General features: G+C 40.7%; 1 pseudogene; it reads left to right on the forward strand.

Annotated features, from left to right (window-relative positions):
• The first annotated feature begins 60,215 nt into the window (after positions 1-60,215).
• On the forward strand, positions 60,216-120,820 carry LOC133763905 (S-adenosylmethionine decarboxylase proenzyme 2-like; annotated as a pseudogene).
• Positions 120,821-134,908: the final 14,088 nt, after the last annotated feature.

Below are 134,908 nucleotides of genomic sequence, written 5' to 3' on the forward strand. Positions count from 1 at the left end.
AATATAAATATATTTCCATATGCACATATCCATAGAAATACGTACAAGAGCACTTCAAAAGTCCATGGAAAATGTAATTAAAAGACAAGTTTGTGTTGGTGCAAAAATTTTTTGAAAAGGAATGCATAGCTTTTTCTTTTTTTAAGATGTATTCATTTATTTGAAAGTCAGAGTTATAGAGAGAGAGGAGAGACATATAGAGAAATCTTCCATCTGCTGGTTCACTCCCTAAGTGGCAGCAACAGCTGTGGCTAGACTGATCCAAAGCAAAGATCCAAGAGCTTCTTCCAGGTCTCCCACATGAGTGCAAGGACCAAAGGACTTGGGCCATCTTCAGCTGCTTTCCCAGGCGCATTAGCATGGAGCTATATCAGAAGGGCAACATATGGGACTGGAGCTGGCACTCATATGGGATGCTAGGACTGCAGATGGCAGCTTAACCTACTGTGCCACAGAGCCAGGCCCATAGTTTTTCATAAAGAAAATTTTAATAAACTTTTTCAAGACCTCTCATATATTTACTTTCATGTTATATTTTCTCAAACTCTTTCATACACATATAAGTAAAGAAATATACATGAAAGTATTTATCTCCACCTCCCTCCCTCTTAGTACATAGAACACTGACTACAGTATTAAGAGAAGTTTCTTTTAACAAAGAGCAGCTCTCGGCACCTTTAGCTGTCTCCTAACGCCTGATGGAGAGTACTTCCTAAAGGAAATCCACACTTCAGAATGGAGATAAATGTTATAGTAAATAAGCAACTGTTAAAACACACTAACGCTCTTAACTTTGGAAAATGACAAGAAATAAAATAAATCTTGGATTTATCTGCTGCAACCAAACTGACAGATGAGGAAACTGACACTTGGAGAAATTAGGTGACATATCAAAGTCGTCTGGTATAGCTAGCACTGGGACTCAAGTTCTACTTCAGGAGTTCCCATGACATCACTACTCCCTGCATGCTGGAAAATCTTCCAGTATGGTGCATATAGGTATGATCAATTTCCCAAATCCTGTTTTTAATCATTTGCCCACTTGGGCCACAAGTCAGGATGTGGAAAACTCAGAGAAGTAGTTTCCTACGATTCTGTCTGTACAAGTCTTGATGCAGTTCAACATGTGTATTTATAGTTGTTAGGCTATTGAGGTTTGAATTAGGATGATGGATAGAAGGCACAGTGTTAGGGACTAAGATCATCAGTGAAGTTCATCCCTCCCCTCCCATCATCCCATTTTCACCAGCACCACCAATCCCAACTCTAAATCAGGTATAAAAAAAGAAAAGATTGTTTTTGTCATTGGCCCAATCTATATATTGAGATCCAAATAGTCTGAAATACTTATTTATCTAGGAAGCTGAAATGACTCAGCCTATGCTTTTTAAAAACCAGAGAAGTATAGAAAGAATTAAAAATGTTTTTCTGTTCATGAAATACTGTTCATGAAAAATACACTTTGGAGCAAAAAATAAGTTTTTAAATAGCTGACTCTAGAAAAGGATTAAGAACTAGCAACATGCAAACACTATTCAGTGGTACTATTTCCAAGTGGATAGTGTTAGGAAAAGTTTTCAGTTAAACTGTGTTCACTGAGGACCTACCATGGGGATGAAGAAGAGCACTAATATGAGACCTCTGTTCTTGGTAACCTTCTACACTGACTCCATCCTGTTCTCCCTAAACCCCGGTCTCATTAAAGCCAAGGCACTTCTTCTTCTATCCCCAAATTCAATCCATTCTCTGGCATATTCACAATCATCTCTCTCTCTCTCTCTCTCTCTCTCTCTCTCTTTTTCAATTTATTTGACAGGTAGAGTTATATAGACAGTGAGAGAAAGAGACAGAGAAAGGTCTTCCATCCATTGGTTCACTTCCCAAAAGGCCGCTACAGCCAGAGCTGCTCCGATCCGAAGCCAGGAGTCAGGTGCTTCTTCCCAGTCTCCCATGCAGGTGCAGCGGCCCAAGCACTTGGGCCATCCTCCACTGCTTTCCCGGTCCACAGCAGAGAGCTGGACTGGAAGAGGAGCAACCAGGACTAGAACCAGTGCCCCTACGGGATGCTAGCGCCTTAGGTGGAGGATTAACCAAGTGAGCCACTGCACCGGCCCCCACAATTATCTCTTAATCATTTCTTGTTTGGCCAACTGTAACCAGTTTTTAACATGAGGTTGATGATCTCTTTTCTCTTGATTCTAATTTATGAAGTTCATTCATTCTCTTGCCTAGTAAATTGTGTGGTCGTTCTGTTTACCCCTCAAACCTTTCCTCTGGCTCTCTGCCTCACCCTCCTCCTGTGGTGACTCCTTTCTCTTTAATCCAACCACCCTCCCCCTACACCCTGCACTCTCCTCTTGTCATTACTGTTAGCTCCACCACCTAAAAAGCTAATGCGCTGGGGCCAGCGCCGTGGCTCACTTGGTTAATCCTACACCTGCGGCACCGGCATCCCATATGGGCACCGAGTTATAGTCCCGGTTGCTCCTCTTCCAGTCCTGCTCTCTGCTGTGGCCCGGGAGGGCAGTGGAGGATGGCCCAGGTGATTGGGTGCCTGCACCCACTAGGGAGGCCAGGAAGAAGCACCTGGCTCCTGGCTTTGGATTGGCATAGCTCCGGCTGTGGCGGCCATTTGGGAAGTGAACCAATGGAAGGAAGACCTGTCTCTCTCTCTAATTAACTCTGCCTGTCAAAAAAAAAAAAAAAAAAAAAAAAAAAAGCTAATACGCTCCCAAATTGATTTTCTTTTACCATTCCCAGCTACAAATATTTCCTTTTGTACTACCAAAGTTTGGAATTACTGCACATTCCACATCTTCCAGAATTCTTTTCTCTTGTTTCCAAATCTTCTTCTTCTACAGAAATGAAGAATTGCTCACCATCTGATGGCAAGAAAGCTACCTGGTCCTTCCCTTTGCCAAGCTACAACCGAATTGAGAAAACAAATAGCTCCAAGCAATTTTAGGGTCAGGAATGATCAGTAGATATTCATTCATATCCTGAAATCCATCTTGTAACTTAGGGAATGCAAGCTTTCCTTTTCTCTCTGTTGGCTCATCTGTGTGCCACCAGCCCACACCTCCCTGTGACTAAAATAAGATGACAGTAAGAAAACAGAATTTCCTAGCATCTGCCTACATCCAATCTTCAAGAAAGCTGAGGCCCTTGAAATTCTTCTGAAACAGTTCTTGGAAGGCACAAGCCTATGCTTTGGCTGCACATGCCTGCCCCCACTTTTATGCCCTGAATCACAGTAATGATGACTTCCGTTACTGCCAATGACAAAGGAGCAGCTGTGCCCATGGCTGCTGCCAGCCCTGCCAGCCCCTCTGCCAAGGCTGCCAACTGTGCAGGCTGATTTGAATCCTTAATGCTCTGTCCTTGACCATGGAAGACACTGCTGCTCATACCAGCAGAGCTGCTCCTCATCGATGGTCCCACTGTGTCTGCTCGAAGTCCCCTTTTTGTAACCCACTCACACTACTTCGGGGACACTGAAGTCAGAAACAAGATGTCATCACCCAATTCTGCTGGCTTTAATTATGTTGTCACCGTGGGCTCTTGGTAGTCCATGGAGATTTCAGAAGGCCTAGTAGTTTAGATTTTATTTATTTTTATTGGAGTTCCCTATATTCATATTCAGAGATGAATCCAGAGTTTCTTCATCATGGGGCAACTGATAAACTTGGGCTCTGCTTCTGTACACACTCAGTATGTGTTTTGAGCTAAACTCATGCTGCCCAGTTCTCCAAGTTCTGTTCTCATATAAACCAGACCTCTGGCAGGCTTATCCTGACAGTCCTCCCCACATGCCTAAGTAGAACACAAGAAGTCTACCAAAGAGAGCCTGACAAAACCTAGGTAAGAATGAGCTATCAAAAATTAGAATATCCATCTTCAAAAAGAAACAACTTGATAACATTTTTAGATGCATAGGGCTTAGCACAGTGATTCTCCTCTGATAAGGACCACAGAAGAAATGAGAAAATTCACAAACAAGAACTGTGTTTATTCAGTCAGCCATTTGTTTCTACTGAATGAGAGCTTTATCCTTTAATTATAGCTTAGTAACTGTCAGTGATGGACAATTTATTTATTGCACAATTTCTTAGAACTCACTCTCTCAATATTGTAAACAGCCAATATTTTCACAGAATCAAGTTCTCAAGGTTTCTTAAGGGCTTATTTGAAGTTAGTAGCTGGCTTCATAACAGCACCACAGCTCAAGTCTACAAATCTGCTGTCTCATGCCCCCACTCTCAGGTACACATTTGCAGGAGAGACAAAATCTTCAAGAGCTCTCAGATTCTCCCTAGGTGCACAACTGCTGTGTTCATTCGACTATTCCATTTTTTCTTTCCTAGGAAAATTGAATTTCCCCTCAACATTTTCTTATAAGCTGCATGTCTTTCTTTCAAGGATTCCTGTTGCTTATGTAAACCATCTTCTACTTTTCTTTGGCCAAACTCTGGCAAAGCAGATGTCTGTTTCTAATTGTTTTCTTACTCTTGGCTTTGAACTTCACATGCTTAGCTGATACACTTCCTGGTAATACTTTGTCCCTGGGAGTGTAGCATTGCTAATGCAAACCATTGTCAGCCCCTTGGGCTGAGTTTTATCAAGGGTGTCTTTATCAGAGATTGAAGTCCATATATCTTGCTTGTGTAGCTGTGAATATTATTTGGTTTGATTCCATTAGCTCAAGTTCACAGCAGATTGCCTTCCCTTTCTATGCTACACTGATTCCATCATGCTCATTATGTGCTAGTGTTGTTGCTCAGAACTACCGCACTGAAGACTTTCAAATTAAGAGGATACACAAGAAAGGAAAAATCACAGAACTAGGAATTAGGAGTCTTACATGAATATTGTTTGTGAGGAACAGTTAGGACAAGTTCTGTTTTCCTAAACAAATATATTTGAACGTATTATGTTTGAGTAAGTATAAAGGTTAGTGTTTCAACCACTTAGCTAGTTGTGTATCTCTAAACAGGCTCTTAATTTCTTTGTGCTTTAGCTTTTTCTGTGTAAAGCCAGAATAATACTCTCTACCCTATAATCTCAAAGAAGCTAGATCCATATGCAATGACGACATGAGATGATTTTACAATACATAAAGTACCACTAGCATGTTATTTGATAATACTTTCATTAGAAGGGTAAAAGTAGCATCTCTAGGAAAAGAAGTCATTTTCTCATTAAATTATTTCCCCTCTACTCTCTCTTACTGGCTTTCTGATAAACAGAACATACATTCCCATGTCATGAAATTCTGAGCCTTGAAAAGCAACCTTGACCGAAAAGATGCCTTGGCCACTCCTCATTGATACCTGAAAGACAACCAATCACCAAGGACACATTTAATGGTTACAGATGAGGCTGGCCAAGAAGAACTGCTGAAGGAGGGACAAGCTGGCATGGATTCAAATCCATGGAGTAAATTAAAAACTGTTTCTGGAACCTGTCCTAGGAATGGATTTGGAGGTTAGAGAATGAGGTCAGCCTCCTACAGCTTACATAGTATTTGTCCAGGCGGATTTCACTCTTGACCCATCAGTTCATTAGCAATATGGCATAAAAAGGTGATAAGACTGCAACTACTTCCCATGATCAGTTAACAGTCGGCTGCACTGAGTGTTTTCACCCCCACATAAGAACCGCTGGATGAGTTTAAGTCCACGAGTTGAACTTATATATTCAAAACCCTCTTATCAATGCCATTCCAAATAATAGAAAGTCAAAACAAAAAGACATCTTAGTGATGAAGCAAGGACTCTGTAACCTAAGTATCCATAGAGGCCTGGTTGGTAACAGGAATGTGTACATGGGGATAATATGAAACAATAGGGAGTGGTACAGTCTGTGGCAAATTGAGAAAAGAATTATGTACTCTGTAGGAATTTTAAGTTAAATTTAAATAAAAATTGTGTTGATAAAACCAAATATGTGCATGGAGCGAGCACAGTTGGCTGCCAGCTTCCAATCTGACTCCTGACCTCTTGTTAGTAAGGTGAGATGTGGGTCACCACTGCACTTACACGATGAGCCTGTAAGGCACAAGTCCCAGTGCCTCAGCGTGATGGATAAACCTCCAGCTCCTCCCCCACAAGTGAACTCCAGATGTTCCTGGATGCATCACGATTTAGTTTCTCAGTCATGTGTTCTCTGCTCTGGTCTTTCCCTTTGTTTCCTGCCTTATCTCCTTTGGAGCTGCTGATATGAACGTTGTCAAGTTAACCTCACTGTAGCTAATATCAAAAGATGTCATGTATATGAGCAAAACTGACATTTTGAGATTTGATTATTGTTTATACACCTTGTCCATACTCTTGAGGAACAGTGGCTTTTCTACTTACTACCTGTTGAATTCTTTATTGAGTGGAGGGTTAATCTTGTGACTATAAAATAAACTAAAAGTATGTCATTGTAAAAATTAAAAGAAAAAAATAAGGAAGGAAGGAGGCTAGAGGGTGGGAGCATGGGCAGGAGGGAGGGCAGAGTGGGTAGCATCATTATGCTCTTAGATTTGTATAAATGTAACACATGAAAATTCTTCACTTATATGAATAATTTTTTAAAATATATCAAAGTTGCTTTTGGGAAACTAATGTGTATTTGCAAAGGTGCTGCCCCAGTGCCCTCAATGCCACCACGTCCAGGTTGCAGACACAGGTGGAAACCGGGCTCTGTCCAATTCATTGCCACCCTTGGGCACCTGGTCCCAAAGCTCTACTTCATAGAATAGCAGAAGGCGTATTTTGAAAGCTTCTCCTATGGCTTTTCTTTGTGCTTGTCTCTCATATGTAATTCTATGACACACGCACAACCACCATCCATCTCTGTCACAATGAGCCACAGTGCAGGCACAAAGCTAACAGTGCCAAGAAACATTTTTCCCTACCCTCCTCACCACCGAATAAACAAAAGCAAATCTGCAAATACATTGCTTTGCCTAAAAAATGCCCAGGAGTTTATACTAGCCACGAGAACCTAGCTTTTCTGTTTAAAGCCTCAGCATGAAGAAAACTGTCAAATCATTGCAGTGATTCAGGACTTGGCTTACATTTACGCTTCTAAAGGGCCTATTCAGTTGATCCTACCAGGGCAACAAAATAGGCTTCCCAAGAAAAACTGAATCTAACGTTCAGCAAAACAAATTTCAGCAGCTTTCAACTAAAATGTCTTCTGCCCATAGTACAAATTGGGAGGCAAAACTTCTAGTTTCTACCCAGAGTATTTTCAAAATATCTTATGGCTGAGCTTAAATCTGCATATCTTGTTACACGTCTTGAATAACTGGGGACTTCAGAAGGCGATATGGATGGAAACAATACCATCAATGTAGTGAAAGACAACCCACAGGTAAGTGTTTGCCATTAATATAGCTGATAATTGACTTGTATCTAAAACACAAAAAAGTCTCATCATTCAGTGATTAAAAATCCAATGTAAAAATGGACAATGCATTTGAATTTCTATAAGTGGCCAATAAGCATGTAAAAAGGTGTTCAATTTCATTAATCATGAGGGAAATGCAAATAAAAACAATGGTAGTTTACCATTTCACATCTACTAGGATCACTGTGATAAAAAATTCATACCCAAGAAAAGTGATGACAAATGAACACACAAAACTTGTGCATAAATGCTCATAAAATCATATTCAGACTACCCAAAAAAGGGAAATAATCCAAATGTCTATCAAGGAATAAATGGATAAATAAAATGCTAATATACATATAACGAAGTATAATTTGACAACAAAGGGAAATACACTGCTGATACATGAAACAACAAGGGTAAACCTTGAAAACACTATGATATGTAAAATGAGCCCATCGTAAAAGACCACATGTTGTATAAATCCATTTATAGTAATCCCCCTTATCTTTGGAGGATACATTCCAAGATCCCCAGTGGATACCTCAAATGGAAGGCTATATTGAACTTTACGTATACTACTTTTTTTATTATACATACATACTTATCATAAATTTATAAATTCAGTACAATAAAAGAGTAAAATTAATAATAAATTAGAACAATTATAATAATACACTATAAAGATATTCTGTCAATGTGGTCTCTTTTTTTTCCTCTCTCTTATTGTACTATAGATCTTAGCAACATGAATATATAATTATTTTTCTTTCCCTATGAAGTAAAAATTTTTGTTTTTTCACTTAAAGGAATCCTTTTATAGCATTTTTGGGCAAATATCCAAAATGCCAGCACCCATATGCCGGTCTTGGGACTACTATGCTAAATAAGATTACAAGACCACAAGCACTGTGATTCTGTGACAGATAGCTAAGAGTGCCACTAAAAACTAACAGGTGGGTAGTGTATGCCACATGGATGTCTTGGACGAAGGGATGACTTACGTCATAGGATGAAGCAGGACAATCATGCCACTCAAAATAGGGCAATTTAAAACATTATTTCTGGAAATTTCTGTTTAACATTTTTGAGCAACAGGTAACTGAAACCATGGAAAACAAAACAAAAAGGTATGGGTAAGGGTCAACTACTATACATGGAATATATGCAGAATAAGCAAATCCACTGAGACATAAAGTAGATTAGTAGCTGTCCAGGACTTGAGGGAGATAACAGAAAGTGACAGCTAATGGGTGAGGATTTCTTTTTGCAGCAATGGCTAAACAATGCTCCAAATCGCTAAAAGCCAAAGACTCATACATTTTAAATTGGTGAATTTTATAGTATCTGAATTGCAACTCAAAAAGTTTTTGGAATACATTTTTAAGAGAGAATGTGGCATGTGAGCTGTTCAAAGCCACAGAGTACTTAGAAGCATAACTGTGTTGGCTCATCTCAATTCTCAACTCTAAATCTGCAGTAAAATTGGTTTACATATGGATATGGATATAGATATAAAAATAGACACAGGTTTGGAAACATTTACAATTATTATGATACTTTTTATAATTTTCCATATTGAAACAATTGACTTAAAAGAAATCACATAAATAGTACAGAGACTTCACCTACACATTCCCCCGGCTGTCTCAATGATAATTCCTTAGACATCATGGTGCCTCACAGACCCAGGTTTCTACATTCTGAGTGTTGTTCCCCTGCTCTCTGTGAGACAGTTCTTTGTGGTTGAGAGTCACTCATTTGTTTTGTTCGTGCCTTCTAATTTGCCAAAACAGGACAAAATCTTCCATACCACCAATACCACAAAGTGAACACTGCTTGAAATTCTTGAGTTTGCTTGTGATGCCCATAAAAGGTAAGTTTTGCAATATCCTTCAAAGTGGCCCTCAGGAAGGCACACCCCTATGGCCAGCTGCACCACAGGCTGGGGGTGCTGTGTCAGGCTGACGGGCCCAGGCAGAAGATGGTCCCCTGAACCCAAAAATGCCATTTTGGCCAGGTTCACTGGCTTTCAGAAGAGGGGGAGAAAGAGCAAGTATGAATGAAGGTGTGAAAATTGCATATGAACATCCATGCCAAGGGTGAGAAGGGAGAAACAAAGTGCTGAAATGTCAGGTGAGGAAACAGTCCATCAATAGCAATGGACTGGCCATGGCAGGCAAATCAGATCTTGGAACATACAGGGCAGAATGCAACCTTCAAATGGCTGAATGCAAATGTGAGAAAAATCAAAAAGCATTGGCTCCCTGCCAAGTACAACATTCAGTCAATTCTAACTGCAAATCAAAATGCATAAAATGCAAGGAAACATTGAAAGAGATTTTCAGGATTCTCTTGCCAAGGTCTCTTGGGACCACTGCCCATCCATCATCCCACAGATGCTTTATAGTTCAGCTACGACTCAGGCAACACAGGGTACCAGCAAATCCAGGCTTCACAGTCAAACTAACACGTTTCCCACATCTTCCAGCTGTACTATTTTGAGCTAGCTACTTGCTTGCTACGATCCTCAGTTTCCTAAACTGTAAACTGGGACTACCATTAATAATAGCTTTCATGCCACAAAGTAGTTTTGAAGACATGTGGGAATCAGCATAGACAACACTCAGCATAGTACTAGCCCCCCAAAAAGGGCTCAGTAAATGGCTTTCTAGTGAAGAACCAAACCCTGCACAGCCGAGGAAGACCTGTTCGTCAGCCAGAAATGCCTACTATCACCCATGGGACCAAACCTTTGCTCTCTTGCTGTGTCATTAACACAAGAGGAGTAAGCTAGGCTTAGAAGTTTTCATCTTTGTAACTTGTTTGTATCCATTCATTTTAGGACTATAAAGGGCATGGAAAAATAATCTTCAAGGTAATTATCATTTCCATAACAGCCCAGATAAAGACTGCTGGGAACCAGAGAGAGAAGGGACTGCCTCCCCTCACCGCACCTCCATCCTTCTCTCTGGGAGTAGATTCTAGGAGAGAAAAAGAGGATGCTGGGATGGCATTGAACATGACCAGAGGAAAGAGATTCCTACAAACCACATGGAGAAGTGCTGAGACTTTAGCTTCAGACCAGAGAATGGTAAAAACGTGGACGTATACTTGATGTGGCCCCATATCCCTCCCTGCTATTGCCTCACTGCTCTGTTAACTTTATAAAATAAACACACAAATGCCTCAGTTCCATTTACATGAAATATACAGGATAGATAATACACAGAACAGAGCAGTAGTTTCCAGGAATCCAGAGGGTGTGAGGGAGTGGGAGAAAACTGTGACAGGGCCTTATTCTGGAGTAAAAGAAATGCTTCAGAACTAACTACAGGTGTTGTTTTTACAGCATTCTGGTTATACTAAAATGCACTGGATTATTCACTTCATAATGGTTAATTTTCCATTATGTGACCTCAGTCTTAATTAATTAATTAATTAATCCCTCCTGAACAGAGCTATCTGTACCTTCTACTTGAATTGTTCATATCTTACTTCCTCTAGATCTCATACAAATAAAGCTTTCACTTCTATCAATCCATCCAAATTTCTATTGTTAAGGTCCTCCTGACCACCAGTATGTTAAATCCCATGATCATTCGTAGCCATATGCAGCTGCAAGAGAAGCTGCAAAGTGTGGTCTTTATTCCAGTCATAAAACAAGATTTTCTATTACTAGAAAAGAAAGGGAAAATGGGCAGTAAGGGATAATCAATAATTTTAATTACTTTCTTTAAAAGTAATTTATATAAATAATAGCCTCAAAACAGGGATAGTATGAGAAGGAAACAGGGAAGGAGGGTATTTTAAAGCCAAATCGATCCAATAGCAGACAGTAAAGGAAAACAACAAAGAAGAGGTCAGATAAGCAGAAAACACAAAGTAGGAGGGCAAAAATAATTCAACTATACAAATTAACTATAATAACTAGGAATAAAATCACCAATTAAAACCAGCGATTATTTCAAACATTGGTGCATCTCCTCTAAGCTGTCAAATCTGTAGGATAGTTTTTCATAGCATTCCTTTGTTATCCTTTTAGTGTTCATGAAATATGTCATGGTGGCCCATCTCACATTAGTAAACTTGTATTTTCCCTCTTTCTTCCTTAGTCTGGCTGTAAGTTTATCCACTTTTATTTTTAAAAAAAATATTTTTAAAGAACCAGTTGGATTCATCTGATTTTTCCCTGTTTTCTGCTATATTTTTTTATTATGTTCTTCTGCATTCTTTGTATCTAATTTGCCTTTTCTGCTTTTCTGAGGTAGAAGCTTAGGTTACTTATCTTAAGTCTTTCTTCTTTCCTAACATGTATTCAGAGTGATGAGTTATCCTACTACCATTATTTTCACTGTATCCTATGCATTTGGATATGTTGTACACTCACTTAACTGATTTTTTTTTTAATTTCTCTGAGACTTTTTGATCCACGTGTTATTTAGAAACATAGTGTTTAATCTTCATGTACTTCTGAGTTCTAACTACCTTTTTATTTCTACTTTTATTCCATTGTGGTCTGAGACATACTTTGAATGATTTCTACTCTTATAATTATTAAAGTCTGTTTTTATGGTTCAGAACTTGTTCGATCTGGATGAATGTTCCACACAAATTTTAGAAGAATGTGCCTTCCGCTGTTCTTGGATAAAGCAAACTATAATTGCCATTTATATCCAGTTGATTAATGGTGCTATACAGTTCAACTATATCCTACTGATACCCTTTCTGCTAAATTTGTCAGTTAATTATGGAGAGGTATTAATGTCTTTAGTTATATTCATGGAGTTGTCCACTGCTCCCTGCAATTCTATCAATTTTGATCTCACATATTTTTTAAAAAAATTATTTTATTTATTTGAAAGACAGAGTTACAGAGAAAGGTGGAGACAGAGAGAGAGGTCTTCCATCTGCTGGTTCACTCCCCAGATGGCCGCAACGGCTGGAGTGTAGCAATCCCAAGCCAGGAGCCAGGAGCTTCTTACGGGTCTCCCACATGGGTGCAGGGGCCCAAGGACTTGGGCCATCTTCCACTGCTTTCCCAGGCCATAGCAGAGAGCTGGATCGGAAGTGGAGCAGCCGGGACTAGAACCTGTGCCCATATAAGATGCCGGCGCTTCAGACCAGAGCCTTAATCCACTGTGCCACAGCTCTGGCCCCTCACATATATTTTTAAAATTTTCTTACTAACACGTAATACTTGTACACATTTAGGGGGCACAGTGCAATATTTCAAAACATGTATCCAGTGTAAGCTGATCAAACCAGGCAACTGGTATTTCCACCTCTCCATGACCCAGCTACCCAACCACTGGGTATATACCCTGAGGAAATGAAGTCAGCATGTAACAGAGTTACCTGCATGCCCCTGTTCATTGCAGCAATATTTACAATAGAAAGATACTGGATCAACTTAGGTATCCATCAGTGAGTGAATGGATGAAGAAAATTTGTGTGGGGAGTTCCAAGATGGCGGAACAGTGATATGACAATCCAAAGCATGCAGGGCAAAACTAATAGTTAAAAAGGGGAGAACATACATGCCTGAGATAAGGTAATGAGAAATTTGCTGTGAAAAATCCAACGAAAACAGCAGAGACTGAAAGAGTAAATAAGAAAAGGAAATGGTGGAGACTCGGACTGGGGAGGTGAGTGCTGGCCCCGCTGTAGACCGGGTGATGGGGGAATCCAGGTCCAGGGAGCCGCAGATGGCAACGGGAGGGAGAGCTTGGTGAACTGCTTTCAGAGTTCCACATGGGAAGAACAGAAGATATAAAGGAACAAACAGGGAGGTCAGGCATCTCCCTTCCCACCTCGCATCTCCCTCCCCTGACCCAGACTTGTAGCCAGATGGGAGAAACCATTTGCCCCTTTGTTTACATTTTTGGATGCAAGCAGGGGACCACTGCCCTTGCCTCCCATGCATGCACCCATCAATAGCAGGGATCACCTCATCTCACCCTCCACCCAAAAACTTTGGCCACAGCAATTTAGAAGAGCTGTACAGCAAGGGGAAGCCCTGCCTATTAGAAGCTCACGCCAGCCCCCAACACCATTAAGAAGTGAGCCGGGCTCCAGTAGGCAGGACTCCACACATCTGCTTGCAACAAACAGACCCAAGCAGCTCATAACAGAGGGAACCGTGCTCACAGGAAAGTCTCTATGGATTAGAGGTGCAGTTCATTAAGCAGTGTGAACTAGCACTGAACACACCAGGGACCAACACCGGGGCATCTCACAGCTGTAAGGGGAAGGGCAGGTCATAACAGAAGTGAACAACCTCCCCCAACCAAAGGAAAGCTACATAGCCCCACCCTAGAATGCTGAACAGAGCACCCAAGCCACACCAGGACACAACTCTTGGTACTCATTGAAAGTATAGATGTCCCACTAAACCACAAAGACACAAATCAATGAGAAAGCAACCAGACAAGGTAATGCCAGAGACAGAAACTATTCCAAAAATTAAGCACCAAATTACTTAGAAGCAATCAGAAGCAAATTCATGAACTAAATGAAAAGTTTTACCATGAAATTGAGGTATTAAAGAGAAGACAGAATGAAATACTAGAAATGAGGCATTCAATATTTCAAATAAAAATGCAGTGGAAAGCCTTAACAACAGAACAGGTGAGACAGAAGAAAGAATATCAAAACAAAAAGACAGATCTCTGGAAATTTTACAGTCAGACCAAAAAATAAAAAAAGAAGAAAGAAGGAAGAAAAAGAAGAGAAAGAAGAAGCATAAATTAGAGAACTTGGCCAGTGCCAGGGCTCACTAGGCTAATCCTTCCACCTACAGTGCCGGCACTCCGAGTTCTAGTCCCGGTTGGGGCGCCGGATTCTGTCCCAGTTGCTCCTCTTCCAGTCCAGCTCTCTGCTGTGCCCCGGGGAAGGCAGTGGAGGATGGCCCAAGTGCTTGGGTCCTGCACCTGCATGGGAGACCAGGAGGAAGCACCTGGCTCCTGGCTTCAGATCGGCATAGTTCGCCTGCTGTGGCAGCCATTGGGGGGTGTACCAACGGAAGGAAGACCTTTCTCTCTATCTCTGTCTCTCTAACTCTGCCTGTCAAAAAAAAAAAAAAAAAAAAAAAAAGAAAGAAATTAGAAAACTAAAAAACACTGTTGTAGATCTGCAAGATACTATCAAACAACCCAACATATGGGTTCTAGGAGCTCCTGAAGGTGTACAGAGAGAGAAAGGTTTAGAAGGCCTTCTTAATGAAATAATAATGGAAAACTTCCCCAATCTTGAGAAAGATACAGACATCCACCTACAGGAAATACACAGAACTCCTAATGGACATGACCAGAAAAGATCTTCACCCAAACACATTGTAGTGAAACATAAAGAGAAGATCCTAAAACTTGCATGAGAGAAATGCCAGATCACATTCAGAGGAACCCCAATTAGACTCACAGTGGACTTCTCATCAGAAACCCTACAAGCTAGGAGAGAATGGAGAGATATATTCCAAGTATTAAAGGAAAAAACTGTCAATCCAGAATACTGTACCCTGAAAAGCTCTCATTTATGAATGAAGGTGAAATAAAGATCTTCACAACAAATAGAAATTAAAATTATTTGTAACTACCTACACAGCCCTAGGAAAGATGCTCAAGGATGTGCTACTAAAGAAGGTTAAGGCATCACTACGAAAGAAGGTAAAGGCAGAAATTCACCCAGTAAAAGTACAAAGGAAAGCCAAAGTAAAAAAATTAGGACTATTAACAGAAATATGGCAGGGCAAATTCATTACTTAACAATAGTCACCATGAATGTAATGGTCTCAATTATCCAGTTAAAAGATACAGATTGGCTGAATGGTTTAAAAAACAAAACCCATCTACTTGCTGCCTATAAGAAACACATCTCACCAACAAAGATGTAAACAGACTGAAAGTGAAAGGATGAAAAAAGATATTTCATGCCAACAGAAACTAGAAAAGAGCTGGTATAGCCATCCTATTATCAGACAAAATAGACTCTAACACAAAAACTATTAACAGAGACAAAGAAGGACACTGTGTAATGATTAAGGGATCAGTTCAACAGGAAGATGTGAATATTATAAATATATATGCACCTATTTACAGGGCACATGAATTATTTAAAAGAAATGTTAATGGATTTAAAGGGATATATAGACTCAAATATAATAGTAATGAGGGACTTCAATACCCCACTTTCAGCAATGGACAGACCAACCAGACAGTAAATCAGCAAGTAAACAACAGAGTTAATTGACACTAGAGACCAAATGCACTTAAGAGATATCTACAGAGCCTTCTACCCTACAGCCACAGAATATACATTTTTCTTACCAGTGCATGGAACTTTCTCTAGATTTGACCACATGCTAGTCCATAAAGCAAGGCTCAGCAAATTAAAAAAAAAAAAATCAAAATCGGACCATGCATCTTCTCAGACCACAATGGAACGAAGTTGGTAATCGACAACTCAGGAATCCCCAGAACATATACAAATGCATGGACACCGTACTCCTGAATGAACAGAAAGAGTCACTGAAATAATCAAGAGAGAAATAAAAAAATTTCTGGAAATAAATGAAGATGACAATACAACACATCAAATTTTGTGGGATACAGCAAAAGCAGTGTTAAGAGGAAAGTTTATAGAAACTGAAGCCTACATCAAGAAATTGGAAAGGCAACCAAATAAACCAGCTATCAATGAATCTCAAGGACCTAGAAAAACAATGGCAAACCAAGCCCAAAACTAGTAGGAGAAAAGAAATAATTAAAATGAGAGAAGGAATCAACAAAATCAAAACCAGTAAAACAATACAAAAGATCAGTAAAACAAAGAGCTGTTTTTTTGAAAGAATAAATAAAATTGACACACCATTGGCTCAACTAACCAAAAAAAGGAGAGAGAAGACCCAAGTTAATAAAATTAGAGATTAAAAATGAAATGCAATGACAGAATCATAGAAATAAAAAGAATCGTTAGAAATTACTACAAAGAGCTGTATGACAACAAACTGGGAAAACCAGAAGAAATGGATAGATTCCTGGATACATACAACCTACCTAAATTGAGCCAGGAAGACATAGAAAACCTAAACAGACCCACAACCAAGACAGAAATTCAATCAGTAATAAAGACCCTCCCAGCAAAGAAAAGCCCAGGACCAGATGGTTTCACTGCTGAATTCTACCAGACATTCAAAGGACTAACTCCAATTCTTCTCAAGCTATCCAAAAACTCAAATTAGTTACGAATAATTGTCATGTAATTAGTATTTAAAAGTTTCCTGATTGAGGAGATCTAGACTCTAGAATACTCATGTTATGATCCCCAAATTGCTACTCCTGAATAGGGCCAGAAAGGATCATTCCAGGGGTTCAAGAAAAGAGGAAAATCAAATTGAGACACCGAACTCTGCTCATGTAGATCATTTGAAAAGAGAACAAGGCTTGTAAATGAAGACTCACAAAGGAAGGATCAACCTCTTCTGAGGAATTAACATCACATAGAACATGATTTTGATAATGCAATTAAATAATAAACTTCAAAAATTTTCAGTAAAAACACTAAAACACACAAATCACACAGGTTTCCTTCACCTTCTCAGGCAAGAAGTCTTCGAGTCACATTCATCCACAAAAACTATCATCTTAAAGTCAATATCCATTCCTGAGTTGGAATCACAAAACTCCATATTCTTTTCCAATTTAAACTTTTTCCCTCCTCCTGGCCTCACTTAGCCAGGAAATTGCCAGATAGACAGAAGGTAGCTGGCTTCCTCTCCTTCCACACCTAGTTCTCTGTCTGCCAGCTTCCTGTGGGCTTGCTTACAGAATTAGTTGGACAGAGGGGATTTGGTAAGAGTAGAGATAAAGGACCTGCACTGACATGACCTGGAGATGGTGGCCTGGGACATGGCACATGCTCTGCTAACCACTCCTCCCTCAGAGCATTTTGTGACTTCACAGAGATGGTCTTGGGTTGGGGAGGGGGAGTCCTTGGATCGCAACTGCCCTGACAAGTAAACTGAGGCTCACAGCAGGGAAGTACAGGCCTCTTCTCAGGCAGACATCATAATTTCTCCTTCCTGAGGATCTGAAGGTCGACTGCTAGTGGGGGTCACATAATTCCTCAGACACACATCACAGGTGGTATTCAAAAGGGCGCAAGGTCTACCCTGGCCTGAGTGAGCCAAAGCTGTTTTTGGAGAAGCACTCCATTCTCACCCCCATTTAAAATGGAAAAACTCCCAGTGCTGCCCATTACTCTCCACTTGGCCACCTGAATAATGAGTCTACAACTTTCTCTCTGGTCTTGTGATCCCCCAGTTTTAAAGGTGGTTCAATTTTCTTTCTTGACATTGTCCATCTTTCCTGGCTTAACGAGAGGCAGAGAATGAAGCACTCTACTTTTCACCTCCAGAGGTGGAGTGGGACAGGGAGGGAGAATGTGCAACTCCCTGACATCTCTCTACACAGACAGCTTCTATTCTCTCAGCCTCTAACATGGTCTCTCTAAATGGATGATGCTCTAAAGGTACCAAAACAAGTTTCTGCACCACCTTCTTTGAACTTCTTGCACAGATGGTCTACACATCCTATTTTGGAATCTGGTGGTATTGGCCTTTTGAAGCCAAGAAGTAGCCATTTTAATATAAGGTGTACTCAAAAAGTTAATGGAAAAGCTTATTATGGGATCTGGTGTCGTGCCATAGTGAGTGAAGTTGCCACCTGCATCACCAACATCCCATATGAGAGCTCAAGTTCCAGTTCAACCAATTCCAATCCAGCTCCCTGCTAATGAGCCTGAGAAAGCATCAAAAGATGACTCAAGTACTTGGGCCCCTGCTGCTACTGTGGGAGACACAGAGTTCCAGAACCTTATTGTGGCCATCCGGGAAGTGAACCAGTGGATGGAAAATCTCCTTGTTCCTCTGTCTCTCTATTTCACTCTGCCATTTAAACAAATAAATCTTAAAAAAAAATTAAAGAAAATACATAATATGTTTGGATTTAAAAAAAATTGCATCAAAGTTACACCTTTCTATTCCATTTTCCACTCGCATAGCTTGTTACATGACCACCATCATCATTAAGCAATGTCACACATGTAGAAGGAGGTCTTTGTGTTAACAATTCCCCACTTCAGAAACATGCATTAGACATACTGTATCCCCACGCACCACTGTTCTGAGAATGCCAGGAAGTCAGTGCTACAGGGGAAGGAAGTCATTTAGAGGCAAGAGACGATCCAGTCATTTATTATTCCACAAATCAAAGTTCATACAAATACTTTTTAGCAGTTGGTTAACACAGTAATATTACAAACTGCTTCCTATTTTTTTCTCCTTTCAAAAGCATGGTGACCCTTGTAAGTACACATTAGTATCCCAATTCCTTTCTACAGTATAGTATAACTTAACTCAGAAGAGTTCTCATGTAATATTATGCAGCTGGTTTCTAGCACAGAACTTGAACCCTTGCCCTCTCCTCGGTACCCCACACTGTATCCTGACTGCGCATGAGCCCACACAGTTTTCGCTTCTTACCAAAAGTTGAGATGGAGTAGATTTTCAAAAGGCAGTGTCTCAAAACAGCAGCCCGAACCCTGGCACTAGTCAGCTGCATAGGAGAAATTAAGAAGCTCCGCCAAGTAATCACACACATATTTGGAACTGTATATTCCTGAGACTCGTAGATATATGGTTTTCTAGGAATGCGTTTGTCATGTTTAATGTTCTAGCTTGTTTCTCAGATTGGAGATAAGTCTCTGAAAATATTGTCTAATAAGGAAGAAGCACTAAGCGGAGGGCTGCGCAGATAGAAAGCCTCCAAGTTGGGTCACACAAAAATTTTGATTAGTTTGTAATTTATCATGTGTAATTTTCAAAACAAATTAAAATATTTCCCTCCATTTCATGCCAGAAAGTCTCGTGACTCCTAACAGCAGTCTCCCTACCAGCTGAAGCAGTTTGGAAGAAATAAGTGAGATTTCATAAAAATTGAGAAAGAGGATGCAGGATGGTGTAAACATTGAGTGACCAGACTACTTGGCTCACTTGTGTGTCCCTAACAAATGAATTTTGTCGGAGGACCCATAAACACCTATGTAACGTGGCTTCAGATCTCTCACTACTAGCTATTCAGCGTGGTTTGCTATTGATTGTCCCCAGTCAACTCAAGCAAGCGACAACCAAGACTCTCTAGTTCAAATGACACACCTTTCACTACTTTATCATGATTGTGCTATTTGTAATTTATCAGAAAAGAAATGTTTTGTATGTCTAGTTTAGTTCAAATTAGCAAAAGGAACTCTGTGAATATATGTGGAGAAGCTATTTTTAAAAGCTTATCTATGCGCAGAACCATTTTGAAAACATTCCCAAACAAAAATGAATTAGGATTTCACCCTTTTCGTAAAAATTAACTCAAAGTGGATCACACACCCAAATGAAAAAGATACAATTATAAAACTCCTAGAAGATAAATAACATAGGAGAAAAGCTATTACTTTGGATTGGGAATGACTTTTCAAATGTCAAGAAAATAAGACAATAAACCAGGAAAAAATAGTTGCAGAACATATCTGATAATAGACTGCTACCCAAAATATGTGAAGAGCTATTAAAATTCAACAATAAGAAAGCAAGCACCTTGATTAAAAATTTAGTGAAAGACCTTAGCAGACACCTCACAAAAAAAAGAAACTAAAACCCAAAAACCATACAAAAAGATGCTTGACACCAAATGTCATCAGGGAAATGGAAATCAAAACAACAAGGAGATATTACTACACGGCTATAAAATGGCCAAAATCTGGAATGCAGACAACACAAAATGCTGGTGAGGATATGAAGCAACAGGAACTCTCACTCGCTGCTGGCAGGAATGCAAAATGGTGCAACTTCTTGGAAAGACAGTTAACAAAACTAAACATAGTTTTAGCATACCATCTATCAGTTCTCAGTATTTACTCAGGGAGTTGAGAACATATACACACAAAAGTCTGTACATGCTGTTCCTAGCAGCTTGCTTCATAATTACTAACCTTCAGAAGCAACAAACATATCCTTCAGTAGGTGAATGAATAAATAAGCTATGGTAAACAAGCCAATGGAATGTAATAATGAGTTATCAAGCCATGAAAAGATATGCAGGGACATTAAATGCATGCCAGTAAGTGAAAGAACTCAATCTTAAAAGGCTATGCGGTGTATGATTCCAACTCTATGACATTTTGGAAAAGGCATACTATGGAGACAGTAAAAGGATCAATGGATGCCAAGGGTCAGAGGAGAGAGGGGTGAATAGGCAGAGCATGGAGGTTGTTTAGAACAGTGAAAATCCTCTGAATAATAGTATAATGGTGGACATACATCATACCGCATTTATCCAAGTACATACAAGATACAACATCAAGGGCAGGCGCTGTGGCATAGCAGATAAAGCTGCCGCCTGCAGTGCTGGCACTCCATATGGGTACAGGTTCGAGTCCCAGCTGCTCCACTTCCAGTGCAGCTCTCTGCTATGGCCTGGGAAAGCAGTGGAAGATGGGCTAAGTTCTCACCACACTGCCTGAACATAACCACGCCCACTCTTCTCTGAATATGTGCCCTGGGCCAGGCAGGCTGCTGACCTGGCTTCTATGCAATGTCTCCAGACCTCACAGTCCCACAGAACAGGCATTACTGTCCCCACTTCTCAAAGGCCTTCTACTTTACATTGTAAGAAGGGACTTCAAAAATTCTGTAGAAAAAATGGAAATAAAAGGCAGATTTTTTTGGTTCCAAAAAATAAAAGTTGAGATGTGTGCATAGTTTGTTCACAACACACATTTTCCATGGACGTTCTGAAGACCTCTGGCAAACAGGGCTTATCAGCAACAGCAAAGTAGGAAGCATATGACATTGCTGACAACACTAAGATATATGAATTTCAACCACACTAATGAGTACTCTGGCATTTCATATTAAATAATGAGCCTCATTCAGATGGGAAGGATGATTCGCCACCTGTCAGAGCTGACTACCGAGACTTGCTGACTGTAGCCTAAGGCCAAAGACTCCCTCTCATTAATGCGGGGGATGCTCTCCCTCATCTCCCAGCATGGATTCATCTGAGGCATAGTGCCTCCACTCTGCTTCCAGCCTTCACCTTGCCCCACCCTGGCAAGAGGGCAATGCCAGCGACAGAATGTCTGGTCTAATGACCATAACTAATGGCCTGTCACAGCACAGCGGACCATGAAATCTTTACCTAGGGATGGACACCCGGGCGTGCATATTTATTTTTAATTATGACATCTCATAAAGCGAAGAGAAGCTGGGATTTGCCTTGCTGACATTTAGGAATGCTGAACCCACTGTCCTTTGTTTATTTTGGGTGAGTATGCCCATTAGGCATGCTCCCAGAGGGGCTGGCCATTTTTGGTCATCACACAGCCCATATTGGTTTGGCTGTGTCAAGAAGCAGCCTGGTATACTGCCTAGTCATTTTTATTTGTTTGGAAAATTCTAACAGAAAGGGTGGCATGCAAAAAAACAAGTTCTTAAATTGAGGGTGCAGGGCCTAGCTGCAGAATTATTATTTGCTTGTGAATCTGTGTGGTCCATTAACATTTTTAGTCTCCTTTTCCAAATGTGGTTTTTAAAATTATGCCTAAAATGGATGATTTCTAAAAAAAAAATTTGAAACAATTTAATCTATCCTTTGATTCTAAAAGCCTCCTCACCTGAGCCTTGCCCAGGGGAAGTAACTGTGTTTAGAATCCTGCAAAGAGAAGTGTTTCCCAGCACATACCCTCCTAACCCCTTGGAGCAAGCCATTCCTGGAGTTGGCAAGGATGCTCATAAGCAAGTGCTTTCTTGAACATTCTGTTCTTAGCACTCTTTCTATAGCATTAACTGTGATTTTCACAGCAGCCAAGTCCATTATTTGGTTGCCTCTGAGTTTCTTACCATCTAAGTCTCCTTTCTTCAGCCATTTACTAGTCTAGAGCCAGTTTCCTTACTCATGATGTTCTTGCCACAGAAGATTTTTAAGATTCACTCTCTCAGAAGAAGCTAGCCTGAGCTGTAGCTAAATGGAGTACTTCCCAGAGTACTTTCTGCAACAATGATCACCAAGGATGTGAAATAAGGGGTCCACAAAAGGCCTCTGGAATCAGGCACAGTTGGGAAATTCTGGGCTGACCAGAGCTGGACAAGCATCTTTAGCACAGGAAGTTCAGGGTCTCTCTGCCTTGCCTGTTGGTACTGCTGGGACTCTGGAATCAGGAGACGAGAGCAAAGGAACTGCCCTGCCGTGACTAATTCTATAAACCTGCTCGATCATCTCCCCAAGCTAAATCCACCTCTGTGATGGGGATGTCATGGAATAAGGAACAAGATCACGGTCTTTAAAAGGATACAAATGGGCATTGCGGTGTAGCAGGTAAAGCCGCTACCTGAGAAACTGGCATCTCATATGGTTGCCGGTTTGTGTGCCAGCTGCTCCTCTTCTGATCCAGATCCCTGTTAATGGCCTTGGAAAAGCAATAGAAGATGGCCCAAGTGCCTGGACCACTGCCACCCTGTGGGAGACCTGGATGAAGCTCCTGGCTTCAGCCTGGCCAGAACTGGCCATTGTAGCCATGTGGAGACTTAACCAGCAGATGAAAGATTCTCTCTCTCTCTCTCTCTCCCTCCCTCTCTCTCTCTCATTCTGCCTTTCAAAATAAATAAATGAATCTTTAAACAAAATAAAAATAAAGGCACACAGTCTATCAAGGTTCAATCCCTAACTCTGTAATTTCTACTTGTGTGATATTAGGTATATTCTCTCTCCAAGCTCTATACTCCTCTTACTGAAGGAAGTTCAAAAACACCTGTAATGAAGAATAATAAAGAAAATACAAGTCAAGGGCCTACAGTCAGTCACTCATACAATTCCAAACACTATCAGAACCAAATCCAACCCTTCTTGGTCAACAACTAAGTAACCTTACCCTTGAAATTGGGGTTGAGGCATACAATTCCAAACACTATCAGAACCCAAATCCAACCCTTCTTGGTCAACAACTAAGTAACCTTACCCTTGAAATTGGGGTTGAGGCATACAATTCCAAACACTATCAGAACCAAATCCAACCCTTCTTGGTCAACAACTAAGTAACCTTACCCTTGAAATTGGGGTTGAGGCTTCTCCCTAACCGAGGTCTCCCATGTCCTTCCCTCCTCCTCAGAAATGGTACTGTCCACACTCCCAGATAGAAATATCTACCCAAGGGATGCCAGGTCCAACTTTGAACAGCATTGACCCCTATCCTTCGCACAGGTAGGTGGTTCTGCAGAGATGCACCCTGTCAGCAGTTTCACACTCCAAGGCCGTGTCATTTGGCATGCAGAAAGAGAAGGTGTCCTCTTCCGATGTTGGCAGAAAGCCTACAGGGACCACCCTGGTTCCAGGAAAAGTGGTCATCATCTGGAAGTCAGTCAACACCCATCTGCCACCTCCAGTCTCTAAACAAGATGAAACTGGCAGCCCTACAACATGCTTCACTTGGCCCACGCAAGGGTTTTGCAAATTCATACTAGCTGCCAAGATTTAAAAATTCAGCATGTTCACACGAAAATTCAGATTTAGTTTCTCCTCTTTCTTGAAGCTACATCATCCTATGTCACAGTACTTGCCCAGGGTACAGTAGCTCCACTCTCCTGTCTCCACCTTGCCCTACTCATCTTCTTGACTTACTGTGTCACTTCCAACCCTCTGAGACTGAACATCACCCATTTAGCAAATGTTGTGCCAGCTCATGTGCTGATCACCAGATATACAAATCAGGATAGTGAGGGAGAAAGATTTATACACAATGGCAGCAGTACTTAGGTGCTCTGACAGATACACAGGGTTACGGGAACTCAGAGGTGGGAAGGACTATTTGTCTGGCAATGATATCACCAACAATTCATTGAGTGTTTAACTATATGTCAAGCATTTTGCCCGCCTAAGATTCAAATACAGCTTCACAGAAAGGTGTCATCTGAGTAGGCTTTCAGGAAAAAGAAAATCACCCAGCAGAGAAGGGCATTTGAGAAAGAACTGCAGATGCAGAGGCTGTGGACTCGCCAAGAGTTCAGTGAACAGTGGCAAGGGTGACACGCTGCTGTCTGAGTTGTGTGAGCGGCTGTGAAGAGAGAAGGGGCTATAAGCTTAGTTGTGGGAGAAAGGAACCAGCACTCTATCCTTCAGTCAGTGGGAAGGCTTTTGGGTTTTTATTTTTAAAAATTTAATATATAAGTAATGATTTTATATATATATATATATATATATATATATATATATATTCAAGGTATACAATATAATGATGGATATACATTGTGCAATGATTGTCACAATCTAATTAACACATCCATCATGACCCATTCTGTATTTTAGGTCCCCAGCACTCATTCATCTTATAACTGAAAGTTTATACTCTTTCAACAACATCATTCCATTTCCTCCACCCCCAGCAATCACCACTGCGCTCACTGATTCTGTTAGAGTCCACATGTAAGTGAGAAGTACAATATTTGTCTTTCTGTGTCTGGCTCTGGCTTATATTTTTTCTCTAAAACTGTCCATGATGTTACAAATGGCAGGCTTTCTTCTTTCTTATAGTTAAGTAATATTCCATCTCACACACACACATACATGAGTGCTTCAAAAGTCATGGGAAATAGAACTAAAAGAAGCTCGTTTTGGTGCAAAATAGTTAAAATCCACAAAATGAGAGGTCTTCTAAAAGTTCATAGAAAATTCATATTACAAGAAAATTGAATTTATTTTCCTTAGACATATATACAAAAATGGGATTGATGGATTGTATGTGTTTTTCCTGTTAATATCTTTTTTTTTTTTTTTTTTTTTTTTATTTTTGACAGGCAGAGTGGACAGTGAGAGAGAGAGAGAGACAGAGAGAAAGGTCTTCCTTTGCCGTTGGTTCACCCTCTAATGGCCGCCGCGGTAGCGCGCTGCGGCCGGCGCACCGCGCTGTTCCGATGGCAGGAGCCAGGTGCTTCTCCTGGTCTCCCATGGGGTGCAGAGCCCAAACACTTGGGCCATCCTCCACTGCACTCCCTGGCCTGTTAATATCTTTTTAAAGATTTATTTATTTATTTGAAAAGCAGAGTTACAGAGTCAGATGGAGAAGGCGGGGCAATATATTTCATCTGCTGGTTCACTCTCCAAATGGATGCAATGGCCATCATTGAGCCAGGTAGAAGCCAGGAGCCTAGACCTCAAGCCTGGTCTCCCCTGTGAGTGCAGGGGCCATCCGCTGCTGCTTTCCCAGGCACACTAGCAGGGAGCTGCATCAGAAATGGGGCAGCCAGGAGTTGAACTATTTTTTTTACATACTCTCAGTGACTTTAATTTAAAAAAAAAAAAAAGACTATGTTTGATGTTGTTGTTGGTCTCATGGTGTGATACCAGGGGTTAAATATTTTAAGCCATTTTCCTCATCCCCACTCTCCTTTTGCAGTATATGGCCGGTTCATGAAGAGGGTAACGCACTGAGATCATGCTCGGGTTCAAATTCGCTTCTCAGTCACAGTCAGGATGCATCTCTGTCAGCTGTCTGAGCTTCTCCAGAGATCAGGAGCATGTGCTGTACCTCTCCTGCTTTCTCCATCTGCAGAGATCCTTGGTTTCCCTTTCAGAAGCATCCCTGGTCCAGGATATCCAATGGCTCATGTGTGAATGTGATGCGTACCCCTTCTAGGAATCATTTGTCATCCCAGGGTAGATGCCCACTGGCTCCAGTGTGATGAACCAAGGATGCTTCCTAAAGCTTGGTCTGTGTGAGAAACAGCCTCACACATTGAAATGATGGACTTGGGTGTCAGATTAATCACAGGTGGTGGATTAATCCACTGCACCACAAGGCTGGCCCCTCCTGTTAATATTTTGAGAATTCTTTATACTGTTTTCCATTTCTGCTGTACAAATTTACATGCCATCAATATTGTATAGGGTTCAATTTTCTCTACATTCTGACACTTGTTGTCTTTTTTTTTTTTTATATAAGTCATCCTTAGCAGTATTAGGTGGGGGCCAACATTGTGGCACAAAGGCTAAGCTGCTGCCTGTGATGCCAGCATCCCATGTGGGTACCAGTTCAAGTCCAGCCCACTTCCACTTCTGATCCAGCCCCTTGATAATGACCTGGGAAAAGCAGCAGCAGATGGTCCATTTAAATACCTGGGTCTCTGCCACCCACATAGGAGACCCTTATGAAGCTCCTGGCTCCTGGTTTCTGCCTGGCCCAGCCCCAGCTATTGGAGCTATTTGGGGAATGAGCCAGTGGATGGAAGATCTGTCTCTTCCTCTCTCTGTTTGACTCCACTTTTCAAATAAATAAAATAAATCTTTTTTTAAAAGTATGAGATGATATCTCATTGGAGTATTTTCATTTCTTTGATGATTAGTGATGCTGAACATCTTTTCATATTTCTGTTGGTCATTTGTATGTCTTCAGGTCCTTCATCCATTTTTACTTAGGCTTTCGTTTTTGATTTTTTAATTTTGTGAATTATCTAAATATTTTAACTACTAATCCTTTATCTAATATGGACTTTGCAAATATTTTCTCACATTCTGTTGGTTGCCTTTTCATTTTGCTGATTCCGTATTTTGCTATACAGAATATCTTAGTTTGAGGTAGTCTCACTTTTTATTTTTGCTCTCTTTGCCTGTACTTTTTAAAAAAATTCATTTATTTATTTGAAAGTCACAGTTACAACAGAGGGGGGGGGGGGAGAGAGGTCTTCCATCCACTGGTTCACTCCCCATTTGGCTGCAACGGCAGGAGCTGCGCCAATCTGAAGCCAGGAATCAGGAGTTCTTCCAGGTCTCCCCTGTGGGTGCAGGGGCCCAAGGACTTGGGCCATCTTCTACTGCTTTCCCAGGCCATAGCTGAGAGCTGGATTGGAAGTAGAGCAGTTGGGATTTGAGATATCTGATCCAAAAGACTGAGACAAAACCAATGCTAAGAAACTTTCGACATTTTCTCCTTGGAGTTTTACAATTTGAGTTCACATTTAAATCTTTAGTCTATTTTGAGTTAATTTTTGCATATAGTATAAAACAAAGATCCAAGAATTCTTATGGGTATCAGTCTTCCTCACATCATTTCTTGAAGATATTTTCTTTTCCATATTATGTATACTTGTCACTCTTGTCAAAGATGAGTTAGCCATGTACATAGGTTTTTTTTGTGTGTGTAGGTTTTTGTCTCTATTCTGCTCTATTGGCCCGTGTGTCTCTTTTTATGCCAGTACCATACTGTTTTGGTAATTGTAGCTTTGTAGTACAGATTCCACACAAACTTCAGGATTTTTCTATTTCCATGAAAAATGCCATTAAAATCTGGATAGGAATTGCATCGAGACTGTAGATTGCTATAGATTCTAACATTTTAATAATCAGTTTTCTAAATCATGAGTATGTTATATCTTTCTATGAATTTGTGTTTTCTTCGATTTCTTTCATCAATTTCTCATAGTTTTCAGTGTACAGAGCTTTCACTTACTTGATTAAATTTATTTCTAGATGTTTTAATTCTTTTTGTCCTATTTTAAACAGAATGGTTTTTATTAGTTTCTCAGGTACAGTGTAAAAAATGCATCTGAATTTTACCTGGACAGGCTTAGACAGAGGCAAAGTGTCGAGGCTCCTAGAAATGACAGAGACAGAGACGGAACCCATTCTAGCCACTACCCAATGGTTTGGGCCACTGGGGAGGGAGGCTAGAATAAATTAACCTAGGGTGGGCTCTACTACTATTCACCTGGCTCTTCTATAGACTATTTTCAGGGAATTCAAAGTTTGCATATCTGTCTGTCCAAGTTCAACACAGCAAGGAAGACAAAAATGATGCCAAATATATTGACAATTTATTTGAAACCTACGAGTGGTTCATTTTCCAGTATCTTGAGTTGATAATACTGCACCCTATCAAAACAGAGCTTTGAGTCTATGTACACATCTCCAAACATACATCTTTCCTTTCAAATTCATGAAAATACTCCTCATAAATATGTGCTTTCATCATTGCCCCATCAAGTATCTTCTCTATTTTTTTGTTAAATCCTTCTTCTTTGTGAATCACCTCTTTTTTGGCAACACCCATCCATGCTAATATGCAAAGAGGTCATGGGGCAGGTCTGAGGCCCCTTTGCTACACAGATTATTTAGGAAAAGCAACACGAGAGCCCTTCGGGAAATTCTCACATGTAACTAAATCAGAAAGTAATATCCTGTTTTGTCTGCACTCTGCACTAGTCCTCATGTGTCCTGTAGAGGAATACTGGAGTTTCTCCCTGCTGGTCGAAAGATAAACAAACCACTGGCTCCCAGCCCTGCCCTAGAGCTGTCCTAGGGAATTACACTGAAAACAAAGTGCCATCAACCTGAACTGCAAAGAAGGCGACAAAGTCTTAAAGGTATAACTAGCTGCTGATTTCCATCTGTGGAGCAGAAATTTCAATTTTTGCCTGTAGAACAAGCACTTATATCAAGAGAAGTTGGTTCCCAGACTTTTTACCTAAGAGGGCCCTGTTATTAATTTGAAGCTATTTCAAGAACTCTCAGGAATATTGTCAGTATCAGCAATTGAGAAAGAATTATGGTTTTTAAAAATCCACTAATAATTCAGTAAGGGCTTTTAGAAGAATTCTAATTCAGTTCATCATGTTTACCCACTGGAAAGTGGCAATGCACAGACATGTGAGGCATCTCTCCTGTTGGGTCTGAATGGAAGACCACATTACGTGGTGTGCACATTGGCAGCAGAGGTCTGCTCAAGAGTTTTCTTCCCATGCTCCATCCCTGAGGGAGGCTTCCACCCTCAGATGCCAACCCCTGTGATTCAGAAGAAACAGCAAGGGTGCGGTGTGTTGTGCTTCTTTCACATATGTCTTCTGTTTTGTCAAAGAATAGAATTCCCTGTGATAACCGTAGAAAACTATTGGGACTTGGCCCAAAGCCCTATAAAATGATGCTATTTGCCTGTCTTCTAGTTCTGCTTGAACTAGCTACAATTCCCTCAAAGGATACAGTCTTTAAAAGTCTCTTTTTGAATGTACTTTACCATTTGATAATTTTTTTAGGGTCTTCAGCTCCATTCTCTGTCATTATAATGAATCCTGTAGTTTCTCCTCTGAGAGTCAATATTTCAGGAAGGACCAGGGTTATCCAGACTAAGTACAAGAAGAAACAACGTAGCACTGAGGCTTGGAGGGACACTCCAGGGCACTGAGATCCCAAAATTCCACAAAGAATGCAGGCATACAGTACATTCATTATTTTATCATGTACTGAATACATATAATGTATCAAATAATATGGGACAAAAATTAAAAACCTTGCCTCAAGGGGGTTAGATAAAAAAAGCAGAAGTATTTTCAAGCTTACTTGAGAGCTATGGAAGCACAGCAAACTGAGTTAAATTCCATGAAAGACACAAATGAATTGCGCTAGTTCAGAGAAGGGTAATGGTCCTCCATTGGGATGAGTTCTGGGTAGGCTTAGAAAGGAAGCTGCATTTGGGTTGGGCCTTAAGATACAGGGAGTTTAGATAATTATTTAAATCTCATGGCTGCTATGATGTTGGTGCTTTGGGTCCAAAAATCAGAGTTGTTGAAAAATAGTTGACTTTCATTCTATCACAGAACATTCTTCTTTATTTTAAGATTTATTTATTTTACTTGAAAGAGTTAAAGAGAGAGAGAGAGAGAGAGAGAGAGAGAAGGAGGGAGAGAGAGGGAGGCAAGGGAGGAAAAGAAGAGAGAGAGAGATCTTCCATCTTCTGGTTCACTCTCCAAACGACCACAACAGCCAGAACTGAGCCAGACTGAAGCCTAGAGTTTTTTTTCCAGGTCTCCCATGTGGGTAGAAGGTACCCAAGCACTTGGGCCATCTTCCATTGCTTTCCCAGGAGCATTAGCAGGAAGCTAGGTGGGAAATGGAGCAGCTGGGACTCAAACTGGCGCCCATATGGGATGCCAGTGCTGCGGGAGGTGGCTTAACCTGCTATGCCACAGCACCAGCCCCCAGAGAACATTTTTCTTTTTTTTTTAAACTTTTATTTAATGAATATAAATTTCCAAAACAGCTTATGGATTACAATGGCTTCCCCCCTCCCATAACTTCCCTCCCACCTACAACCCTCCCCTCTCCCGCTCCCTCTCCCCTTCCATTCACATCAAGATTCATTTTCAATTCTCTTTATATACAGAAAATCAGTTTAGTATATATTAAGTAAAGATTTCAAGAGTTTGCCCCCACATAGCAACACAAAGTGAAAAAATACTGTTGGAGTACTAGTTATAGCATTAAATAACAGTGTACAGCACATTGAAGTGATGCTATAACTAGTACTAAAACAGTATTTTTACACTTTGTGTGTCTGTGTGGGTGCAAACTGATGAAATCTTTACTTAGCATATACTGAATCGATCTTCTGTATATAAAGATAATTGAAAATGAAAAAAAAAAAACCTGGTGTTAAATTGGAAATTGCATACAAAATTAATCAATTTTTTAAAAATATCATGTAGGATCAGAGAACATTTTTCAACAAAGGATGAGTGAAAGAATCTTTGAAATAAGGTAAAAGGGACACACTATTAGCAGACAACATAATTAGGCTTCCAGAGTTTGTGGGCTAATTACAAAGATCCAGGTTCTAGCAAATCTTAATGAATGAATTTCCCTGTTACAGGCTGAAGTAGGCCTCTGCAAAATCCATACGCTGAAGTTCTTAACCCTCAATACTGTATTTGGAAATACAGCATTTAAAAAGATAATTAAGTTGCAATATAGACATTCATATGGTGAAGACAGAGAGAAGGCATACATCTATATTATAACAAATTCAACCCTGCCAACAAGTTAATCTTAGACTGCAGGCCTCCCAAATCATGTGGAAATCCATTTCTGTTGAGTAAGCTACTCAGCCTGTGGTACCATGTTATGGCAACCATTGGAAACAAATACATTCCCTATTAGTTTCATCATCTTACAATCATCTCCAAAATTAGCAATTTTTTTTTTACTAAAATCCTCACACCAAGACCTTTGACATTTTACACCTAACCACCTCTCTGGGCTCAGCTTTTGTCCTCCTGCCCTACTTTCACAGGTCATTCATTACACTCACCCACAGCTCCAAGCTGCTTGGATGTTTCTGTACACACAAGGCCTCTCACCTGATGCTTTTGTCTTTAGACTCACTCCTTCTTGCTTTCTTGGAAAGTTCCTTATAATCTTTCACAAATCAACTCAGCAGGCTTCCCTGAACCCCTCTATGCATTTCTTTTTTTTTTTTTTTATTAAACTTTTATTTAATGAATATAAATTTCCAAAGTATAGCTTGTGGGTTACAATGGCTTCCCCCCTCCCATAACTTCCCTCCCGCCCGCAACCCTCCCCCCTCCCGCTCCCTTTCCCCTTCCATTCATGTAAAGATTCATTTTCAATTCTCTTTGTATACAGAAGATCAATTTAGTATATATTAGGTAAAGGTTTCAACATTTTGCCCATATAGCAACATCGAGTGAAAAAACTACCATTGGATTACTAATTATAGCATTAAATAGCAATGTACAGCACATTAAAGACAGAGATCCTACATAATTTTTTTTTTCAAAATAATTAATTTTCTATGCCATTTCCATTTTAACACCAGGTTGTTTTTTTTTTTTTTCATTTCCAATTCTCTTTATATACAGAAGATCACTTCAGTATATAATTAGCAAAGACCTCATCAGTCTGCGCCCACACAGAAACGCAAAGTATAAAAATACTGTTTCAGTACCAGTCATAGCATCACTTGGCTTTAGACGACACATTAGGGACAGATCCCGCATGGGGTGTTAAGTACACAGTGACTCCTGTTGCTGACTTAACAATTTGACACTCCTGTTCATGGCATCAGTAATCTCCCTAGGCTCTAGTCATGAGTTGCCAGGGCTATGGAAGCCTTTAGAGTTCGCTGACTTTGGTCTTATTCCGATAGGGTCATAGTCAAAGTGGAGGTTCTCTCCTCCCTTCGGAGAAGGGTACCTCCCTCTTTGATGGCCCCGTTCTTTCCACTGGGATCTCACTCACAGAGATCATTCATTTAGGTCTTTTTTTTTTTTTTTCCCATGATATCTTGGCTTTCCATGCCTGCTATACTCTCATGGGCCTCCTTCATTTTCTAAACAAAATTGTATTATTGCTCTTAGGGTGCTAGTTTGACATACCAAATAATGAGTCCCTCAATGGACTATGTCTGATTCATCTCTATAAACCCAACATTCAGTACAGATACTAGCATACAGCAAATAATCAATAAATGCTTTCATAAATTTAACAAATAATTGGCCTTGTCTAAATAAGGTCAGAGTTTGTGAACTCAAGAGGCTCCCATAGCCTTGGCAGCTCATGACAAGAGCCTTTGGTGATTACTGACATCATAAATAAGAGTTTCAATTGTTAAATCAAGAACAGGAGTCACTGTACACTTGCTCCCCATGTAGGAACTCTGTCCTTAATGTGTTGTACTATGTGAATTAACGGTAAAACTACTACTCAAACAGTACTTTATACTTTGTGTATCTGTGTGGGTGCAAGCTGTTGAAATCTTTACTTAGTATATACTAAGTTAATCTTCTGTATGTAAAGATCATTGAAAATGAATCTTGATGAAGAATGGGATGGGAGAGGGAGTGGGAGATGGGATGGTTGCAGGTGGGAGGGAGGTTATGGGTGGGGAAAATCGCTATAATCCAAAAGTTGTACTTTGGAAATTTATATTTATTAAATAAAAGTTTTAAAAAAACAAAAAATAATTGAACAGATTGTGTTATCAAATAAATTCACGTTTTAATAAGCATTTCATGCATAGTAAACTGGGCAGGGGCAGAATACAAAATGGAGTCTTTTGGATTGAATTTACACTGATAAAGCATTTAACTGATTACCAAACACTTTTACTGTTGCTAAATAGATTTCACATAGCTTGTTGATAACAATAAAACTTCACCTGGTGAAAGCTGTGCAGAGCTGTGGGGTCATGGCCTGAAGCCAGAAGATGGTAGTATGAGAAGTGAAGATAAAAGGAAATAAAGACATTTGGCATTTTTATGCCCTATATAAAGTTAGAATTACTAATAAATTCATGTCATCCTAACATGAAAGACTGAAAGGCTAGAGTTGTCTTTGATGGGTGTTTAACATAGCAGTTAAGGTGCTGCTTGGGATAGCCACACCCCATACTGCAGTGCCTGGGTTTGAGTCCTAGATCTGCTTCTATTCCTAGGTTCCTGCTAATTCACCCAAGGAAGCAACACATGATGGCTCAAGTCACTGGGTCTCTGCCAGCCACATGAGAGACTGAGAATGAGTTCCAGACTCCTGCCTCAGCCTGGCCCATCTCTAGCTATCACAGACATTTGGCGATTCAACAAGCGATAAAAGATCTCTCTCTCTCTCTCCCTCCCTCCCTCCCTCCCTCTCTCCCTTTCTCTCCCTTTCCCTCTGTCTCTCTATGTCTCTTTCTCTCACACACAAAAACACACACTCCCCCCTCTGCCTTTCAAGTAACAAATTAATATATTTTTTTTAATCAGAATGCTATCTTTGTACATTTCGCCTTGATATAACAGAATACTCGAGACTGGGTAATTTATAAAAAACAGAGATTTATTTCTTACAGTTCTGGCGGCTGGAATGTCCAGGGTCCAGGGCCAATATCTTACAAAGGCCTTCTTACTTTATTGTAACATGACAGAAGGCACAGTGAAATCCACTCTTGTAGTAGCTAACCCATTCCTGCAACAGTAAGTAATGACATTAATCCACCGATGAGGGCCAGTGACCTCTCATTAGGCCCCTTTTCCAACACCATTACATTAAGGATTAAGGGGAATCTTGGAGGGCACATTGAAACCATACTGCCTACTAAATATGGCACACACAGCATAGAAAACAGTCATAGGGAACTCGACAAAAAGAGTCAGGTTATAGACCCCCTACACTGATCATGCAGAAAAAGGCTATGAAGGAACCGATTACTGCTGCTGAGATAAATCTTCCTTGCAAACGCCAGCAACCAAATATTTATTAAATCTGATGAGGAAGATAAAAAAGAAACACTAAATGATATCAAAGTATTTGGGGGGGAAATAAAAAATACAAAGATTGAAAGATTAGAAAGCTTAAATTCAAAGTAATGACTCTGAATCATAATCAGGAAGTGGAAAAAAAAAACAAACCTCCAGGTAGAGGGAAAAGACAGCTGAAAGATAAAGATAAAAGTCAAATGCCACCGAGGAGCTGGATGCCTCCGGAAAACAAGATGATGCTAAGAGAAGAAATACAAACTTGTGTGTCCTTTGAAAACTCAGGTTGTGGCTGTTGGTATCAAAACTCATCTGTGGTTAATACTCTCAATTAGTTGGGAGAAAGGGCACACAGTACACCACCAATAAAAGAAGTTAGTGGGAAGTACTGTATTCTATTCTTCAGTTTTGGTAATACAATTACAGCATTTGGCCAGCCTGAGAACAGGGAATCCTTTGCATTATCAGCACCAGAGCAGAATCACGTTCATTTGGGATGACTTGGGAATCCAGGGTCCAAAGCACCCAGGGGGATCAGATGGCCCCTGAATAGGATTCTAACTAGAACCTGATGATCTTTCCACGCTGTCAACCTAATCCTGAACTTTCATCTGTTTGTGTGAGATAGAGTTTACCCTACTGCCCACAAATGAGGGCGCCTCTCTAGACCAGCCTAACACGCAAGCTTTAATTTGTCTTCTTTTGATGAAGCATACAACCCAACATTCTCAAAAAGGAGAGCTCAGTGGAGAGGAAACCAACCTACTCTTGGAAGCACATGTCCTTTGGTCTCTCTGCCCCACCTGCGAGTGGGGCAGCTGGCTCGGGCTTCTCTCCTTCATCTCAGTACCTGGACACACGTCCCACACTAGAAACTGATCTATGGCACAATATCAAGGAATTAATACCAGTTCCTCTCCCTGTGCCAATGAACCCATGTGAAACCCATTGAAATGACTCGGAATTTTCTGGATCATTCCATTCTCCAGTGACACTGAGGGACGTCTGCCCCTCTAGGAGGTGCCCTTGCCTAAGCTCCAAGTTTCATCCCTGCCACCACTTCCATGAAGGAACGAAACCCTATAGCATCAATCCTGCCTTCAACTGAGCTTTCTTACAGGGGTCTAGAACCAGGGAAAGAAAATTGCTGTGTATTTTATAGGGCCCTTTTGAAAGCTTCCTCTTTTAGTTCAGCTACCTTTAAGTGATTGTCCATTTATTCAAATTGAGCCTAATAGAAGTGTAGATCTTATAGTGGTAGTTCTGTAAGTGGAGGTATTTATAAATTAGGATCATAAATAAATGATTTTTATTATCCTCTTTAGGTAATGTAAGTATTGTATTTTGGTTTGATTGATGAGTCCACCATGACATAAGCAACTCAGCATTCTATACAGGCAGTTCAGCAAGTAGATAAATTTGAAACATTAAAAGGTATTTTTTGGCCAAGAACTTTGGTTATTATAGTTATAAAAAAATGAAAGTAGCTCAGAGTTTACATAAATAAATTTTCTTTAATTAAAAAAATACATATTAACGCTATCTGGAATATACAAGAATGATAGCCAAAATTTCCTATCTTCAGCACACAGATTAGCACTTGGCCCTAAAAAACTAGTGGATGAAAGAAATTAATGAATTCATAAGCTTGTAAAATTGACCTTTTTATTTTTATTTAATTTCATATTTATCATAAAACAATTTCCACTTCTAGGACAACCATCCTGAAAGGTAGCACTTAGAATTTCCTGGCAGATTTATGGGCAAGGTCAGTTTTCATTCTGGATATCCCAGCCTAAACCTTTGCTGCCAAGTGTGCATGACGGTGAACATGCTGAGTCTAACTCCAGCAGTCACAATAGTAAGAGTACGAATTTAATGAATTTCAGTACCAGACACTGAGTGCCAAATCTTTGAGTAACCATCTTAAATGTATTACTTTGTTTTTCATGAGCTCTATAAGACTGATTCATTTATTTTCTCCTTCTGAATCTTACGATACAAAGAAATTCAATTACTAGCTAGAAAATATATAAGCCTTATTTTGAGCTCAGCTCGCTTTCTGTCACTTTAATTAAGCTCTCATTCATTATGTTATACCCACCTCAGTAATAGGGCAAAATACACTTTCACAGAACACATTGCCCTATACATATACTATGTATGCGAGATAGACCACCTTCAAAAGATCTACAGTTTCAGTCTAATCATTTAATAGCACATGTGGCTTTGGGCCAAGTCATTTATACTCCTTTGCTTAAGCTGCATTTGGACCAGGGGGTCTGTGCCATTTATTAGGATAGAAGTGATCTTGCCCTACAAACCTTGAACTTGAACTTTTCTTCTACGTGGATCAGCAGCTTGCCTATATCCCCATGAACTATATCTTCTAAGAGAATTGCTAAACCTTATTACCAAGGATATCTGCTTGTCTAAAGCCATCAGTGATCAATTCTGGGAAACATTCAAGAAATGTTACCAAAATCCCAGACACATCATAAATTAAAGCTGAGTGTCTCTTAAGGAATTTACACATTTGAATGTGTGATGAGTTTCAAAATTGTCTCCTTACTTAATCCCACACCAAATAAGATGCTCCAGATGTATTTCCAGGTGTCATCTAAGGAAAGCCTACGAAAGCTTTCTGAAGCATTTTGTTAGATTTTCCTCAGCATTAGGTGCTTTACATATAGAAGACATAGTTGGAAGTTGGTACTGTAAAGCCAGCTGCGGTGCCAGTTTGAGTCCCAGCTGCTCCACTTCCAATCCCGTCTCTACTAATGTACCTGGGAAAGCAGAAGATGGCCCAAGTCTTTGGGGCCCTGCATCCACATGGGAGACCTCGATGAAGCTCCTGGTCCTGGCTTCAGCTTGACCCAACCACGGCGATTGTGGCCATTTGGGGAGTGAACCAGTGGATGGAATATCTCTCTCTCGCACATACTCTCTTGCTCTCTCAGTCTTTCCACTACCTACACACACACAAACCTCCAACTCTGCCTTTCAAATAAATAAATACATCTTTTAAAAAAAAAAAGAGCAGAACTTAGGTAATGTGAGTATTGGCAAATGCTTTATTTGTTTTAAATTTTATTTAAGGTATACAGACCATGCATTTTATAAATACAAATTTAGGAACGTAGTGATTCTCCTCACCCTACCCTCCCTCTCACCCACACTCACATCAGTCTTCCAAAAAGAACACAAACCTTATCAAACAATAGTTACTGTTAACACTTACTCATCATTAATCACAATTTCTTTGGAAGTATGAATTTCCAGAATTGAAAAAGTAAATTAATGAACTCTGAAAGAGAGAAGTAGCAAATCACAGTGGCATCAGTAGTTTCCAGTTTCCTCTGACCAATTTTTCTTTTCTGAGAGCCAATCACCAGCAACCACAGAACCTACAGTTGCTGTCCTGCCACTTTCCCAAATGAAATTAATTCACAATCCAGAAGCTGGCAGTAATAGAATGTCTACAGCAGGACATTCTTTTTTTTAAAATTTTTTTTTAATTTTTATTTTTTGACAGGCAGAGTTAGACAGTGAGAGAGAGAGAGAGACGGAGAGAAAGGTCTTCCTTCCATTGGTTCACCCCAAATGGCCGCCATGGCCAGGTGTTTCCTCCTGGTCTCCCATGCGGTGCAGGGCCCAAGCACTTGGGCCATCCTCCGCTGCACTCCCGGGCTACAGCAGAGAGCTGGACTGGAAGAGAAGCAACTGGGACAGAATCCGGCACCCCAACCGGGACTAGAATCCGGGGTGCCGACGCCACAGGCGGAGGATTAGCCTAGTGAGCCGCAGCGCCGGCCTAAAGCAGGACATTCTAAAAGGAGATTTCAAACAGGAAAGGAGCTGGAATGTCTAATGGAAAATGATTTGTTTGTGATCACAAATATCTGACTGCAACAAACAGAAATTGAATATGGGAGTGTAAGGTTGTGGAAATCCACAGAAAATTAAGCTCTTCTGAAAGGGCTAAGAGTGAACCTTTCTTCAAATCCTTGAGTATAAGAGAGAATTACAATTGACGTTAAAGTTGCGTAGAATTAGCATTGTCATTTCTGCCCAGATTAATTCTTTCTTAAATGCATTGTTGTATGAGATCCAAGAAACTGCCTGTGAGACAACGTTCACATGTAGCCATTGCCTGAGGCGGGGTCTCCAGGCATGATTACTTGCCCACTTTCCCAGTGTTGAAGGGAGGCAGGGCCAGAACAGTAATGGAGACACTGCCTAGCCATGCAGAGCCAGGATGCTGATTCTACCATGAAGGGATGAGAGAGAGGCAAATTGGGGCCATGCTGGATTACTCCAGTCTGTTCAGATTTGCTGGTAGAAGACCCCAGCCATCTTTTTGTTTCCCTCCCCGTTTGCTGAAAAATTTTTAAAAGATCTATTTGGAAGGCAGAGTGACAGAACAAAAGCATGACAGAGAAAGAGATCTATCTGCTGATTCAGTGCCACATCCAGGGCTGGGCTAAACTGAAGCCAGGAACCAGGAACTCCAGCAGGGTATCCCATGTGGGCGGCAGGGGCCCAACTACATAGCCCTCTTCCACTGCTTCCCCAGGCATATTAGCAGGGAGCTGGATTGGAAGTGGAGCAGCTGGGACTCAAACTGGCACTCTGATTTGGGAAGTCAGAGTCAAAGGTTGTGGTTTAACCTACTACACCACCATGCCAGCCCCTTGCTGAAATCTTTTTGTTATGTGTTTCTACTTATCCCTCTCAAAAAATAGAAAAGATGAAGCAAAATTAAAGATAGGAAAATCACCAATATTACAGAAACTTTATAAAGTTATATTTTTTAAGTTCTCAACTTCCATTTTGACAGAATGCCCAGTACATTCTTTCAGACAATTTTAAATGTGTGTCCTCAGATCCAACTATAGATACAGGAAAACAGCTATTGGGAGGCAATTAGCTGGGGATCACTTGCATGCCTGTACATCTTGCAAGCAGAAACACTGACTATCCTTTGTTCTGCACTATATTTTAAAGATTATAAATTCAGCAAACAGCCTTGGAAAAGTGTCCCCCTCCAAAGCAAAGGACAGGCCTGGATCCTGCACATTATAAAAGATACGGGTTCCCTTAGCTGCAGGCTCCGCTCTTGACATTAAATCTGCATAGGCAGGCATCTGTCTCATCCTTTCTGCTTTATCCCCAGGGGCTTGAACAAGAACTAATGCAAGTATGCTGATGCTCATGCCACTTGCTGCCCTCCATCAGCATCTGCGAAACTGGCAGGCTAACTTGTTAGACTTGGGAATGGGATAAAACCTCAGACATTTTACAGTCCTTAACAACAGCACACCAACTGGTATGAAGGAGCTTAAGAAATGTGAGTGTTCTCAGCTACATTTCCTCCCTGTAAGCATTGTCCTCTGCTATTTCTAGGGTCTGTTTCCTAATCAGTCCCCTCGCCTGTCTACTCTGCAAGCTGGTCCTTTTTGACTTCCTAGTTAAGGCAGGCTACTGCTCATTTGGTCTCTAAATCCCCTCCACTCTGCAGGATTTCTTATCCTCCCGTAGATTTCTTTCTTTGTTTCTTTCTTTTTTTTTTTTTTTTTTTTTTGGCAGACAGAGTGGACAGTGAGAGAGAGAGACAGAGAGGAAGGTCTTCCTTTTGCCGTTGGTTCACCCTCCAATGCACGCTGGTCCGATGCAGGAGCCAGTGCTTCTCCTGGTCTCCCATGGGGTGCAGGGCCCAAGGACTTGGGCCATCCTCCATCTGCACTCCCTGGCCACAGCAGAGAGATGGCCTGGAAGAGGGGCAACCGGGACAGAATCCGGTGCCCCGACCGGGACTAGAACCCGGTGTGCCGGCACCGCAAGGCAGAGGATTAGCCTGTTGAGCCATGGCGCCGGCCCCTCCCATAGATTTCTCAGGCTTTCCCCATTAGAGTGCCTATCATCGTGTTGGTACCATCCGTATCCAGACCCTAAAGAATCTTTCTCCTGGTTATCAGATTCTCTGTCCTCCCCAGGGGCTGTTCTGTCCCCAGAGCCAGGAGGAAATTTGCATTTAACCACTTCCCCCAGGACCCCTGGCTGCCGCAACATCAGCCCTCCTGTCTGAGGCTCTGGCCTCTTCTCCCCTGGCTACAGCTGGCCTTAAACACTGTCCCCTGCACCTCTGCTTTCTTTATCCTTTCCTTGTTAGGTATTATGTCACTCCCATTACCCTGTATGCATCTGGAGAACACGATATCATATTGCTTTTTATGTATCCCTTACAGACTTTCTAAAATAAAACTCTATACAAATAAGACAGTCACTAATTAAAATGAACTGTACATTTCCACATAAAAGTAGTTCATCACACCACATTATTTTACTTCTCCCACTTTCAGCAGAGAAAGAGGAGGGCCGTTTTGTCACAGTGACCGTCCCACCCCCACCGCTGCTGCCTTCAATCACTGTATTTGTTCTGAAGGCAAATCAGAGGCAGGAGTGGAGTTATCAGGTGAAGGGACCCTGGCGATCTAGGGAAACTGGAGGAAAGGCATTAGTCACTGGAGAAAAGGAGTTAATCAAGGTTATCTAGGACCCTGTGCAGCTCCAAATCTGGGGGGATTTGTACATGGGAAGGCAGAATTTGAAGAAGGGGAAAGGCTATTGGGTTATGTCAATTTCTAAAAGACATCTACAATAGGGATGAAGAGACTACAGAAAAAGGTAGACCTTATTTTAATGTTGCTTTTGGAAAGTTTCTCTAGAGGATTGCTCCTGAGACAGGAAGAATTATCTACGAGTGGGAGGGTCTCTTATCAGAACCAAGTATCTTATGCTCCTCTCTACTCTGCCGTACCCTTACCTCACCCTTCACTGTCAAAATTAAAGGTTTCCCCAGGCCCATCAAGTCCCAGCCTGCTCTTCGTATTTGCTCTGTGAGACAGTCTCAGTCTGCAGGAGAGAAGAAATAAGGCCTTGGGAGAACAGCTGTCCCTTTCACTGCACTCCTTGCCACACACTGGAGATGAAGACGTGGGGCACGCACAGCATCTTCATTTTATTTTCTGATGTGCCTGGCACAAATGCCAAAGACAGCTACAAGTAATTGCTCTCCAAGCTCCAGTGAACTAGAACATCTTCATTTAAGTCATGCATAGCCTGGAATTTTTTTTTAGAGGGAAGAAAGATGACTTTATGTGGTAGTTGCTAAGCAGCCAGGCTCTGAGAGAGCTCAAACATACATGCAGCTTTGCAGACTCTCAGCAGGAAGCTACACAGCCCTCTTTAAGACATTCTCCTTACATAACCTTTGCAATCTTCTATCACATCCAAAAATGTGAGTTTTTCTTGTTTATTTTTAACTACCCACTACTCTCACACCCCATTAACTAGTGATGAGCCAGGAGATGATTTGTGTTAACCAAATATCTCACCTCACTGAGACCCTGGAGACAACCTAATCCTCAGGCAGAACACCAGTGAAAGTATTGAAAGAAATGACCTTTCATAGCTTCTCATTTATTGTTTACACATAGTGCATGGGCAGGGCAGGGTGGAGATGGAATACACAGAGAAGAGCAAGGCAATAAATAAAAGTGATAAAAATCCATTACTGATATATTATATGGTAATTTTGTTGGCATTCCCTGCTATAAAGATATATAACAAAAGTGGGATCATGGATTTGAAACCATGAAAACTGGGGCAAGAGTTGTATACTGTGACACTGGCATCCTATCTGGATTCCAGTTCAAGTTCCAGCTACTGCACTTGGAATCCAGCTCCCTGATAATGGCCAGGAAAAAGCAGAAGATGGTCCAATTTTTTGAGCCCCTGCTATTTACATGGGTGACCTGGAAGAAGCTCCTGGATCCTCTCCTGACTTCAACATGGCCCAGCCCTGGTTACTGTGGTCATTTGAGGAGTGGACCAGCAGATGGGTGCTCTCTCTCCCTCCTTTCCTCCCTCTCTCTGTAACTCTGAATTTCAAATAAATACATCTTAAAAATAAAACTATGCGTCATGTACAAAATACTAGACACTAATCATTAATATTAAATAGTTTCTTTTAATATCTTTTTAAGATTTATTTATTTATTTGAAAGAGTTACACAGAGAGAAAAAGAGAGGCAGAGAGAGAGAGAGAGGTCTTCCATCTGCTGGTTCACTCCCCAATTGGCCACAATGGCCAGAGCTGTGCCGATGGATCTGAAGCCAGGAGCCAGAAGACTCCTCCAGGTCTCCCACGCGGGTGCAGGGGTCCAAGGACTTGGGCCATCTTCCACTGCTTTCCCAGCCATAGCAGAGAGCTGGATCAGAAGTGGAGCAGCCGGGTCTCGAACCGGTGCCCATATGGGATGCTGGCACTTCAGGCCAAGGTGTTAACCCGCTGTTCCACAGTATCGCCCCCTCCCCTTTTTTTAAGATTTATTTATTTTTATTTGAAAGTCAGAGTTACACAGAGAGAGAAGGAGAGGCAGAGAGAGAGAATATATTAAATAGTTTTAACAAGAAGATGAGCACAGTTCATTTTATGTTATTTTTTCAGTGGATACTACAGTAAGAGTGCTTTCACATTAATAAAGATTGTTAATGCTGGATTAATTTTTCATCACATATCAAAGTATGTATTATAAATCTTTTATCTATTTTATCTATTTTACTATCTCTAGGTATTTTTTTCCTTTTAGCTGGCTTAAAGTTTTTATACTCTTTACATAATTTCTATTTTTTAGGGTTTTTTTTTTTAGGAGAGATTCCTAAAAGTACAATTATTTGACCAAAAAATGAATTCTGCACAATTTATTAATTATTGTCTAAGTCCTTTCAAAAATATTGGTAATAATGTACATATCCAAAGATTATGCTAATTCCTATGTCACTGCATATTTACTTTTATTTATTTGAGTAGCTAACAGAGAATCAGGGATACAGATAATAGGCAGATGGAGATCTCTCATCCACTGATTCACTCCCTAAGTGCTTGAATCGGCCAGGGCTGGGCCAGGCTGAAGCTAGGAGCCAGGAACTCAATTCAAACCTCTCACATGGTGACAAGGACGAACTGTTTTCAACCATCACCCACTGCCTCTCAGAGAGTTCATAAACAGGAGGCTCAACCCAGGCATTCGGAAAGGGAATTCAGTTATCCCAAACAGCATCGAAATTGCTGTGCACACACCCACCCCTAGTGTATTTCCATTATTTAACTGTCAATTTTGTTGATATTTACTTTCATAAAAAGTCATTTATTGTTAAATGCATGCTAGCTTAATTTTATATTAAATATTTACTCTTGTGAAAAGTAAGCTAACAACTTCTACCTCTTTTTTCTACTAGGGAGGCTGATACTCAAAGGCATGAATACCTGGAGGCAAGGGTCATGGGGCCACCTTCAAGTCTGGCACAACCATCAGTCTCACAACCTTAGGGGTATGAAAGTGCTGAAGTTTAACAGGTCAAGAGGAAGGATTTCTTTTGTAGGGAGCTGACCAGGCACTTTGCTCTCCCCAGCCCACACCCCCCTTAAAGCAGGAGTAGGGAACCATTTGTCTGCCAAGGGCTATTTCGATATTTATAACATCATTCATGGCCCATACAAAATTATGAACTCAAAAGTAGCCTGCTATAGATTTATTGACTTTAGACTCACACCTCTGGTTGCTTTGGCATGGCCAGACTAAATGATTCACAGGCCTAATGCAGCTCAGGGGCCAGACATTCCCCACTCCTGCCTTAAAAAGAACAAGGACTTAAAGGGATTTCCCATTGTCTTCAGTTGAGTGAGAATGAGGGCTGCATGATTATCATTCACAGTTTTTCCTGTGTCCCTTGGAATTTGGGGAGCACCAGTTATGAGAAGCTGAGCCTGGAAGTTGCCTGAGGAGTTGGAAGATTGAGATCCATCCTCTGCCTACCTACACTACCTCCCACTTGGACAGAATAGGCTATCTCACAGATCAGAAGGGGGCACCAGGAGGCATTCTGTCCCTGCACAGAATGACTGCTTGGACAGGTGCTGTGCAGCTGGTAAAGGGGCAGACTTCCAGATGCCCAGAGGCTGAGGGAGGAATCAAAAGTAGTAAGCAGAGGAAAATCCCAGTGCATGTTAAGAATCTACCAGCTGAGGGCTCCAATGATGGTCCTTCCAAAAAATTCACAAGAGCTCCCAATGAGAAAAAGAATTAGCACTAGAGATGAGGACTCTTTGGCACACCCAGAGTGCACAATTTTTTCATCACCAGGCAGCAAGATCTACCCCTTATCTCACCTCCTTCCAGTCCTTCAAGGAGCCAGTGCAGTAATACTGAGAGCAGAAGAGTACGATTCCTCAGAGCCAAGAAACACTATGGTATTCCTTGCTTCCATTACTGTAGCTTTCCACTCTTAGTTGGGGGAAAAGAGAAGATATACCTTCAAGTGAGACTTAGAGTTTTCATTTTACAATACATGAGACATTATAATCAGTAAATGGGACTTTCCTTATCACTAAAGTAGACAAAATGCAGTCTAAAAAACCTAAATGTAACTGGAATCTTGAAAACCATCCCACATTTTTATCCAAAGAATGGGAAAGAGATAACACACAAATCCAAGGTCAAGGGTTAACACTAATGTTTATTGCAGCTCAATTCACAATAGCTAAGACCTGGAGTCAACCTAAATGCCCATCAACAGTAGACTGGATAAAGAAATTATGGGATATGTACTCTATAGAATACTAATACAGCAATAAAAAAATGCAATTTGGTCATTTGCATCAAAATAGAGGAACCTGGAAAACATCATGCTGAGTGAATTAAGCCAGTCCCAAAGGGACAAATATCATATGATCTCCCTGATCGGTGACAACTAACCTAGCACCAAAAAGGAAATCTGTTGAAGTGAAATGGACACTATGAGAAATGGTAACTTGATCAGCCCTGGTCCTGACTGTCGAGGAGTGAAACTGACACCTTGAGATGCAATGATTTTGAATAGCCCTTGCTTTGTCGATGAACAATATTTTACTTGGTTTGTTTTTTTTTTCCTTCATACTATTTGGTGAACTCTCTACTTAGTGTAGGGTTAATCTTATGAGTACAAAATTAACTGAAAATTGATGTCAGTAAAAAATAAGAATGGGAAAGGAAGAGGGAGGTGGAAGAGAGGTGGCAATATGGGTGGGAGGGAAGTTGTTGGGGGGGAATCACTCTGTTCCCAAATTTGTATATATTAAATGCATGAAGTTGTATTCCTTAAACTAATTTTAAAAAATAAATTAGAGCAAAAAAAAAAGAAAATAAAACCACTACATGAAGATATTTTGACACCCAAAATAATAACGGTTTCAGTGTTTAAGCACTGCAGTTTATGCATAATTTAACTCTATGTTGTTAATTCAGCCTATACACTCATGTTTTCCTTAAATTAGAAGCATACAACATCAGCTCAAAACTTTTAAGGTACATAAAAAACTAATAATTTATTGATATGACTAATAATCAGTAGAGTTATACAGGTGTCTGATTTTCAAAATAGAAGAAATGAGAGATTGAGGAAAAAATATAACCAAAATACTTATAATAGCAGCTGACATTTTTTGTACTAGGAAGTATTTAGGAAAGAAAAAGGTAAACATCAGAGCCATTGTATATTCACTGAGAATAACAAATGCAACATTAATCAACATGATTTTCCTTTATTAATAAGGTTATTAAATGATGGGCATTCAGTAGGCAGAATGTATCTGAATTTTATGAATTCAGTTATTTGGTAGAGCCTCTCATGATGGTGAAATATGGCTGTCTGAACAGATGCTCTATGTTCCAAGGAAGAATTATCAGGAGGGTGGCTCTTAATCTTTCCTATAAAACCTTTTAGTCAATTATTGGGATGAAGCTATGTCTCCTTGTATGTCTCCACTGCAAACTTCAAACTGTCACAATGCAGGGAAAGAGAAGAACGAAAGTGGCAAAACAAACACAAACATTTAAAATTAATAGCTTGAAACTCAGGTAGAAATCTTAATTTTAAAAAGGCTTAAGAAAATGAGTGAAGTTTAATAAAAATAAATCACCAGTATTGGAGGGGGCACCTGGATTGGCAGCTGTTCATTTCAAAAATACCAACGACGAACCTTTTCTCCAAGTCTTAAACTAGGAGACTTTTGATTAACATAGAGTGGCCTGGTGGGGGTGTCACAGGATGGTTCCCCAGGAAGCAATGGAGAAGTCGGAGTAAGTGGATGTGATGTTACCAGGAGCGCCCTTGGAGTCAACACTCGTGAATGGCAGGCGAGGAGGCGGGAGGCAGCACAGGGAGAAGTCCAGCTGTGAAGCAGGCTCAGAGATTGCTCCCAACAAACTCACTCTCGGCAAGCCTGTTACTAGAATGGTTCTTCAGAACGGTTCTGAGTTGGGCCCGCGTGTCCCAGGCTTTCATCAGTCACTGGATTCCTGTTTCCCAGAGAGGGGTGGGGAATGACCTCAGAGGAGACAGCTGTCTGCACTGAGCCAGTCCCCAGAGGAGCTGTCCGCTGAGGACCTTCTACAGGCGGCTCTGCCAGCAGCTGGGTCAACAAATCCTTCAGGGAAGAGGTTCCTGGGCTCACATCACAGCATCCACCCCAGTGGGAAACCCAGTGCCGGCTCCAAATCCATAGAAATTCTGGAGAGAATGTATTATTTAAGATGTTTTTAATACATAGTTAAGCATAAAAAAGCAGGAAAGAGTGCCAAAAGTGAAGCAGGAACTGACAAAGCATATGAATCTGATATATACCCTAGGAGAATATGGTTTTAAATTGACTGACAAGGAAATCAAACTTCTAGACTCAATTACAATTCATCCACCAGAAATGAGGACCCCAAACTCATGCCACTGTAAGGTTCAAAGCATTATTATTGTTAACATTGGAGAAACCTAAAATGAGATACTAGCACAAGAATCGATCTTGGGGCCGGTGCTGTGGCACAGCGAGTTAAAGCCGTGGCCTGAAACGCCAGCATGCCAGGTGGATGCTGGTTCTAGTCCTGGCTGCTCCTCTTCCGATCCAGCTCTCTGTTGTGGCCTGGGATAGCAGTAGAGGATGGCCCATGTCCTGGGGCCCTTGCACCCATGAGGGAGACCTGGAGGGAGCTCCTAGCTCCTGGCTTCTGATCAACGCAGCTTCGGCAGTTGCGGCCATCTGGGGAGTGAACCAGCAGGTGGAAGACTTCTATCTCTGTCTCTGTAACTCTTTCAAATAAATAAAATAAATCTTTAAAAAATAGAGAATTGATCTAAAAATGGCCATATATGTAGAACTTTGGCAGAGAAAAAATCCAAAAACACACTGCATGATGTTCCCACCCCAGTGTCCCTGAGACACCTATGGCAAACACCACCAGCTGAAAAGGAGCTCACACACACAAAGAGGACTCAAATGAGAACTTTCAAGTGACAGAATCCACAGAACACAAGCCATTCTGAAAAAGATCTAAAAATAAGTGCTTAAAATATTCAGAGAACTAAAGAAGGGAATGAAATCCAAAAACCAAATAGATTGTGTAGTATCACAGATAGAAATTCTAGAAATTAAAAAAGTATAGGCATTGAAATTTTTTAAAATGTATTGAGAAACTGAAACACAGAGGTCACCAATTATGTGGCCCAGAAAGATTAATTAATGGAAAACACATAAGTATTTTCTCTGTCTAGGGAATTATTCAAGATGCTTAAAAATTCTTCTCATTAAACACTTACTGAAGGCCTACTACGTGCCAAGTATTGTAATAGACTTTGGGAACAAAATAACAAGAGAGTAATATTCACTCAGTAGTTTTATGTCGGTCCCACCAAAACATAGTTCACACTTTTCTAATCTATGAAACCTACAAAATTAATGAATTAAATGGTAAAAAGGAAGAGGAGCAACCTAACATAGTCTTGGACTATGTCAAGATAATGAGGAAAAAGTTTCCCACTATGCGTTTCACTTGTTCAAACTCAGGAAGAAAGGGTAGAAAATAGCATAGAACATGTCATTTAGTACAGAGTTAATGGGTGTTCCATCCAGGAAAGAAGAAAATAAATAGGTATAAAATTTTGCCCTTGGAAACCAGTGCTGAAGGTGGCAGAGCTGCAAGATGGAAGGAGTTCTGGTCTCTGAGCTGCTGCATAGAGCAGAGATTCCATCAATCAGGTACAGTTATTTTGAACTTCCCCAAATAAGAAATACACATTTATCTTATTTGAGCAATTACAAATTCTGCTCCTATTTCTTAAAATACTCACATTACCTTAACTAATACACTTTGTTTAAAGAGTTTCCCATCAAAATTTATTTTATTTTTAATTTCTTAACTCTAACTACATTTTTATCTGCTACACTGTGATGTTCAGTACATGTATTGATCAAATATGTATTGATTTCATCAGGGTGATCAACATATCCCCCATCTACAATACTTTATTGAGGGCTTGGAGTACCTTTCTTCTATTTGTTCATAAAAAATATAACAGCTTATTGTGATCTAGTCTCCTAGCTATGCTATATAAAACTAGGAACTTATTCCTTCAGTTCACTATCAGTTCAAGCCTGATGGATCTAAATGGAATTCAATTTACCGCAATTTCATTGATCCTGTGGAAGAACTCTTAGAGCAGAAAGTTTTGTCTCAGAATTCTCTTTGTCACAGAGGTTGGAACATCATCTTGTCACTGGCCTAATTTCTCCAAGGGAAAGACATTTCTTACCTATTCTTCTCCACTAGAAACTAATATAGGTGTTTGTCCACTTCCCAACTAAACTCAGTTACTTGAAGTTTCGTTCACATTCATATTTATTTTCTCAAGAACCGTTATAGAGCTAGGCATACAGCAGAAAATCCATGAACAATCAAACAATAGAGGGAAGTCACAAATGTTTTTTAAACTTTTATTAAATATAAATTTCCAAAGTACAACTTTTGGATTATAGTGGCTCTCCCCTCCCATAACCTCCCTCCCACCCACAACCATCTCATCTCCCACTCCCTCCCATCCCATTCTTCATCAAGATTCATTTTCAATTATCTTTATAAAAAGAAGATCAACTTAGTATGTACTAAGTAAAGATTTCAACAATTTACACCAAAACAGATACACAAAATATAAAGTACTGTTTGAGTAGTAGTTTTACTGTTAATTCACATAGTACAACACATTAAGGACAGAGATCCTACATGGGGAGCAAGTGTACAGTGACTCCCGTTGTTGATTTAACAACTGACTCTCTTATTTATGACATCAATAATCACCCAAGGCTCTTGTCATGAGTTGCCAAGGCTATGGAAGCCTCTTGAGTTAACAAACTCCGACCTCATTTAGACAAGGCCATAGTCATAGTTCTCTCCTCCCTTCAGAGAAAGGTACCTCCTTCTTTGATGGCCCATTCTTTCAGCTGAGATCTCACTCACAGAGATCTTTCATTTAGGTCATTTTTTTTTTTTGATACAGTGTCTTGACTTTCCATGCCTGTGAAACTCTCATGGGTTTTTTAGCCAGATCTGAATGCCTTAAGTGCAGATTCTGAGGCCAGAGTGCTGTTTAGGGCATCTGCCATTCTATGAGTCTACTGTGTATCCCACTTCCCATATTGGATCATTCTCTCCTTTTTAATTCTATCAGTTAGTATTAGCAGACACCAGTCTTGTTTATGTTATCCCTTTGACACTTCATCCTATCATTATGATCAATTATAAACTGCAACTGATCACTTTGACTAGTAAGATGGCATTGGTACATGCCACCTTGATGGGATGACTTGGAATCCCCTGGCACGCTTCTAGCTCCACCATTAGGGGTAAGTCTGACTGAACATGGGGCAGTCACAAATATTAAGTTATGCCTTTGAACTTTTTAGCTCTTAAGAAAAAACCAAATAGAAATACTTCTCTAAAAGAATGCAGGTAGCTATATATGCAAATTTATAAAGCATATTTCAGTGCTGGTTGTTTACATCTATATACATGTTTGTTTACAAAGGAAAACAGGCTGATTTCAAATCAGTTATTTGTGTGTAATAAACTAGCAGCTTTCTTTTCCATTCTCCTTACAAGATCAAGGAAACCTGAACATGCAGCTATTTTTAAAATACATGTGGGGTTCCCCTGAGCAAATGGTTTCTGACTAAATTAGTAAATGAGTAATGGTAATGACATTACTCTGAGAATAGCACATGTCAGAAAATCATAGTGCTCAGAAACAAAACACAAGCACCCAAGCCTTTCAGGAAATCTTAAGTCTTCTGCTACCAAGTAAACACATCCGTGCCGTTCAAGGCCAAATCTCTAATAGGTCTATGATTTTTATGATCAGAAACAAACAGTTAGGCAATGCTCATAGTCAGTGCATTCCTACTTTTGTCTAGGATCTGCAGTGGAACCTGAAATAAGGGAATAAGAAGGTAAAATGTAATTCCTTCCTTGTCATTTTCAAAGGCAAAGAGAAAAAGGCTCTGCTTCTGAAATGGGAAGCATTTAATTACTGAGCACCTGAACAAGTGCCGTACACATTTAAACCCACTGCTTAGACCCCTGCCTACTCCCCCGGCACAGTTCACAGTGCATGGCAGTCATGCATCTGTACATCTGCCTTTCCCTTACATTAACGTTTGAGAGGAAGGGGATCATTGTTGGCCATACGTTTGATCCCAGGGAATCGGCACAATTAGAAGATCTGGCATTTATTAAATACTTCTTCTCTGGCAATCTCAGAATTCCCTAAAACTATCACATCAATAGTGATGAATTATCTCATGGTTCTGAGTAGACCTGGATGGATGGACACAAAAATTACTATTCACTGTCTTCTGAACAGAATGTAAGTTCCACGAACAAGAGCATGGTCTGTCTCAGTCAACACAGTATCTCCAGCATGTGTTCAGTAAGTATTTTGGAGTAAATGATTGTTCTCTTCTCTCCTGCAATCCTTAGAGAAAATTTCATTCAGTAGCATATCCTTGTCATGATAAACCCTTGACATCCTTACTTTCAATTCCCCTTTGTATGCTCACAGCTTGACAGATGGCTTCCCACAACATTCTTTTTTTCTATGGGTGCTATAACGGACTGTTGAAAATTGAGCAGTTTACAAGAACACTTGCTTATTACTGTTCAGCTCTGTAGGTCAAAAATGCAGGTAGGTTCAGAGCTCTGCTCTGAGAATCTCACAAGCCTGAATCAATATTACCTGGAGACTTTTGGCAATAATCCGCTTCTGAGTTCATTCACGTTGTTGGAAAAATTCAGTTTCATGTAGGTGTAGGACTGAGATCCTTGTGTCCTTGCTGGTTGTTGAACAGGGGTCACATAGCTTCTAAAATCACCCACATTCTCTTCATCTTCAAATCCAGCAGTGGTGGGCTGAGTCCTTCTCACTCTTCTCAGTTCTTTGATCTCCCTCTCCGCCTTGCTCTTCTGCTTTTAAACGTCTATGTGACTACACCAGGCATATCTGTACAACCCAAGGTAGTCTATTTTAGGGTGGGCTGACTAGCAAACTTTAGTTCCAGCTGCAAAATCCCTTCACAGCAATAGGAGATTAGCATTTGAATAACCAAGGAATGAGAATTTGGAGGGATGTCTTCAAAACGTTGCTTACCATTCTCAGGTGTGAGCATATCAAAAAAGAGTGACAGCCAGTATTTATGTAATTTCATTTCAGAAGAGATACCATTGCTTCTGTGTGTTATTTTTGATAGAAGCAAGTTAATAAGTCAAGCTCATACTCACGGGGAGGGTAATATACAAAACCTTGAAGCCCAGAAGGCAAGAGACAGTTGGGGACCATCTTCAAGTCTGACTACCGCAGAAAGGAAAAGTAATTATATGTTACTGTCTAGTTCAACTGTCAGAAGCAGAAGCATTTATGCAATCACTGTAATATAAATATTGAACAATAATCTAAGCAAAATTATTATAACATTAAACCAAGAATAAAAGGTGAGGGCATAAAAAGGTATTTGATAGGAAAAGAAGGAAGAAAATAAGCTAAGCCTTCCTAAACATTTATGGGCAATTAAAATACTTAAAATGGTGACTCAAGACACATGGAGGTGGGGCTGGCATTGTAGGATAGTGGGTAAAACCACAGCCTGTGATGCCAGCATCCCATATGGGCACTGGTCCTTGTCTCTGGTGCTCCACTTCCCACCCAGCTCCCTGATAATGGTCTGAGAAAAGCAGAAGAATGTAGTTCAAGTGCTTGGGCCCCTGTCACCCCTATGGGAGACCCAGATGAAGTTCCTGGCCCCTGGCTTTGGTCTGGCTTCACCCTTACTGTTGTGGCCACTCGGAGAGGGAACCAGCAGATAGGAGACCAATCTCTCCTCTCTCTTCTGCTCTTGTTCTTTCTCTAACCCCAACTTTCAAATAAATAAATAAATAAATCTTTCTTAAAAAGACACGGAACCAAGACATCAAATATAGGAAAGGTAAAATTGCTTTCTGGAATCAAGAAAAATCAGTATGCAGTAGGGGGTGATAACCTTATCAAACTCTGTGACTCTTGTGTGTGTGTGTGTGTATGGAAACAAAAGAGCAAGCTAAGGTTTTCCCTCAGAAAATTGAGATGATTTGCTTTCAGTAAAAACAATACATCTCTAGCTGAGACAGAAAAAATTTTAGCCCAAGAAATACAAAATAAGATGGATATAATAGAGAAAGACTATAACCAATTAAGTGCAATAGCAGCTAACTGTCCAGTGGCACATCTACACCAGCCTGGCCCATGCCCACCCTTAGGACCTGTAACAAGAAGCCAGCAAGCCCAGCCCAGAATCTACCCCTTTCTGCTGTCATCTTTGTTTTCTAACTTGGCTCAGTTGTTTTTTTAGGCTTGGCCTTATTTCTAGATATCAGCCCAGATTAATATTATTTTACAACTTTGGGTTATTTGAGAGACACTGAAATCTGTCCCCAGGTCAAATTCATGCCTACCACAGGCCCTCGGCCCTTGCTGCCCTTCCACAGCACTGCACTGTGGTGGGAAGGGCCTCTGGCTACCTCCCTTGTGTCACATTCCCAGGGTTCCTTCCCAGAGGCGTTCTCTAACCATGCAAACTAAACGTACTCTTCCACAGTCCCATCACAGTTTATCTCACATATTGTTTCATTCATGGCACTTGTCATAATACAAAATTATGTTATTCATTTGCTTTTCCTTTCTTTGTTCTATGCACTTTAGTATCTCCAAGGCCTATATTACCAGTGCCTGACAAGTGTCAGTTGCCCAATATAAATTAATAAATGTAAAGTGAAAAATGAAAAGGATAGTTTATTAGTTCATTTTTACTGCAATAATGCTGCATAAATAATCACTGGAAAACCTGTTGTCTTTAAACAGCAAGTATTTTTTCTTATCCCTGGATCTACAGATCAACTTGTTTCATTTGTCTCAGATGAGCTCAACTAAGCTTGGTTCCAGCCTGTGGGTTGTGTCTAATGTCATACCATGTATTTTCTCATGCTCCTTGGGCTACCTGCGGCAAATTCTCACAGCAGACCCCTGGAAAACAAAAAGGCAAGCAGGAGCACATCACGCTTCTGAGGCCTTGCTCGGGACTGTCCACTGTGACTTGCATGCACTTTTCACTGGTCAAAGCAACTCACATCATGCAGCCCAGCATCAATGAGGTGGAAAGCATACTCTGGCCACTGACTTTTGTTATTATGACACTAATTTAAAAACACATCTACACATAGAAAGCTAAATACCAAATGTGTCACAGAACATTAAAACCATAAGGAATTTGACCTAATCCAACAACTTCATTTTGCAGAAAACAGACACAAAGAAATGAGAATGAAAGAACATGACTGAATTATCTGGAGAAGGCATGGACATGTAATCCTCTTAAAAGGGAGTGAAGAATTAGGATCAATGAATGAATGAATAAATGGATGGACGGATGGATGGATGGATGGATGGATGGATAGATAGATAGATAGGAAGGTCTAAGCAAAAAGAAACAGGAGAAAGACTTCAGAGACTTTGAACAAAGGCAATGTCCTGGAAAGAGCAAGGGGGATAAGTGAAAATGCATAGGAGGAAGTCTTTGAAAGGAAGAATCCTGCCTGAAGGGAGGAAAGTATGGGCCAATGTCTAGACATACTTCTAGGCTATAAGGAAACAAAATAGGAGTTTGAAGTTTAAGTCTGTAAAAGAGCTGAATGATTTATTCCAAGATAACACATCCAGCAATAACTCACACTCGGGTAGAACATGACTGGTGATGAGTTCCCAGACCCCTGCAAGCCTGGCCAGTGAGCTGCCCTCTCAATAGCACTGCGGGCAGGCATCACTATCAAGAGCCAAACTGCACTCACTACAAGGTCAGTGAGTATGAGTATCATCCCACTGGCATGACACTCAGTCTTCTCCACAAAGTTCACACGACAGTCATCTGTTGAGAGTGAAGCCAGCGAAGGTCATGTAGGTGGCTTGTGGAAAATGATTAAAGTTTGGAACAGCATCTAAGGCAAATAGGAAGGAGGTGACCAAAAGCTCCTGAAGAACCGGCAAAGAAGGAGGGGCCAACTGAAAAGAGATTAGACCAGGAGTCAGAATTGCATCCATCCATGTGGCTGAATAATCTCCTCTAATGTTCTCCTGGCCAGGTATCTATGTGATGTTTATGGGGAACCATGTAAAACAGGTCAGTCCCTAGTTCCAAGCACATTACAACCTAATCATCACATACTCAGAATGAGTTAATGACTGAGAAAGACTGTTGAAATTCAGAACTTAAAAAATAAATAAAAACTGAAATATGGATGCATGCAAATGTAACCTTTCCAACTCATTTGCCTGTATCAAATGTCACTGTCATTTAATCTCCTAATAAATTGCAGATATATACAGTGTTTAAATGAAAAGTTTAATGAAGTCAATAAGATATGGGCATAAAACATCAGAATGTAAATTCCCTTCCTTTCCTTTACTACCTAATTGGGAGATAAATGCCATTTACCTTGAGATAACATTTTCACAATAGCAATTACAAAGAAGAATGTCAGCTTCCATATTCCAAAAGGATCATTGCTGTGCACTATTTAATTTAGTGTCACAATCATAAATAAAACACAGACATAAACTTCATATCATTGCTGCTAATTAAATATTAAGTGTGATTGTCACAGAAAAGTCTTTGTTAGGACTTTTCTCTATTCCAAGCATTTCAGTTACAGATGAGACAAAAAGATGTGAAAAATCAAAATGAATTATTTTGCAGAGTACACACAACAAACTAATGGCAGAACAGAAGTAAATCCTGAATCTCCTGATTCCTACTCCAGGTTACTCCTACCTGCACTCTGCTGTGTTATCATGCGGGAGCCCCAGGTTGCCACAGCAAGCAGCTGTGAACAGAGAAAGAGGAGGGCTGGCAGCACGGCTCAACAGGCTAATCCTCCGCCTAGTGGCACCGGCACACCTGGTTCTAGTCCCGGTCGGGGTGCCGGATTCTGTCCTGGTTGCCCCTCTTCCAGGCCAGCTCTCTGCTGTGGCCCAGGAGTGCAGTGGAGGATGGCCCAAGTGCTTGGGCCCTGCACCCCATGGGAGACCAGGAGAAGCACCTGGCTTCTGCCCTCTAATCAGCGCAGTGCGCCGGCCGCAGCGGCCATTGGAGGGTGAACCAACGGTAAAGGAAGACCTTTCTCTTTGTCTCTCTCACTATCCACTCTGCCTGTCAAAAAAAAAAAAAAAAAAAAAAGAGAGAGAGAGAGAAAGAGGAAGAAAGGTATCAAAGGGCTAGCTGTACACGATATCCATCTCCATCTTTCCTGCAAGCAGCTGTACCACATAGAGACTGAGAGGCACACAGTCCATTGTGATATTGGCAGACCCTCTAGGGAACCAATGGAGACAGGGGACCTGTCACTCAAAGATGCTTTCTGGCAAGCAGGGCATATACCAGCTGAAAACCTTAATGAATATGCTAATTGTAAGGGAGCAGAAGTGGCATTTGCTTTATTTTGGCAACTTCATGAAGTCACTGGGTGCCTACTCAGGCACAGGACAGGCAGAATGCCAGAAAGAATATTACCACCCACTCTGTCTTCTATTTGGACCAGTGAAGGGATGCTAATGAGCTGCTGAATAGTCTGATTTCCATCCTCTACAAACCCTCCAAGACACAGTCACACAGCAAATTTGAATTTCTGACATCTCAGACCGCTGCAGGCCTTGTTTTCGTCTCTTCCTATCTAGCATTTCCTGTTACAATTTTTTAGGGTGTTTCAGGGAGCAGCATCCCAAGTTCTTTAGGATGATACACAGAAAATGTCCTGGTGGTTTTGGACATGGTCAAACCATTTATAAGGCATCAAATTGAATTCATTTCATTGGTAAGTAGGTCATGGAGAACCTAGACATGAAGTGACAGGTTTCAAATGACTGAAGAAATTCAGAATGTATAGCCAGCAAAGAACATACACACACACACACACTCACACACACAAAGACTTTTTATAATTTCCTAAATATTTTTAAAATAGTGATTTTGCATTTGTAAACTGCATGTATGCTTGTCATTTTAAATAGTCATCCCTAAACTTAGGAGCCCAAAGCTGCCACCCAGGAAATCGAGGTCAAGGGCACCAGGGGGCTGTTGCCCGCTGCAGGCCCTCCAGACAGGCTGCCTCCCTTCCCCACCAGGGGAGGAAACAGAGGGGGCATATGAATAGCTGTGGGAGTCGGAGGATTGTTAGATGGAACGGGGCTCCAGCATCACCCAGACTCGGAGAGAAGACGCCCTGGTGCTCACCCAACAAATCAGATCTCCTCCAGTGTCTCCAGTACCAGTATTACCACATCCCAGGGTCCTGCCTGCTCCCACGGGTGACAGAAGAAGACCAAGGAAGGATCTGTGTGGCCATTGACCTCAATGAAACCCTTGTGCATAGCTCCTTTAAGATACCCAGAGCCCCTGCTGAGGAATATTGAGTAGGGCACCCCTGCCTGCCAGTCACTGCCGACAGGCTGCGCCTGCCCACTGGCTGCACAGCACAGAGAGACCCCCGGACAAGGAGCTTCCTGGAGTCTCAAGACCCCTGACCCTCCCCGGGGTTGTGAAGCCACTTCCATCTCATCTCCACCTGCTGATGTGACCAACCCTCCTGCCTCGCAGCCCATCAACAACGCAGACTACGGAGTGCCTATCGAGATGGAGGGGACCACTCACCAGGTGTGCTTGCTCGAAAGGCCTTACTTGGATGCGTTCCTGAGACGAATGGGGGAGCTCTTCGAGTGTGTTCTCGTCACTGCCAGCCTGGCCAAGGGCGCCGACCCTGTGACGGGCCTGCTGGACCGCTGCGGGATGTTCCGGGTGCACCTCTTTCTTGAGTCCTGTGTCTCCCACCAGGGCTAATACGTCAAGGACCTCAGCCGCCTTGGGAGGGGCCTGAGAAGAACGCTCACCCTGGACACCTCGCCTGCCTCCTACAGCTTCCACCCGGAGAACGTCGTGCCCCTGCAGTCCTGGTTTGACAACATGGCCAACACTGAGTTGCTGAACCCGATCCCCATCTTCGAGGGGCTAAGTGTGTACATCAGCTTCAGACAGCTGCGGCCCCCGTAGCCTTCCTGGCTTCCCTCAGAGGCCTCGCCCACACTGTGCCTTTATGATCAGCCTGACAGACCCAGCAGAAACTGGAGCACCTCACCCAACCAGGTCTGGAAGGAGCGCAGAGGGACTATGAAGAGCGCTAGGGCAGGTTAGACGGCGCAGGTGCACAGCACCGCGGCTGCAAAGCCACACGCTTGCTGGGGTGTGGGCAGGCGCGCAGTGTTTGGGGGCAGGGGAGCAGCTGAAAGAGCAGGGCGCTTCCCAGGTTAGTTGGTCGCCTTTGTGTCCCCTCGGGAGCCGCTGGGCTCTGCCGGCTGAAGACGTGCAGGCGCCTTTGCCAAATCATGGCCACACTGCAGTGCCAAGGAGGAAGGAAGGGCAGAGGCCGCCTTGGGCACACACACCTTTCTGAAACCCCTCTCCAGCCAGCTGCTGCAGACAGAAGGATGACACTTGTGGCAAGTTGCAACCCCATTTCCAGAACCCTGTGCCTCCAGCTGAGTGCCTAGCATGAGTCCTCTCTGTGCTTCCCTAGGGCTCTGACCAGACTTGCCTTCCTTACACCTCGCCATAGCCTTGACCTTGTGGGGAAGCAGGTACTCTGCCCACCCCAGAAGAGGACGGAGAGCCGATTTCCGTTCTCCTGACACTTGTGTTTAAATTCTCTTTCTAAACGTGGAGTCTGGGGCCTAGTTTGTTTCTGGTGAAGCTACAGCCCTGAGCTGACAGTGAAGGTGGGCAGTATCCAGGGAGCAGGGTGCAGAGACATCCCCCCAGGTTGTGATTCACTGGCCGCGAGCCCATCATCTGTGTCTCTGGGCCTGGGCCTCTGTGGGTGCTGGCCCAGAGATCCGGGAGACACGCAGGGGCCCCTCCCCTCCCATTTCTTTAGCTGGGCTCTTCCCTGCTGTGTCTTCCCCGAGCCTGTCCCCAGCTGAGCTCTCTGTTACAACCTGCAGCCTTCCTGGCTGTAGCATTTCCTCTCCAGGGCCTCAGAACTCCTGCTTTTCCATTAGGTTTGCAGACCTAAAGGCCGGGCCTCCTGCCTCCAGCAGTGGCCTGAGCAGGCCCCTCGTGCACCTGCTCTCTGGGCGTGTCCGGCTTTCAGTGGTCCTTATTGGCAAATGCTTTAACAAACAGTTACCAAGAGGAAGTATCCCTGGGTAGAAAAAACAGAAGGGAAAGTGCTGCCATGATTGCAAGCACAAGGAGCCCCCAAAGAGGGAGCCCCACCTCCGCGTCACTTCGTTAATCATGGCCTCCCCGCAGCTGGGTGGGGCTCTCGCCTCTCTTCCCTCCCTCCTGCAGGGGTGGGAGGGAGTTGCTGTCCCCATCTCTGTTTGCTGGAGGCAGGTGTCACAAAGCATTTGGGAATTACTTCAGATGCAGGGGCACCACCCACTCAACACTCACCCCCTTGTCCTTCTCAACTTCCGCACACCAGTCCAGCCTAAGGGACTAACCAGCAGCAAGGACAGCGGATGGCGGAGGAGCATCCTGGCATGGCAAGTGTGGTTGGCCGCCAGCAACATTCTCTGTCCCTGCGGTGGTGCCAGCTCCCCTCCCCGGCCTGGGCCGTAAGGCCTCATCCAGCTCTCTGTGTCCCAGAAGTGGCATGGCCCCCAGAGCTCATGTGATCTCTGCTGCCCACAGGCACCCTTCACTGATGCATCTCCCGAAGGGCAGTGCAGCTCGGGCTCCATGGCCCACTGTGCTTCAGATCCACGCCCGGGCCCAGGTCGCTGACCTGCAGCTGCTATAGGGCCTCTCGTCCAGCCCTGACCCTGAGGGCCAAACCTTCAGACCCTGCCGTGCTCTTCTGGCCAAACAAGCAAATAAGAGGCTTGAAGCCAGTAGGGTTCCAGAGCCCTGTCTGCCTCCTCTGGATCTCCATGTTCCAGGTGGAGAAGAAGCCCCTGCTACCCCTTTCCTATCCAGTTTGTCCACAGTCTTGGAGTGAGAGCTGTGCCCAAAGCACAGGACAGCTCGGTGGGAGTGTCAGAACCCTGCCGGCCACCTGCATCTCTTCCACACTGACACACCCTTGGTCTCTCACCCCTCCCTTCCCCCAGCAGCAGCTCAGCCAAATCTAAACTGGGTCCACCCTTGGGGACCAGCGCTAGCCTCCAGTCATTAATTGCTGTCCGGTTTCCGGTTTCACACTTGTGTTAGGGGTCTGTGATGATGGCAGAACTCGATCCACAAAGGAAACAGGTCAGACTGAGTTTGGGAGGAGAGCAAGGTTTGGGGGCAGGGAGGAGCCACAACACCCCAGGGCCTGTTCTAGGACTTCCCACAGGAGATCTTCTTTGGGAATCGGTAGTCCCCTCCTCCCCCCACCACCAGCCTGGTCAGCACAGGTTTAAGCCGTGCCAGGAATCCACCCCTGCCAGGTTCAGTTCTCTAAGGTGCCTCTGCAGGGACATAGTGTGCCTTGCAGGTCAGGCTTCAGAATCAAAAGTGTCCCTCTCATAGGGGGAGCTTTGGACACAAGACCAGTTTGGAAAAGGGTCAGGTAAGGGTCTCTGCTCTGCACATTGCAGAGGGGACCCTCCCGAGGTCCATGGGTCCCTTCCTAGAGAGCAGAGTGAATTTGCCTCTGTTCAGCCCGGGGCCTCTGGCCTAGCTCCTCCTGCCTCTCAAAGCTTTTGACCGTTCTGTAAAATGGAGGAACTCCCCTCTGCTACAGTGGTCCAGGTCCCTCGTGCTAAACATGGGGAGTCTGCATGCAGTTGTCGTTCCCTGGGAGGTGGTCCCACATATTCCACTTGCCACTCCCCAAGGCCTCATGCAGATGGGCAGTCCCGGTGGAAGGCTGTCCTGAGTTCCGAGTCCCAGCCAGGCCACTGGAGGAGGGCAGTCAGACCGTTTACCCTACTCAAGCCTCCTCTCTCGATAAAATGGGGTTTTGTTTTGTCTGTATTCTTCCTTTTACATGCCAGTGTCAGCGTTCACGCAGGGCGGATGGGGTCAGCAGTCTGCCTTGCTGTCTCATTCCTTGGTTGTCCCAGGGCCTGCCCTGCAGTGGCCCACTGTGGGCCTCCGAGCTTCTTATGATGACCCCAAGTCTGACGCGTTCCACCTGGTCCCGCCCCATCCCCCCTTCTTTGCAATGCCACTGAGGGGTTGGGAATCTGCTTCCCACTGTGCCTTGGCTATGGGATTCCAACTACCTTGTTTCATGATTTGATAAATTTGCTGTATTCAAAAACTGTTTATATTTTTGGAATATTTGTATTACTTACAACTAACTAATAAAAGCAGGTTTTAAAAAAAGTCAATTAATACAGAAATGATGAAAGAGGATTATGAGACTTCCAGAGAAGTCTAAGCATGAAGCATGGGTTTGGAAGAACACGTGAGGAGTCAGGAAAGCTTGCTGACCCTGGAATCTGGTTGAGATTCCCTGGGCTGAGTTAGGAAGACAGTCTGAGAGGAAACAAGATCTGTGTAGAGCATGTGCGTCCCTTTAATGGTATCACCCCCAAATCGGACCAAAAATATAAGAGGAGAACCCCCAGCTGTAGAAAACACAGACTGCAGAGGACAAAGACAGGGCACTGGGTCCACAAAGCCTGGTGCAAGGCAGCCTCGCACAGTCCTTTGCCATGGTGGGGATTAAGAGCAGCCAAGAGATTATGGGCAGCCATGACTGAGATGGAAATTTGCAGGTACCTAGGCAGCTATACACAGTACCTGGTGGCCTGGAATGGACCAAGATCTATGTATTTAAAATCTCAATACATGAGAGCATTACAAGGAGCAAGGAGATTCTGGGGACCTGAAAAAGGCTTTCAGTTAGGAGCAGGTGACAACTAGCCAGTAATCTGCATAGACTAACCTCAGACAATGAATTACAAATAAAGACATCTCATCTATAGATGACAGATCTTGGCACAGCACCATCTACCATCCCACCCCACTCATACGTAAATCTGGGGGAAAGGCAGGACCTTCCAATCAACTGAAACTGAATGCCATAGTCCCAGGGACGGGAAGGCTCCAAACTCACATATACTCCAACCCTGGAACTGTGGTCTGAAGTTAACTTATGTGGCTTGGATACATGGTCTGCCCCAAAGAGGAAGCCCTTCCTTACATGTCAGCTAACTCCCTCTTTTAATGCCCAGGTATTGCAATGAGCTGGTAGCAATCTGTCCTTAACTTGAATTCCAGTGTCTACATGCTTGAATCATCTCAGTACTATGAACTCTGCCTTTATTTTTATATAATTGCTAATGTAATTATAATAGAGTCTTCTTTATTAGGCTAAAATAGGAAGACTGAATCTTTTTAAAAGATGTGATTCAATACAGAAGTTAAAATCACCACTGAGTGATGCCTCTGGGTTCTATCACACACTTAACAACCCTGAGTGGAAAGGAAAAGAGCTACAATGACAGCATCAGGTAAACCTGTAGGGTCTATAGCAGATGCACTGACTTTTGATGTGAAGTTCATTTTATTTCCACCTTAACTGTTACAACAAGCAGCATCCTTGGCACTTACTGTGTGTCTGACATTTTGCATGTATTAATCCATTTAATCCTTACAGAAGCCCACAAGCTAATGCCTATTACCCCCACTGACAGCTTGCTCCAGAATCAGAGGGCAGAGGGAGAGCAACTGGCTCAAGGTCACAGAGGTACAGACGAGCTACCCAGGTCTGCAGGCATCCAAAACCTATTTTCTCAACCATTAAGCTCTTCTGTCAGCCCAATAGGAATTTTTTCTCCATTGCAAATCATCCTGACAAATATGGTTTAGAAGAAAAATGGTTGGTCATTCAGGGACACAATCTATGAAAATGTATTTATAATTCAGGAAGAGGAGGCGGGGGTGGGCATTCTCTCCTAACCATGGTAAGCAATCTGTTCAGTCCCCAAAGCATGAAGTTTGATTTTCTTTTTGTCTAGCTTTTATGTTCAAGGGAATATAAATGTCAGGAATCAAGCACTCCCTCTGGATGGTAGAGTAATAAATAGCTTTCATACCATTTTGCACAGATGCTGTGTCTAAATTGAGACCAGGAAAGATATAGACAACTATAGCAACAAACTGATGATGAATCTATTTTTAAGAGCAACAGTTAAATTAGAAAGATTTGTCAAATTGAAAAAAAAAAACCTTGGGGGTAAATAATTTGGGCACAATTCTAAGAAATTCAAAGGAAATTCAAAGCTAGCATGAATGAGCAATCCATTCAGTCCAAAAAGAGCTAAGATATTCATTTTCCAGTTTTAAACAAAATTCTGAATTTTTTAAGGCATAAAGAGAAAAGCTTGAAATGCTTTGAAAAGCTTAAAATATTACTGGGAACGGAGGAAAATAAATTTATATTTTAAGTGATATAATACAATAAATAAATAAATAATAGACACTAAGTAATATAAAGAATACCATCACTCAGATATCTTTGGGAAATTCATACTTAAAACCAACATAGGGGTTGTGGCCATTTGGGGAGTGAACCAGCGGATGGAAGACCTCTCTCTCTCAATGTAACTCTGCCTTTCAAATAAGTAAAAGTAAATCTTCAAAAAAAAAATAGGAATTTTCATCCCAAATTTATCCAATTTCATCTATTTGGCAAAAATTTTGTGCTACTCCAGTCCAATAATACCACTCCTGGGTATTTACCCTAAAATATTAGCAAAAAAATATCAACAATAACCAATGTTCAATGAAGCATTATTCTGAAATAGCTACACATTAAAAAGGAACCAAAACAAAGGAAATAATTTATTCAATAACAATTATTTGTCAGGTATTATGTGTGTAATTGTATTTAAGAAGAATATATAAAAGTAATAATTAGATATTATTTTAATAAGGAAGCAAATTTAAAGTGGTTAAACTACCTGTTAAAGTTTAAACACTTTGGGGGGGGGCGGTAGCACTGTGGTGTAGCGGCTGAAGCCACTGCCTGCATTGCTGGCACTTCTTTTGGGCGCTAGTTCAAGTCCCTGCTGCTCCACTTCCAATCCAGCTTTCTGCTGGTGCCTGGGAAATCAGAAGATGGCCCACGCCCTTGGACCCCTGCACTGGTGTGGGAGACCTGGAAGAAGCTCCTGTCTTCAAATCAGCGCAGCTGCAGCTATCTGAGGAGTGGACCAGCGGATGGAAGACTCTCTCTCTCTCTCTCTCTCTCTCTCTCTGCCTCTCTGTAATTCTACCTTTCAAATAAATAAATAAATCTTTTTTTAAAAGTTTAAACACTTGGTTAATAAAGGTCCAAATTTTAATCTAAATAGAAAATAGGAGGATAGTTAATCAATCATATCTACCAGTTTATTATTTTCTTATGGTTATTAAAATTAACTCTTCTAAGGCAACAGAGCAGAGTAGAAAGATCTAAAGGTCTGATATTTCATTAAATTTACACATGAGCATATATCTGCATATAATTTCCTCTTCACTGTAACTATGTAAAACTTTACTTAGAAAAGGTCAATGTATAGAACATGAGGACAATTCCTGTTGTTGGGGTAGTGGCATGGTGAGTGACTGCTTAATTTCAAATTTCCTTATTCATTCATCCATTCATTCATTCAATACTTATTGATAGTCTACATCTATGAGCAAGCTAGCATGCCTTCCTCAAGGAGATTGTAATAGGGTAGGTAGATAAAAAAACATATTACATCAAATCAATTAGTGATAAATGCTATGAAAAAAAAATAAAACCATGTGTGAGAAGAGAGAGTGATACAGGATAATCTGGAAATAGTGCTCAAGGAAGGTGTCTTGATGACATAGAAGGGAGCCAGCCAGGGGGATACATGAAGCGGATCAGAGGTGGGAGAAATAGCTCGTGTAGAGCTCTGGGACTGAAATGAGGTGCTATCCAGATATTTTAAAGATGTGCATAAAAGTTCATGTAGGAATATTAAGTAGAACTAGGATAAAGGGAGAAAGGCTTCAACATTATGCCTGTAATCTAGTATGTTAAAAAGTGCAGAAAAATATGCTGTGTAGTATTCCATAATGTATATACACCATAATTTCTTTTTTTAAATTTTTATTTAATAAATATAAATTTCCAAAGTACAACTTTTGGATTATAGCAGCTTTTCCTCCATAACCTCCCTCCCACCCCCAATCATCCCATCTCCCACTCCCTCTCCCACCCCCTTCTTCATCAAGATTCATTTTCAATTATCTTTATTTATTTATTTATTTTGACAGGCAGAGTGGACAGTGAGTGAGAGAGAGACAGAGAGAAAGGTCTTCCTTTACCGTTGGTTCACCCTCCAAAGGCCGCCGCAGCCAGAGCGCTGCAGCCGGTGCACTGTGCTGATCCGAAGGCAGGAGCCAGGTGTTTCTCCTGGTCTCCCATGCGGGTGCAGGGCCCAAGCACTTGGGCCACTTCTACTGCACTCCTGGGCCACAGCAGAGAGCTAGCCTGGAAGAGGGGCAATCAGGACAGAATCCAGCGCCCTGACCAGGACTAGAACCCAGTGTGCCAGGGCCACAGGCAGAGGATTAGCCTATTGAGCCACCATGCCGGCCCTCAATTATCTTTATATACAGAAGATCAACTTAGTATATACTAAGTCTTCAGTTGATGGGAGGTAGGTGGAGGGGGCGGGGGAGAATCACCATATTCCCAAGTTTGTATATATTAAATGCATGAAGTCTGTATTCCTTAGTAAAATAAAATAAGTGCAGGAAAAAAAAAAAAGACTAAAAGCACAGCAATATGTTATTGGTGAGTAACATAGTTTAAAATTAACTTGTAAGAGCAAGAACTTTGGGACCAGACCATCTATCTTCAAATCTCAACTTGGTAACATGAGGGAATTTATATAGCTTCCCTATGCCTTATCTGTAAAGTGGGGGCAAGAATAACAATAGTATCTGTAGGGACTGTGATGCTATTGAGAGAAATAGAAGGCAGAATATGCTCAAATGTCCACATTCTAATCCCTGGAGCCTCTGTGTATGGTACCTTAAATAGTTCATGGAGGATTTAAGTTGCAGATGGAATTAAGGTTGCTAACAAATTGACCTTAAAATACAGAGATTGGTGTAGGCATTGTGGTACAGTGGATTGCACTGCCTGGGATGCCCACATCCCATACTGCAGTGTCTGGTCCAAGTTCTTCTGGAAACAGCCTTATGCTAACATCCCATGGGAGGCAGTAGATGATGGCCCAAGTACTTAGGTCCCCACCACCCACATGGGAGACCTGGAGAGAGTTCCTAGATCATGGCTTCAACCTGGCTGTTGCAGGCATTTAGGGAGCGAACCAGCAAATAAAAGATCACTTTCCCTCCCACCCCCTACCCTCCATCATTTGGCCTTTCAGATAAATCTATCTTCTTTAACTTAAGGAAATTATCTTGGGTTATATAGCTGGGTGCAGTATGATCCCAGGAATCCTTAAGCATGGAAGAGGGAGGTCGAGAAGGGAGTCAGAGTCAGAGATTCAATAACAGAAGCCAACATCTGAGAGACACTGCTTCTGGCTAGGAGAATGAAGAAAGGGGCCAGGTGCCAAAGGTGAACAGGCTCCCAGAAGCTCAAGAAGGTGAGGACAACTTCTCTCCTGGGGTCCCAAGAATCAACACCGTCCTGTGGACCCCTGGATCTCAGCCCAGTCTAACAAGTCTGGACTCCTGACCTAGAGACCAAGGAGATACATTTGTGTTGCTATAATCCACAAATGCAGGGTCATTTTTTTTTTCCGGTAGCCATAGAAAACACGATCATTGAGTTTTCATGATTAAAACACTTACAATAATACCTGGCACGTGGGGAGCAGTCTGTAAGCCAGGACCATAGTTGGAGGTATTGTTTACATCACATTTTCCATTTAACAATATGTAGCTGTTAGATTTTTTGTTTAAAAATAAGAGGAGAAAGAACACATAAAAGGAAAAAATGTTATCATTATTATTACTCCCTGATACATGAAAAAAAAAGACTTTAATTACAGGACAAGGAAATTCACTTAAATATAAAAAAGAATAAGGAAACTTTTATTAACAACACCTCTTTTCTAAGTTAAAAAAGTTTTGCTTTTAAGATACATTTTTTAGTTGCTAACAAAATACTGACAAGTGGCTGGGACTGGAGCAGATTAAAGGAGGTTTCATTTTGGATGTGTGATTTATGAACTATGAGCAAAACCATGAATTCATCCAGAATCCAGATGCAGGTCAGCATTCGAAGGCATGGAGTCCAGTAAGTTCCTTTACAGACAAGAATCATAAAAGCTGGGAATTTCACTCCTAGTAAAAGCCTCTAGGAATTTGTGAATTTCATTTTCATTCCAACAGAAAAGTGACAAATCAAATTGTAGCAAGTAAACTGAGAGCACCTCCTCCCTTAGTTCTTGGCTCAATCAGGTCTCCAGGGCACCCAAAAATTCAATTCCACCCAAACACTTAGCAAGCATCTCCCATATGGATGGCCCGACCCTGTGTTAAGTAGCATTGAACTCCAATACAGATAGAACATAATCTGCAACTTCCACAGTTGGGGGAAAAATACCTGAAGTCTCATTATTTACAAAAAAAAAAAAAAGGACACTTACCATTCATGCTCCATTTTTATTTAAAAATATTTATTGAAGGTCCTTCTGGATATATTTAAATGTCAAGGAATACTTTCAGATACACTACATGGTTTCTCAAAGGATTTGTAGGAAAGGAACAGGCAATTTTGTTGCATTTCTACTTTACTACTTTGGAATTACTTCCAGATACCTCATTATTTAGATGTTTGGCAACTAAGTCAGAATATTTATAATTCCCTGAGAATTATATATAACAAGATGTTGGTCAAGATGTTAGGTTTTAAGGAGTATATTTTTAATAGTTTAATTTGTAAAGTAATGCAAAAAAAATGTAACTACCAGCCCCAGACATCTTTCTTAATTCCATCTCCCTGGAATCAAATATTTTCAGTATTTTTGTATATTTCTTCTGGTATTCACTTCCAAAGCTTGTTCATTTTGCTCTTGTATGATTTTATGATCTTTAAAAACCCTTCACAAATTAGATATAGGAAGAACATACTTCAAAACTCTAAAAGCTATATATGACAAACCAACAGCCAATATAATGACAAAAAATGCTGTCAGCTTTTCCCCTCAAATCTAGAACAAGACAAAGATGTCCACTTTCACTACTCTCATTCAATATAGTACTAGAATTATTAGCAAGAGCAAGTAGGGAGGAGAAAGAAATAAAGAGCATCAAAATTGGAAAGGAAAAATCAACATACTCATATTTGCCAATGACATGACGATGTACATGGAAAAACCTAAACACTATAGCAAAGAGATGTTAGAACTGATAAACCAATTCAGTAAACTTACGTTATAAAATGAACATACAAAAGACAGTAGCTTTTTTATACATTAATGAAGAATGTACTGAAAGAGAAATCAAGAAGGAAATCCTATTCACAATAGCTATAAAAAATCAGATACTTAGGAATAAGTTTAACCAAAGAAGTTAAAGAGCTCTATAGTGAAAGTTATAAAATATTGATGAAGGAAATCATTAAGAACACACACACCAAAAAAAGGAAAGATATTATTTGCTCATGGATTGGAAGAATTAATATTATTAAAATGCCTATACTACCTAAAGCAAACTACAAATTCAACACAATCCCTGTAAAAACACCAATGAAATTCTTTGCAGAATTCAAAGAAACAATCTCAAAATCCACATGGAATCACAAAAGACCCAGAACAGCCAAAGAAATCCTGAGGGGAAAAAAAAAAAAAAAAAAAGGCAGGAGGCATCAGAATACCTGACTTCAAAGCACGCTACAAAGCTGTAGTAATTGAAACAGCAGGGTACTGAACTTTAAAATTAAACATATCTATTCATTCCTACTATGTAAAATTAGAATTTAACTCCCACTTCTTTACCATCTCACACTTAAATATATAAATCATCTTTTCCTATCATTTTTAAAAAGCTATATAAGCATTTTAAGTTTAATTAACATTTATTGCTTAGTTTTTATGACTATGTAAAATTCATGCAGAGTAGATAATATACTGTTTCACTTCCTTTCTCCATAATAATTGGCTCCCAGAATCAATAACTTCCTCATTCCGTTCAATTGTTCGTTTGACCAGATAAACTATCATACAGCCTCCACGTCTGACAGCTGAATTCCAGCACAGAAAAAGCCCTCCAGTTTTTTTGCCTTGCAGATGTCCCTGCTACAGCCTCTGTACAGAGCCCTGCCACACCACTATCGTCCTACGACTTTTCTTATGTCATCCTATGAATTGCCTTCACTTTATTCCTATGTTATAAATCTTATCTCCTAAGCATTTTGTCTTCTTTCTCTCTTAAATGATGTCCTAACTTTAGAGGAGAATAACTTTAGTGTCACTAGATGTAGAAATATGGCTGTGGAGTAAGTATGCTGTGTTGGCATGTTTAATGATCCCTCCTACTTTCATGCTGTTTGTTTAAAAAGCAGAAGGTGAAATTCCCATATGAAATATATAATATCCTTATCTTCAAGGTTGCTAAGTCGAAACCAAGAGCATTCTGTACAGACCAGGTTAAAAGAAATCTTGTCTTCTAGGCTTTGGACGTCATTTAGTTTTTCTTCACAACTTACTACTCCTTGTCAAACTCTGCATATAAATAGCTGTTTCTCTGTGTCTTCATTTCCTTTTGAAGACATTCATGCCACATTAAACATTTATAAATAAATGTTATGCTCCTTTTCCTGCTAATCTATCTTATGACAATCTTATTCTGAGGCCCAACTGAGACTCCAAAATGATGGAGGTGAAGCTTTGTAGCCCCTACAAAATCCATGGTCTTCCTGCTTTCCATACCATTTGCAGGAATCTAATATTATTCTGATTCCTGATCATTTGCCATGGTTTGGATGTGTCCTCAGAGTTCATGTTTGGAAATGTAATCCATTATGTCACTGTGTTGGGGGAGAGGAAGTCATGTCATTGCTGCAGAGTAGGCTTGTTAGAAGACAGTTCAGCTTACTCTTAAAAATTTGCTCTCATGTTCTCTTGCCTTCCACTGTCATGTGACACCACACAACTGTAGGCCTTTGCCAAACGCCACTGCTATGCTGGATTTCTGAGTCTCTGAAGCTGTGAGCCAAATAAACTTTTATTGCTTATAAATTACTGAGTTTTGTGTGTTCTAGTAAAGCAGCAGAAAACAGATGAACACATAACCTATTTTATTCTCTCCAGAGATTTTCTCATTATGTCAAGTGCTCTAAAATGTTACAATTTGTTTTAGTCTTTGTTCTCCATCTCTCATTTTCCAGGTCAGTATTTCAGCCTTTTCTTTGGCAGTTAATTCCTATAATTCTGGGAAATATTTTTTTTAGAATAGTTCTCTAATAATTTTTAAACTCCTTGGGTTCTTCTTTTTGGAACTTCTGTTATCACAACTGATCCCTCAATCTTCTTATCCCTCCCACATTTTTGGGAGATACATTTTGAAACATTCTCTCAGCTTTGTTTCCCAGCATCCACCGAATGTTTAGTTTCTACCACCTCTTTTTAATATCCAATATCTTTCTTTTTAAGGAATTCATTCTGTTTTTCATGGGTACATTTTCTTCTCTAACATTTCCAAGATTAAAAAGCTCACTTTTTTTTCATTTGTTCAGATCACTGTTGGAATTTTTCTTCAAACCCTTGATGATTTGCTGGTATCTTCTAGAAATCAAATGTCTGTGCGGGACTTGTTGACTGGTGGATTTGCTGAAGTGTTCCCAGAGCCAGCTGCCTGGGAGTGCTCCGCCTCGGTGGTTTCAGCCCTGGAGGCTGGGATAGGCTGAGAGTCTGGGGGCACCTCACAATCCTATGCAGATGCCAGCCCCCTGTCAATCCTCCCAGCCAGACTCAAAGTCTGTGGGGAACATGCATTTTTCCATCCCTTAAAATCCCTATATCACATGCATGCAAAAGAGCCTTCAGCCATAGGCCCTATCATTTCACAATCGCTCCTTCTCTCTGCTGGTTGCCTGGCTTCAGCCTGGTCCAATCCTAGCTGTTGTTAGCATTTGAGACACGAACCAGTGGATAGGAGATCTCCATTTCTCTCTGAAACCATTTTTCAAATAAGGAAATATTTTTAAAATGTCTCCCAATGAAAAAAATGCCCACGACTGGTTTGCTTCACCATTGAATTCTACCAAACTTTTAAGAAAGAAGTAATACCAATTCTTCATTTTTAAAGATTTTTTAATTTATTTGAAAAGCACAGTTACAGCAATGGAGAGGGAGAGACAGAGAGGTCTTCCATCTGTGGGTTCACTCCCTGGCTACAGCAGCCAGGGCTGGGCCAGACTGAAGTGAGGAGCTTCTTCCAGGTCTCCCAAATGGGCGCAGGGGCCTAAACACTTAAGCCATCTTCTGGTGCTTTCCCAGGCACATTAGCAGGGGGCTGGATCAGGAAGTAGAGCAGCTAGGACTTGAACTGACCCCCATATGTGATGCTGGTGTCACAGGAGGCAGCTTCACCCATTATGCCACAATGCTGGTCCCCTAACATCAAATCTTCTTAAACCATCCCCAAAAAAATTGAAAGGGAGAGAACCCTTTGAAACTCATTCTGTAAGGCCAGCATTAGTTTGATAGCAGTCAAGAACATAACGAATAAGGAAACTATAAACCAATCACCCAAATGAACATAGATGTAAACATTTTCAAGACAACAAACCAAAACTCAGTAACACATTAAGATCATTCACTCTGACCAAGCTGGATTTATCAGAGGGAGGCACGGATGGCACAACCTACACAAATCAATGAACATAACATATCACATCAACAGAATGAAAATACATAAGGGGCCAATCTTGAGGAGCAAAAGTTAAGCCACCACTTGCAACACTGGCATCCCCACATAGGAATGCCAATTCAAGTTCCAATTGCTCCACTTCTGATCAGCTTCCTACTAATCAATCTAGGAAGACAATGTAACACGACCCAAGTACTTGGGCACCTGCTACTCGTGTGGGAGCCCTGGTGGTACTCCTGGCTTCAGCCTGGCCCAGACCTAGCTGTTGTGGCTATCTGGAGGAGTGAACCAAAGGATGGAAGATTCTCTCACTCAATTACTCACTCCTGCTCTTTCTCTCATTCTCATTCTGCCTTTAAAATGAAACAAATTAGACACACAAGGAACTTAATAAAAACTCTCTATGTCAAACCTACAGAAAATATCATATTGAATGGGGAAAAGCTGAAGGTATTACCTCAAGGATCTAGAAATAAAGATGTTTACTCTTACCACTCTTATTCAATATAGTACTGGAAACTTTAGTCAGAGCCTGTATGCAAGAGAAAGAATTAAAAGGATACAAATAATAAAGGAGGAAGTTAAATAATTCCTGTTTGCAGATTATACGATTTTATATAGACAAGAACCTAAGAACTACAACAAAAGACTTTTAGAACTGAGAAATTCAATTGCAGAATACAAAACTCAGTGGCATTTTATACACCCATAACAAATTCACTGACAGAGAAATTATATGATCAGTTCCATTCACATTAGCTATAAAAATAAATTGTAAAAATGTATCCAAGAATATAAAAGACCTCTACAATGAAAATTATAAAATACTCATGAAAGAAATTGAGGAAAATACAAATAAGGAAACATCACCCATGTTTATAGAATAAATAATATTTAAAATGTTCATAATATCCAAAGCAATTTACAGATTCAATACAGACCCTATCAAAATATCAGTGACAGACTTCATAGAACTAGAAAAACAATTCTAAATTTTATATGGGATAACAAAAGAGTCTGGATAGCCAAAGCAATCTTGAACAAAAAGGAGCTTGGGTTTTGTCCTGAGGCCAATGAATTCTTTTCCAGCAGCACTGGACAATGACAACACCTGAGGTTTTAAAAGACCATTCTGGGTTGCAGTACAGAGAAGAAATGTAATGGAACAGGACTCCCAGGAGAGAATGGAAAACAGCGTTGGTATCTTATGCTTAAGAGGGAAAAAAAAAAAAATCTGGGACAAAGAAAATAAAGTCAACAATGAAAAGAGATCAATTATAGAGTATTGAAGAGGTAAATATGACAGAATTTGATGACCCTTTAAACATTAGGAAAAGTAGGAATCAACGATGTCTCTCAGTTCCAAGTTTGAGAAACTTAGTGGACAGTGCAGAAACAGGAGAGCATTCCAGGTTAGGAAGGAAAGTTTCCACTTTAGAATCACTATGTTAATAGGGCAAATTAAGCAACTGCCTCTGTCAAGTAGTTGGATATTTAGGCCTACAGATAAAAACAGAACTATGGGATAATACTTTCAAATTTAATTCTAAAATCAGTTCAAGTAATAAAGTTCCCTTTTTGTGGAACACCATGAAACATAAAAAAGTAATCCTATTCATAATAAAAAATTTAAACTAATAATATGACAATTTTATCAAATATTAAACAAGTGATATGATACAAATGATGTTGAAATATACTAACTGATAGAATCATAAAGGGAAAAAATGATCCAACATGGGAAGCGGGATACACAGCAGACTCATAGAATGGCAGATGTCCTAAATAGCACTCTGACCTCAGAATCAGCCCTTAAGGCATTTGGATCTGGCTGAAGAGCCCATGAGAGTATTGTAGGCAAGGAAAGCCAAGACACTCTGGAAAAAAAAAAAAGAAGACCTAAATGAAAGATCTCTGCATGTGAGATCCCAGTGGAAAGAACAGGACCATCAAAGAAGGAGGTACTTTTCTCTGAAGGGAGGAGAGAACTTCCACTTTGACTATGACCCTATCGGAATAAGATCAGAGTCGGCAAACTCAAAAGGCCTCCATAGCCTTGGCAACTCATGACTAGAGCCTAGGGAGATTACTGACACCATAAACAAGAGTGTCAAATCGTTAAGTCAACAACAGGAGTCACTGTGTACTTGTGTCTCATGTGGGTGGGATCTGTCCTTAATGTGTTGTCCAACGTGAAGTGATGCTATAATTAGTACTAAAACAGTGTTTTTACACTTTGTGTGTCTATGTGGGTGCAAACTGATGAAATCTTTACTTAGTATATACTGAATCGATCTTCTGTACATAAAGATAATTGAAAATGAAAAAAAAAAACTTGGTGTTAAATTGGAAATTGCATACAAAATTAATCAATTTTTAAAAAATATCATGTAGGATCTCTGTCTTTAATGTGCTGTACACTGTTATTTAATGCTATAACTAGTACTCTAACAGTATTTTTTCACTTTGTGTTGCTATGTGAGGGCAAACTGTTGAAATCTTTACTTAATATATACTAAACTTATCTTCTGTATATAAAGAGAATTGAAAATGAATCTTGATGTGAATGGAAGGGAAGAGGGAGCGGGAAAGGAAAGGGTTGTGGGTGGGAGGGAAGTAATGGGGGGGGGGAGCCATTGTAATCCATAAGCTGTACTTTGGAAATTTATATTCATTAAATAAAAGTTTTTTTAAAAAAGAAATATACACATGAGAGAAAATGTATTACTCTACCAATAAACTTAAGTTTTTTCAATAGATCTAGGGAAATATCAACATTGTTTGATTTAAACAGCCACAGCATGAACCCATATTAAGAGTACTATAGGGCCAGTGCTGTGGTATAGCAGGTAAAGCCACTGCCTGCAGTGCTGGCATCCCATATAGGTGCTTATTCCAGTCCCAGCTGCTCCACTTCTGATCCAGCTCTTTGCTAGGGCCTGGGAAAGCAGTGGAAGATGGCCCAAGTGCTTGGGCCCCTGCACCCACATAGAAGACATGGAAGAAGCTTCCGGCTTCGAATTGGCCCAGCTCTGGCCATTGTGACCATTAGGGGAGCAAACTAGCAGATGGAAGACTGATCTCTCTCTCTCTCTTTCTCTCTCTCAGCCTCTGACTCTCTGTACCTCTGCCTTTCAAATATATAAATAAATCTTTTTTTAAAAAAAAGAGTGTTATAAGTATCAAAATAACTATTGATGAATTCACAAATAAAAAAAAACTCCTTTAAAAAGAAAACATATTAAGAGTACCTATCTATACTTTAACATGGCTAAAGACAGTATCTTAACTTTTGAGCACCAAAAAGGAAAGAGAGAAAAAAGAAACCCTCAATTGTTTTGCTTCTCTCAGTGGTCTATATTTAGTAATTCTAAAAGCATCAAATCCAACTAATACCTTTTTTTAAAAAATTATTTATTTTAAAGGCAGAGTTACAGAGAGAGATTTTTTTCCATCCACTGGTTCACTCCCCCAAATGGCTGCAGTGGCCGTGGGTGGGCTAGGCTAAAGCCAGGAACCTGAATATCCATCTGGACCTCCTTCATGGTGGCAGGGGTCAAGTACTTGGGCCATCATCTGATGCTTTGCCAGTTGCATTATCAGGATGCTGAATCAGAAGTGGAATAGCCAAGACTGAACCAATATTCATGGAATGCCAGTATTGCAGGCAGTGGCTTAATCCTCTGTGCCACAATGCCGTTCCACCAACTAAAACCTTTTTAAACTTTAGTTGGGGGATTGTTTTTTAAAACAGTGGTTCTAAAAGATTTTTCCTATTTACCATTCTTTCTATGATACTTGTGAAAAGAGCCTCTCTTAAAACTGTCTGTTATTTAAAGTCAGCATTACTGGCCGGCGCCGCGGCTCACTAGGCTAATCCTCCACCTTGCAGCGCCGGCACACCGGGTTCTAGTCCCAGTCAGGGCGCCGGATTCTGTCCCAGTTGCCCCTCTTCCAGACCAGCTCTCTGCTGTGGCCAGGGAGTGCAGTGGAGGGTGGCCCAAGTGCTTGGGCCCTGCACCCCATGGAAGACCAGGAGAAGCACCTGGCTCCTGCCATCGGATCAGCGCAGTGCACTGGCCACAGCGCGCCTACCGTGACAGCCATTGGAGGGTGAACCAACAGCAAAGGAAGACCTTTCTCTCTGTCTCTCTCTCTCTCACTGTCCACTGTCAGCATTACCATCCCATGTCTAGTAGTAGACATAAACTCTTGTCAGTCACCATAATTTATCAGAAGATACACTGGGGCAGACATTTGGAGGAGTAGTTAAGAAGCCTTTAAAGATGCCCACATCTGTTTGATTCCTGGCTCTTGTTCCATACTAATTCAGACCCTGGGGAGCAATGGTTATGGCTCAACTGATTAGGTATTTGCCACCCATGTGGGAGCTCTGGGTTGCATGCCCAGATGGTGGCCTCAGCCCTAGCCTGTTGACATTAAGGACATTAGTGGGTGAATCAGTCAGCGAATGGGATCCCTCTCCTCCTCCTGCCCTCTTCCCATCTCTCTGCTTATCAAATAAATATTTTTTTTAAAAGATAGAACCAAGAAAATCAACTAAGTCAAATATTAAACAGGAATACAAATCAAAGTTCCTTTCTCTGTCCTTGTTTCATAGAACTGCACTGTTCCATACAGGCCATGAGGGCCCAAGGTGCTCAGTAGGGACTGTGCTTCCCTAAGAGCTGATAAAGAACAATCTCGTTTCATGTGTTGTTTTGAGTTTGAGAAGCAATGTGCTTACAACCAAAGCAATCACACTCTGTTGGTCTTAACTAAATGAGCCCAAGATCACAGGCCCAAGCCAAGGGTAGCCCATGAGAGACGTTCTATTGCAGAAGGCAACCAAAACCCAAAAACCAGAGCAGTATGTGCCTCAAAGCAGAAGCAGCCAAGAACCAAAAAGAGCAAATTCAAATATGACTAAGACTCTAATGAAGCTGCTATAAAAGAAAGTAGCTTAAAGAAAGACATACAATGGAGCAGATTTCTCTGATTAAAACCAATCTCGAGGCTGGCATTGTGCGTAGCTGATAAAGCCACCTCCTGAAACACTGGCATCCCACATAGGTGCTGGTTCATGTCCCTACTGTTCCACTTCCAACTCAGCTCCCTGCTAATGGCCCAGGAAAAGCAGCAGAAAATGGCCCAAGTGTTTGGGCCCTTGCCACCATGAGGGAAACCCAGGTGAAGCTCCTGGCTCCTGGCTCCGGCCCTCGCCATTACAGCCATCTGAGGAGTGAACCAGCATATGGAAGATATATACCTCTCTCTCCCTCTTCCTTTCAAATAAATAAATCTTTTTTTTTTAAATCTCATTTCAATAGCCCAAGATATAGAAGATGGCTCCTTCTAACTGGAGGAGTTTTCTGTTCATACCTTGTAAAATGCAAACCCACTAAGGTGCCTGCTGGTACTCAGTGCACATAAATTTAGCACTCTGTGTTCACTCTGTTAGGATGTTGTCATGCAGCAAAAAATATCTAGCTTAGAGTCAAGGACCTCAGTGAGCACCCACTGTTCCTGTGAACTTGGACAAGTGCACCTTCCAGAACAAGTCTCTCTCCTCATCTGTTAGAAGAGGGAACTGAACTGGATGAACTCTGAAGTTTCTATGTGAGTGGATTTGATGAGAGAACAGTTTGGATCTGCCTCCTGTCTGAAAAGTGCAGCGCTGCAGGTGGAATATTGCCCTGCCCCATGCCAAGATATCCAAGGTCTAATCTTTGGAGCCTATGAATATGCTCTCATAAATAGCAAAGGGGAATTACCAAATATAATTAAGCTAAGGATCTTGAGATCAAGGGATTATCTGGGTGGCCTTGATGTAGTCAGAAAGCTCAGAGAAGATGAAGCAATAGAAATAAAAGTTAGGGTAACATAAGCACAAGCCAAGGAATGCTGGAAAGCTCTGGAAGCTAGAAAACACACGGTTTTCCCAAAGATTGTCCAAGCAGAAGTTTGCTCTGCTGACACTTCAAGTGTAGCCTTGAAATCAGGGTCCATTTCTGACCTCTGATCTCCGGAATTGTAAGACAACAGATTTGTGTTGTTTTAAGCCGCTGCATTTCTAGTCATTTCTTACAGCAACTATAGGAAAGGTAGTAATATGCTGAAAGGGTGAGAATAAGATGCTTGTGCAGAAATGAAGCATCTGTAGAAAAGGTGAGGCTGCAGAAAAGCAGTTGACGTACTTTGGGAGTGGCAGGACTGCAATGATGTTCTACGTGAGCCATCACGGGGCAGAGAAAATGTATCAGGGGATGCTTCATAACGAGTTTTGCTTAACCATCTCAGTGTCCTCCTCTTTCAGTGACATCAGCTAATGCCTTTTAAAATACACAAATATATACTTCTTTTCTTTATATTCAAAGTTTATGGGTAATTAAGAAATGATGTGCCCTGTGTACACATACAAGGCTATATCACTAAATGTTTCATTATTTATTCATTCTCTTACTCACTTTTCCCACAAATACCAGTGAAGAACCAATCTGTACCTAGGTACACAGTAATAAAATGAGAAAATGATGATGATGAAGATGATGATGATGATAACTTTATGATTCTTACAAACAGGGAAAACAGTCACTGAAAGTGTTAGGAAAGAGAAATAGGGAAATTCAGGGGTTTTGAGAAAGAGAAATTACCATTGACTTAATGTCTCATATCTCAAAAAGAACAAAGATTACATCATAGCTTGGTTTCACTATGTCCAATCTTTTGCTTATGGATATCGACATATCCATTGTATGGAACAGATACTATTTTGTCCATACATAATACAACACGTATAGAATGACAAGAGTATATAATGGGGAATCAAAGAGGGCCTCCGTAAAGCTTGCCCTCTACACACACCTAAGTCCTGAAACAGAAGGCCCATGGAGCCTTAAAGGGAAATAGAGTGGATCCGAATGCTGCAGTGCAGAAGTCAAAGGAGAGAGGTGTCACAAAGGAGGAGGAAGAAACTACCAAGAGCAGAAGACCCAGGTCAGCCAGGCAAACAACTAAGACTTAATTCCAACACAGTGAAAAACCACTGAAGGCTTCAGGTGAGCAGGTGTTATGATCAAGCTTATGTTTTTTAAAACTTGACTGTGGGGCCTGGCATTGTGGATGAGCAGGTAAAGCCACTACCTGCAACACCAGCATTGCATATGAGCACCAGTTCTAGTCCTGACTGCTCCACTTCCGAACCACCTCCCAGCTAATATGCCTGAGAAAGCAGTAGAAGACAGCCCAAGTCCTTGGGCTCCTGCATCCATGTGGGAGACCCAGAAGAAGCTCCTGACTTCAGTCTAGCCCAGCCCTACCTAGCTGTTGGCGGTCACTTGGGGAGTGAACCTGTGATGGAAGACCTCTTTCTGTCTCTACTTCCCTCTTTCTATAACAATGCCTTTCAAATAAATGAAATAAATCTTAAAAAAAAAAAAAAGAGCTTGACTTTGAGTGCCATGTGGAGACTGGAACACAGGCATGTTCAGTACAGAAAGGTTAAGAAGAAAAGGCCAGTGGTGAACATCAAACTCAAGGATCCAAACGACTTGTTAGAAAGTCTCAACTCTCCTAGTAAGCCATAATACACTGCTCTAGGCACTGTGCTAAGTGTTTTGCCTGCAACAACATATATCCTTCTCCCAGAAACTCCTTATTACTAACCTCATTTTAAAGAAATAGAAACTGAGGCACGTTAAGGTTATGTACTTTTTCCTGAACCTTTTTGCCAGTAAGTTACAGAGCTAGGCTCACCGTGGTTTCACAGACTGCCCTCTAAAGTACCTTGCTACATTGCCCACTGCACGTCCCAGGGAAGTCATGAATCACATCATCCCCGCTGCCAGGTCAGAGAACAGCACTTACCAGGTCGCCTCGTCAACTATGGGAGTGGAGCCAAATGAACACTTATCTCAGGTCCTTCTGGTTCCAATACCACTATGTTGTGTGCTACCTGTTAGTTACCACAGTGGCATATTTAGGGCCTGATAGGGTTAGCTAGAGCCCTAGACAATGACTGGAACTGTCTGTCCTCATGTGCCTGGAGATCTGAGTAGACAGTTCCTTCTTGGATGCTTCTGACTACAAAGCCTGCTTTATGGCACACATTCTACCCTGCCCTTCATCTCATGACAGCTCACCATACAGCCAACCTGCAGACTCCCTTCTGGATGAAACCAAACACAAACTGGTAAAGGTTATTTCTAAGTTATGAGACCATGAACATTCTTTTCTTTTAAATATGATTTTACATAAGGAACATGTGTTATCTACTTAATCAGGATAAAACATGTGTGTGTGTGTTCTTATCCAGCATCTCATTTTTTGGCACTCTGTTGAAGAGTTTCTGAAGTTTCAACTCAGTAATTATATTTTTAACCTGGCTCCTCAAAGTAGTTCACCAAAGATCCAAACTTAAAATGACCTAGGATATATAACTTATAAGAAAAACAATCAGGCTGGCGCCGCGGCTCACTAGGCTAATCCTCCGCCTTGTGGCGCTGGCACACCAGGTTCTAGTCCCGGTCGGGGCACCAGATTCTGTCCCGGTTGCCCCTCTTCCAGACCAGCTCTCTGCTGTGGCCAGGGAGTGCAGTGGAGGATGGCCCAAGTGCTTGGGCCCTGCACCCCATGGGAGACCAGGAGAAGCACCTGGCTCCTGCCATCGGATCAGCGCGGTGCGCCGGCCGCAGTACGCCAACCGCGGCGGCCATTGGAGAGTGAACCAACGGCAAAAGGAAGACCTTTCTCTCTGTCTCTCTCTCTGTCCACTCTGCCTGTCAAAAAAATAAAAAAAAAGAAAAAAGAAAAACAATCAGTAAAATGTAGAATGTTAGAGCTGATACTTTGTGTGTCTGTGTGGGTGCAATCTGCTGTAATCTTTGCTTAGTATATACTAAGTTGATCTTCTGTATATAAGATAATTAAAAATGAATCTTAATTAAGAATGGGATGGGAGAGGGAGTAGGAGATGTGATGGTTTGCGGGTGGGAGGGAGGTTATGGAAGGAAAAACCGCTGTAATCCAAAAGTTGTACTTTTTAAATTTAAACTTATTAAATAAAAGTTTTCTAAAAAAATGTTAGAACTGAAAATGTTTTCAGAATCATCTGGCCCTGTGATTTTAAACCATGTTATCTGGGAACCTTAGGGTCTGTAAGTAAGTCTGCAGACAACAACAGGAGGCAAACGGGTGGCTAATGTGGACCTAGATCTCCAATCTCTTTTGTAGTCAAAATGTCTCCTCCTGTAGCATCTACTTTTTGTATAATGGATACTAAAGGAAGTGTTTCTTGCTCACAAATATATCGAGTCTAACTGCTCCTCTTCATTTCAATTGTCACTATAATCCAAGTATCACCATCGCTGTACAGAGCCATTGTCATAACCACATTACTTAGTGTTCTCGCTTCCACGCTTGCTTTTTATCAAATTTCATCTCACACACCTCTTACTTTTTTTTTGACAGGCAGAGTTAGACAGTGAGAGAGAGACAGAGAGACAGAGAGAAAGGTCTTCCCTCTGCTGGCTCATCCCCCAAATGTCTGCTACAGCCGGCACACTGCGCCGATCCGAAGCCAGGAGCCAGGTGCTTCCTCCTGGTCTCCCATGCGGGTGCAGGGTCCAAGCACTTGGGTCATCCTCCACTGCCCTCCCGGGCCACAGCAGAGAGCTGGACTGGAAGAGGAGCAACCGGGACAGAACCGGCGCCCCAACTGGGACTAGAACTCTAGGGAACTAGCCTAGTGAACTGCGGCGCCGGCCTCACACCTCTTACTTTATACTTTGCTTATTATATTCAAGTCACACTTACTTTTTATTACTCTCTAAGCACACCTAATTATCCAAAATGGGATAGTACATACTGAAAGAAGATATCAATGTTTCAATAAAATGATTTTGTCTTTCTCGCATCAAAGTCTGATGTACCCTCCTTTAACATGTGACTCAGATTAAGGCTCCTTCCATTTGGGGACATTTTTATCATCAACATGTGATATTCTTGCTTGTGATGCAATAGACCCAGTAATACAACAAATGTCATTGACCGTAACTCAGCCACGAATCTATAACCTAATTGCAAGAAATGCTAGTAAACATGGTCTTTCAGAATGCCCAGAAACCAGAAAGTGACATGGGATTGCATGAACTATTTTTGAACACAGACATCATCTCTGTTATACCAACTCAACAGCATCACATTTGCTGTCACCTTGTCACAGGATATTCTTTTCATAGCGTTTTTCCTGTCTGAATCCTTCTTATCTTTCAAGTTTAAATCAGTTGTAATCTCCTCTAAGAGATCATCTTAACAAGAATAGCCTAACAAGGCAGAAACTGCTATTCACCTCGCATTATCCTTTTTCCCTTTAACTCTTGTTGCAAAGAACCTTTATGCATGCTGAGTATATTATTGTATTATTGTCCAACTATAAAACTACATTCCCCGATTCCCCGGGGCCAGCACTGTGGCATAGTGGGTAAATCGGCCGCCTGCAGTGCCAGCATCCTGTACAGGCACCAGTTGGAATCCCAGCTTCTCCACTTCCAATTTAGCTTCCTGCTAATGTGCCTGGGAAAGCAGTAGATGGTACACATCCCTGGACCCCTGCACCCATGTGGGAGACCCGGAAGACACTCCAGACTCCTGGCTTTTGATCAGCCCAGCTCTGGCCATTGCGGCCATTGGGGGAGTGAACATGCAGGTGAAAGACCTGTCTCTGTCATTCTCTCTGCCTCTGCCTCTCTTTAACTCTGCCTTTCAAATAAATTTTAAAAATCCTTAAAAAAATAAAACTATATTCCCCGTCATTCTTTGCAGCCTTGTTTGTCTATCTGGCTAAGTTTTGGCCAGTGAGATATAACTATTATGCAACACTTCTAGAAAGTTTCCTTAAGGAAACAGAGTGAGACTTCCTCTGCCCCTTCCCTTTACTGCTGCACTGATGAAGGCTGGATTGATTCAGGGGCCATCTTGGGTTATGGAGCATCATTTTAAGTAGGGTGGAACATCAGTTACAATGAACTTGCATTCCTGGTAACTTTGTAGTGCCACCATAGCAGAACTAGTAACAAGAAACTACTATTATTTGTAAATCACTCACTTGGTACAACCTCCTCATGATACAGATAAGGAAACTAGGACCATGTGATTAAATGGTCATAAAAATGGAACGCCAGGGTGACAGAATTTTTTCCTCTGACTTCAGTTTAGTAGTCTTCACACATCAACCATCCGAATGGAAATATTTCAGAAAAAACAAAAAAACATATTCTGTGAGACACAGAAATATGAGATGTAAATAGTCCTGCCTTTGTCATGATTATGATACCTAATAAAGAATATAGTAGCATAGACATTTACATATTCATGGTAGCATAGAAAAAGTGCCTTGAATTATCAGGAAGGCAAGAAGAAACAGCAGAGTTGGGCCTTCAAGGATAAGTAGGAGTTTTTCAGGTATAAGTATTTGCTATCTGTGATATGAGACAGTTTCTGTGGGTGTGATAAAAGCAGTGGACAAGAAGGCTTCTGGAGCTGGCAAGGTGACCATGAACACCCAGAAAGCTCAGACAGCTAAATGAATATTATCCTTAATACCTGCCACTCCAGTCTTAAATCAGTGGTGGGAGAATGGTCTCAGAACTGTTTGTCTCAGTTGGCCATTTAAATTTAATAGTAAAAGACTGGTTAATGATAACAATGCACCATAAAACATTCAGACGGAAAGGAGAATGTTTTGTGGGCCATTTGTGTGGGGAGTGAAGGGACAGTTTTAAGTCATTAGTTTTTAAAAATAGTTCTTTAACATAAACTACTTGACCAAAAATCTGTCACAGAATTTTGAGACCCATTAAAAGAAAGTTTAATGAGTACAACAAACGGGATAAAATATATGGAGTAAGAGAGGTACTGTAGGATGATGAAACCAAATTACAGAGGCCTGAAAAGACATGGGGTGTACAAGAAATGGTCAGAGCAGAAAGATTGTAAAAGCGACAATGAGTCTAAAAATTGAGGCTGGGGACGCCTCCAACTGCATTGTATATAACCTGGACCAGTCCTGTAGGCAGTGATAAAAGGTTAACATGAGAGTGACTGTAGCATATTTCTACTGATTTTAAGAGTTCACTATCTATTCCTCCTTCTTAAAAGCCTGATTTATTTTTTGGGATTGAGCCTTCAACAACATAGATACAGATGCTCATCAACTTATGATGTTAAATATCATCACTCAAGAATGCATTCAATATACCTAACCTCCCGAACATCAGAGCTTAGCAACTCAGTACACTGTAGAGCATGGGTTGTTTCTCATGATCGCTTGGCTGACTGGGAGCTTCAGCTTGCTGCTGCTGCCCAGCATCCCTAGAGAATTTCACACAGCACACTGCTAGCCTGGAAAAAGATCAAAATTCAACGGACTGTTTCTACTGAATGTGTATAACTTTTGTATCATTATAATGTAAAGCAAAAATCATTAGTCAAAAAAATCCTAAGTCAGTGAGATCGCTGTCACTGACTGTAGTAGACCCACCAAAGGGTTCCACTCATCCTATGCTTAAGAACCCACACAGCCCGAAGAAGGCCAATCAGAGCTCTGGACATGGATCCTCAATCTTGAACAGAAAAACAGACAACAGCTGCCCTCTAGTTCTCAGGTCAGGATCTTCACAGCAAAGGACCTGCCATGAGACTGTTTTGTGACCCCAAAAGCCATCCTCAACCCAGTCAGCCCCCAAGATGCCCCTGCTCTCATTCTTCTTCCTGTCTGTTCTCTAAGTTCCCATTGTTCTTCTATTTATTTTGTTTATCTTAAACAGAATGGTTTCTGTAGCTTAAAGAAACCCATTACATTAGGCATGATAATATAAATTGAATTTAGAATGACAATTGCAACAACCAATCATATAATGAAACTATGACAAGAGAGACTGAAGCCAGATGACCAGGTAGGAAGAGACATAGTTTGTATCAGGAAATCATGAAGAACAAGAAGCAAGCAAAGGATAATAAGGTTAGATGCTATTCAGAGTTCAATACTTATACTTTAACCTTTGGTAAAACTGGGCTTCCATGGAAAACAGGTGTTCTGTGATTTTTATTTATTTATTTATTTGAAAGTCAGAATTACACACAGAGAGAGGAGAGGCAGAGAGAGAGGTCTTCCATCCAATGGTTCACTCCCCAGTTGGCTACAACGGCCGGAGCTGTGCTGATCTGAAGCCAGGAGCCAGGAGCTATTAGGTAGGAAGTCAGATATGAGCTTATGTGTGTGTGACATAAAGGCCTAAAGAGAAGACATCTATGTCCAGCATTTGCACCTGCATCTCAAAGTCATCCCAATAATGTTTCAGGGGCAGCCCAGTATTCGCATCCTGCCCTGCCCCCTCCTACCCCATAACCTGCCAGGTGGGGGGTCCTCACCCCTTCTGCCTGACAATCTTCTGACAATCTTCCAGATGCAGCCCAGTATCTGCATTTCAAATACCCTGCTCCAGTTCCTGGGTTAGAACGGTTAGAACAAAGCCAGCTAGGCTTCCTCCTGTCTGCTACCTTCAGGGGAAAACTCAGATAGGATCTTCTTAATAATGACATCCATAAAATCCTTTGTTTCAAGAGGAGATGTGTGAAGACAAAGACCCATTCGCAGGCCTGCCTGCTGAGGTGTAATCTCTCCACTCAACCATGTAACTTTGCTCCTCTCCCCAGTCCAAGTGACAGGGCACTCTCCCTCAGGTCCTGTCTGGAGAGGTGCCCATCCATTCTTATGGATGTCCCTTCCCTAATAACCTTTGCTACTTTTACTTTCCATTACTCTCTCACACCTGAATTCTTTCTTGCACAAAGACAAGAACCCTGCCATTTACCGGTAACAGAGCTTCTTCCAGGTCTCCCATGCGGGTGCAGGAGCCCAAGGACTTGGGTCATCTTCTGCTTTCCCAGGCCATAGCAGAGAGCTGGATCTGAAGTGGAGCAGCCAGGTCTTGAACTGGTGCCCATATGGGATGCCAGCACTTCAGGCCAGGGCGTTAACCTGCTATGCCACAGCGCCGGCCCCTCTATGATATTTTATTAACTGTATGATAAAATTTGGGAAATGTGAAAAGTTATACAGGCTTTTTTTCTTAGAACTATTAAACATTTATATATATATATATAAATTTTCTTCAATGTAGTATATACCAATTTCTGAGCTTATTTGATTATAGAACTTTTTTTTTTTATGTAAACTGTCAAAAAAAGTTTTAAAAACATAAGCTTGGAATTGGAGGCAGGTGGACTCTTCAGCTGATCCCAATTCTTTTCCTAGGAAAAAGTAGAACACCAGAGTCAACAGGGTAAGCTCTCAAGTCAGACCCTACTCTCATCACTTAGCACAGGAAAGTATCTGCAAAGACAACCAGAAACAGTTCCTTCCTTCCCTGGACACATGTACCGTAACTTCCATGGAGAAGTGGAGTCCATTTCTACCTCCTTGAATCCACAGGTCATGGGCCTTAGTTTGAGCAATAGAATACAGCAGAAGTAATGTGGTATGATTTCCAGGTCTAGGCCTTCACACTACGGCAGCTTCTGATTTTGGGTTCTTGAGCCTGAGATACTCTACAGAAAGATGTCATGTGGAGAGACAGAAGCTCTGAAGGATGACATTAGAGTCCTAGCAAATCCCGCTTCCCCAGCTACCCCAGCTGAGCCACAGATGTGAGAGAAGTCATCTTGGATCCTCCAACTCCATTTGAACTGTCCCACACATGACCACTTGGAACTCATGCCCACACTTGTCAGAAACAATGAGTAGTGGTTTCAGTCTGTAAGTGTTGGGATTGTTTGCTATAACTGACACACTTAGCTCTGTGCCCTATGGTAGGTTACATAACCTTTCTGTGTCTCAGCCTCGTTATCCATAAATTATGAATAACTTCATATAAGGCAGATGAGAAGTTTGAGACAACGCATGTAATCATCAGAGCACTTGGCCCATATATATTGAATATTGTTAAGTATAAATGCTGCATAGAGGTTAGCTATTATATCCCAAGTCAGATATTTCTACTTAATTAAAAATTAAAAGTAATAAATACAGATAAATGGGAAGCACTTCCTTAGAGCATGTTCACCAGTGTTAGAAAGAAACATCTGTCCGTAACTTCTATTCTTTCCAAATTCCTCATCCTTTGTGTCCTCTCCACAGAGGTTAATCAATTGATTGTAAATTATCTTTGTTGATACGGAGATCTAAGGTCCTGAGCATAGCGGTTTGGCCTCCTCCACCTTCCTTCTCCATGCAGGGAAGGAGTGTCAGTCTAGTCAGTGCCCTGGAGTTGGAAGGTAGCACATTATAACTACGACACTAAGCTGTACCCATCAACCTAGAGGCTATAGGTAAAAGCTTGTTGATTTCTGTTCTCTCTCAATTGGTTCAGAGCTTCATCAGGGAAGATAGGGCTATCTACTGGACTCCCTCAGACTCCAGCAATTTATATTACAACAGGTAACCTATAGGTCAGTCCGGGGTGGAGGTGGGGGGTTGCTATCAATGTTCATATACGATGCAGGAAACTGTGCCCAAGCAATAGAGTCAAAGCCTGAATGGTCATCTTCTAGCCAGAGATCCTGCACTTTTTGGAAAGGAATCCTTCAACTGGCTTTGGAACCCCTTTGATTGCTGTCTGAAAACCCTTTTCTCTTTTGCAAATTCGAGGGAGTTAATGATGATCATTTTGTCTTTGTCAAGACAGGAAATTCATGCTTCCCATGAGGAGTCTTTTAGGCCTGACCCAGATAAAACCGAATGGCCTGTCTCTGAGTTCTTACATTCCTCTGTATTCACCGAGTGGGAACAAACGCCAAGAAGGAAGTGTGCTTTAGTGCAGGGCACAATGGATTCCGAGTCTTCCTTAATTAAAAGGGGATTTAGGGAATTTATTTTTATCAAGATTCTCAGATGATTCAAAAAACACATTTTCTTCAGATAAATGATCATGTTACCAAGAGAAATAGGAGAACTTATTAAGGGTTCCATAAATATTTAGAGAATGACAAAGAATTTTAATGATGCAGGAGAGAACATTTTCCTTCTCCTAAAAAATAAAAGTTCAGACTAATGGAATAGCTTGAAAGACATCTCAGCTATTTCATTCCAATCCTTGTACAAAAATACAACAGACCCTGAGATGGGTCTATGAAAAGGAAAGCAAGGCATCTACCTCTTTCATATTTCAATCCTGATGTTAAGTAAAATACAAGTGAGATGAACTAGAAAGTGTCTCTCCAAATTATCTTTCAGGATTTGGAGAAAAATTTCCAGGAGGAGACACTATAGTTTGTATTCCAGAGGTAGACTACTATGGCTTAGATGTTAAAATGGTCCATACATAAAGGTTTGGTGCCAGGGAGGTGCTTTAGGGAGGTTGTCAAAACTCGAAGTTTGTCCTTGGAAGAAGGTCGTTAGGTCACTGGACACGTGCTCTTGGGAGGTAGGTCTCATATGACCTCTTCAGTTCTCAGAAAAAGCTTGTATAAAGGCCTGAGTTTGACCCTACCCTGTCTGTGTCTGTCTTTCTTTCTCTCCTTGCTCTTGGCTCAAGATGTGACCTCTCTCTCCCACACAGCACCTTCACCAGAGGTTAAACCATTGAGATCCAATCAACCTTGAACTTGGAATCTCCAAAACTACACACCAAACCAGTCTTTTTATTTTTATTAATATCAGAGAACAGATTCCATGCATTTAATAGATACAGTTCTAAGAAGATACTTCCACTGCCTAAGGTTTTTTTTTGTTAGATGACAAGCATTAAGGTACCTTTATTAGTAAGATTTTGCCATTGCTTAGGGACTAACCTGCAAGTTGCCATCCGTGTAAACCACTGAATTGTGTGTTTCAGAACAGAAATTGACCTGATAAGTTATGTGTCCCAAACACTGTACTTAGCCAGCAGATAAACCAGAGAGATAAGTCACTCATCCTAAGCCAACTAGCCACTTACAGACATAGTTAGGACCCATACCCTGCCCTTAAAAATTGCAGATTTTTCATATATCACATGAAACTGAAAGGAGGAATTTGGGTTTTTTTAATTGACATTTTTAGATCAGAACAGAAATGGGTGGGGGAAAGGTCAGTTATCCTAATAGCTGATAACAAAATTCCTTTTGGTAGCTGGTAGGGGAAGAAACTGCCTTTCCTTGAGAAAATATCTGCCATAAATAATTCCATAAATAATACTATTCCATAAACAATGCCATGTTCAGACTTCCACCAATAACTGCTTAGACTAGATAGTTTAAACAACAGATACTTATTTTCCCACAGCTCTGGAGGTTGGAAGCCCAAAAGCAACATGTCAGTACAATCAGGTAATGAAGGCTCACTTCTTGGTGGTAAGATAGCCATCTTCTCCGTCTTCACATGACAAAGAACACAAGAGTATCTGTTGAGGGTGAATGCACAAGCTCTTTGGTGTTTCTTCTTCCAAGGGCACTAATCCCATCATGAGGACGTCTCCCTATGGCATCTTCTAGCCCGAATTATCTCCCAGAAGCCCTCTCTCTGAGTACAGTCACCCTGGGAATCAGGGTTTCAACAATGGACTTTTGGGAGGTCACACTTCAGTTCACAGCAATAAAGCACTTAGGGAGAATCCGTGGTACTTGGGAGCTAAGCCATCAAAAGTGACTATTAAACTGTTTTAAATTAGAAAGCACTGCTCCACATACCACAGAGCAGTATTCTGGTGTTGCTGGTAGTATATACAAAGGATACAAGAAATAAAACAGAAAATTGTGAAAAGCAAGGAGAGGAGAGAGAGAGCTACCAAGTTGACTTGAGGCTGGGGCACCTTGGGACGTGCAGTGATCCAGAGAAATCCTGGAGGGTGGACACCTGATGGACTCTAATGTATCAGATGCCTGACATTCCATGTTAAGTCTGTTTATGTCTGCTTTAGTGGAAACACAGGCAAATGCTCAAGGTCCCAGATGATCCTACTACACTCACAATATGTGCTATGAAGTGGATCTTCATGTAAGAATCAATCTAAGATTCTGTTTTTTTATGAGAGACAGAGAGCAATCTCTCATCCACTGATTCACTCCCCAAATGCCTGCAATAGCCAGGGCCAGGCCAGGCCAAAGCCAGGAGCTAGGAACTCAATCCAGGTCTCTGACATGTGTGGCAAAGACCCAAATACTTGCACACTACTTCCACGGGTGTGCATTAGCAGGAAGCTGAAATGGAAAGCAAAGCCAAAATTTGAATCCAGGCACTCTGATATGGGACACAGCCATCCTCAGTGGAAATACAAAAATTAGTCTCCAAGGGCTGATCAATAAACACATTCCTTTTCACTGAGGTTGATCATTTGAAGTGATAACAGTTAATGCCGGGTGCCAGATTCTGTCCCGGTTGCTCCTCTTCCAGTCCAGCTCTCTGCTGTGGCCCGAGAGTGCAGTGGAGGATGGCTCAAGTGCTTGGGCCCTGCACCCGCATGGGAGACCAGGAGAAGCACCTGGCTCCTGGCTTCGGATCAGCGCGGTGCGCTGGCCAATGGAAAAGGAAGACCTTTCTCTCTGTCTCTCTGTCTCTCTGTCTACTCTGCCTGTCCAAAAAAAAAAAAAAAAAAGAGTCTTTTATCAGGGACTCCACAGGAAACAGCTCACCCACCAATCTTTAAGATATGGTGAATTACCCAGTAGAAAGTTGTTACCATCACCAGGCCTAACGGGGCTGGGTGAGGGGTAGTGGGAAGGAAGGATGTGATCATTCTTCAGGGAAAGCCAGTGCCACAGAAAAGAAACAATAGCAGGGAAGCAAAGGGGGAAACAGGGATTAACAAGTGCATTGGGTTAAAAGCCACAAACCACTCACTCTCCAATCAAACTCTGATATCTTGCTAGTGCCTCCCACTAACTGAACCCAACAGAAATCCAGAGGATAAGGGAGATGGCATAGTGCTGCAGCCCATGAGAGCAGAGAAGGCTGAAGAATAGATGGTGGACTCAGTGCAAATTGAGAAAAACCAACAGAGACATCCAGCTTCTAAGAACCAAACCTAGGACCCTGACCGATTTATTAACCCAACCCCAAGGACAGACTCCATCAGCTAGAAGATTTAGTACTGGTGATTGCAGACATGAGGCATCTCTGGCAGGATTCCAACTCTGAGTGCAGCAAAGGAAAACTCCAGGATGCTGTAAAAGGGAGAAATAGAACTAAACAAATCTGAGTTTGAATCCAGGGTCTACTACTTAAAACTTTAAGACCTTGGGCAAGTTCATTTAGCCTTTCCAAGCCTGAGTTTCCTTATGTGTGAAACCAGGAAAGTAATTGTCCCTAGAGCATACATCCAGGGGAAAAATTTTACTTGATAGAAATAATAGGAAGCGGTGAGGCACTGTCACTGTCACAATTGTTAGAAGTGCAGACTAGAGGGCTAGGCTGCCCAGTTCAAATCTACTTCTTACCTATATAGAGAGATTAGCTAGTCTGTCGTCGCTGGTTGCTCTGGGGGTAAGCGGCCCTGCCAGACCACGAGCCTACTCCTTACCTCAAACTCACCCACCCGTACAGTGGATTTCTGGTTAATTATATATTCTCTACCTGGCTACTTATCACTCAATAGATCAAATGACTATCATGAGCTGGAAACTCTAAGCATCTGGAGATAGGTAGCAACAATGCCTGCCTTTGTGGAGCTCACAATATAATGGGATGGCAAACAGTAACGTACCATAAAAAAAGTCATATATTAATAGATGTTTCATTGAAGAGCTATGGAAAAAATAAAGCAGGGAAGAGTGATGACAGATCATAGCAGAAGGAGGACTTTCAACTTAAACAGAGTGGTCAAAGAAGGCCTCATCAAGAAGGTGAAAAATACAGAATGTTTCACAGATTTGCATGTCATATAGATGATGGTTATTATTATTGTCAAAGAAAACTTACCTTTCTGACAAGCTATATAGGCACTAGTTTTCTCTCCAGTGATTCCAGGGGCATGCAACTAAAAAGGTTTTAGAATAACTGCCTAGTGATTGGGGGTTTATTGCAAGAATCTAAGAGAATAACAGATAACAAGGAGCACCATACACTCCTCTGCTAGCTGCTCTCAGACCCAGCAATTTCAAGGCTGAGATACAGAAAACTGGGTCACCTGTAAGGATACAGATTCTATGTTCATGCTTTATCTTTTCTCACTGTACTGGAAAGTATTTTAGCTGACTAGGATTGTTAAAATCCAACATGGACTCCTCTATTAGATTTCTCAAATAAGTCATTTCAGAGGCAATAGCTTCCCTCAGTTACCTGTAGCTGAATATCCCTGGTTTGATGTGTTAAATGTCAGATTAGGCCAAATTATGCCAAGGCAGTAAATTAACTAAAATTCCAGGAGCTTAACACAACAAAGGTTCATTTATTACTCACACAACATCCACTCTAGGTATGGGCAACACTAAGAAAGCTTTCCCCACAAGGCAACGCGAGGATTCAGGCTACTCCAATCTGTGGCTCCACCAACTCCACCAACTCAACACAACTCCCCCTCAATGGTGGGGGAAGGGAGTGCATGGATATGAACCTGCTCCTCTGTGTCTCAGCCTGCAAGTGAGGAGCATTCCTTCTGCTCAGAGATTAATTGCACAGATTAGTAACATGACCTCATCTTCTACAGGTGAAGATGCGTTACTAGTCCTCTACTAGGAAGTAATGAGAGCCAGATGTTGGAGAACACCAGCAATGTCTACAAGAATCATTTGCCCTTCCTTCAGGTCACTTGGAAAGGCTACAGAATTGGTCTTAGCTTATGCACACAGTGTAGACTAACCAGTTTTGTGCAGAAAGACTGAATTATACCTATTCCCCATAAGATCTCCTTTTATAACTCCCTGTACAATTTCCCAGTACATGACCCAAACAAAACATGACTATAAGCTTCCTCAAAGTCCTATGCAAACTCAGAGACTAAAGCATTGGTTTTTGTTTTTTTTTTTAAGATTTACTTATTTATTTGAAAGGCAGAGTTACAGAGATAGAGGCAGGGAGAGAGAGAGAAAGAGAAAGATCTTCCATCCGCTGGTTCACTCCCCAGATGGCCACAATGGCTGGAGCTGAGCTGATCTGAAGCTATTAGCTTCTTCCAGGTCTGCTACGTGGGTGCAGGGGCCCAGGGACTTGGGCCATCTTCCACTGCTCTCCCAGGCCATAGCAGAAAGCTGGATCGGAAGTGGAGCAGCCAGGCCTTGAACCGGTGTCCATATGGGATGCTATGCCATAGTGCTGGCCCCTAAAGCCCCTAAGAGATATGCCAGGGCTGGCACTGTGACATAGTAGGTAAAGCCACTGCCTGTGGTGCTGGCATCCTGTATGGGCGCTGGTTGTATGGGTGCTGGTTGGAGTCCCGGCTGCTCCACTTTCAATTCAGCTCTCTGCTATGGCCTGGGAAAGCAGTAAAAGCCCAAGCACTTGGGCTCCTGAATCCACATGGGAGACCCAGAAGAAGCTCCTGGCTCCTGGCTACTGGCTTCAGATTGGCTCAGCTCCAGCTGTTGTGGCCATTTGGGGAGTGAACTAGTGCATGGAAGACTTCTCTCTTTCTGCCTCTGCCTCTCTGTAACTTTGTCTTTCAAATAAATCAATAAAACTTTTTTAAAAAGATATGCCATAAAATAATTATGAAGATCAACAGTTGTGTTTTGTCAAAACTAATACCAAATTTCTTTACAAGAAGCAAGGATTAAATTAACTCGCTTAGTGACTGTGCTAATGAAATGACTCGGCTATTAAAAATACTCACAACTCCTAATTACCTGCATTTATTGCTTATTGGGCCCCACAGTTTGTAGGAGTTAGAGAAGGCCTTCTAAAAGAGATAGTTTACATTTACTATGATCATTTCCCCTGTTATGACAGAATACTCATCTCTAAGTGGTATTTGGCAGAAACAGCACTAAATCATGCACTATAGGTTATTTTTGATGAGTGGAAGATAATTATGCTAATCCAATCATTAGCACTGATAAATACCTGTTCATATCAGACAAACCAGTAACATTACTATTCATAGCAATTAGTTTCTCTAAACTCCTATTTTGCCTAGAGTTCCACTAGGTTGACTTGTCCTAACATCTGGAACACCCACATTGCACACTTTCATCAGATCCAATTCTCTATACACTCTTAGTATATGTTTAATAATCACTTAACATTTGCTGATAGGTTAATAGGTCATGTTGTCCAGGAATAAGACCACAAGAATGACATTGATTGGTGCTCCTGGGACACAGTTTAAGTTATATATTGCCATTAAGAGAATCTTGGGACATAAATGGTGACTGTGAGGCCTAAATCAGCCAAGACATTACATGGTGCACACTGTGGAGATGCCTGCAGCTGGCTCCCAGGTAATAGCATCTTTCAGCAGATCAAGGAAACATCAACCCTGTCCAAGGAAACATTTACTGCACCTTAAGGAGAGAGCTGTATGTCTTATATTGGAAGAGTTTTTAATAATGCTATGATTTGCCTCTCTATGCATGTAGATCACATCCAGTGTAGAAATAAGCATGGGAGTGTAATGTACCAACTTCATCAATAATCAAGTCTGTTAGCTTTTACTGAGTGTTTAATTTTCCATGAGGTATTCCTTGATTTTCAATGTGATTTATGACCACACATAAACCTGTATTGTTTAAACCTGACCCACAACATGTTCTCACCCTATAAAAAAAAGTATAAAACCTATAACCCAATTCAGACTGTGGAAAACCCAACTTAGGCAACTGACTGCTTCTAGGTTCAAATTCTCAATTTTAGTAGCTAAATAAACCCAACTGATTTTTAAACCAGATTCATTATTTCAGTTAACATTTTAAGAGAAGTTATTTCTCATCAATCAGAATGGCAGAAAAGTTAAACTATACAGTATTCTGTTACTGCAAATTACAGAAGTGGTAACATATATTATTGCTTATTAAACAAAAATAAATTATGGACTATGTGAAAAATTATGGCATTTAAAGTCTCTTTATTATGTATGCTATGTATAATGTCTATCACCAAAAATTTGGAATAAAATACATTTACCTTCTAATTGGAAAAAAAAGCCCCATGTCACCTATACAAAACCACTGTAATTATAGATGCAGGTGTCTATTAGAATCCTCAAAGGGCTCAAAAAAAGTGAATAAACCACTGATTACCAATACTCCAGAAATGCAGAGGATTAAAAACCTCTAACATCCCTTCTCACTCTCACAACTGTATGAACAGCCATGATTGTCTCTGAAAGGATTAATCGAAGAACAGAAGCCTCTGCAAATATTCACTAGTTTTCCCATTACACCAATTCATTCATTTATTCCACACATGCATATTGACATTGACCTATCTTCAAGTGGTATTTAGGGGAAGACCATTCAGTCCCTTTTCTCTTCTAGTTTACAGTCTCAGCAGGGCACACAGATATTAACAGCCTGTAGTCTATGCCAAGAAAAATATAACAAAGTAATGTGGCATGTAGATGTTGGAAGATGCAGGGCTGGCATAGTGGCACAGCAAATAAAGCCACCACCTGCAATGCTGGCATTCCATGTAGGCACTGGTTGGTGTCCTGACTGCTCCACTTCTTATCCAGCTCTCTACTAATAGTCTGGGAAAAGCAGCAGAAGATGGCCCAGGTGCTTGGGCCCCTGCACCCACATCAGAGATCTAGAAGAAACTCCTGGCTCCTGGATTTAGAATGCAGATTTAGCCAGCCATTGCCACAATCTGGGGAGTTAACAAACTGATGGGAGATCAATCTCTCTCTCTCTTTTATATTTATATATAAAATATATAAATATATATTATATTATATATTATATATTATTATATATAAAATATATAAATATATATTTAAAATATATATAAATATATATTTATATATAAATTTTATTTTATATATTAAAATTATATATAAATTATATATAAAATGTTATCTTTATTTTTATATATAAAATATTTATTTGAAAGTTATGTATATAAAAATTGAAAAAATATAAAAAATTGAAAGACACACATTTTGAGTGATTAGAAAAAGTCTCTTTCAAAATAGAAAACTTTGTGTTGAAGTGCAGCACATCAGTCAAAGAAGTGATGAAGATTGTTCAAGCAGAAAAAAAGCAGTTGTGCAAAGTCCCTAAGGGACCATCAAGCAAGACAAAAACAGCTAGTGATGAGAATAAAGTTAGCACCAAGCACAAGGGTATCATATGGACTGGAAGAGACAGACAGAAGCCATATAAGGAGTTTGAATTTTATTTTAAATCCAATAGTAAATAATTGGAAGGTTTTCTGCCAAATAATAACATAATCCAACTTCCTTGTTTTTACGACCTTCTTGCTATAAGGAAAACAGGTTTCAGGGACCAGGATTAGAAGCGAGAGGCCCAGGGGAGGAAAAGACGAGTTTGAACTCAGGTGTAGCTAGTTGAACTGGAGGGCAGCAAACCGGTTGGAGGTGTACTCCGGAGGTAGAAACAACAGGACTTGGTGCTGGGAATGAATACAAAAAGTCCTCTGATGGATGATTCTGTGACTAATTTCTTGCATGGCTGTCTCTACTGTGAGGCCACGAGGGCCTTGCTAATCCTATTTTTTGTCTCTTTAGCACAGGGCTTGTCATACAGGACCTCTTATCAAGTATGGGAGATAAGTGGAGGAGTGAATATAGAAAACAACAGAACACAGCCTCACTGTCCCCAAAGAAAGGAAAGGGGAAATGGGACGAAGAACTCACAACACTTGTTACAGTGGTGGCCGTCATGTCCTTGCCAGGCTATAAAAACCTAGTTCATGGGGTCTAATTTCAGAAAGAAGGAGAGGAGGATGTCCTGCTCAGATATAAGAAGAAATGAGTATTTATGTGTCTTAATCCGGAAGAGAGCCATAAAGGGCTGGGATAAGGACTGAGCTTACTAGGACACACCACATGCCACGCTGCACCTTCCACAGAAGAGGCTCCTATGCTAACCGATTTCATCTTCCTTAATTGCTCAGCTGGTCTTTATGTTGTTTTTCCCTGCTTGTTTCCTATCTTCCCTTTGAGGGATTTTTATGGGGGACTTTTTCCCGTAAGACTGTTTAATTGTTTAACTTTACCCTTGAGTTCTGATATGAAAACCTTTCTGTTTCTGTCTGCATACTGTGGCCAGAAGAATTTTTTTGCCACCCTGCCTCATCTGATTCTTATAGATCTTACAACATGACATCCTAAAGCTTAATGAGAAGATTTTACATATCATCTTCAGGGACATTTCTTCATTAACATTTTTAAGAAAGCAATAAGAAAAGTTTTCTACTATAACAGATGGTGGTAATATTTTATAGTAATGGAAATCAGTATAACAGCCAACTTCTCAGCACTGTAGTGTTGTAATATTGTGTTGCAGGCTTTGTTAAGCACAAGTGAGTAATCCATTTACAACAAGAATTCAGTAAAATGGTTGTTGGGGAACTGAATGAACGGGTAAATAAATAAAAGCATTTTTAACACATCAGATATTATGCCATTTTAAACAGGCTGGCCAGACCTCTAACACTTCTAACTATTGAATCTTCAGTTTCCAGAATTATTACTCTGTATTCAAACCCATGCAGCTCCCTACCTTCCCCTATTTTGCCAAGTATCTCTCAAGGATTAAGTTCTCAGTAATGTTATTTAGGAATCAATCGTATTAGTTAAGGTCATTGTTTTGTGACTATGAAGGCTATTCAAAAAGTTAATTGAAAATGGTATTAAAAGATAAATTTCTTTGGCGCAAATTTTTTTTGTAATTCATATGTGGCTTTTTCATAATTCACATTTTCCAAGAATTTCTTGGAAATATGACCAGTAGGTGAGCTCCCTTCTCTCATGTCCTTTAACTGGACCTCACTTCTTGGCAGCTCCTCTTTTCATGGCCAAATCTTCTCCATTCATCACCCATTTGGTGATATATCATAGATAACCACAGAAAAAAGTGTTGCCATATTTTTCTAATTTGGTCTTGAGGTCTCACTCCAAAGTGGTTATAAGGAAGAGAGCCACTCTCTAGGAGAGCCATGATTGGTGGAGGTGGGGAGACATGATCAGGAGTGTGTGTCAGGTGAGACACAATGATGAGGTAAAAAACAAAACGCTGGCCGGCACTGTGGCTCACTTGGCTAATCCTCCTCCTGCAGCGCCAGCATCCCATATGGGCACCAGGTTCTAGTCCCAGTTGCTCCTCTTCCAGTCCAGCTCTCTGCTGTGGCCCGGGAGGGCAGTAGAAGATGGCCCAAGTGCTTGGGCCCCTGTACCCGCATGAGAGACCCGGAAGAAGCACATGGCTCCTGGCTTCAGATCGGCGTAATTCCGGCCGTAGCAGCCATTTGGGGAGTGAACCAACGGAAGGAAGACCTTTCTCTCTGTCTCTCTCACTGTCTAACTTAATCCGTCAAATAAAAAAGCATGCATAAAATAAGAAAGTTATTACTCACGGGTGCCAGAGTTCAGGGCTGCTGGGGGGAAGTAGCAGTGTGTTCTGTCTGAATATGAGGAGCACGGGAGGAATGGAGCTAGAGAAAACCTGTGACGCTCTCTCGTTATTAAGGTCTGTGTGTGTTACCCTCTTAGGCTTTCCCAAGGGATTGTGGATTGGCTGATTTAAAGGAAGCATGTGCAAGGAGGGGGCGCTCATTACCATGACTCAGCATTTGACCCTTAGGTTTTCTTATGATCAGCAGCTGTGGGATGTGGTGGGTGTTGGGTCACTGGGGTGAGGGACAAGCAGCCTATAACACCAGCAACCATGCAAAGCAGACAAGTTTTAATTAAGCCAAAAGTGATGGGGTATGACTGGTTTCAAATGACTTGTTAGACCTAAAATTTTATTCCAAGGCAGCAACTATAATAAAGAAATTTGTGACAGCAGGTAGCATAGAAATGAAGTACCCTATTCAAATAGCCAAGAAAACCACCATTAAAAACAGATTGGTATTGTCCTTTCATATAGTTTCTGTGCACACATGTTCTTTTCCCTGTACACTACTACCCTATACTATGTATTTTTTTCCATTTGCCATATTGAGTTGACAAAAAACTGTAGACATCATTCCATGTCAGTACAAAGATATGTGATTTTTCTCTCTAATGGAGTTCACACATGGCATTATAAGCTGTTTCTAATGTTGGCATTACAGCAGGAATGTTTGAACATTTTTATACACATATCTTTGTGCATGAATTTATAGATTACAATTTAAGAAGCACAACTGCTAGGTTAAGGAGTAGATATATTTCAAGTTTTGTTCAGCTTCACCAATAATCCCCGCAAAAGTGGTTGTACCAGTTTATATTCTCAGAAATTCTTTCAATTGACAAATTTTTCTGGAAAATGGAAATGGAAACTATTGTGACTAAAAGCCAGGGCTGTTGACTTGGGAAATACAGGGAACGAACAACAGCAGTCATGGAGCATCCTCCCTCTAACTGGGCCTTCTAAGTCTGGTGTGCAGCAAGAGACAGCCAAGGAAGGAGCTGCTGGGTGAAGAACGCTTCGCAGCAAGTCAGGACCTGATGAGCCTCTTTCTCAGTAATTGATACTTTATATATATATAAAAAAAAAATAGAAGGCTTGAATGGAGAGCATCTTCTCACCCACCTATCTGGCTGTGTGCAAGGATCTCGGTACTTCGCTCCAGGAGAAGAGAGGCCTTTTGGACAAGGCTTTCTTTCAAAAACAATAAGCACAAAATGTTTGAGTTGTGGTAACTTAATCCTAACACCCCTCAGATATTCCCAGAAGAAATAAGATCCAATGAAGCAGATGATAGAGTCATTCAGGCAAAATGGGGTGAAGAGGACTGACATCTATAAATTGGCTATTTCTACCCTTTTGTGGCTATATTAATAAAAATCTCACAAAACATCTTAACCTATGCTTGCAGGCTCTGAAGCAATCCATTGCCATTAGCCTGCTTGGATTTTCTAAGAACAGAATGAAAAGGTATCTGATCCCAAGATTAAATCCCGTAAGTACCATCACCTGCTGCCAAGAAACTATTTTCTTGAAAAGGAGGAATAAAAATTAAGTTTGTGAGGGAAAAACAAATGCCAGATGCAAGAAAACTCGATGCTGTTATTTTCTCAAAAAGATCACCTTCCATGTGCATAAAAACTAGCAACTCTATTTACGTCCCCTCTGCCTTTTCTTATTTACCACACTGCCAGACCTCCAAATTGCCCATACCAGCCTGCTGACCAGCCTGTGACAACTCTACCAATGAGAAATGGCTGGGAAGTAGAAGCAAGTTCTCATTATTCACAGTATTTAATGTGGCTACAAACTGAATTAGAGAATACTGAACCACTCTCCTAGCAGAAATACAGATTAGGTTTTTGCAATCTTGTGGTTTATAGCATTTTCATCCACAGATCAACACAGAGCCTTATTTTCAGTGTGCTTCTACTTTAAAATGCCTTATTATATATTCATGGTGTTGTTGATTGACTAACATGGACCTCACAGCAAATGGTCTTATATAACTCATACCTGAATGAAACTTATCTCACAAACATTTTCTCTGAAAGGTGCATAACAGCCTTCTTATGGTTAGGATCAACATACGCACTTCAACATCACAGAGGAGGACATTTTATATACTGAAATCACCAACAAAAAATTGCCAGAAAACAACTCTAAATATGTCACAAAATGGACACTTGTTTATAGTATGGGAGTTGTACAAGAAAGTACACTGTTGCTTTCTTTAATGTCCACAGAAAACATACGTGCCAGTGCCTCAGTTTGGCTGTTCTGAATGTTTGTGAATCACTGTGACAGCACCACACGTGTTGAAGTTTGGATTACGAAGAAATCCTAGCAAGCAAGTGAGTTTCCAAATACTTACTCTGTGAATATTGAGGATTAATTCTGTTTCCCACTCAGGCTACACCAGACCTCCTCAGGAAGCAGTCCACATAGCTTTAATAACTCATCTGAGGGTGGCCCAGTTTGGATGGCATCTCCCCAAAAGATGGAGCCTCTTTTTGAAAGCTCTGAATAAGACACTAACAAGAGGTATAGAGTAAGGCATGAAATCACCCTTGTCCCCCATAGCTGCTTTCCAATACTGGGAGAGAAACAGTCTCACAAATAGGAGACCCACATGGTAAGTGACAATAAAGCATAAGGAGTGAGGCCGGCGCTGCGGCTCACTTGGCTAATCCTCTGCCTGCAGCGCCGGCACCTCAGGTTCTAGTCCTGGTTGGGGCGCCAGATTCTGTCCCAGTTGCTCCTCTTCCAGTCCAGCTCTTTGCTATGTCCCGGGAAGGCAGTGGAGGATGGCTCAAGTGCTTGGGCCCTGCACCCGCATGGGAGACCAGGAGGAAGCACCTGGCTCCTGCCTTCCGCATGCCGCGCCGGCCGTAGCGGCCATTTTGGGGGTGAACCGATGGAGGGAAGACCTTTCTCTCTGTCTCTCTCTCACTGTCTAACTCTGCCTAGCTAAATAAATAAACAGCATAATGAGTGAAAAGAGATGGTAAAGAAGATATGGAAGTCCCTCCTACAGTTTCCCTTGGTATATTCTTTTCAACCAGTTCTTCGTATAGGACAGCACACAAATAATTTTTTTCAGAGGAGATAATAGGAATAGGATTGTCAGTTCAGCAAATAAGGGCATACAGTTAAGTTTGAATTTTGGGTAAACAATGAACATTTTAATACACCATGTTTATCCAAAATACCTTGTACTTGAGTGTATGTTCACGGCCATCAGCAGAGATCCACAAATGAGTTGAGGAGGGGGAAAGTCAAGGAGTTGAAGATGTCTGGAAGTCAGGGGAAGGGCAAGGTTGAGATGAAGATAAATTTGCCTTCCTTTCCTGGACCCGGTAATTTCTAAGTAAATGTCACAGATTCTGCTGAATTACTATTTCTTAATTTTCACATGCACATAAAAACTGTGAATTTATAGCTATTAAGTGGCATTCTGATACATATATACATCATATAATGCCTAATCAGGATAAATATATCCATCTTCTCAAACATTTAAAATTTCTTCATGATGAAAGCATTCACAATCCTTTGCTTCTTAAAGTATACAATTTATTTTCATTGTTTATTGTTATCCTACTGTGTAATAGAACTCCACAACTCCTTACTCCTATATAACAATAATTCAGTACTTACTAGTTAGCCTTTCCCTGTCCTTCCCTCCTACCACTCTTCCTAACCTCTAGTAACCACCCACTATACCCTTCAACTTCAATGAGTTCAACATTTTTTAGATTTCATATAGGAGTGAGATCATGCTTTACTTGTCCTTCCAAGTGTGACTTATTTACTTAACGTGATGACTTCCAGTTCCAACCATGTTGTTGCAAATGACGAGATTACATCCATATCATAGCTAAGTTGTATTCCATTGTGTATATGTACCACATTTTCTTTATCCATAGATTGGACACTTCTTGGCTCTTTTAATAGTGCTGTAATAAACGTGAGTATAGACATCTGTTCAACAGAGAGATTTCATTTCCCCTGGATATATATCCAGGAGTGGGATTGCTGGGTCATATGGCAGTCCTATTTTCACGTTTTTAAAGAATCTCCATTCTGTCTTTCATAATGGCTTTGCAAATTTACATTCATAACAACTGTTTGCAAAGCTTCTACTTTCTCTACAACTTTGTAAAGCATTTATTATCTGCTGTGTTTTTATAAGGGACAATCAAATTGGAGTGAGGTGATATCTCATTCCTGGATTTGATTTGCATTTCCCTAATGATTAGTGATGCTGAGTATTTTTTCGTGTACTTGTTGACAATCTATATGTCTTCCTTCGTGATATACCTGTTTAGATTTATAGCTCATTGTAAAACTGGATTATTTACATTTTGGCTATTGAGTTGTTTGAGTGCCTTTTATATTATATTATTAACCCCTTGTCAGACTGTAACTTGCAAATAATTTATCCTATTCTCAAGAATATCTCTTAATTCAGTTCACTGTTTCTGCTGCTGTGCAGACACTCTAGTTGGTGATATCACATCTGTCTAACCTCTTTTTGTTGCTTATGAATTTGGAGTCTGATTCAAAAATATTTGTCCCAAAGCTACTCTCCTGTATTTTCTTCTAGTAGTTTCAGATTTTCAGATTTTTACATTTAGGTATTTAATGATTTTGTTTTTTTCTTGTTTGCATGCATTTATTTATATAAAGGAAACAAATTTCATGTACTTCATATATACAGTTTTTGGAACATAATGATATTTTCCACCCTATTCTCCCTGCCTCCCTCAGTCCGTCAATCCCACCCCAACCTCCCTACTTTTTATTTTTAAGTTTTACAGTGATGAGCTTTCAATTTACTTTATACCTTCAAGCTTAATCCTATACCAAATAAAGAATTCAACAAGCAGTAGATAGAAAAACCATGGTTCCTCAGGAGTATACACAAAGACTATAAACAGTAATCAAATCTCAAATTGTCAGTTTCACTCAAATACATTACATTTTTGTACTCTAGATATTAATTGCTAATCATCAGAGAAAATATTGATATTTGCACTTTGGGGACTAGCTTATTTTACTAAGCAGAATGGTCTCCAATTGCATCCATTTTATTTTGAAGGACAGGATTTCATTATTTTTTATGGTTTAGTAGTATTCTATCATGTTTATATACCACAATTTCTTTATCCAGTCATTAGTTGATGAGCATCTGGGTTGATTCTGTATCTTAGCCATTGTGAACTGACCTGCTATAAACATATAAGTACAGATAACTCTTTCACACCCTGATTTCACTTCCTTTTTGAGAATCTCCAGGAGTGGAATGCTAGGTCATATGGTAGATCTATTTTCAGATTTCTGAGGAATCTCCATAATTATCTTCCATAATGGTTGCACTATCTTACATTCCCACCAACAATGGATTAGGGTACCTTTTCCCCCACATTGTTATTTTTTAATTTTTGGATGATAGTCCTTCTAGTTAGAGGAGGTGAAATCTCATTGTAGTTTTTATTCACATTTCCCTGATGGCTAGTAATCAAGAGCATCTTTTCATGTTTTCTTCCTTTGAAAAATGACTGTTCATGTCATTTTCCCATTTCTTAACTGGATTTTTTATTATATCATCTGTAAAAGGGATAACTTGAAATTTTCCTTTTCCATCTGTATCCCTTTGATTTCTTTTTCTTGCCTAATGTCCCTGGCTGAAACTTCCAGAGTTATATTGAATAATGATAGTGAGGGTGGGAACCCTTGTCTGGTTTGATCTTAGTGGAAATGCTTCCAGGTTTTCCCCATGCAGTATGATATTGGTTGTGGATTGGCCATATATTGTCTTGATCATGTTGAGAAATGTTCCTTTTATACCCAATTTGTTGAAGGATTTTACCATGAAATGATGTTGAATTATATCAAATGCTTTCTGTACATCTGTTGAGATAATCATATGGTTTTTATTCTTCAATTTGTTTATGTGATGTATCACATTTATTGATTTACAAATGTTAAACCATACCTGCATAACAGAGATAAATCCCACTTGATCTGGGTGCATGATCTTTCTGATGTGTGGTTGGATTCGAATAGCATGTATTTAGTTGGTGATTTTTGCATCTATATTCATCAGGGACATCAGTCTAAGGTTAGTTCTCTTTCCTTGTCGTATCTTTTTCTGGTTTGAGAATTAAGGTGATGATGGCCTCAAGAGTTTGGAAGGATTCCTTTCCTTTCAATTTCTTTGAATGGTTTTTGAAGATTTGGGATTCTTTTTTTTTTTTTTTTGCAAGTATCATTTCTTTTAAACTTTTATTTAATAAATATAAATTTCCAAGGTAAAACTTTGGATTACAGTGGCTTTTTCCCCCATAACTTCCCTCCTACCCACAACCCTCCCCTCTCCTGTTCCCTCTCCCATTCCATTCACATCAAGATTCATTTTCAATTATCTTTATATACAGAAGGTCAATTTATACAAAGTAAAGATTACAACAGTTTGCACCCACACAGAAACACAAAGTGTAAAGTACTATTTGAGTACTAGTTATAGCATTAATTCACATTGAACAACACATTAAGAACAGAGATCCTACATGGGGAGAAAGTGCACAGTGACTCCTGTTGTTGACTTAACAAATTGACACTCTTGTTTATGGCATCAGTAATCTCCCTAGGCTCTTGTCATGAGTTGCCAAGGCTATGGAAGCCTTTTGAGTTCGCCAGCTCAGATCTTATTTAGACAAGGTCGTAGTCAAAGTGGAAGTTCTCTCCTCCCTTCAGAGAAAGATACCTCCTTCTTTGATGGCCCTTTATTTCCGCTGGGATCTCACTTGCAGAGATCTTTCATTTAGGTGTTTTTTTGTTTTTTGTTTTTGTTTTTTGTTTTTTTTTTGTTTTGTTTTTGTTTTTGTTTTTGTTTTTTCAGAGTGTCTTGGCTTTCCATGCCTGAAATACTCTCAAAAGCTCTTCAGCCAGATCTGAATGCCTTAAGGGCTGATTCTGAGGCCAGAGTGCTGTTTAGGGCATTTGCCATTCTATGAGTCTGCTGTGTATCCCGCTTCCCATGTTGGATCGTTCTCTCCTTTTTAATTCTATCAGTTAATATTAGCAGACTCTTTATGTGATCCCTTTGATCTTAATCCTATCATTATGATCAATTGTGAACTGAAACTGATCACTTTGACTAGTGAGATGGCATTGGTACATGCCACCTTGATGGGATTGAATTGGAATCCTCTGGCACGTTTCTAACTCTACCATTTGGGACAAGTCTAATTGAGCATGTCCCAAACTGTACATCTCCTCCCTCTCTTATTCCCACTCTTATATTTAACAGAGATCACTTTTCAGTTAAATTTAAACACCTAAGAATAATTGTGTGTTAATTAAAGGGTTCAACCAATAGTATTAAGTAGGACAAAAAAATACTAAAAGGGATAAAGTAGTAAGTTGTTCATCGACAGTCAGGACAAGGGCTGATCAAGTCACTGTTCCTCATAGTGTCCATTTCACTTCAACAGGTTTCCTTTTGGTGGGATTAATTCTTTAAAAGTTTGGTAGAACTCAGCAGTGATACTATCCATTCTGGGCTTTTTTTGTTGGGAGGGTCTTTATTACTCATTCAATCTTCACCTAGGTTATTGATCTATTTGGCTTTCAATGTCTTCATTACTCAATTCTGGTAGATCATATGTGTCTAGAAATCTATACATTTCTTTGAGATTTTCCAATTTGTTGACATATACCTGTCTGTAGTAATTCCTGATGATTCTATTTATTTCTGTGTTATTCCTTATAATATCTCCTTTTTCAAATTTGATTTTATTAATTAGTTTGTATCTTCATTTTCAGTTAGTTGGTCCAACGTTTTATTATTTTTGTTTATTTTTTCAAAAAACCAGCTCTTCATTTCACTGATCTTTTGTATTGCTTTTTATTTCAATTTTGTTTATTTCTTCTCTAATTTTAATAGTTTCTTCCCTCTTCTAATTTTGGGTTTGGTTTGTTCTTATTTTTGTAGAACCTTGAGATACATCAGTAGAGCATTTATTTGACACCTTTCTAATTTCTTGATGTGGATACTAATTGCTGTAAAGTTTCCTTTTAACATTGCTTTTGCTGTATCCCATAGGTTTTGATATATTATGTTGTCATCTTCATTTGTTTCTAGGAATTTTTTTATTTCACTTTTGATTTCTTCCATGACCCATTGTTCATTCAAGAGCTTTCTGTTCAATCTCTATGTGTTTGCATGTTTTCTAGAGTTCCTAAGTTGTTAATTTCCTGCTTCATTTCTTTGTGGTTAGAAAGATATATGGGGGGCTGGCACTGTGACATAGTGGGTAAAGCCTCTGCCTGCAGTGCCAGCATCCCATATGGACACCAGTTCTAGTTCCAGCTGCTCCACTTCCAATCCAGCTTTCTGCTTATGGCCTAGGAAAGCAGTGGAGTATGGCCCAAGGGCTTAGGCCTCTGCATCCACGTGGGAGACCCAGAGGAGGATCCTGGTTCCTGGCTTTGGATTGGCTTGGCTCTGGCCATTGCGGCCATTTGGAAGTGAAACCAGTGGATGGAAGACTATCTTACCCCTATCTCTCAAGTAAATAAGATAAATCTTTTAAAAAATGATATGGACTAAGACTGTGGACTCTAGACCTGCTCTCAGGTATACTATATCAAGATGATATATATTATACTGGGCACCTAGCAACAGGCAGTTGTTGAGAAAGTGTCAAGAATGGGGTGAACCAGTGTGGCCCAACAGAGAAACACTGGCAGAAGTGGGTCTAAGAGGTGTGGCATAAGCGGTAGACATGAACATTTTAGTCTAGCAGTGTTCAAAGGTGCTCTCTCACCTCTACAATCCTTGGCCAGAGATCAGGGATCCTGTCTTAGATGGCCTGGTATTGAGAGACCACCAAGGTATCAAGCTGGGCACAGGAGACATGATAGAGGCTCAAGTTCTTTAGCAAACTATGCGATTGGCAGCCTGAACATTGAGGCGGGGGGGGAGGTCAGGCTTTTGTTCATTGTATCAATATTTATAAAGCACCTACTACATGTCAGCTACTGTCCTAAGTACCAAGACTATAGCCCCTAACGAGACATAGATGAACTTACTTACTGATAGATTTACAAGAAGCTATAAATAAGTAAAATAAAGTAAAATAAAGACAGAACACTGAGGAAGTGTTGGAAATTTTTAAATAGAGTGGTCTGGATAGACCTTACTGAAATGATATTTGAACTATGATATACAGAAAGGTGTATGGCTAAGCAGGACAGAATGATTACAGAGAAATCAGTAAATAAAAAGGACCTGAGTGCATACAAGGAACACAGTAATCTAGAGAAAGAGAGTAGCAGTTGCCAAGGCCAGAGAGCCAATGGATGAGTGGGTGTGTGCGGATGATGGAAGTGGGGAAGGCACATAAGTCATTAAGTGATTTCTTTTCATCTCAGAGCAATGGGAAGCCTTCTGGAGGGTTCTGGGTAGAGGAGTGCCATGGTCTGATGCACATTTAAACAAGCTCATGGTGGCTGCTGCATAGAAGGGAGAACCAGAGAAGTCAGAGCAGTTTCCAAAACTCAAGATACTAGTTAGGTAGCAGATTTTAAAACACTCTGACATGATGTGCTGAATCAGCACTGCTACTGCCTCCTGGTTTCTTACATTCCTTTGTCCCAAGAACAAGATTAATGATAGAGGCAGGGGCAGCAGCGTGACTATGGCAGCTGGGCACCAAATGACCCCAGCTATGAGAGAAAAAGGCCAAGAAGGCAGGAGTCACAAGTATTGGTGGTTTTCAACCCCAGTTTCACATTATCATCTCAGAAAGCTTTTAAAAATATGAAGCAAGGCCTTACTCATAGAGATGTCTATTTAATGGTACTTGGGTGGGGTATTTTTATTAAGTCCTCAGCTAATTTCAATGTGCAGCCAGGAGACCACTGCAACCTGACGCCACCAACGAGTAGGTGGTCACACAGCAATTCATCACACATTCCTTCAATAGTTATTATGCCCGGCTGGAATCCGCACAGCCTGGAAAGTACTAAGTAAGTGTTAGGTTTTACTTATATTAACTAAGAGGAAGTTTAAAGACATTTCCCTAGGGAGCAATATGATCCTATCCATGCTTTGGAAATTGTATTGGGAAGTGATAAGCAAACTAACTGTCATTGGGAAGAGGATCTGACGACAGGAAGAATACTTGGAGCAGGGCTCTCAATCTTCAACGTGTTTCATGATCACCTGGAGGGCTTGCTAAGCCAGATACTGGGCTCCACCTTCAGAATTTCTGGTGATGGGAGTCTGGGAGAGGGGTATTTCAATTTGTACTTCTAACATATTCTCAGATTACACAGTGCTGGTGGTCTGAAGATCATATTTCAAAACCTGCACTGCATTAGCTCTGGCTATAGCATACTGTCAGGTGAGGAGCAAGGGAGAGAAGAAGGTGAGACCTTCTTCCATGAGGACATTGACATGGATTGAGAGGGCTGAAAGCAGAGCACAGAAAAGGAAGAAGCCCATGAAGATGCAGAAGGTGAGACTGGGGTTAAGTTGCCCAGGATGATGGGCAGCCCTCCCTTTCAAGGTGTTGGTCTTAGCTCCTTTGTGAAAATCGAAAGATGATCTTTGTTTTCTCCACACAGGTCTTTGCCTTTTCCCTCTACTGAATAGTGCAATAAATCCCCTTACCTTATTTGTTTCATCAAATAAAAGAAGGCCTGCTAGTATCTGTTAGGCTAATACAGCTCAACTCTGGAACATCTTGTCGTGGTTATTTCTAACATGTTCTGGAATCTGTACTTAGGATACTCAACTCTTTAATCCACATTTGAAACTGAATTGCTAGTGCATAGTTCTGTAGTAGAGTCAATAGCATATTAGTTTAGAGAAATAATAAATGCTTCCTTTTTAATGTCTGGTTATTGTGTCACATGTGGCATTCAGACCTTCATCGTGCTGCCTATTTAGGAAATACATATTCCTGAGCCTGGCCTCAGGCCCTTTGAATATCTTGCTGGTCTCCAAGAATCTGCATTTCAAATAAAGATCACAGATTTAAGCCACTGAGAGAAAATGCACTTTGAGTCCAAACAGCAGTTGATCCACCAAGAAACTAGAGCAAGGCAATTTTTACAAGAATTGGGGCTTTCACACAAGTCTATTTTTACATGCAAATACATAATCATCCAATTGCAGGACAGAGAAAAAAAAGAGGCATCCTCTCCAGCACTGGCAGCTTGTCAATAATTTGTAAGAGGAAGCTCCAGCTCAACTCAGGTCTGCTTTCTCTTAATCCAGTGCTATTTAAGTGATTGTTTACAAGGAGATTTCAAAAGTTTCATGGAAAATGTAATTAAAAGATGTTTATTTTGAGACTAAAAATTTGAAATCAATGCGTAGTTTTTCATAACACTTATTTTCCATGAACTCTGAAGACCACTCGGATTTATGTAGCCCCTGTTTCCATGGCTGTCACCATCCAAAGCTCTTAGTCATCGTACAATTCACTTTGACTGCCAGCCACAAATTATACATTAGCTAAAAGCATAAGTGAAGTAATCTGTGCAGGAATCCTGAAACTTTTAGGTTCCTTTTTGCATGTGTGCTGTTGATTCACCTATATATAACTTACTAACATGCAATCTATTTGTTCCCAATGCTAACAGTGAAAGTTGCTAGTAATTTTTTCAACTTTTATTTAATGTTATTGAAGTATAATTGACATATAAAGAGCAATTTGATGACTCATGATGTGTATAACCTCAAGAAACCACAACAAATGTCAATCTAGCTCCCCAAAAGTTGCTGTGCCCTGGTAATTCCCTCTTCCCCTCTCTGCTAATTTCTGTCCATTGAATTTTCTTCTGACAAAACACATTTGTTTGTATTTTCTAGAATTTTGAAAAACTGAACAATAGAGTATATGTTATTATCTCTTCTGGATTGCTTTTTCCCCCTTCCACATACTTATTTTGATATTCATTCATGTTATTGTTTATAACATAATTCTTTCTTAAAGTGGCATTTCATTGCATAAATATATCATCATTTGTTTCTCCCTTTACTTACTAATGGCATAGAACTTTTTCCAGTTTCTGGCTGTTACAAATAAAACTGCTATGAAAACAACTTTTTCCCCCAGATTTCTTGGGTAACTACCTCTGAGTAGAATGGCCAGATCATGTAAGCTTATGTTTAACTTTTGAGGAAACTGACAAATTGTTTTTCAAAGTGGTTTTTATCCTCCATCAATGTCTGAGTTTCAGTTCCTCCATAAAATACCAGTTCTTGATATGGTCAGTCTTTATCATTGTAGCCATTCTACTACATGCTAGAAGTACGTCATTGTGGCTTCAACATTCATTTTCTTTTTTTTTTTTTTCTTTCTTTTTTTTTTTTTTTTTTTTTTTGACAGGCAGAGTGGACAGTGAGAGAGAGAGACAGAGAGAAAGGTCTTCCTTTTGCCGTTGGTTCACCCTCCAATGGCCGCCGCGGTAGCGCGCTGCGGCCGGCGCACCGCGCTGATCCGATGGCAGGAGCCAGGTACTTCTGGTCTCCCATGGGGTGCAGGGCCCAAGGACTTGGGCCATCCTCCACTGCACTCCCTGGCCACAGCAGAGAGCTGGCCTGGAAGAGGGGCAACCGGGACAGGATCGGTGCCCCGACCGGGACTAGAACCCGGTGTGCCGGCGCTGCAAGGCGGAGGATTAGCCTAGTGAGCCGCAGCGCCGGCCTCAACATTCATTTTCTAGTAACTAGAGGTTAAGACTGGCAAATGCTATTCTTGTTTTCAAAGAAAAAGAAACAATGAAATATAAATATGAGAAGTCAGAAAAGTCAATAGCAATCACTGCCAAAATTCCAGAAAAATTAATCAGCCAAGTAGTCAATAAATATGCAGAAAAGATGGCAATATCTCTGGCTGCTGACCTTGGCTCAGTCTCAACAATTCATACAGAAAGACTATTAATATTTGATGAGGCAATGTTAGATCAGTAGATAAGAGAGATAGTGTAGGATACAGTCACTAAATGCAGTCATCAAAACATCACAGTTTTCCATTATGCAACAGCACTAGTGTGATCCTAGGTCTTTGTGTCATGAGCAACTCTGCCCTGTTTGCCAGCCCTGAGTGTCTCTTCATTTGCACCCAGCAGCAGCAAGGATCTCTTCATTTGTACTGGGTTTAATCCAAGTCCTCTATCAACCTCATGTTTCATGACACTAATTTCTGTTTCAGTGTGTACTTTTCCATTCACAATGGCCCTCATCCAATCTTCTACATGTTTTTCCATTTAATCTAGTTGTCAACTCAGGGTATTTTATGAAAAATCACTTGCACATTGCTTGCTTATAAATTTTTATACTTTTCTAACTGGCTTAAGCATAATGCCCTATTATACTTACATATACTTATCCATCATGTTATCTATTGAATATTTAATTTGGGGACAATCTTGTCCTCCTCGCCAAAAAGTCCATATCTTCTAATATATAATGGTTTTCATGACCCCTTTCATAACATATGTATTGGTTCAGTTTTAGTTTATTTTCAGTTTTACTTGTGCTTCTTAATCCTAAAATTGTTCTGACTTTAAACAGGTCTTAATCTACATGTAGTCTCTTATTATTAAATTGAATTGTTTCCCAAACCTACTTCAGTTTTCAGCAAGAAGCAAATTAGAGGGAGTTTTCCTAAGTGAGAGAGTAAAAAAAAATAATCTCCTTATGGATAAAGAGTAGTCATGAGTTTTTTCCTGAGAATGCTCCCAAGATGCTTCCAGAAACCAAATGGTGCTGTGTCTTGCTGCATTTTCTTCAGGATTTCTAGGAGAGAAAATAACACTAGCAACATCAAAATGAGTACATTTTTATCTTTTTTGTCTAAAAAGGAAAGCTAGGAAGATTGCTTACTATCCTCTTTCTCCTAAATCAGAAAACGATGAACAAGATGCCCCCCTTCCACAATGGGAGGCGCTAGCAAAGAACTTGAAGGTCACTGAGTCTCAGACTATTGAAAGAGGATTCTTTTAGAAGTGAAAATATCTGCTTGCAGGTACAGAAATAAGACCAGCCTGGAGATTATCTGTAAAGTTGGAAACATGGCAAAACAGTGTTTTTCACATTTTCTATGAAGATCATTCCCCTTAGTTGATTAATGTGCTACCAAAAGTAGTCTTAACATATTTAAGAAGCAAACTTATACCGCCAGAAAATCTAGGTTACATCCAAGTAAATCTACAGGTGTGCTAATTGCGTAATTCCCAGCCTGATAAGCAATGCATTTTTGTTCTTATCTGAGTACTTATTAACGCCCTGTAATTTCCATTAGAGGAGTTTACAGCAGGATTCCTCAAAACATAGATTTAGTATCATAATCAGCTAAGGTGCTTATTAAAATATAGAATCTTGCAGTCAATTCACACCTCCTGAATCTCTGGAAAGAGAGTCCAGGAATCTGCTTTTTATCAAACATCTAGGCAGTTCACATGCTTGCTGAGTTTCAAAAACTACTACTTTAAACGTTTGAAGAGGATATTTTATAGGTCCGGTCTTGTTCTAAACCATAGGATCATTACAGATTCAAAGTAAACACATTGATTTTTAAAATTTTGGAATGAAGCTATAATTTATAAATCAGGCTAGTACGTCATCTGAAGCCTACCTACTGCTGAGGAATTTCCTAGAGACATTGAAGAAATGACTGAACTGACCTTCCACAGTATACTGTATAAATCCCTCTATATCCAATTTCTTGCATATGAATATGCGTGTATTATATGCTCTTACACTTTGGTGCTGTGTGAGCAAATCTTTGATGTAGCTCTAGGGATAATATATGTTAAACCTACACCAAAAATGTTTTCAATATGCCTACTTTGATGCATATAGCAAATACTCAGTAAATATTTCTCTCATAGGGAAATAAATGAGTAAGTGTTTGCTCATCTGATCTTTTATTCCCATTGCTAGCCTCTAAACATCTGTCCTGTCACAGTAATTAATATTACCATCTGCTATGTCTTGAATGCATTCCATCTAAAATTCCAGTGTTGAAACTTAATGGCTAATATGATGTTATGAAGAAGTAGGGCCTTTAAGAAGCTATTAAACCTCGAGACTTCCTCCCATTGTAAATGAGATTTTAAAAAGTCTTCCTATAGCAGCCAGCCTTTTTTTTTTCTTTTTCTTGCCCTCTTCCTTCTACCATATGAACACATAGCATTCCTCCCTTTCAAAGGATGCATAAACAAGGTGCCATCTTGGAGAGAGGCCCTTACCAGACCACTAAACCTACTGATGCATTGATATTCTGTTTCCCAGCCTCCATAACAGCCTAAATTTCTGTCTTTACAAATTACCCAATCTACAATATTTTGTTATACCAGCACAAACTGACGAAGACACCATTCACCCAGATTTCCGAGTCAAAAATCTGCAGAGCCAACTTCTCATTCAGCAGTGATTGGTCACTAGATATCCTCATGTTTGTACCATCTACACTTTTCTTACTCCCTCAAAGCTCCAAGGTTGGGTGAAATGATGCAAGCTGAAGGATGCAATCATAATGAACACGTATGTACCAAAGAATAGACGTGACAAATATATAAAATGTCATCCTACACAGTGAAAATCATAAATTATAATTGGAGATTTTAACACAACCTTTCAGAAATTTTTAAATAAAGTTAAATATGCGGAGGTTCTAGAAAATTTTAATAAAATGATTAATAGGTTAAACCTGGCCGGCGCCGTGGCTCAATAGGCTAATTCCTCCGCCTGCGGCGCCGACACACCGGGTTCTAGTCCCGGTCGGGGCGCCGGATTCTGTCCCAGTTGCCCCTCTTCCAGGCCAGCTCTCTGCTATGGCCCGGGAGTGCAGTGGAGGATGGCCCAAGTCCTTGGACCCTGCACCCGCATGGGAGACCAGGAGAAGCACCTGGCTCCTGGCTTCGGATCAGTGCGATGCGCCGGCCAAGCGCGCCGGCCACGGCAGCCATTGGAGGGTGAACCAACGGAAAAGGAAGACCTTTCTCTCTGTCTCTCTCTCACTGTCCACTCTGCCTGTCAAAAAAAAAAAAATAGGTTAAACCAACAAAATAGAGAAATTCTCACCCAACATGGAATATACATCATTTTTGGACAAACATGGAATTTCTTGAAACTGTGTATTAAATTCCAAATTATCAACAGCATACAGACTATATTCTCTCTGTTAATCATGAAATAAAATTATAATTAATAAATAGAGAATTTTTGTTACATCTCATATGCCAGAAAACTAGGTAGCAAATATTATGTGACCTTGGATTTAAAACAATACTATAAAGAAAATTACAAAATACTCAGATCTGAGAGACAAGGAAACACTACATGCCAAAACTTTTGGAACACTAGAAAGAAACTTCTAGTTTGGAATACACTTGCCAGCAAAAAAGAAAGATTGAAAACAAATGCTAAACATTCAACTCCAGAATCTGGCAAAAGGAAAAACTTAGAAAATTCAATAAAATTCTTCTGTAAAAGATATAGGTAATTAGAAAATAACATTCCATTTATGAATGTAACAATGCCTGTACAATATTTTGAATTTCATCAGATAAAGAAAACACAGGACCTTTGTAGAATACAAATACAAAATTGATTGTAAAAGAGGATCTGAATGAATGAAACCAAAATACCACAATCATGAAAGAATGATGTCGTTGAGTGAAGATGTCCATTACTGTTAGGATTAACTCCTAAATATAATGCAATTCCCCGGGTTTAAGACTTTTAAGGCAACTTGTCTCTAAAAGTTACAGAGCAGAACACACTTGAATAAATAGCCATGTCAGCTGTGAAAAAGAAAAGCAAAGAAGGGAAGCTAAACTTGGCAAACACTAGGTCATACTGAAAAGTCAGAGCAATAAAAAAGGTACACAGTAGAAGCACAGGATAGATGAATAGATTAGTGGAACAATAACAGAATACAGACCCAGGTGGGGAAGACATTTGGTGTAGCATTTGAGATTCTGTATAGAATGCCCACATCCCATATCTGAGTGCTTGGTTTCAAATCCTGGTTCCATTCCCAAACCCAGCTTCCTACTAATACATACCATGTAAGGCAACAGGTACTCCCACGCATGGGGGAGGTCTGGATTGCTTTCCAGGTTCCTGGCTACGACCTGACCCAGCATCCACTTCCAGCTGTTTCAGGCATGTAAGGAGTGAACCAGATGAGAGTCATTCTTTCTCTCTCTCCCACTCTCTCCCTCTTTCTCTTCTTCCCTCTCTCTCATTCAAATAAGTAAACAAAAATTTGACAAAATAAAGAAATGATTGGGAGCCAGCACTGTGGCATAGTGAGTAAAGCTGCAGCCTACAGTGCCGGCATTCCATATGGGTGTCGGTTCTAATCCCGGCTACTCCACTTCTCATTCAACTCTCTGCTATGGCCTGGGAAAGCAGCAGAGATGGCCCAAGGCATTGGGCCCCTGTACCCACATGGGAGACCTGGAAGAAGCTCCTGGCTCCTGGCTTCAGATCGGCATAGCTCCAGCCATGGTGGCCAATTGGGGAGTGAACCAGCAGATGGAAAACCTCTCTCTCTCTCTCTCTCTCTCTCTGCATCTCCTTCTCTCTCTTTGTAACTGACTTTCAAATAAATAAATCTTTTTTAAAAAAAGAAATGATCAACAGAATATGGATAGGTATTAACAGTAGCCACAAAAATCTATGGAAGAAAGTGTTATTAAGTGAGCATGAAAACTGATAATATGAAGAAAAATGAAACTATCACTAGCTGGCATAATATACAAACAAGATTTCTGTTGTATATGGAAAGATAAAAACCAAAAAGCAAAAAATCAAGTATTTGGTGCAGAGATTAAGATATTTCTTAGGACACTCAAATCCAATGTCCAAGTGCCTGGTTTGCATCCTACCGCCTTCATGCCCCATCCATTCCTACGAATGCACACACGGAAGGCTGCAGGTGGTGGCTAAAGTGATAAAGTCAACCCCATTCACGTGGGAGACCTAGACTGGGTTTTGGCTCCTGGTTTCAGATTAACCCAGGCCTGGTTGTTGCAATCATCTGGGGCATGAATCAGCAGATGGGATCTCTCTCTTTGTCTCTATGTCTTTCAAATAAAGTGAAAATAAATATTTTCTAAAATTATAAAGAAATTAAGAATAAATTTAACCAAAAAAGTGAGAGTTCTCCACAATGAAAATTATAAACTATTGATAAAAGAAATTATCAAAGACACAAAATGTGGAAATATATTCCTTGCTCATGTACTGGAAGAATAAATATCATTAAAGTGTCTATACTACCTAAAACAATCTACAGAATCAATTTAATACCTATTAAAATATCAATGGCATTCTTTACAGAATTAGAAAGCAATTCTAAAATTCATATGCAATCACAAACAGTCCTGAACAAATAAATAAATAAGAAAAAATCAAGCTGGAGGCATCATAATACTTGACTTCAAAGATTACTATAAAGCTATAGTTTTTAAAATAGCATGGTATTGGCATTAAAATCAACACACAGATGAGTGGAATAGAATAGAAATCCCAGAAATTAACCCACATACATACAGCCAATTGCGTTTTGACAAAATTTCCCAGACTATACATTGAAGTAAGGATAACCTCTTCAACAAATGGGGCTGGCAAAACTGGATGAATATATGTAGAACAATGAAATTAGATCCATATTTCATACCATATATAAAAATCAACTGAAGAAGGAAAACCACCAAAAGTTAAGACCTGACTATGAAGTTCTCGAAAGAAAATGCAGGGGCCGGCACTGTGGCACAGTGGCTTAAAGCCCTGGCCTGAAGTGCTGGCATCCCATTTGGGCACCAGTTCTAGTTCCGGCTGCTCCTCTTCCAATCCAGCTCTCTGCTGTGGCCTGGGAAAGCAGCAGAGATGGGCCCAAGGACTTGGGCCCCTGCACCCAAGTGGGAGACCCGGAAGAAGCTTCTGGCTCCTGGCTTTGGCTTGGTCTAGCTCTGGCCTTTGCAGCCATTTGGGGAGTGAACCAGCAGAGAAGACCTCTCTAACTCTGCCTTTCAAATAAATAAAAATAATTTTTTTTTAAAAAAAAAAGGGAGGTGCCAGCGCTGTAGCACAGCGGGTTAACACCCTAGCCTGTAGTGCCAGCATCCCATTTGGACACCGGTTCGAGACTCAGCTGCTCCACTTCCAATCCAGCTCTCTGCTATGGCCTGGGAAAGCAGTAAAGATGGCTCAAGTCCTTGGCCCCTGCACCAGCGTGGGAGACCTGGAAGAAGCTCCTGGCTCCTGACTTTGGATCAGCGCAGCTCTGGCCGTTGCGGCCATCTGGGGAGTGAACAGGTAGATGGAAGACCTCTCTCTGTCTCTACCTCTCTCTGTAACTCTGTCTTTCAAATAAATAGAACAAATCTTTAAAAAAAAAAAAAGAAAAGAAAGAAAATGTAATGGTAACCCTGCAAGACATTGGTGTAGGTGAGAGCTTCTTAGATAAGACCACTATAGCACAGACAACAAAAGCAAATCTAAACATATGGGATTTTATCATACTCAGACGCTACTGCCCAACAAAGAAAGGATCAATAAAGAGGTATCCAAAAGAATGGGAAAAAATATTTGTGAGCTATCTATCTAAGAAATATCCAGAACATATCAGCAACTTTAAAAACTCAATAATAAAAAAGAAACCAATCCAGTTAAGAAATGGACAAAGGACCTCAATAGACAGTTCTCAAAAGAACTACAAATGGCCAACAAATATATGAAAAAATGTCAACATCACTAACCATCAGGGAAATGCAAGTCAAAACTACACTGAGATATCACCTCACCAGTGTCTGAATGCCTGATCTCCAAAAGACAGAGAATAAAAATGCTGGTGAGAACGTGTAGAATGGAGAACACTTATTCACTGTTGGTGGGAATATAAATCAGTGCAACTCTGTAGAAAACAGTATGAAGATTTTTTTAAAAACTAGAAATAGACTTGACATATGATCCATCAACCCAGCTACTGGGTATATGCCCAAAAGATATGACCATATACCAAAAAGATAGCTGCACTACCATGTTTATAGCGGCACCATTCACCATAGTCAAAATATGAAATCCACCAAGGTGTCCATCATGAGGTGATGGATGAAGAGATAGATAGATAGATAGATAGATAGATAGGATAACATATATATGACTGGTGAGATATATTTTTCAAATATGAAAAATCATATTCTTCAAATATGAATATAGGAATATTCAGCTATTAAAAAGAATGAAGTTCTACCACTTGTGGCAAAATGAATGCAACTGGAGCACATCATGTTGAGTGCAATATGCTGAACACAGAAAGATAAATACCGTGTTCTCCTTTATATGTTTGAGCCAAAATTTAAAAATAAAAAACTGGCTTATACAGAATGGCCAGCGACATTAGCTAGCATCACTCAACTCTCTAACAGGGAAGCAGGAAACTAAGTAGACTACAAGAGACTGAACGCTTTAGGTCTCTCTTTTTCTTTTTTTTTCTTTTTTTTTTTTTTTTTTTTTTGGCAGGCAGAGTGGACAGTGAGAGAGAGAGAGAGACAGAGAGAAAGGTCTTCCTTTGCCGTTGGTTCCCCTCCAATGGCCACTGTGGCCGGTGTGCTGCAGCTGGCGCATCGCTCTGATCCGAAGGCAGGAGCCAGGTGCTTCTCGTGGTCTCCCATGCGGGTGCAGGGCCCAAGCACTTGGGCCATCCTTCACTGCACTCCCAGGCTACAGCAGAGAGCTGGCCTGGAAAAGGGGCAACCGGGACAGAATCCGGCGCCCCGACCGGGACTAGAACCCGGGGTGCCGGTGCCGCAAGGCGGAGGATTAGCCTATTGAGCTGCGGCACCGGCCCTAGGTCTCTTTTATTTTTAACAGACTCATGTTCAAATTTCACTCACAAAAAAAAAAAAAAAGCGCTGCAAAAATTTTTTAAAAGATTTATTTTATTTTACTTGAAAGTCACAGTTACACAGCGAGAGGAGAGGCAGAGAAAGAGAGAGAGAGAGAGAGAGAGAGGTCTTCCATCCACTGGTTCACTCCCCAGATGGCCACAACAGCCAGAGCTGTGCGAATCCGAAGCCAGGAGCCAGGAGCTTCTTCCGGGTCTCCCTTGTGGGGGCAGGGGCCCAAGGACTGGACCATCTTCTACTGCTTTTCCCAGGCCATAGCAGAGAGCTGGATTGGAAGTAGAGCAGCTGGGTCTCGAACCGGCGCCCAAATGGGATGCCAACACCGCAGGCGGCAGCTTTACCCACTATGCCACAGCACTGGCCCCCATGAAAATTTTATTAACTTTTTTTTTTAAAGTCAATATAAAATATAGCAAAAAAAAGGAACTTGAACTTTAGCGACACAGCTGGAATAATCTGCAGCAGTGGTGGCAGCTGTGGGAGAAGAGACTTAATTTAGTTGATTTTCTGTGGTTGTTGGTTGTTGGCTAGTCTCACAGTGATGGATGCTGCACATTTTAAGGGACCGAGCAGCTACTGGAAGTTTGGTTCTCCCAGTAGCAACCCAATGGAAACCAAGGATCTGAGGATCTTCACACTACCCCAAGATATGAGCAGGACATACTCCTGAAGGATGTGCAATGTTCAATCCTTGTGAGTTCAAAAACTCACAATCAGGAAGCTTATGTACTCAGTGTAGCCTGTTTGTCTCCAAGACACGGTTCCTTCTGAAGACATGATATACCACTCTCTTGCTGGAAGCACTGGTTACCCAATGGAAGTTTGCTGGGGACTACTGTGGGTTTGACTCAGTTCAAAGCTTATTTTATTTCATAAGAATTTCGTGGAGCCTTCTAACCAAGGTACCCACACAAGCATTTCCAAGAAGAAATAGTTTCTTAATGTGATTTTCCCAAATGGAGCATCATACTGTATGCAATGTCTGAATTCTGACTGTTGGTATCTGTGTGCTCTGGATTGCCCAGAGAGTTGAATAATCAGCCAGCAAGATCTAACCCTGGAGATTATGATGAGTGAGCTAGACCCAGCAGTCACAGACCAGTTCTACATGAAAGATGGTGTTATTGCAAAGGACAACACTTGTGACAGTGGGATTCGTGCCTTGATACCTGCTTCTGTCATAGATGCCACACTATTCAATCCTTGTGGGTATTCAATGCAGGGAATTAAATCAGACTGAACTCACTGGACTATTCACATCTCTCTGGAACCAGAATTTTCTTACGTTGGCTTTGAAACACACTTAAGTCAGACCTATGCTGACCTGGTCAGAAAAGTTGTGGAAGTCTTCAAGCCAGGAAAATTTGTGACCACCTTGTTTGTCAATCAGAGTTCTAAATATCACACAGTGTTTTCTTTGTCCCAAAAGATTGAAGGCTTTAAATATCTTGATTGCCAGAGTCCTACATTCAATAATTACAATTTTTTTTATCAGTTTTGCTAAGCAGCAGCAAAAACAGCAGAGTTGATTAAGAAACATGAAAAAGAAAACACAAAAAGAGAACATACAAAGAAGGCTCTGGCCACATTCTAGATGTTGACACTGAGGGCCATGCTTTCTGTAACCACCACCCTGTAGTTGCACAAAGCCCAAGATATAATGACAGTAGAATCATTTTGAATTGTGTAAATTATTCTTTCAAGGAGTTAGATATCTTTCACAAATGCTCTCTTCTGTGTTTAGCTATTCTATGCCACTCATGGTGTGAAATTGAATTGCAAATAAAAAAATTTTAAAGATTTATTTTATTTATTTGAAAGAGATACAAATAAAGGTAGAGATAGAGAGAGAGGTCTTCCATCCAGTGGTTTAATCCCCAAACATCTGAATGGATGGAGCTGAGCCAATCTGAATCCAGGAGCTTCCTCTGGGTCACCCACGTGAATGCAGAGGACTTGGGCCATCCTACACTGCTTTCCTAGGCACATTAGCAGGGAACTGCATTGGAAGTAGAGCAGCCAGGACTCAAACCTGCATCCATATGCCAGCTCTGCAGGCCAGGGTTTTAATCTTTCTTGCCTGTTGGCTCTGGCTAAAACTTCCAGGACTATATTGAATAGCATTGGTGACAGTGGGCATCCCTGATCCCACAGATCCCAGATCTCAGTGGGAATGCTTTAAACTTTTCCCCATTCAAGAGAACACTTGGCATGGGTTTGTCATAAACTGCCTCAATTGTGTTGAGGAATGTTCCTTCTATATCCAATTTGCTTAGAGTTTTCATCATGAAAGGGTGTTGTATTTTATCAAATGCTTTCTATGCATCTTTTGAGATGATCATATGGTTTTTGTTCAGCAGTTTGTTAATGTGATGTATCATATTGATTGATTTACAAATGCTGACCATCTCTGCATGCTAAGGATAAATCCCACTTGGTCCAGGTGAATAATGTTTCTGATGTGTTGTTGGATTCAATTGGCTGGAATTTTTTTAAAGATTTATTTATTTATTTCAAAGTCTGAGTTACAAAGAGGCAGAGGCAGAGAGAGAGAGATCTTCCATCTGCTGGTTCACTCCTGAAATGGCTACAGTGACTGGAACTGCACTGATCCGAAGCCAGGAGCCAGGAGCTTCTTCCAGGTCTCTTATGTGGGTGCAAGGACCAAGGACTTCTACTGCCTTTTTAGACCATAGCAGAGAGCTATATCAGAGGTGGAGCTGCTAGGTCTCCAATCGGCGCCCATATGGGATGCTGGCATTGCAGACGGCTGCCTTACCTGCTACACCACAGTGCCAGCCCCATCAATTGGCTAGAATTTTGTTGAGAATTTTTGCATCTATGTTCATCAGGGAAATTGGTTTGTAGTTCTCTTTCTCTGTTGCAGCTTTTTCAGGTTTAGAAATTAAGGTGATGCTGGCTTCATGCAAAGAATTTGGGAGGATTCCCTTCCTTTCAATTGTTTTAAATAGCATAAGAATTGGAGTTAGTTCTTTAAATGTCTGGTAGAATTCAGGTCCTGAGCTTTTCTTTGTTGGGAGGGTCTTTATTACTGATTAAGTTTCTGTCTATGTTAAGGTCTGTTTAGGTTTTCTATGTCTTCATAGCTCAATTTAGGTGAGTTGTATGTGTCTAGGAATCTACCCATTTCTTCTAGGTTTCCCTTTGTGGTAATTTCTGATGATACTTTTTATTTCTGTGGTCTCTGTTGTTACATTTCCTTTTTCATCTCTAATTTTATTAATTTGGGTCTTCTCTCTCCTCTTTTGGTTAGTTGGGCCAACGGTGTATCAATTTTGTTTATTTTTTCAAAAAAACCAATTCTTTGTTTTGCTGATTGTTTGTATTTTTTGTTTCAATCTTTTTTATTTCTTCTCTAATTTTAATTATTTCTTCTCTCCTACTAGTTTTGGGTTTAGTTTTCTGTTGTTTTTCTAGATTCTTGAGATTCATTGATATTTATTTGGTGCCTTTCCAATTTCTTGATGTAGGCACCTATTGTTATAGACTTTCCTCTTAACACTGCTTTTGCTGTTTCCCATAAGTTTTGATATATTGTACTGTCATCTTCATTTGTTTCCATAAACTTGTTTATATCTCTTTGGAATTCTTCTATGACTCAGTGTCCATTCAGGAGCATGTTGTTCAGGCTCCATGTGTTTGCATATGTTCTAGAGAGTCTTGTGTTGCTAATTTCCAGCTTTATTCCATTGTGGTCTGAGAAGACGCACAGTATGATTTTGATTTTTTTTAACTTGCTGAGACTTGCTCTATGGCCTAGCATGTGGTCAATCCTAGAGAAAGTTCCATGCACTGGTGAGAAAAATGTATATTTGGCAACTGTAGGATGGAAAGTTTTGTAGCTATATGTTAGGTCCATTTGGTCTACAGTGTCAATTAACTCTGTTGTTTCCTTGCTGATTTTCTGTCTGGCTGATCCGGCCATTGCTGAAAGTGGGGTATTGAAGTCCCCCATTACTATTGTATTACAGCCTATGTCTCCATTTAGATCCCTTAACATTTCTTTTAAATAGCCAGGTGTCCTGTAATTAGGTGCATACATATTTATGATAGTTACATCTTCCTGTTGAATTGATGCCTTCATCATTACATAGTGCCCTTCTTTGTTTCTTTTAATAGTTTTTGTGTTAAAATCTATTTTGTCAGATATTAGGATGGCTACATAAGCTCTTTTTTGGTTTCTGTTAAGTTGAAATATCTTTTTCCAGCTTTCATTTTCAGTCTGCGTATACCTTTGTTGACGAGATGTGTTTTGTGTATGCAGCAAATAGATGGGTTTTGTTTTTTAATCCATTCAACCAGTCTCTGTCTTTTAACTGAGGAGTTGAGGCCATTTACATTCAAAGTGACTATTGATAAGTAACAACTTTGCCCTGTCATTTTTCCATAAATATTCCTATTTTTTACTTTGGATTTCTTTTGTACTTTTACTGGGAGATTTTCTTCCTTTGTCTTCTTTCATAGTGATGACCATGCATCTGTGTTTCTGTATATAGCACATCCTGAAGCATCTTTTGCAAGCTGGACAGGTGGTAACAAATTCGTTCAATTTCTCTTTATGATGGAAGGTCTTTATTTCAACTTCATTCATAAACTGAGTTCTAGACTCCTGGCTTTTGCCTGTCTCAGCCCCAGCCATTTTGGGCATCTGGGAAATAAAACCAAAGATAGAAGATGTTTCTGTCTCTGTCTCCCTCTGTGTGCCTCTCTGCCTTTCAAATAAATGAAGAGTAATAAATTTGTAATAGAAAATGGAATTAAAACAAGATTATTTTAGTGAAGAAGACATTTGAATTTAAACATAGCTTTTTCATCATACACCTTTTCCATGAACTATCTGAATATGTTTCAGATATGTTGCTCTTCCTTATAGCTTGAGGACCTCTCAGTTCCTGGCATGTAGTAGCTGATTAATAGTTATTCAGTGAATAAGTTACACTTTATTTCTTATTCTACATAGTAAGACGAATAAATGCATAATCTGTCCTAGAAATATTCTGTCAAAACAATTTAAGATGTTTGAGAATCAGTAACTAAGGAAACAATATTTAGTTATTTAGAAAAAATAATTATATAGAGTCCTTCATTTCTTAATCATGATAGCTATTAAATAAGGAAATAAATATCCTTATTTTCACATATGTTTGTGACACTTGGTTCAGTCTTCAGCAAATATAATTTCTTTTTTTTTTAACTTTTATTTAATGAATATAAATTTCCAAAGTATAGCCCATGGGTTACAATGGCTTCCCCCCACCCATAACTTCCCTCCCGCCCGCAATCCTCCCCCTTCCCGCTTCCTTTCCCCTTCCATTCATGTAAAGATTCATTTTCAATTCTCTTTGTATACAGAAGATCAGTTTAGTATATATTAGGTAAAGATTTCAACATTTTGCCCATATAGCAACACAAAGTGAAAAAACTACCATTGGATTACTAATTATAGCATTAAATAGCAATGTACAGCACATTAAAGACAGAGATCCTACATAATTTTTTTTCAAATTAATTAATTTTCTATGCCATTTCCATTTTAACACCAGGTTGTTTTTTTTTTATTTCCAATTCTCTTTATATACAGAAGATCAATTCAGTATATAATTAGTAAAGACCTCATCAGTTTGTGCCCATACAGAAACGCAAAGTATAAAAATACTGTTTCAGTACTAGTTATAGCATCACTTCGCTTTAGACGACACATTAGGGACAGATCCCACATGGGGTGTAAGTACACAGTGACTCCTGTTGCTGATTTAACAATTTGACACTCCTGTTCATAGCGTCAGTAATCTCCCTAGGCTCTAGTCATGAGTTGCCAGGGCTATGGAAGCCTTTAGAGTTCGCTGACTTCGATCTTATTCCGATAGGGTCATAGTCAAAGTGGAAGTTCTCTCCTCCCTTCGGAGAAGGGTACCTCCTTCTTTGATGGCCCCGTTCTTTCCACTGGGATCTCACTCACAGAGATCATTCATTTAGGTCTTTTTTTTTTTTTCCATGATATCTTGGCTTTCCATGCCTGCTATACTCTCATGGGCTCTTCAGCCAGATCTGAATGCCCTGAGGGCTGATTCTGAGGCCAGAGTGTTGTTTAGGACATCTGCCATCCTATGAGTCTGCTGTGTATCCCACTTCCCATGTTGGATCTTTCTCTCCCTTTTTGATTCTATCAGTTAGTATTAGCAGATACTTGTCTTGTTTGTGTGATCTCTTTGACTCTTAGACCTATCAGAGCTATCAATTGTGAGCTGAAATTGATCACTTGGACTAGTGCGATGGCATTGGTACATGCCATCTTGATGGGATTGTGTTGGAATCCCCTGGCACATTTCTAACTCCACCATTTGCGGCCAGTCCGATTGAGCATGTTCCAAATTGTTCATCTCCTCCCTCTCTTTTTCCACTCTTAGATTTAACAGGGATCACTTTTCAGTTAAAATTTAAACACCTAAGAATAATTGTGTGTTAATTACTGAGTTCAACCAATAGTACTAGAACAACAACAACAACAACAAATACTAAAAAGGATAAAGTATTACATTGTACATCTAAAGTCAGGACAGGAGCTGATCAGTTCATTGTTGCTTATAGTGTCCATTTCACTTAACAGGTTTCCCCTTTGGCACTCAGTTGTCACCGATCAGGGAAAACAAATGATATTTTTCTCTTTGGGACTGGCTTAATTCACTCAGCATGATGTTTTCCAGATTGCTCCATCTTGTTGCAAATGACTGGGTTTCGTTGTTTCTTACTACTGTATAGTATTCTATGGAGTACATGTCCCATAATTTCTTTATCCAGTCTACTGTTGATGGGCATTTGGGTTGGTTCCAGGTCTTAGCTATTGTGAATTGAGCTGCAATAAACATTAATGTGCAGATGGCTTTTTTATTTGCCAAATTAATTTCCTTTGGGTAAATTCCAAGGAGTGGAATGGCTGGGTTGTATGGTAGGGTTATGTTCAGGTTTCTGAGGAATCTCCAGACTGACTTCCATAGTGGCTTAACCAGTTTGCATTCCCACCAACAGTGGGTTAGTGTCCCTTTTTCCCCACATCCTCTCCAGCATCTGTTGTTGGTAGATTTCTGAATGTGAGCCATTCTCACCGGGGTGAGATGGAACCTCATTGTGGTTTTGATTTGCATTTCTCTGATTGCCAGTGATTTTGAACATTTTTTCATGTGTCTGTTGGCCATTTGGATTTCCTCTTTCGAAAAATGTCTATTGAGGTCCTTGGCCCATCTCTTAAGTGGGTTGTTTGCCCTGTTGTTGTGGATTTTCTTGATTTCTTTGTAGATTCTGGTTATCAATCCTTTATCTGTAGTATAGTTTGCGAATATTTTTTCCCATTCTGTTGGTTGCCTCTTCACTTTCCTGACTGTTTCTTTTGAAGTACAGAAACTTCTCAATTTGATGCAATCCCAAATGTTAATTTTGGTTTTGACTGCCTGTGCTGTTGGAGTATTTTCCAGGAAGTCTTTGCCTGTGCCTATATCTTGCAGGGTTTCTCCAATGCTCTCTAATAATTTGATGGTTTCGGGTCGTAGATTTAAGTCTTTAATCCATGTTGAGTGAATTTTTGTGTAAGGTGATAGGTATGGGTCTTGCTTCAAGCTTCTGCACGTGGAAATCCAATTTTCCCAGCACCATTTATTGAATAGACTGTCCTTATTCCAGGGATTAGATTTGGATCTTTGGTCAAATATAAGTTGGCTGTAGATGTTTGGATTGATTTCTGGTGTTTCTATTCTGTTCCATTGGTCTATCCATCTGTTTCTGTACCAGTACCATGCTGTTTTGATAACAACTGCCCTGTAGTATGTCCTAAAATCAGGTATTGTGATGCCTCCGGCTTTGTTTTTGTTGTACAGGATTGCTTTGGCTATTCGAGGTCTTCTGTGTCTCCATATGAATTTCAGCATCATTTTTTCCAGATTTGAGAAGAAGGTCTTCGGGATCTTGATGGGTATTGCATTGAATGTATAAATTGCTTTTGGGAGAATAGACATTTTGATGATATTGATTCTTCCAATCCATGAGCATGGAAGATTTCTCCATTTTTTGGTATCCTCTTCTATTTCTTTCTGTAAGGTTTTGTAGTTTTCATCGTAGAGATCTTTAACGTCTTTGGTTAAGTTTATTCCAAGGTATTTGATTGTTTTTGTAGCTATTGTGAATGGGATTGATTTTAGAAGTTCTTCCTCAGCCGTGGCATTGCCTGTGTATACAAAGGCTGTTGATTTTTGTGCATTGATTTTATATCCTGCTACTTTGCCAAACTCTTCAATGAGTTCCAGCAGTCTCTTAGTAGAGTTCTTTGGGTCCCCTAAATAAAGAATCATATCATCTGCAAAGAGGGATAGTTTGAGTTCGTCCTTCCCAATTTGTATCCCTTTAATTTCTTTTTCTTGCCTAATAGCTCTGGCCAAAACTTCCAGAACTATATCGAATAGCAGTGGTGAGAGAGGGCATCCCTGTCTGGTACCAGATTTCAGTGGAAATGCTTCCAACTTTTCCCCATTCAATAGGATGTTGGCCGTGGGTTTTTCATATATTGCTTTGATTGTATTAAGGAATGTTCCTTCCATACCCAGTTTGCTTAGAGTTTTCATCATGAAAGGGTGTTGTATTTTATCAAATGCTTTCTCTGCATCTATTGAGAGAATCATATGGTTTTTCTTCTGCAGTCTGTTAATGTAGTGTATTACGTTGATTGTTTTGCGAATGTTGAACCATCCCTGCATACGGGGGATGAATCCCACTTGGTCTGGGTGGATGATCTTTCTGATGTGTTGTTGCAATCTATTGGCCAGAATTTTATTGAGGATTTTTGCATCTATGTTCATCAGGGATATTGGTCTGTAATTCTCTTTCAATGTTGCATCTCTTTCTGGCTTAGGAATTAAGGTGATGGTGGCTTCATAGAAAGAATTTGGGAGGATTCCCTCTTTTTCGATTGCTCTGAATAGTTTGAGAAGAATTGGAGTTAGTTCTTCTCTAAATGTCTGGTAGAACTCAGCAGTGAATCCATCTGGCCCTGGGCTTTTCTTTGTTGGGAGGGCCTTTATTACTGTTTCAATTTCTGTGTCAGTTATTGGTCTGTTTAGGTTTTCTATGTCTTCCTGGCTCAATTTAGGGAGGTTGTATGTGTCCAAGAATCTGTCCATTTCTGATAGATTTCCCTGTTTGCTGGCATACAAGTCCTTGTAGTAATTTCTGATGATTCTTTTTATTTCTGTGGCGTCTGTTGTTACGTTTCCCATTTCATCTCTGATCCTATTGATTTGGGTCTTTTCTTTTTTTAGTTAGTTGGGCCAATGGGGTGTCAATTTTGTTTATTTTTTCAAAAAACCAGCTCCTCGTTTGGCTGATTTTTTGTAATGTTTTTTTGGATTCGATCCTGTTGATTTCTTCTCTGATTTTAATTATTTCTCTTCTCCTACTGGGTTTGGGTTTGGTTTGCTGCAGATTTTCTAGATCCTTGAGATGACTTGAAAGCTCATCTATTTGGTGCCTCTCCAATTTCTTGATGTAGGCACCTATTGATATAAACTTTCCTCTTAACACTGCTTTTGTTGTATCCCATAGGTTTTGGTATGTTGTGCTGTTATCCTCATTTACTTCCAGAAAATTTTTGATTTCTCTTTTAATTTCTTCTATGACCCATTGTTCATTCAGGAGCATGTTGTTCAATCTCCATGTGTTTGCACGTGTTCTAGGGATTCCTGAGTTGCCAATTTCCAATTTCATTCCTTTGTGGTCTGAGAAGCTGCATGGTATGATTCTAATTCTTTTGAATTTTCTGAGACTTGCTTTATGGCCTAGTATGTGGTCAATCCTAGAGAGGGTTCCATGTACTGCTGAGAAGAATGTGAAGTCCTTAGATGTAGGATGAAATGTTCTGTAGATGTCTGTTAGATCCATTTGGGCTATAGTGTCGTTTAAATCTACTGTCTCCTTGTTGATCTTCTGTCCTGTTGATCTGTCTATCTCTGAGAGTGGAGTATTGAAGTCCCCCAGTACTATTGTATTGGGGTCTAAGTCTCCCTTTAAGTCCCTTAACAAGTCTTTTAAATAAGCTGGTGCCCTGTAATTAGGTGCATATACATTGATAATCGTTATATCTTCCTGTTGAATGGATCCCTTAATCATTAAATAGTGCCCCTCTTTATCTTTCTTAACAGTTTTTGTGGTAAAGTTTATGTTGTCCGATATTAAGATGGCTACGCCCGCTCTCTTTTCATTTCTGTTGGCGTGGTATATCTTTTTCCAGCCTTTCACTCTCAGCCTGTATGGATCATTGTTGGATAGATGGGTTTCTTGTAAGCAGCAAAAGGATGGGTTTTGTTCCTTAACCCAATCAGCCAATCGGTGTCTTTTAACTGGACAGTTCAAGCCATTAACATTCAATGTGACTATTGAGAAGGAGTAACTTTGCCCTGCCATTAGCCAAAGATACTTTCTAATATATGGTTTGAGATTCCTGTGATCTTTTGGTGTGAGGTTTCCTACCTTTACCTTCTTTCATATTGGTGACCGTGTTTCTGTGTTTCTGTATGTAACACATCTTTAAGCATCTTTTGCAGGGCTGGACGAGTGGCAACAAATTCTTTCAGTTTCTGTTTGCTTTGAAAGGTCTTTATTTCACCTTCATTCATAAATGAGAGCTTTGCAGGATATAATATTCTGGGCTGGCAGTTTTTCTCTCTTAGCACCTGGGCTATGTCTCGCCATTCTCTCCTAGCTTGTAGGGTTTCTGAAGAGAAGTCAGCTGTGAGTCTAATTGGAGATCCTCTGAGAGTAATCTGGCGTTTCTCTCTTGCACATTTTAGGATCTTTTCTTTGTGTTTCACTGTGGTGAGTTTGATTACGACGTGTCGTGGTGAGGATCTCTTTTGGTCATGTTTATTAGGGGTTCTATGAGCTTCCTGTATTAGGATGTCTCTGTCTTTCTCCAAACCTGGGAAATTTTCTGCTAGTATCTCACTAAAAAGGCCTTCTAATCCTTTCTCTCTCTCCATGCCTTCAGGTACTCCTAGCACCCGAATGTTGGGTTTTTTAAGAGTATCCTGTAGATTCCTGACAGTATTTTTTAGATTTCTGATTTCTTCTTCTTTTCTTTGATTTGATTGTTTCCTTTCCTGTTCTCTGTCTTCTAAGTCTGATATTCTCTCTTCTGCTTCGTCCATTCTGTTTTTAAGACTCTCTAATGTGTTTGTCATTTGATCTATTGAATTCTTCATTTCATTATGATTTCTCATCACTATCACCATTTCTTGTTCCACTAGTTGTTTCAATTCATTTTGATTCCTCCTTAATATTTCATTTTCACGAGAGAGATTTTCTATCTTGTCCATGAAGGATTTCTGTAGTTCAAGAATTTGTTTTTGAGAACTTCTTAATGTTCTTAGCAATTTTTTGAGATCTGCTTCTTGCATTTCTTCAATCTCCTCATCTGCATAATCTTGAATTGGGGTGTCTTTTTCATTTGGGGGTGTCATAGTGTCTTCCTTATTTTTGTTAGCTTGGTTTTTGCGTTTGTTGTTTGGCATGTTGGAGATATTTGGTTTCTTCACTGTGGTGTTTTTTCTTGTTACACTATGGCTCTATATTAAGTGGACTGTCTGCTTTCAGTGGTGCCTTAGAGGCTTGAGATGAGTGTGGACTGAGAGCTGTGTTTGGTTCCTCAGGGCTGAGGGTGTGTCAAAGATGACACTCCCAGGTTAGGTGTGGTAAATCTCTCTCTTTTTTGATTCAAAAGGGAAGTAATTCCGCACAGCTGAACGTAATTGGAGGTAGTTAGCAGGCAAATGATATACCCACAGGAGCCAGAGATCGGAAGCTCTTTCCCAAGGACCACACAGGGAATCTCTGCTGCCCTCAGTGTGGGCTCCAATTCTTCTGCAGTCTCCCACTGGGTTGCCAAGTTAGATGCTAATCTCCTGTTATTTCTCCCCTCCCCCCAGAGTCAGGTTTTTCTGCTAGGCTCAGGGCCGGTTGAGACCTGAGGTCGCCCAGCTTATGACGTATGTCCAAAATGGCGCCTGCTCTGTCTTGCTCGCCTTTGAGAGGTGAGCGGAGAGAGAGAAACTTGTGTCCGTATCAGTCACTTTTTTTATTTTTTTTTCTCTCTCTCTTCTAGTTAGCCTGGTGAACTTTTCCCCACGGAGTTTCAAGCCTCGTTCCCTCTAGCCTCCTCTTTCCGCTTGCTCGCTGGTATCTCGGGCTATGGAGGTTCGGCTCACCTCGCGTTCCAGCGCTGGTGCGTTGAGTCTGCCGCTGGTGTCCCGAACTTGGGCTCCCACACTCTCCACGCAGGTCCACTGTGAATCACTAGTTCCGGAAGAGTTTCCTCTGCTGTTTCATCCCCTACTCTTCCTTGACCCTGCAGTATCTCCACTTATATTAAACTTTCTCTCCCCCCGGACTAAGTGTGCTTCTGCCTATTCCGCCATCTTGCCCGGAACCCAGCAAATATAATTTCATAAAAAATCACTAAAGAGGCCAGCACTGTGGCTCACTAGGCTAATCCTCCACCTGTGGTGCCGGCACATGAGGTTCTAGTCCCGGTCAGGGCACCGGATTCTGTCCCCGTCACTCCTCTTCCAGTCTAGCTCTCTGCTGTGGCCCAGGAGTGCAGTGGAGGATGGCCCAGGTCCTTGGGCCCTGCACCCGCATAGGAGACCAGGAGGAGGCACCTGGCTGCTGGCTTCGGATCAGCGCAGCAAGCCAGCCGCAGCACACTGGATATAGCGGCCACTTTGGGGGTGAACCAATGGAAAAGGAAGACCTTTCTCTCTGTCTCTCTGTCTCTCACTGTCTAACTATGCCTATCAAAAAAATCACTAAAGTATATATTACATTATATTACCTGAGTTCCTAATTACTACTAATTGGACAGACCAGATTAAAGGGCAGAAGAGAAATAATTCATTATTGACTTATTTAAGACCCCTTTTCCTATGATTTCACCAACTCCTAAAACAGTCTGTCTCACTCATGACACATAAAAAAAGAGAATATTGTCAAAGTTGAATAAATACAAACAAATATTGGGCACAGAGTCAGTCTGTAGTGTTTCTGGTATATGACTTGTGATGCTTCTATGCCACCCCACAAACACCCTGGTAGACTATGATATCGATGGAATTCTGGGAACTGGGAAGCTGCTGCAATGTTAACAAAAAAGTAAGAGCAGGGGCCAGCGCTGTGGCATAGCAGGTAAAGCCATAGGCTGCAGTGCCACATCACATATGGGTGCCAGTTCAAGTCCCAGCTACTCCACTTCCAATCCAGCTCTCTACTATGGCCTGGGAAAGCAATAGGAGATGGCCCAAGTGCTTGGACCCCTGCATTCACCTGGGAGACCTGGAAGAAACTTCTGGCTCCTGGCTTCAGATCGGCCCAGCTCCTGCCGTTGCAGCCAGTTGGGGAGTGAACCAGCAGATGGAAGACCTCTCTCTCCCTCTCTCTCTCTCTCTCTCTCTCTCTGCCTCTGTCTCTGCCTCTTTCTAACTCTACCTTTGAAGCAAATAAATAAATCTTTTAAAAAAAAGTAAGAGCAACCAATTAAGCCTTCAAAGAGCAAAACAGATCTCAACCACTGAAGCTACTTTGGATTTATCCAAAGAGAACTAAACAAATATGATAAACACATCCAAATACTGCTGCAGTTACCTGAAGCCTTGAAGCAAGACTAATTCAAACTGATTTAGTCACCCTGTAAATATATGCTCTTTTGCTTTCATTCTCTTAACTGTTTCATCTACCTAGAGAGTTTGGAATAATGCTGATAGGGTGATCTTTCATAACTTGTACTTATTAATTTCAAGTTCTTCACACAGTGATTTTAGTCATAAGCAAAAGGTAAGGCTTTGTATGAGATTTGTGTCTAAAAAGAATCCTGGAATCATCCCTCCACCATTGCTGAGGGACAACTGCTCATTATTTTCACATCAAATGCAATTCTAATTGTCAGGCCTCTGCCAAAGCCAGAGTAAGGTGTAAACAGCCATGGATGTCAGTACTGCTACCTATTTTCTGTTTGTTTTATTTATTTTTCAAATTGTTTGCTCAAGCTTTTCCATGGGTTCAGACTGTCTTCTGGCCATTGATCTAAGTTCGTGGAATCTATCATCCCTTAACACACACCACATTCCTTTAGCACATGAAACAAAGGTGTACTGAGATACACAGATGGAAGGACAGAGCATGCCTGGGCTGGTCAGAGACCACTCACTCAGAGCAGTGCATTTCTACCTGGCCATCAGAGGGCAGAAACTAACTCAAACACATCAGCCATTCTGTTCATCCCCTAAGCCTAAAAGTGCATGTTCACATGTTCAAGAAAGGGATCTCCTAAGTCCCCAGGTTTCCTGGTTCTGATCATTTTTTAAATGAAAAGAAAACTCATTTGATTTCTCACTCATTTCTTCACTAATCCTCTCAATCAAAACTATAAGCACCTACTATATTCTAATGACTAACAAAGAGCAAGGGAAACAAAACTCCATGCACTCTTGGCTCTGTCCTAGGGAAGTTCTGTTCACAGGCAAACTCCTGCGGAGCCCAGGCAGAAATCACATCTGTTCACCACAGAGACTGTGACAGCCCCAGCACTCTAAGCAGACCTGTTTATTTAACTGTCCTTTATACTTGCATATTCTAGGTCTATAGTTCTTTCCAGGATTAAGTTTCCAGAATTTACATGAATTTTCATAGTTCAAATTTCTGTAACTCCCCAAATGTAACTTGTCATATATCAAATGAAAACAGAAAAGTACTCAGAAAAATAATAATCCACATCTTTGAAAAATGCAAGAAAATATGACAATAGGGGGATAAAATGGCTTGTGAAGGCCAATTTCCTTATTTTGGCTCTATCTTAAAGAAATGGAATTGGCAACTAGGGGAAGGATTTGACTGTTTAGAAACAGATATTATTTTCATTTGGGTACTAAAGCTTGATAACTGTTCCTGAAAGCACCAGACAATGGCATTTTATTCTTTATGAAGACAATGTATCTTAATTATTATATTCCAGGAATTGCACCAGCCACTACCAATACACAGAAAATACACCAGTTTCTACTGCTTATCAGCTACCTCCTAAATGAACAACTTGGTCCCTGTGACTTCTAGAGTTGACACGGATTACTATTTAAAAATGGATCCCACCAGATGGCATTGTCAGGATGGCCATGCATCTCCACTCTAAGCCCAGAACGAAATTAACTCAGGAGTTCACATAAATCTGAAAATAACGGTATTACACAGTACACTCTGAGTCTAGGGGAAATGTGAAGTCCGCTTCCTAATTTGGAAACCAAACAAAGATTGCAAACACTTAACTCAAAGGGAGAAACATTTTTAGGAGATGATAAAGGAAAGTGATGGGCAATGAACAGAACATGACCTTGAGGGCTGAGAAAATGGTTCACACTGTCCTCTTAAGTTGTCAAGTCACCTAGACCTGACAAGTCTAAAATATCTCCCCAAAAAGCCTACAGAAAGAAATCATATCACTCAATTCCATCAGCACTGTGTTCATTATATTAGATAAGTTTGTTATTATTCTCAGATAAACTTGGTCAAAGAAA

This window comes from Lepus europaeus, chromosome 7 (genome assembly GCF_033115175.1).
Source record: "Lepus europaeus isolate LE1 chromosome 7, mLepTim1.pri, whole genome shotgun sequence".
Classification (NCBI taxonomy): domain Eukaryota; kingdom Metazoa; phylum Chordata; class Mammalia; order Lagomorpha; family Leporidae; genus Lepus; species Lepus europaeus.